We start from the raw sequence: 119,932 nt of genomic DNA, 5'->3' as shown, positions 1-119,932 counted from the left end.
AGTCATGTGCGGTCTTGAATTTGAACATGAAGAAGGCCAGAAAGTTTGTTTTTAATTAAATGAATTGTGTCAAAATAAGTTAAACCATGTTTACCAAGAAAAAAAAACAAGGCTGGTAATGAGAGCTCGGTAGAACCCCCCCCTCTCCCACCCCCCTCCAGCCGTGAGTAACTGCATTCATATGCAGTCTACGAGCCGTAACAATGTTGTACATGCAATCTGATCCCCACCCCCTTTCTCTGTTGTGGCTGTGTTCATCTCCAGGCCTCTGTGAGAGAGAGATGGGGGGATCAAAGACATGCAATATGTCTGGAAAGAACTAGACTCGTCACTTTGAATTCAGTCTTGCAACTTTCAGTGGCATAGCATTCAAGGTGAGCTTTATTTTTAACCAGAAGCTCAATGCATATATCAACACTCTACTGCGCAAGCACTGACACACTCGCTCTCATTCACAAGAATGTCTTCATTGTGGCTTTTTTTCTTTTTCTTCTATTTTTTTTTTTTTTAGAAAGGCAGGTCTTGACTAAAGTTTATTAACCTCCTCTTAGCCAATGGGGTGAATGCTGCGTTTTACCCACTGACCAATGATACGGATCTAGAGGTTGGAGGTAGATGTTGCTTAGCAACTGCAGGTAGAATCTCGGATCATGTCGGAGTCATTGTCTTATCTCGCCACCCGGAGCAACATCACATGCTATGTGTTGTGATTTAAGGAGAGATTTAAAAAAACTTGAGAAAATGCGTCAAGAATTTGAAGGTGTTGGTTCTATTTCTGTGCAGTTACAGTGTATATATACTTTGTTGATTGTTCTGTGTGGCATTGGCCCTTTAAGACAATCCATTTGTAAACTGTTGTCAATGATTTGTATAGGCCGACATAAAGCAATATACTACATATTGAAATTGTTGTTTTGAAAGCAATGGGTAACATTGGTTTCATAAACAGAGAACTGTAGTTTCAATTCATCTGAATGAATAGGCTTTTTTTTTTACCAATTATTTTGAAAATGTCTGTCATGGATCAAGTCATTATTATGGTACATGTGATTACATCCTTAACTCCCCTGCTACCTGCTTCTGTATAACAAGAGTCACAGATCACAATCACACTTATGTTAGCCAACACGCGTCCTGCTGAGTTGATAATTTATTTCATGATCAGACTTGATAAGACACATCTACAGGGTACAGTATTGACCCTTATTTTTCACACCCAATTATTCATAAACTGTACCGTAAAGAACATTGCATGTTACCTACACAATGTATGCTACATGGTGCATGTCAACATACACGGCACACATGACACCAATGTATAGTGGACACAGCATGGAGGAAAACATCCAACAGGAACAAACAAAACGTGTGTATACCAGGCACAGTGAAATCTCAAGAGTTGTGGATTGAAACATGACAGTGTACATTCTGAACAGTGTGACAGTGGACCACTGTGGGAGAGCAAAGTGAACGCTTCAGATGTTCTTCTCTCCAGGAAGGTTTCTGTTGTGGGCCATGGGCAGGAGACAGAGACAGACTGTAGATGCTAAAAGACAAATTGCAGCTCCTGGTTTCCATGACAGGTACTGAGGAGAGCATGTCTTGACTCCCACACACCAGCATAAACAAACGTACAGTACAACCCTCTCTCCTACAGTGTTGCTTACTACCCAGCAACTCAACACACCTCTGATCCCTTTGTTTTCAGTCAGTTGAAAATTATTTGCAAGACTTGTTTTTTAGAAATCTGTGTTCTGCTCATTTTTATTGTTTAACCATTTTACTGTAGTCCATAACTTAATCTTAACTTTTGTATGTAAATTCCCCCAAAATGGTGCAGATCTTTTAAGTCCATGCTTGTCCAGTGCAATGCCACAAACTACTTTGGTGGCATTATTATCAATGTCCACTTTTTTTCTATTTGCATCTATAACACTTCACACATTTCTATCACCCCTTCTCAGTCTCTTTCAGCTCAGTGTCCAGTAATACTTAAGGAAAATATTTAAATGGGGTTATGGAAATCCCTGCTATGCAGCCTGGATTTGAAATGTAAAACAGTGGACATGTAGATGGCTGTTTGGACCAACTCCCTGAACCTCCTAGCCATTCAAACTAAAGAATCAAACGATATAGAATAGTTTTTGTAAATTCAGAACAGCAGTGTTGTTCTGGTGTTTTCTGGCTCTAGCCGTAATTCGGGAGGTACAAAACCCAGAAGGAACATTTTTCAGGACAAGTCACTCCTACTTGGATAAGGTAGGCTTGGGCTGCAACACTTCTGTTACAATCACTTGTGTCTAAGGATTCTGAATGACTGTTGCTGACTGAATGACTGGTTCAGCATAAGTAAAGCATAAACTATCTTGATTTGTGGGTGGGATTTGGTGAATATCTGCAAAATGTGTATATTTCAAAAGTATAAAAAAAAAAAAAAGCTATATATTCATATTTTCCGTAGTATAACAGTGAGTTGTTCTTGAGTGATAGTGCTGCACTACCTTCTAAAATTCAAACTTAATTTGGTCATGTATCTGTTGTGTTAAGGTGATTGATCTGAGACACTGTTGTTCAGACAATTGAGGAAGGGCAATAACTTTGTGGCTGATTTACAGAGAAATATGAGTTGGCTTCCAAGCCATTGACCACAGAGCTGCACAAACATGCAAATAGGATGCTGTGAGCTGTGTTGAATGCAATGTTTATCACTTAATTTACTGGGCTTTTTTGTTGACAGACGTGACCTGTTTATATTTATTAATATTGAATGTGGCACATTTGTAGTTTTTAGCAGTTTTATCAAATGTTTTGACATTTTAGGGTATGTAATATACCCAACAACTCAGTCATCAAACAGTATACTAATGGTACCTTTCAGTTTAGGGAATTTGTGAATCAATGTGTTCCTTCCTAAATGTAATACACTAAACAGAGTTATTTAGCAACTTAGCAACTACTTAATAGTAAATAATTGAGAACATTCATCAACTCACCGTTGAGCACTGACAGCCCCTTAGGTGGTGGCAATAGTTTGGTGTGTGTGTGTGTGTGTGCATGAGTGCGAGATAGATTTACAAACATTCTCGTTTACCAGGTAGCGTCTGCTGTATTGAAATAAGGTGACAGAAAATCAGTCTAGCTGTGATGCCTCAGCAGTGTTGTCAGCCAAGCTACGTCTCTTACCCAGGAATCCAGCCAGAGCCCAGCCCAAATATATGGATGAATCTTGTGGATGACTCACCCGCGTGGGAGGGGCTGTGTTTTGCAGGTAGCCTTGCATATCAGCAGCAATACAGCTATACTTTGAACAAGGAATCCAGCCTCAGTCTGCAGAGAACTGTGGCAGTGTTGTAGTGTAGTAGTGGTGTGGTGTTGTTTTCTTTAGCACTAAGTGAACCCTGTATTTGTTTGCCTTTACATCCGGTCCATAGACTGTGTGCTGTTTACACATGTACAGTATGTTTGTTTCAAAAGTGGGGGAGATCTCAACACCAGTATGATTGGTATATGATTGTTTAGATGTATATTTTCTGACCATCTCCTGTTTAAAAAGGGGCATTTCGCAATACTTTTTTTTTTTTTTCAAAATGGTTGTGTGCCTCCTTTACAGTTTGGCTGGGTTCATAGTGTTTGTAACATTGTGGAATATTGCTGAACTATCCCTTTAAGTCTCATCGATGTTGAGAATCTGGGCCCAGGTGATAAAGGCTGCCTATTGTGTTGCCATGGCGGCCAAACTAAACCATGGCTACACTCTTATTATCGGTGTGAAAATGTCCTCAAGTTTGAACAACAAAGAGTAGATCTTCCTTTTGTCCTCCTCTGTCCTTGTATTGCAGTTGTGTTTCTCAAACATGGAACGGAAAGAAAATGGCAATAACCAATCGGTGTTACTCAGGTAACACAAGGATCTGTGATGTTAGAATGTCTTCATCTTCGTAATGGCTGACATTTAACTGCATGGGCAAGGTCTCTCTTCATAGAGAAGAAGAGCTGCTGAAATGTGTTTTCTATATATTACTCCTTTTCACTCCTTGTTTGGATATATATAGCTTTCAAATAATAAAAACAATATCCAGCTTCTATCTGCAAGTTAGGGATACACCCACACTCATTTGCAGGGAAAGGCAAATGACCCTAATGATGACTCATACTGTTTGCTAAGATACTTTTTTTAAGCACATAGAAATCTGTTAAGTCTTCCCCTACCCTCTGTGGAAGAGGAGGGGAGAGGTGGAGAGCTTTCTTTCAGAGCATTAAGTGTTACTAAAATGTGCACACAAAATTGTAAATTGTCATACAATGACTGTTGCATTTGTAAATATATTTATACTCAACAACACATTAAATCATTTAAAGGGACACAACATGTATTTACTCCAACAAACATCAGAACCTCTCTCAGTCCGGCGTGAGCCCCCTAGAAACTGCCTTTATGCACGGGTGCACAGGATGAATGCAACGAATCAGTCCTGCTGTAAAAGAACAGCAGATCTTAAAGTCTACATAAACCATGAGTCATTTCACAAACATGACATAACAGCTTTATAAATCATTCATAAGATCCTTCTTGTCATACTCTGGGTGACATATCTCATGCTGATGTGGAGGCAGATAGACAGATGTGGAAAACATAGGATAGACTTAGCACACTATGATGTGTTGTTGTGTTAAATCATATGGTAAAACGTGGTTGGTTTTCAGATCATATCTAATTAAACCTACTTAAATAAGGCAATATTTCAGTTTGTAAACTACTTTTGAAGTCATTCAATATCTTCATGAAAGGGTGTGAGTTTGTAGGTCTTAAATTATCCAGTCACCAGCCCTGCAGGTGGAAAAGAGAGAGAAACTTTGAAGCCCAGAGAAGGCACAGTATCCCTGAGGCAACTCTGTGTATTTAGCCAGTCTGACCACCATTGATCTGAGTGGAAGAGGCTTTTTTTGCTCCAACCAGGAAGAACCTGACACTCATCTTTGGGCCTTGGGCCTTCAGGGTGCAAGTGTTAACAGTCCCTGTCTTATCTGGCCGCATCAGGTTTACTTTGTTTAAGAAAAGAAAGGGAGGTTGTAATGGGAGTCTTTAGCAGGGGAGTAACATGGGAATGAAAGGATTTTGATGCAGTGATATTATATATCTGTCCTGGTCAGAGAGGACAAAAACTCAGAGAGAACCGCCAGAGCAGAGCATGTCATCTGAATAGTAAGTCTTCTTTGCAGTGTATTACATCCAAGGTCTTTGTGTCTCTGATTTTGGCTGGTGAAGAGCACAAAGGAGGCAGTTTGTTCGCCTCTGACAAGTGTGCTTTTATTTGCTGCGGCCCTTTGATGTATAGAGAAACTTTGGCTGGGATATTCCTCCCAGACAAATGCAGCAGAAATCCCACTCCTTCATATTATCCTTAACAATTCCTCACCATTCAGCGGCGAGCCTTTATTCACTTTAAGACCCTCATTTTAAACCGTTGCGCCTCCCGTCTGTCTATCAAGTGTAGAGAGGAATTGCTATCTCTTTATTGTAAGGGGGGTCAGTGGTTAGAAGTTGGGAGCATGTTAAGAATTGTTTGGCACTACGGCAGAAACTCAACATGAGAGAATACACACACAAACTCAGTTCTGTGTTGATGCGACATTACCTATCACACAGTGGCATTCATCTTTGCACCTGCTGGATTTTAAAGGATTTTCCAACTTTGAGGCAAATATTCTGCCTCAATAATATTCATTGTCAACAGCAAATTACTCACGCTGGAGAAACAAAGAAAACATGTGGAGCAGTTCTAAAAGATTTGTTTTTAAGTCTTAACATATCTATACACAGTGATTGTGTGTTTATTGTTTCATTTGTATTTAAACGTGTGTGTGCCTGTGGCACTGTATCATTGGGAATTCCATGACCAAACCATGTTTGGGAAATTGTTTTAGCATAGAATGGCATCATAAATTACCTCAGCCTTCTCCAGCTGCCTCTCCTTGATACCGACGGCTTCTGCATGTGAGTCCTGTCATGTCGAAGGATGTCTGAGCATGGGCAATAATACACAGGTTTTCTCACAATGACTATGGGAAGTATGGTGCACACAATGATCCACGTCTTCTAGCACCTGATAGAATGCGGGTTTTTTTGTGAAGTGGGGTGGGCTGTTTCACAAAGTAATGTGTGTGATATAAAATTTGAGCTAGTTCTGATTCATACACCTCCCGCAAGTATTTTAAGAGTTAACATGATCAGAGCTCTCCTAAATGCAAAGAGTCTGGTATTGCTCAGAAGCATTAAAGCCTTTGGCAAAGCAGGACACAATGGCATGCAAATCTGACAATTCAAATGAGTTCCACACACACATACAGGCCAATGCCCTTATGTCTACGATTAAGTACAACAACAACAGTGACATTTTCAGAACTTAAAGAACAATAAACTTTTCCTAGCCTCAGAGTATTAGGGTGGGTGATTTTAATGACTGATAGTAAGTGAAGTCAGTGAACACTTTCACTGACCAGTTTTACTCAGCCTTGCCAGAATGATTCGGTACTGTCACCACTTTGAGGAATTGAGTGGGCTATGACTCAGGTGTGACACTAGCCACGCAACCAGACAGAGGGGGAGACAGGACAAGATCTGGTAAACCTCTATTGATTGTGATGTCACAGAGGAACATGACAGGGAATGACTACAAAGGGAAGAAGTGACACACCTGAATAAAGATATTTTTTTGCCGCCAGATATCTGCTGCTAAAAAGCTGTAAAATATAGCCACAGTTATGTGCTACCAGGCCAATATTTTCTCTTACCTTTTGTCTTCTGTTATAAGTGGAGTGCCATACTCTTGGATGCTTCAGTCCTGTTAAATAGTAAACTAAAAGTAAGCCTGTGTGAGTTGCTGACAAATTAACGACTGAACATTAGGTTGTAGCAGAGATAGGCTGAACTGGATCTGAGGTTCCCAGATAACCTGCCATCAGCAGACTTGGCTATTTATAACACCATGTACTAGTAACGGATGACGTGGGGCAGTCATTATCAATATTTATGGAACAAAGATTGAGACTGGGTAATGATACACTAGACCCTCAGAGGACCTCCACCCCATAATAGTTGTTGTTACGGAAGAGAAGGAAAATGCTGATGGACACAAAAATGTAGGCTGGCACTTAAAATTTGGTAATGATTTTAGAGACCAGTCTAGGCTCAAATGTAATTAGCAGATGTATACAGGACGGCTGGAGGACTTCAAAACATGTTCAGCTACAGGTGCGCCATGCATGTAAACACAGCAGTGCTGAGGAGTTATGTCACCAACGTAACACAACAATGGCTGGATCACATTTTTTAAGCATTTATTTATTGATAATCAATTAAACTATTATTACACTAGAATATAAGAAACTGTGTTCAAGCACTTGTTGAGATACAGGATTTCACAAGCAGTGTTTTAAAATGTTAACAATATTTTCACCTGTTAAGGTCGAGTACCGAGCCATTCTAAAAATAATCTCAACATCTCTTTGGTACTGTGCTGTGTCTTAATGCTGAACTGATAAGACTTGGACTGACACAGGCAGAAGCAACAAGTGATAAAATGCTCTCTGAAATATATGTGAAATCTACACGCTTAGTTCACTTAAGTGTTAACTGTAGAAGAGCCAGACAAAAATATCCCAATTTATTGACTTTTGGAGGCACTTAAGATACTTAAATCTCAAAACTATAGCATCAGTACAGCATAAACGTATTGTTTAAAAAAATACTGTTTTAAACATTAAGTTCTACATAGCAGGCAATAATCCCAGTCTTACGTCTGTGTGTTGAAACAACAGATGAACTGTCTTTGCGCAGCGTAGAGAGAGGGGGGGCAAGCAAAGTTATCCACGTGGTCCAGGAACAGAGAGATTGATTTGGTGACCTCGGACTGAGGCATAAGATATTGTGTCTCAGAGTGCGGAGGAGGGCATGGGTAGTGGAAAGGGGTGAGCATGAGTCAGTGGCAGGGAGAGAGCCTGTGAAAGCTGTGGGGGAAGAGGAAGCGTTAACAACATAACAAGTGGAAGTAAGTCAAGTCGCCATGTTAGGAGGCAAAAGAAGGCTGAGACAGTAGGACGGTGGTGGGATGCGCAGAGGTGGCCTGAGAAAATCTTTCTAATATAGCTTCTGGGGGGGGAGAGAGAGAGAGTGAGAAAGAGAGAGACAGAGAGAGAGAGAGAAAGACATGGAGACAGAGAAAAACAGAGAGACAGACAGAGAGAGAGACAGAGAGACAGAGAGAGAGAGAGAGAGAGAGAGAGAGAGAGAGAGAGAGAGAGAGAGAGAGAGAGAGAGAGAGAGAGAGAGAAAAACAGTTGTGGTACTGCACTTGTGGGAGGCCAACAGCTAATCAGACCAGCACATGGTATGATCTGATAATAGAAGGTTCATCCTCACCGTGCCATCATTCTGCACAAAACCGACACATCTGTCTTCTCGTTACGTCAATCCACTTCTCTCCTCTGCATAGAGGACTTTGAGTGGGGAGCAGAACAGTGAGTGAAAAGAAAAAAGAATCAAAGGGACATTGTGGATTATCTTGTCACAATGGTTGTAGGTGTACTCCAATCAATTATGTTATTGTATACAGTAATATGGTTGACATATTAAAAGATATGTAGTCTTGAATTCAAATGGTTCACATGGGTTCCTCTGTAGAGGAGGTGAGGTGAATGTAGGATGAAATCACAATATGATGAAATATGGTGGAGAGCTCTGCTCTACTCTCAGAGGTCTGTGCCCACATAATAATGGCAAACAATTGGGTGGAAAGAGGGAGAATTTGAATTTACACATGGTCAAGTTATAGCTTTGGATAAAAGCGTCTGCTAAATGAATACATATTATATACATTATAGTCATACATTTTTGTCAACAATTGACACATATACATACACAGATTATGTTTTAGTTAACCACTGGTTCCATAGTGAAAGGAAAGTTCAACAAGCACAAATAAGCACTGTGGTGTTAAAAGTGTAGATCCAGAGGTTATATAAGAACTGCTACACAGGCACAGGCACACCTCCACACACTTTTAAGTTCATTTTGTTTCTAAATGAAAGTATAGTTTCAACATTTTAAACATAATGTTAAATAAATAACACATAAATGTGTGTTATTTTTTAAGGAAATTCCTGAATTGAACTTTATGACGCTCAAAAGCTGCTTCAAAAAACTCCTGAGAGGAAGGAATTGCCTATTGGGACATGATGATATGTTTCACCCAGATACAATAAATGCTCTCCATAACAAAGGCTAAATTAAAGGTATTAGTAAGTTATTGGACTCTTACAAAAGCGAAACCTTGTTATTGCTAAGAGGTGGCATTGGAACAGTTGCTTACTGCAGGTGGCTTATCACAAGTTCAGTCCTTTTCAGGGAGGTGCAATGCGTCTGTGTTTTGCTGTTCAGCGCTCTCCATGGGTTCTTTTATAGACTAATTGTATTAAACTGTTATTGTTTATCATTTGTCAGATTTGTTCTGGGATTATGTGCGTTTGCGCGTAACCCACCTACATGCCTGTGGTGCGTGTGCCTGTGCGTATGCGAGAGACCCCTATATAAGTCACCACACATAGCAATATTTTCCAATGAGAATGCGTTATTAATAACATACAGTTCCACTTCTTTTACAACTCCCGTGATAGTTGGAATCCTGGCTCAGAGACTGGCAAATTTCAGCTATTACTCATGTTACTTATCAGTACATTTGTGGCACACATGCAAGCATAGCGCTTCGTCACTGCATTACAATTAGATGGCTGAGTGTTCGCTGTGAAACTGATGGAATTTTACTGAAAACAGATTTCGCGTTTGAACTTGGAATTGGTCATTGATAATTGAATATAACTTATTTCCGATAAAAAGCACAAAAGTATCGTTTGTTTATGACCAGGCTATTAAGTTTATAGGGCATACACGAAGACGTGGATTCACATGTGATTCCTCTATACAATTGAAAACGAAGCACATAACAGTATTTGACAAATGTAAGTATGAGATTGGCTCTATTTCGTCCTCAAAGCTTCGGAGTTTTCTTTTAAGCAGCAACAAGTTCCCTATGAACTTCATCTCGCAAGCAGGGACGCAAAAAGACTGTGAAATATGTTGTCTTACCTGGCACCATCCCACTTCTGATGAAAAAATCATGTTACTTGTACCGACAATGCTTAATATGTACTTATTGTCTTAAATGATAAATATTACAAACATAATAGACTATATGGAATAAAATCATAATCATATTTTCTAGGCTATAATTAAAATTAGTGCTAAACGTTTTTGTTGTTGTTGTGGTTATACAGTATTTCATACATATTAGGAACAATTTATTATACAATAGAGATTTAATTCATTGACTTAGTGGTCAATCAGGGTCCCTGACATGAACTTGGACAGCCTTCGCATATTTCAATCACGTAAGACCCCTGATTGCGTTGTCCGGGCGAGGGTATTGCGTATATCTATACAAGCTTTCCTGAATATCGCGGCTGGTTGTTGTTTGTCCTGTCTGTAGAGCCACCAAGGTGTTGGAGAGTTTAAGCACGCGGATATTGCACAGGGTTATTAGATTCATAAGTCACCGAAGTGGTGGGCGATCTACTGAGCACAGCACAAGTTCTCATATGATGACTTCAAACAAGACACATTACCTACCAGCATCTGTTGGAGTGAGTGGATATTAAGACACTTCTATCTCCAGGACAGCGTAGGGGAAAATGGTAAGTAACATAGAAACACTTTCGTATTAGGGATGATTACAGAGAAATGGCAATGGTGGCGATTTATTTTTATTATTGGAATGGAAGTACATATAGCTGGAAGGATGGACTCGTGGCTACTTGAGAAACTCTGTAGAGACTCATGTCTGCTAAGGCTTTTGGCAAAGCTTAAGTAAAAAGACAGTAAGACATTTCTGAGCTGAGGAGGTGCAGGGACAGGGAGAGGTAAGCTATGGGGAAATGTTGTATTGTTTGAGTGCGCAATTTGTGAGTGTGGTGTCTTACATGGTCTTATGGTTGTGGATTACGAACGAGGGCAGTATGGTACCAGTATTTGTCTACCAAAATATGCTTTTAATTGCGGTGCCAATGATAAAGCAACATGTGCGGACCTCTCGTCCTGTCCTATACATGACTTTAAAAGCGCGGCAATCACGTACCAGGGGCAGCATTGTTAGGCGTAATTTTGACATGCATTGGAGCCTTTGTGGTGACACGAGGAAATGACCGGGGTTTGGTATAGGTGCTGCTTTCAAAAGGAAAGGTCTGGCCAACATGTGATCAAATATTAACAGGACGGGCTTGGCAAGGAAAAATTCACGTCACAAGGCGTGTGGAAGCAGTAGAGTAAAGAGTTTCAAGTGGCACCTAACAAAACTATAGATTTTTTTGCCCCTTTAGTTACCCTCGCTGTGTTATGCTTTCAGCACGTTGGACAGAGGCACCGGAGTCGTGCATGGACTAAAACACCAAGTGGACATCAACTCTCTCTTTTGCCGTCCCCTTGCCAAACCTGGGATTTTTTTCAACTTTTGGTAAGCGTGCTGAGCGAGCCCTCTGATCTATAACGGAAATCCGGAGAAAAGCGCTTGTCAATAAAGGGCTCGCGCATTGAGATTTGTCGCGCTACTTGAGCATGTGAAAGTTGAAATCTTAGAGCCGATGTAGGGCGTGCGTTCCTTGCAAGAGCCTCTCTTGGTATACACCGTTAACTTGGGAGATGCAAGTCTTGGTCTTGGATATCTAACCACACATAGTGGTTGTCAGCCCTTAAAAAGGTAAGAGTTCCATCCATTGTCTTCATCGGCCATCCCTGCCATTATCATTGTTTTCTTATTTCAAATGACACATTGTGCACAATGGTTAGCATGAAATTATCGGTTATAATTAATGCTAACAAAGGACAGCTTATTCTAAAATAAATATTTAATTCGACTAAAGACTTTAATGTTGTGAAACTTTGCATATAACTGGACGCTTATCATCTCCATCATGCCATTGAAGTTTCGTTTTTAAGAATTTACACCTGCACCGCTTGCAGCGTTCCAATTGCCTAACTAGTGCACGATGCACCCTTTTAACTTTGCCTGTAAGACATAAATAGCCCCCTTTAACGTGTAGGTACAACCTTACGTCCGTTATTACAATGTTTGTAAACATAGCCTTTAACTAGTCTTCTGCAAGGTAATTTGCAAGATCGATGCGTTATGCGTAATCGTGCTCCTAATCGACATGGAACTTTAGAATGCGCAAAAACAGGAATGGTTCTACCCGGCATAAGGGAGAATAATGGTGCATGTCTTGATAAGATCGTTTTCCACACAGTTCTATTCATCTTTCTCTATTTATCTGTCTATCTGTCTATCAGTCTATCTGTATATCTGTCTATCTGTCAATCTATCTATCTATCTATCTATCTATATAAATATCTATATATCTATCTGTAAACATATTATAGGCCTATTTATAGGCTATATAAACCTATATTTTGGTATTTGTCTCTATCTATCCATCTGTACCATTAATATCAAACTGTTGTATTCCTCTCCCGATCCCTAAGCGACAAAAATAGCCTACTCTTATCTTCCGTCATCGCGATCAAATCACTTGTGTTTTTACTACGACCGCTGCTCGGTTTCATTCATACTGCGCTTCCCCCTGCCTGCACCTATAGCTGTTATCCCTCTTTGTCCACGCGCAAGTCCGTGTAGCCCATTCGACCTGTCGGAAACAACTTAAGTTGAAAAGCTAAACCATAAATTACCTAACGGTTTTAACCCGTCTCAATTTCAGAAACATTCCAGAGAGATCTGCATCTAAATCGTTAAGTTATGAGATATAAAATTACAATAAAGATAGGCGTGGTCAAACTGCTTTGACAGATGTGATGGCTGGCTAAGAGGCGAGATAAGATGATAAGCAAAAGCCTACTTCGGAAGAAATGGATATTTAAGACAAAATCAGGAATACAACAATAAGATGATCAATAAACTCATTTGTCCGAAGCAACATTTTGCTGATATAACAGTCGAAGGACTTATGAAAAATAATTCGTCTCTCGCCGGTGAAGGAACTGTGGATGTAGTCTGTCATCGTCCCTTTTCTTTATAACCTATAGTTCCTGGTCAAACATTCTGATTTCCGGACGAAGCGATTGAATGGCAAACAACTGCAAGAAAAACCCTAACATATCAACGCCCACTGGCTTTAGCAGGGCTGTTTTAATCAAGATCTTTCAAGGGGGGTTACATTTCATGCATTATTAAGCCATTCCAACCCCTTTAAGGACTGAATGATTATGAATTTTGCGTCAATGGGCCTAATTTTACATCATTTTTAACCTATTTTATTGAACCATAAAAGGCCGTTTAAAACATAGCCTTTAAATGTTTAGCCATTTAATTTATGTAATTTAACTGCTGGTTTAACGAAAATGTTTGGTCTATTAGAGGCTGAATATGGACGCAGAAGACAAACCCTTTGATGGTGCTGACAACAAAGCTAGTTACAAGCAAAATACTGACAGTTAGCTATGGTTAATAATAACAATGATAATAGTTAGAGAAATTATAATATACATGTAATATTTGTTTTAACGAATCGATCGCAGAAATAACGTTTTCGTTTTATTTGTTGACGCAGAGGGTAGTAATGTGTCTTACGATTTCCTTGGCTTCGTGCGAAGGAACACGGAGCTACTTAAAATGTATTTTATACCAATATATGCATTCATCACTCTAATCAGCATCTTCTTTTCTTCTTTATATAAAAATACAGCATATTTCTTCCGTAGGAAACTCGATACGATACGTGGGTTTATGGTGTGGGCGTGGGCGTGAGGGGGGAGGGGGAGAGAGCGGAGGCGGGTCGGGGGGGTCTGTGGGGTGGCACGACACACTTTGTATGTATGAAGGTTTTTTATAGAACTTTCTGCAATGTACGTCATCGGAGCAGTCCATAAATGGGGTTGTGTTATCTTACTGAGAATCTCCCTCTCTCCTGCCCCCCTCTCCGCACTATTAGCGCTGCAGAGTTGGGGTGGGCGTCAAAAACAAATCTGAGGATGGTAGGTTTCATTCCAAATAACATGAAATGCTATTGTGGCATCATATTTGACAGGATATACGTGTTTCATTATTCAGGGTTGACTCACAAGGGCGATTAGGCTATAGATATGTATATTTTGCTTTCATAAAGAAAATATGTTTCGTTTTCTGTTTCAACCTTTCATGAACTTTGAAAGATAAGATCTTGTGGACATGTCGCCGCCTATTAGCTTTAGTAGCTCTCGGAAGTGAGATGGAAAGATCTAAACTCTATTTGGAACTCCGGGTGTCGACACCACGTTACCACGAAAAAAACGTTTTCCATATTGTTCATGCGCAATTGGATATGCGATATAAAATATGTGAGCAGGTTTTCAACCAATATTTGTAAATATAATATCATATTTTAATGATTATGGTAATCGGTGGCGTCATCATCCTCCTCATCTTCATCTTATCAGCTCCATCCAATTATTATAACGAGTTCTGGCGGGATGAAATATTTGAATTTAATAATTTAACTAGGCTATTCAAAAACATAGCCTATTTGGTGAATTCAAATTTTAGAAATAGCCAACAAAATGTAACGTAGCTGATCTAAAGGGTATGACAAATGTGTGGTTTCCCAAATCAATTCCTTGCAGTGATGCCAGGATCCGGTAATTGCGCCCTTAACGACACGCGTGTCTGACCGGCTGTTGGCGTGACGCCACTGCAGGACAAATTATTCTCTCAGGGATAACGGTGTGTTTGGAACAATGGGTTCTGTTGAATTGAGCCTGACAATATAGCGTTGATGCACTGAATGAATTGCGGAAGGCTTTTTTTAAGATTTGGAATTCTACATTCCACTGTTAATCAGACTAGGCTTCAATGGCATTCCGATTAGCCTACTTAACTGTGTCAGGATGGGTGATAAGAGAGTATGTCTGTATGTTTTGCGAATAGTGACGTTTTCCTGAACGGTTTTCTGCATTGGACCTGACGTGTGTGCCTGTATGTTGAGTTGTTTGGAGTGGTCGTGTTATTATTTCATGTCAATATGGGCCATAAACTGAATTGCGTGTTAAATTGTGAAAAAGTTATTGTTTGACTGATGGGTTATGTTGTATAGTGTTTTGAAGCTACTCGATCTTTGTTATTTACAGCCTATATCTTTCTTAAGTATACAATTGTGAAGCAAATCTTATTTTGTTTGTGAGAGACAGTCAGAAGGGAAGAGAGATGCAACGTATCAGTGTCACTCATGATAAATCTTTCAGAAAACAATGTATTTTAAACATGTATGTATTGTTTTTAAGAGTAATCTTGTCATCAGCAGTCTTAAAAAGTGTTGCAGTCATCATAAGCAGTTGGATATTTGTATTCTCTCTGGGAGGCAAGGAATACATTTCAGACATGGAATCTGCAGTTTTGTGACACAGGTGTATGTTTAGCTTTACTGTATAATTGTGATTTTGGTTTTCACCATAGACTGCTCCTGAGGGCCAAATTACAGGAGTCATTAGTGACTGGGAAGTATGTAAATATCCCATCAAATTATGGTGCTCTACACTCCTTTAAGAGCACAGTAAGATGTTTTAGCCTGTGTTTTAGTCAGTGTTCCTTTGTGTTTAAATGTTGCTTGTGGGGTCAGTGTGAGGTCTTGGGTGACCCTGTGAGGGAGGATGCTCTATACTGACTCTTCAGCACAGTTCCAGTTGGCTAGATAAGTTATGAAAAGATGTGAAAGTTTATGGCCGCGTGGTCAGTTCTCTCAGCGGGAGGTCTTCTATAGAGAGGGTTGGCAAGCAGTAGCTGAGGATGGAGTGGTTGGGTTGATGGAAGGATGACAAAGGACCAGAGGCTGGGATAAGAGCATGACTGAGAAATGGACTAATAGCAGAGAAAGATCAATTTACGCAGATGTGATATATATGGATGAGATAGCACCTGCTACATGCTTTTTTTTATGTCTGAGCAAATTTCAGAAGAGAGAAGAAAAGGGTCTCTCTTCATGTGATACAGTTTATATGTAAATGTGTTGGGTAGGTTTGTAGTCCCACTAAGTACTGAGACGTTATGTTCCTCATTAATGTATTGTAGATCCTGGTGAAGTCTATTTGGAATTACTGGTTATATTTAACCGTGCCAGTTAAATGCGGTTGTACATGGCATTGTTCTTTAAGTCTCAACCTGTATAGAAATTATTATACCTTTGATACCATGGAATCTGATTGATCTATAAGAAAAATCACATTATTTTTTGTCCATACAGAAATAAGCATGCTAAGTGTGTGTGAGATGTGTGTGTGTGTGTGTGAGCGCGTGCGTTTATGTGTTTTTTCTATAAGACACCTCATCTCTTACCTTTATTTAAAAGTTTCAGATCAACTAATGAAACTCAACTTAAAACAAATCAACACATTTTTTTCTCCCTACTTCACATCTTGCATTGTGCTGCATTCGCAGAAATGTAAGAGGCCAGGTTGTTGTTGTTGTTCTAATGAGATGCCAAGTGATTTATTTATGAATTACCTGTTTGGAACAGCCCCCACGCGCATGCAGTGTGCAAGCAAGCTTTTTTTTCTTCTTCTTTTTGGAGTCATGTCGCTCAGCAATTGCTGATGCAACTCTTTGCTATCCAGAGTTTGCCCTCGCCTGCTGTGAGCCTTCAGGGACAGCTATATTCATCTTGGCATGTCCCTGGGTGTGTTGAAGCTAGGAGTGAATCACAAAGCAGGTGTGAGCATCCACACCAGAGCCATGCCAGAGAAGAGCGCTCCACCTCATTAACTTGTACAGAGAAGAATCATGGTGGTCACATAGCAAACACATCACTATAAATCAGGTTGGATGGGGTCCAAGCAATTGTAATAATGAGCATATCTCTTCATTTTAGGGCTGGATGTCATCTGAGCTGACGACCTAGTGAGTAGCTCGCTTCTTGATTGTATTTCAATGAAAGTGAACATAATTTTAAACCAATTTAACTCACATTTGCTAGCATTATATTCTTGAAGATAGATTTGTAGGCACACTTGGGTATAGGTCTCAAAATATGTTCGGTACCCCTTAAATAATGCATACAGAAGTTGATCTATTTTGAATACCAAGTTTCTGTTTATGAACCAGTAAAGCAGGAAGCACCTATATGGTTTTCATAGAAGTGTCTGCCACACACTGCTAGATCTGACTCGTGATACTTTGTATTAACAGATAACGAGATAGAGTAAATGGTAATTGTGATGAACTGTAGCCTGAATGTCTTTGGCGTGTATGCGCCATGTAGGCTATAAATTGTGGTGACCCCTTCATGGCAAAAGCTTCTCTTATTCCACACCTTTGATCATCATTATTGGTCGACCAAAGAATAGCCTGTTACATAGTTAATGAGTTTAGTTAACAACTAGTATGGTTTTACTTCAGAGCTCTTGTAACCGATTTTGGAGGCAACCAGTCAGCCAGAGGCGAGTCACATGTTGCAACGTCATTGTGTAGTAAGTTACTGTAGTTGCAGGGGATACGGTAGTCATTTCAAACTCAAGAGGTCTCTCATCGCGTACCAGTGCCGAAGTCGCGTAGCGTATAGCATGCTAGCCCTTCAATTTCAGCCCGTCTCTAAAGGAACCGCGCAACCATGGGAGTCCATTACCTCAACCATGCAATTTCCACCATCAATAATTTAATCTATTTGCTCCAAAGCTGAAAAGATATCCTGAAGCAGTCGGAGAGTACAGTGAAAAATCGCAGAAGTAAATACACAGGGGTTTGTCTAAAACCTACCAGATGACACTGTCCTGTTGAATGGTCTCCTTTACGACTGGGCAGTAAAAGGTATGTTTTAGTCTGGTGACTACAGTTGTAATTTGCCAATGCACGGTTTCTCGAAATAAGTTTTTTTTTTTTTAAGTAATCAAGCTGAGTAGGCTATCTTGCAAACGCTCTGAATGCGACGCAGTGTGCTGGGATATGCTTTACTATTCTTGTTTAGTATGTCAAAATAAGGTTTATCGTTATAAGGTTAATTATAAAAGATTACGGTGTTTGAATTATGTTGATTACATTTCTAAGACAAACTTGAAAACAATTTGATGGCAAAACAATAATAAAAACATGCAAGCATTGTTAAAATGTAAGAGATGGTACACTTTGACTTTTTATAGTTGCGCTTGACATAGAGTAGCCTATATGAATTCGCAAAATTCGTATACAATTGATCTTGCCTTTAGAAGCAATAGCCTATCTATGATCAAACATAAGCTAATCAAATAGTAGCCTTCCCGAAAAGACAACATCAGGCTACACAGCCTATCCTTTTTAACTTCAATAGCCTTGGCTACTTCTAAAAGATGAATAGGCTATTGCTCACTTGTCTACACTTCGAGGCACAACACATTTTGCATTACATTTCACCATGACCACACAAAATAGGCAACGAATCCTTCCTCAAATTAGATATATAGAAAAACAGACAGGACAGCCTATGCAAATGCAAAAAAAGTTTGATGTACTCATTAAGAGTTTATAGGAAACTTGAGACCTATTATGGCTCAACTTCACCCTGCTGCGTTGGTCTGGCTCTTAGTCTTGCTCTCCTAAACCGGATAACCTCACAAGGCGAGCATGAATATGTGGATTAAAACGAATCCTTACATGAAGTGGTGTAGCAGTTATCAATGGCTATAGCCTACTTTATGCAACCCAACGCGCGTTTCTATGGAATAACCCAGGGCCACCCACCCGGTACTGCTGTTGAGCAAGTTGATATGGTCAAGGTTGGAGGCTGTCCGTAATTAATTGATTCAGCTGTTTGAATAGCCTAAATATGTATTTTAACGTCACAAAGCATATTTTGATTTCTGTAATTAGCGTGTGGTGGTACTTTTCCGGCATAATTAGTCTTTTTTGGTTAATCTTTATCTATCTATGATGTGCGTGTGTGCGAGCCTATGTAGACTACGCCTGTGAGAAGAGAATGTTGCTCAGAGAACATTGCATGGTCTCATACGCCATCTAGTGTTTATATTTAGCCACGGCGAGGCACTGGGAATTGGGAAAACGGTACAGAGCCTACTTTATGTCCTATCCGTTAGTGTCACTTTATTTCTGTAAAACTGAGACCCTGTGGATATATTTTACGTTTTGTACAGCAATAAACAACACACCTACATAGTGATGGTTATGTAGCCATGGCATATTGTCAGTCAGTTAACCTGGAGAAAAATAAAAATGTGAGAGGCTTTTTGTTTAGAATATGAGAAGTTAAGCCAATTGTACAGGTATATATGGGAATAATTGTTGCCTGTTTAATTAGGAATGACTGAATACAAGGCCTTTAGCATTTAAGTTGTTTATTTCAAACAAACCTTTGTACTAAATCTGTAAATACAGAGTGCAAACAATTGGGGTTTGGTGTTCATACTGTTATAGTAGGCCCAAACTTGTCATAAAGTTCTGGGGTCTAAAGCAAAAAAAAAATGATTTACTCTTTTATGGGGCATTTGTATATGCCATGTTACACAGGGTAATATAATAAACACACAATTTTAAAGTGGCATGTGTTTTCAGTTTGAAGCTGGTGTGTTTGCACTGACACTCTCTGCACTAGTCCTTTCATGTTTAGAAAGACTTTTCAGGATATGTCAAAGGGGGGATTTTTCCCTATAATCCCCACCTGGCACGAAGCTAGTTCTACAAGGTAGCTTTACAAGCAGATGTATACCCAACCATCTGCCAAACTCTGTCTCTCACCTGCTTCACAAAGGTGCTTATCTTAGTGTGTCAAAGTCAAGCCACCGTTACCACGATTTGATATGTTTATTTTCATTCACTTACATTAAAGTATTTAGGCAATTGAATTATAAAACCTTAGAGCATTTTGGAACCTTGAAACCTGACTGGGTTGTTTCCGCATAAAGTTCACTGTAACTTTGGTTATCCAATAGCACATGGTGTTGGCTGATGGTCCTCACCCATTACCAGTCTGATTGAAAATTAAGAATCCAATTTAGAGTTAATGATATTCTCATATTCAATAGAATATGTAATGACAACAACCCTGACAGTGATCAGTGGTTTCTATTAGATAGCTCTGAGACTGCCAGCCAGTCCAACAGCCATAAAGTGAGTCATTGGCTAAATTGCATTTTAACAGGATGTAGATTGAGAGCATAATCCATATTGATTCTGCTGATGGAAACAGGAAATAGCCAAGTAAGAAATAAAAATCGTTTGTTGTACCTGATGTGAGGAGACCCAGAGGACTGGCAAGCAATTGCACACTGATGAGTGGCACTGCCCCCCCCTCCCAACTCTCCCTTCTTCCTGGCACTCCCCTTCTTCGTCTACCCTATGGAGACCCGTGAGAGACGTCATCAGTGGTTGTTATGCCGAGAAGTGACGCCTGCACTCTCAATCCTCCCATCCCTGCCATCGTGCCCCTGCGGTCTGTCAGGGGAGATGCATGTCTGCTGATGCAGTCTGGCCAACACGCTTCTTTCCATACATAACAACGCTCACCAGACAGCAATCAGCTCAACTGTCATTTGCATCTTAGAAGTGTAAACTAGGACGGCCGATGGCACCTTGATTATCCTAAATGGCATTTCTTCAGCATTTAAGTAACATATCTCTGACAGAAACGAGTGATGATTTTTTCGTTACTATTTGCTTCTTGTCTTTTCACTTGGGGCTGTGGTTTCATCTCCAAGGTTGTCGATAAGGGGAGACGCTCCCAACCCCCTGCAAACACATAGTACCAAACCCCTCCCCCTAACACACACACACACTCTGGAGATGTGCATCAGAGCGCTCAGGGACCCCGCGGCTCATTAAGGAGAAGGATGTGATATTCTGAATCGAGACTGTGAGACTCCCAGAACGCCTATTTATAGACGCAATATCTCTATGGCAGTCGTCGTGGCGTTGGCTAATCACAGCCGTGGCCCCAGACACCAATTAAGAATGAAACAAATGCTTTTTAGGTGGGTTGTGCCCCTCCTTTCTGCTGAGAGCCGTCTGTCCAAGCTGCCCGGCAGGGGAGTGGATCTGCTCGGAGCATATTCCTGCATCAGGTCGGGACATGAGAAGGACGGCATGCAGAGTGCAGTCACAGCCTTGCCCGGGCTATTTTTAAATGCTCCCCACTGGAAGGCGAGATGAGATCTCGCTTTTTTCATTGTCGTTTATTATTGCTTTCATTTGTGTGACTCTGTCTGGGATGTCTACGGATGTGTGAATTGCTGTGATTCTGAGGGCTACTCCAAGGTAAGGGATGCTTGTGTGGAGCTAGGGGATGTACTGAATAAGGACATGGTATTTGTTTTGGTTCGGATAGCTGGGCCCTTTATAGCATTCTTCCTCCTGAAATGCCTGCTTATCAGATCTGTATTATGTGAGCTGATCATCTGAGCTTTAAGGCCATTATTCAAATGATATAGTGGATACTTGAATGTTTAAGGATGCAAGAACATTTCTTCTCCTTGCAGCGTCCTCCTGATTGAATTCCTGCTAGTTCCTACTTACTCTATGCATCCATCAATAAACATCATTCCGTCCATGCTAGTTCAGCATATCGTCTTTCAAAACAAATATTGGTTGCGTAGCACAAGTCTAGAGTAAACATGCATTTGTTTATTTTTAAAGTTACTGTGTCTCCCCAAGCAATCAATCAGATAATCTATATATTTTTCCCCATGGGAAATTTGGTGAGGAGCCAGGCATATGAAATACATTAGGATGAAGTGTTTTCAAATCACCATGAAGAACAATATACAAAGCATACACTCTTCAAATGAATTGAAAGAATATATATCCATATTTAATTTACTAGTACCAATAATCTTAATTAGTTGAGGATTTATAGAACATGAACCACTAGGTATGACATTGATACTTTCATGTTTGGTTTCAGACAATGTAATGATATTGTCTAGGCAGACTACATTTACATTTCTTGACAATCTAAAGTTCCCAATATCAAAATTCTGGCTTACTGTGCCCATTTGTAGGCCTAAATACCTGTAAACGACATTCACCCCAAGTTGACAAAATTCCAGAAGGATGAATTTACAGTTATAATTTCATTACAGGATTCAACATTTAAAAACTCTGCAAGAGGGAATGTTGGCAAGCTAAACACGTCGGCATTAATAGCATGGTGCCCAGCCTCCTCCCAGCCCCAGTCTAAAAAAACATGGAATGAGTTGGAAAACGCTGTTGTCAGCAGCCATTGACGGCCCTGCTGGGCCCTTTGTTTTAGCCTGCCAACTATAAAATCTAGGCCAAACCTTGTATATGAACAGAAATATCACAAGCATAGTGGAACAGACAACATAGTACTGAGGCTCAATCCTGTTGTGTTATTTCTTAACTGTGGTTTGCAATTGGGCTCTTTTTTGGCAACTATGGTGACGGAATAAAACTCCTCTATAGTTTTAAGGGCCATTGCGGAAGCACGGCACTAAGTTTACATAATGGAAATGAATAATGCTGTTTTGAATCGTACTATTGAAAACTGTCTGACCGCAGATAATACAAACCATATTTTCAGATGGACTAACATTGTATTTTCTCTCTCTCTTTCCCCTCTCCACTTTTTCTCTCTTGTCTTTTGTTTGTCCAGTTCCACCAGGTTAGAAGAGTGATGACCATCCTGTTCCTTACTATGGTTATTTCATACTTCAGTTGCATGAGAGCTGCGCCCCTGAGAGACAGCCCAGGCATGCGGGGCCATCGGACAGAAGGCTACCTGAGTCCCGCAGCCTCGTCCGCCAGAGGGCACGGGACTCCACAGGGCAGTGGGGGCCCGGCCCAGCGTGGAGGGGCCCTTCCCTCCCTCACAGACACGTTTGAGCAGGTGATAGAGGAGCTGCTGGAGGTGGAGGGGGAGGCGGCGGCCGCAGCGCAGATGGGGGCAGGGGCTGACCAGGGTCAGGGCAGAAGCGGCCCGGCGTCCTCCTCCGTGGTGACCACGGAGACAAAGGACGTTGACCTGTACGCATCGCGGGTGATGATCAGCAACCAAGTGCCTTTAGAGCCGCCACTGCTCTTTCTACTGGAGGAATACAAAAACTACCTGGACGCCGCAAACATGTCCATGAGGGTGCGGAGGCACTCCGACCCGTCCCGGCGTGGGGAGCTCAGCGTGTGTGACAGTATTAGCCAGTGGGTTACTGCGGTGGATAAAAAGACGGCAATAGACATGTCTGGGCAGACCGTGACCGTCCTGGAAAAGGTCCCCGTCCCCAATGGCCAACTGAAGCAATACTTTTATGAGACAAAATGCAACCCTATGGGGTACACAAAGGAGGGATGCCGTGGAATTGACAAGCGACATTATAACTCCCAATGCAGGACAACCCAGTCCTACGTGCGTGCTCTCACCATGGATAGCAAAAAGAAGATTGGCTGGAGGTTTATAAGGATAGACACTTCGTGTGTATGCACATTGACCATTAAAAGAGGAAGATAGTGTATATAATGTATAGATTTTATTGAGAGTTTAAAAAAGAGAGTAAAGAGAAAATATCTATTTGTATATATACATAACAGGGTAAATTATTCCGTCAAATGAAAATTTTATGGACTGCATGTAAAAAAAGATGAAGTTTATACAGTAAAAGTGATACTACAGTCTATTTATTGAACATATTCATGACCTTGTAAACAATTAAAAAAAATATCTGATCAGTCATTTGCGCCCAGTTTAAATTACTATATCACATTCCTCAAGACGTGTGGTTTGTTTACGTTGCCAAGAATCTGAGAATGAAGGAGAAGACAGGTGGGAAGGAAGAGAGGTCGAGGAGGACAGTTCCATTTAAAAAACTTGCATGCTGCTTCAATTGTGAATTGAGAAATTGTCCACTTAAGAAAAAAAAGAGATGATACAGACCAAAACATTCCGTTTACATCCTCAACAGTAAAAGGTTTTCCTCTTAAGTACATTCTGTCTACTGTTCTAAACTTCTGAAGGTAATGTTGGACTTACATACTATGTCAAGGTGCTGTTGTCAAAGCTTTGCTGTTTATTTTTTTATCCCCACCAGAGGACAAAATATATAAGAGTATATAAAGTTTATTCATTAACATATGTTTCTGGATTAATATAATTCATTTTGTATGTTGTGAAGTTGTTTGCAATATTAAATTGAAATATTTGAAGAAATAAAAATGATTATAGGCAACTGAAAAACAAAACCAATGTCAATAAAGTTTTAACCCTGCACTTCTAGGTATCATAAACATAAGACAGAAAGACACACACATGCTTGCTCACATACACACAGTTGGCTTCATTCATCCAGTATAGCTTGGTGACATTGAAAATTGAAAACTCAGCCAACAAGAGGCCGTCATTAAACTTAACTTTAATCTCCTCTCACCGTGTGCCACGGGTACTTCACACAAGGCCGCCGTAACGGGGGGAAGATAAGGACGATTCGAAGGTTCCTGGTCGAACAGGGGTCCCAACAGAACCCCATACTTTCCTGTATGATTTAGATTTCGGAGCCCAGAGAACAAATTAGCCAGGGGGCCCAGAAACCCTAGTGGCACCCCTGACTTCACATATCTATACTGCATGAATCTGTAAGTTCATATCATGGCTCTATAGGCTACAAAAAGATCATCCTTATCTGAATTATTCTCAATAAATACACATAGAATACGTGGAGAAACAGAAAATGCAGCAACTCCACACTCTATCCGGAATAACACTTATTGGCCTGTTATGAAGAAGTTCTAAGGCTGATTCCACTAGGCAGATCCTTCTATTCCCTTGTCACTTTTATCTGCACCTATCCACAATCAACCTGGCTACAAGCTGCCAGGCTCCCAAGTGCATCTAACGGTCAGGAAAAAACAGTCCCCGAGGCAGTGGTCTGAAGGGCACGAACCATCATCCATGACAGCCAATGTGTGTGGACCACTTCAGGTAAATTCATATTTTATAATTCAATAATTTAATCTCTTACAAATATGCCATCAAGAGTCACAATAATCTCTTTCTAAAGAGTCTCTACGACTCCACGACTGCAAGAACCCTCTACCCCATTATTAAATTCAGAACGCATTAACCTTCTCAAAAGCCCACCCTACGTGAGTACCAGATGACATTCTTTGTCTAAACACCATGATTACTCAAACAACTCCTGCATTCTTATCAAGGAAAACCAAATAAAAAGGTTTATAAAAAGTTGGTAGGTCATATTGGATACAATTTCATACGAACGTTTTCTTACCTATAAGTAACTGATAGGGGGAAACGATGCCTATTTTCTAATTGTGTGCTGTACTATGGCTACTGATTTCATCAGATGGGGTACTGAGAATTGTCCCTACCTGGCACCACCATCACACCAACAACACGCTGGCAAAGGATGAGTGTCTACAACGCGTGCGCGTTGCGCAACATTCAAAGGATCCTTAATGCTAGCTTGCTAGCTACCAGTGATTAGGTCCAGCCATCGACGTTCATCGTTTGCTATCTTGCGAGTCTGTTTTGATAAGTTTCCCTAGCAAACATCGATTCAGTCTAGTGAAGATTCAGAATGGCATCGTTGGGGGAACCTGTACGGCTGGAAAGAGGTGATTTATCAAGCCTCCAAGCTCACGTTTCTATGAATTGGTCATACAGACAAATGAAATGGCTAGCTAAGCTAGGTAGTTGGGTAGCATGTTGTTAGGCTAAATATTTAAATTCCAAGGCTAGCTAGATTAGCTAGTAGCATGATATAGCTACGTAATTCAGTTCACGACGAGAAGAAAACGGTGGTCTTGCTCTAGACATATGTCTGATGATAAGGAGTGTTATATCCATAGCTAATATATCTGCAGTATGCTTTCTGTTGTGGCTTGGTCAACGTAACGGTAGCTGGCTAGCTAATCCTCAAAAAGAGCCTTCTGGCTACTGTAGTTGGAGGTGTACAGTAGGCTAGTCAGTACCTCCTTGGTCTCAAGACCAGACTAAGTACCAGGTGAGCTTGTTACAGTTGACAGTGAGTGATTGGAATTCTACAGTACATATGTTGTGTTGTCGTTGAGAATAGTCCTATACAAAGTGATAACACTGATTCGCTGCCAAGTTTGAGTGCACCACACAATTTCATATAATTCAAAACAACCCAGACGATGCACCGTCTTCAGCCACTGTATTCTTGATGTTTTTATGCCGAATATAGTTTGTGTTATCATGTCCTCTGTCAGATGTGTTGAAACAAAAGGTAGCGTCTCTGCCTCTACCAAGTATTTCCCCATCATCATCATCGACTCTTTGTGGTTTGGTCACGTTTTTGTTCAGTTATATAATGAATATAATGTTTCTGATCACAGATATTTCCCGTGCTATTGAGCTTCTTGACAAGCTCCAGAGGACAGGGGAGGTGCCTCCCCAGAAGTTACAGGCCCTGCAGAGAGTTCTGCAAAGTGAGTTCTGCAACGCTGTCAGAGAGGTGAGGCAGAGTTCACTCAACCTGGCTAAAGCAAGAGACTGGTGGAGGGGTGCTTGATGGCATTGATGGAAGTGTGCAATGCCTAAATAATCAACGGGCAACCCATACTATTCTTTGTGCACTTAGATTGAATGAGTGAATTAAGTCAACGGGGATCTATTAGAACCTTCCTGTCTAAATGTACTAGTTTTCTTAAGTAGGGGTGAGTTCACTATGCATTTATAAACCATATGTATACTCAGGTGTATGAACATGTACAGTATAATCTATAGAAGTATAATGGCAAAAGGGAAGTAGAATAGTGCAATAACCAGATATTTAAGGTAACAAATTGACTAGTGGAACATGCAACAGTGCAGTGTAACGAAAAGCTATAAGCCCTGTGTGTGTCCTCATGTGTACAAACATGTACAGTAAATTCTGTTCTTGTATAAATGTAGAAGTTACAAGCCCTTGATGTGTCCCCAGGTGTATGAACATGTATATGAGACGGTGGACATTAACAGCAGTCCTGAGGTTCGGGCCAACGCCACAGCAAAGGTACAGCTACACTAATCAACCAATACTTGACTCACCAGTCAAGGGGGTCAGTATAGATCCACATTATCTGATGGTCCTGATCTCAGTGCTGTCAGCTGATGTGCTGGTTTCCTCTCTCTGTCTCAGTGGGACCACAGTAAATGACGGTAGACATCTCAATCCTAAACAATATAATTTAGAAAAACATTCCACAACTAAACTTTCTTGCTTTGCAGGCCACGGTTGCTGCATTTGCAGCTAGTGAGGGTCATTCACACCCTCGTGTGGTGGAGCTGCCCAAAACAGAGGAGGGTCTAGGCTTCAACATCATGGGAGGAAAGGAGCAGAACTCACCCATCTACATCTCACGCATCATTCCTGGGGGCATTGCAGACCGCCATGGGGGCCTAAAAGAGGAGACCAGCTCCTTTCTGTTAATGGAGTGGTATGTAGAGACAATATTCAAACGCTTGCATGTACACAGATGACAAAACAGTATGTTCATTTATTATGATGTTTGCACTGAATTTCCAACACCTCAACCTTTTTATATGTTCATGTTTTATATTCCTCTTCCCTCCTAACTTTGTCTCTAATTATACCTTCATCTGTGTCTCTCTTTATCCCGCTCTGTCTCCCTCCCTCCAGAGTGTGGAGGGGGAGCACCATGAGAAAGCTGTGGAGCTCCTCAAGGCAGCCCAGGGCACTGTTAAGCTGGTGGTGAGGTACACCCCCAAAGTCCTTGAGGAAATGGAATCCCGTTTTGAGAAAATGAGGTCTGCAAAACGCCGGCAACAGAACAGCTACCCCCAGTAGTGTCAACTCGCCATCGACACCTTATTCCCACACTCTCATTGGCCGTCTATCTCACTCCCTCATTTACCTTTTTTTCTAAAACGCAGAGTACAGATTAAAGTTTAGTTTGTAGCCACGTGTATTATATTTCTCTACCATCTCTCAACATGTTCAATACCCCTCCCAGACACCACACCGTCCTCCCAACTGGCACAATGTGAATACTACTAGACTCATCATGTTATGGACCCTAAATGTAGTTTGTCATTCACACTTTAAATGTGCTTTAAGTTTTGGACTGACATTTTGGATGCAGTTTGAAGATCTTTAAAAACAACTGTAGAATTTTTTTATTTTATTTTTTAACTAAGTGCCTCAGGGCAAAACAAATGTATCTAATAATGACTTTGTACTGTAATTTAAATGGCACTTGCTTTTCACAAAACAAAGGTAAAATGATTGAACACTAGCTGACAGATTTACCATGTATTCACACTCTATTATTACCTGATCAAAACACGGGATTCACAATAAACTGTAAATCTGCATTTTATAGGAGCAGCTATGTAGGGTAAATTGCATTCACACATTCAAGTGAGGGTCAAGATTGTGTCATGTCAGCTTTTGAACTAATTTGTGTACTAACCCACTCATTGAAATAAGTGTGAATGTGAAGTAAATCTGTCTTCTATGCACATATTTGTTGATTGTATCTTCTAACTAGCATTTGGGCATGCTTTTACACATTGGTGTTCCATGTGTTCATTCTCTTGTTATTTTTGTTGTAAAAGGAACAGTGTCAGTTTAACCATATTCCATTATTTTCCATGTACACTAATTTGGTAATGAACCACCCACACTTTTGACTGTGTAAACTGGTTAATATATTGCCTTTAAAGGGGTGTGTTGAATTAATCCACCAGACCAAAGGACAACAAGCTGTCCAATGTAAGAGACCAGAGTCTGTTGAAATAGTGGTGTTTTTTAGACTGAGGAAATATTCCTTTAGATAATGAAGAAGCCTCTTAATTTATTTTTAACTTCTGTTTTTTCCCCCTATGTTTTACAAGCTTAAAAAAGATTGCTGTTTCATAAAATATTCAACCTCCAACTTTTGCCACCCATAAATCATTTACTGCCTTCAAATGCGTAGGTGTTCAGAGGCTGGCAGAAATCTTGCATGAACACAGTATGCGCATATACAATTCAGATAACCTTTTCCCCTTATGCCAGTTGTATAGCGTTCCGAGACCTAAGGCAGTCCTGGCATTTAAATATTTCACAAGAGCAATAAGTAAAACCTTTTGAGACTGGGTATTTCTTCAAGTTCCCCATCTAGAGCTGGGATTTATAACCACAGGCAACTCTTTGGTTTGCCCTTATTTTGTTTATCTTTCACTGTTTGCATTCTGATGTACAATTGTTTACAACTGGGTTGCAGATCAGTTAATGTGTGTGATATAGACATTAATATAATGTATTAGTTGGCAATGATTAAAAAAACAACACATTGTATAGCTGCCAAATGAACTGGTACTCAATAGTTGTTGTTTTGCATGCAATGTTAATATTAAGTGGTTTTTAAAAGCCATATGTCTGGATGATACTCAGGATTAAAACATGATATGGTAGTGGATAAGACCCATAAGGTATATGTGCCATTCTGGGGGTAAAACTCATATAGAAGTTTATTGTTTTCGATTATGTTTATATTGTATTTGTCTGGTTGGCCATCATTAATGTATCATCAAATACAAATTGTGAAGGTGTATTTGAAAAGTTAGAATTGGGTTTCAAGAAAAACACATCCAGAATAGAAAAGCAGTCCTAAATTAAACGTAACTGATTACTTGAGTCAGCTAGGTCAGGATATTTTATATCAGTCTTCGTGAGTACACATAAAATACATTTTAAAAAATCTTAAAGGGCTGTCACGATACAGCCCGCAATTCTTTCATATTTTTTGGAAAAGGGTCAAAATAATATTTTTGTAAGTATTTTCTTTTGATATTTTTTTTCACTTTTTTTACACGTGATTTTGATGAACATTTTCCAGAAATTATTTGTACTCCTTCTTTGACTGCATTCTGTCATTGTTTCGAGTACCAAGACCAAATTCGCAACGTTTATGAAAACGATTTGATAACATTGAGTTTTTAACTGTTTAATTTGGATTGCGATTTGCATACACTTGTGTCCTTAGTTAATATCCAGTTGTGTTAATCAATGTGGATGTAAATAATAATATAGATCATAATTAGATTGTAAGCTGCACACAATAAATAATGCTGGGAAAAGCATTCAAGTGTTTTGGATTTATTATCTTATGTTTTATCACTAAGTAGGATACTCTGTGATTTTGTTCACCAATGACTGTGCCCTCTCCGCCATGCGCACGTTATTCCGTTTCCGTTCTCCCTTGCTATTTCCTTTTCGCCTGTGCAATTCTTACCGTCAACACGCGCTCACCCTACCAGCTCAAAGTAAGTTGCACATTCAAGTGTTTAAATGGATAAATATAAATTTTCCAAAAACTTACTGTAACGTCTGAACGTTAAACATAACTAGGAGTGTGTCTCGATCTTTACAATGTGAATGTGTTGAGAAATGTAGTGACAGATGAGCGGAGGGTTAGCTTACTACGCTAGCCTTACTGCCATGTGTGCTGTCGCGCTCACTGGTGCATCCAACGGTGCAAGGCCTAAAATCGAGGATGGATAAAAACATTTAAGTTTCGTTAAGCCAAAATGTAGATACCTACACTTTGGTTGGTAGTCAAGAGTGGCTTTCTTTGTTAGTTGGCTAACTACTGTAGATCACAGGTAGAAGATCAAAAATCAGCCAACACTGTTAACTACTACTAGCCGGCTAGGCTACCTCCAACTGATTCTTTTCTTGAAACGATATATTGCTGGAAATTGTCAGTAGGATTGAGTAAGTCTAACGAGAGAATCCAGCTGTTGTACATCAACATTTAACCAGGGAAAGTGGATTGGCTGTGTCTTGTAGCAAGCTTGGTTGTATTGGTTTGAACAGTAAGTTAACGAAGTTGACTTTTCATTATCGACTGGTGAACCATTGTTCTAGGACTGTTTCACATTTTCCTGTACCCTCCATGGACAGTCAATTGGTTTGACACGTCAATCAGTACGCATAAGGATTGTCCTGTTTACATGTACTTTTTTCATTGCAGGATGCGTTACGTTGCTGCTTACCTGCTTGCTGCCCTTGCAGGCAAAGAAAGCCCCGCGGCTGGTGACATCAAGAAGATACTGGAGAGTGTTGGCATTGAGGCTGATGACACACGCATGGAGAAGGTACGAAGAAAGTGCATGCAGTTGGGCATCTTCTGTCAAAACCTCATGGTCTGGGACTGTTTTAAAGGTTCTCCTTACTACACTGATGTGCTTTATCTGGGGACCTTTTTTTAAGTGTCGGAAATATGCATTTTAGTATTCAAAGAGCCTTCTAGCCACAACCTCCATACTTAGAAGTGAGATGTACCGTATGCCTTAAACCATAACCTCAAAGTGCATAACCTACTGTTAAATGTCTTCACTGAACAGGTCATCTCTGAGCTCAGTGGCAAGAATGTGGATGAGGTGATTGCCCAAGGTGAGCTTTTCTGTGTTAATGGTGTCAATGTTGTCTCTATGTTGCAATGGGAATGTTGACTGTTACTATTTTGTTCAGATTTGCACATTGTGGAGGTTTCTGTTCAACAAAAACAAACAAAAAAACGTGTATATTGTGAGGCTGTTAATCACTTGATAAACAACTTGTGTTCTCTGCCAGGCTATGGTAAGCTTGCCAGCATGCCAGCTGGTGGTGCTGTTGCAGTGGCCAGCTCTGCAGCTGTCGGGTCAGGAGGAGCTGCTGCCCCAGCTGCAGGTGAGCATTGGACTCTTGAACTTCAGTCCTGCTATCCTTACATATGAAGGGATATTTTCTGCAGTATTTGATGGATGATTCATTTTTATGTATTGGATAATATTCCAATCACTAGGACATGTACAAGTAGGTTTGTTTGGCATTACAGAGATCTCTGAGAGATTGTACTAGATTGTTGTCTTATCACGTGTTGTATCTTTACAGTTGAGGAGAAGGAAGAGAAGAAGGATGAGTCAGAAGAGTCTGATGATGACATGGGATTCGGCCTGTTTGACTAAACTCATTCCGGACGAAATAAACAAACTGTTCATAGAAAAAATACATACCACTTTCCGCTTCTTTATTAAATGGATTTTGCATCGTGCTAAACCAATTACTGTCTTAATATAATTCAGATGTTCCATATGAACACACCTTTCTATCATAAAGAAACTTTGAATATGCTGCAATAATACTGTGATTAAGGCCTTTCTCTCATCCAAACACATGTTCCCTTAAAGATGTATCTTAGAAGAAAATGTAGTTTAACTTGAAACACATGTTGGTGCTCAGCTTGCTGTTGCTTTATAAAGTGTAAATCAGTGCAATGGTCACTTTCATTCGTTTGTTATAGATGTAGCCAACACAACATATTTGTATATTGTAAAAATGTCCAATATATAACATTGGTGACAACTGGAACATCTGGGAAGCCAACAACATAGTGAAAAAATGGTGCTTGTTTTAAGGCTGAAGAAAGGTCTGTTACTAAGAAACTCATTTTGCATGGTCATCTTGCGTCATCGTGACAATTGCGAAAACAGCTTGATTTCTCTGGAGAACATAAGTGGAGCCTTTCCCGGAGTAGTCTAAATTATTTTCGAAACATTGAACATACATTTGCTGTCACTGCCGTCAAGATATAGTTGCCTCCAATACGCCTGAAAAAAATTGACCAATGGTTTAATCTCATAAAGCATTGCGCCATATCCAACAGGTTATATTAGAACATAAGGTCAACGGGTGCGATATCGTTTTTTTTTTATTGATACTTTGTTCCTTGTCGAATAAGCAAGCATGAATGGTTCACATTACGGGTGGTTTCAATAATGCTAATAAGAGTCGCAACGTCTGCATTGTCGTGGAATGGGACCAGTAACAGCCATACGAATGCGATATACGAATCAACACATTTATGTAATGACTTTATACTGTTAGGTCATACGCACTCAATACGCATATGGACCCGTGATGTAGGAAAAGATGGACTTCACCGACATTTTTACATGTGATTTAACTAGACTAAGTCCTTTATATAGTAGTCATAGTAATTTAAAAAATGAAACAATGGCTAACCAACAACTTTTAGGCCCATATGTTTAAACAAATCGATTTGAAAAAATATCTGGTTCGTTGTTGAATTGCCAGATGTTAACCTAGCCTTAGGTAAAAGGTTATGTAGGGTCTATAGAGTATACTCTATTGCGAGGATGTAAAACTCGCGTTACCCATTAAACAGACAGAGACAAGGCGGCAACGGTGAACCCAGACAGTTGTTATCTAGCTCTTAGCGTACCAATATTTATGGTATTATAATGTTCCGCTGTCTGCAATTAGACGTTACACCGTGTGTTCTGTCACACGTACAGCACGTTGATTATTGCTGATGATGAATGTTTTCCTGTTCAGTCGGGGTTTTTAACCTTCATTTAGGCCTATACTAAGCGAGAGACTTTTACAGCACGTTGAATTTAAAACGACATGGCCGACTTAAAGGGTACATTCAGTTTAATGGTCAATAAATGGGATTTAAGCCTTACCGCATACTCGTTGCATTTCGATGTGGTAGTTATGACTATTCAGCTATGGAGCAGGTTCTGAGACGGTATGTGGGATACTTAATTCACTAAATCAAGGATCTGAACAAGTAGTAAACCAGCTTAACTACTGACCTTAGATCAAGGCAGTTGTATCATGTCAGATTTCCCGTGGATCAATAGGAAGTGGCAGGAATCATTTGCTAAGTCAATCATATTTAAATTAAACCTAGAAGGGCATGTTGGCACGATGCTGGTTAATTCTTCGGCAAAAGACTGCGTCAGCCATAGACTTGCATGATATCAAATACCCTAAAAGGCACCAACATCAGAAGGGAGAGGCTGCGCATATGGACGTCCCGCTATATATCTCTAATTGTCAGTCTGGGTTGGAATATTAAAACATTGTACGTCTGATACTATATTACTGTGTAATTGTTGTAGCTTATCAAGTTAATTTAAAAAAACATAGTTGTAGGTCTATATTCAGGAAACGGTGTTTTTCGATCTTGAAACAAGGTTCTCCATTGGTTAAACTCGTGTAGGAAAGCGATGATTTGATTGGCTTGAAGCGCTGCGCACGCTCTACCCTCCCCATTTGACGTAATGTACTTGTACCTTTGCGCAACAACAGCAGCATTCACTAATTCTTTCAGAGAGACGGTGAAGGTTACCTGCTTCAACAGTGCTTGGACGGCAACCTTTCCACTGTCTTGAATTGCTACTCGATTACTTACATCTACTGAGCTATCTATTACCAAAACAATTTTACTTTTACTTTTTCTTTCAATTTCACGCGGTAGCCAAGACATTTACGTTAATCCGACACGCAACAAAGGTAAACATTAATTTAATTAACGATCCAGCTAGCAGACCCTCGAAGAATCAAATAATTTAAGTGGTAAGCGACTTCGAGAATCAACCAAGGTAAGATTGATCAAACTGGATGCATACTGTGTAGCACTAGCTAAGCTATCGTAGCTAACTAATGTCCTTGTGTTCTTGTCAGACTAGCCAAAAGCTAGCATTAGCTAGTAGATGGCGTAGTCGTAGATGGTATCTACGCAATGTGGCTTGTTTTGGCCAGGTGCGCAATACATCATGGCCTAGTTTGTAGTTGAAACTTCCGTCTGTAGTAGCTAAATGTGTGCATTGTTTTAGAAATGGCTTTTAAAAAGCGTGTCCTTGATTCGCTTTTATGGCATGGTGAAGTAAAAATGTATTATTATCATTACCCTCTTTGTGTATGTTTTACGCTGTAAACTATACCATCAGCTTATGTTGAGAAATCAATTTGCCAATTGATTAGTAACAGAAAATTACTAACGTAGTAGTACTATTGTCAAGCCTGTTCTCCATTTCTGACAGTCTTGCTTTCTCTCATCGACAGAACCATGAGTTCCCAGGTGAGACAGAACTTCCACCAGGACTGCGAGGCAGCCATCAACCGCCAGATAAACCTGGAGCTGTATGCCTCCTACGTCTACCTGTCAATGGTAAGGTGAGAGGCAGGAGGGAGCATCATTCTTGGAGAAGCACATGATAAGCACAAGTACCCATATGACTAATTTAAGTGCCAGTATTGGTAAGGACACAGGACTGCTGAGTCAGTGTGAGTTTCAATTACCGCAGGTGTGGCTTAAGCATGTTGACGGTATAAGTATATATTTCGGTTAGAATGGGCAGTCATTAACTTTAGGACTTTGAACTCAAATTCCTGGACAGATAGTGGCAGCCAGTTCAGGTCCTTATCTGCCTCCAGCTGTCAGTGACCACTGTAAACATGAATATTATTTTATACTGTTTTTAGTAAGGCTCGATCTTTTTCCTCCCCCCTCCTTCACATAACCAATCATCTACTTCCTCCTTTTATTTGTCTCAGGCGTATTACTTTGACCGCGATGACCAAGCCTTGCACAACTTTGCCAAGTTTTTCCGTAACCAGTCCCACGAGGAGCGTGAGCATGCTGAGAAACTGATGAAGCTGCAGAACCAGAGGGGAGGGAGGATCTTCCTGCAGGACATCAGGGTGGGTTTCATGTACAGATATATTCCTAGCTCAGTAAGCAAACACCTACAACGGTAGTGTTATGTGGGGAGATGTGATAGGGTGATCTGGAGAGAGCAGCATTACACAGTGGGGAGATATAGAGGGTGTGAGGGGATGGGCACTTATCTTCTACAGACACAACCACAGCAGCTGGCCTGGTATAACAGTCATGAGAAGCTGGAACTGAATTTACTGACAGGATTAAGTAAAAAAATAAAATTATATATATATATATATATATATATATATATATATATATATATATATATATATATATATTTTATTGTATCGCATCAGTTTTGTGAGTGTTTAACTGAACTGTGTGGTGTACATTGTAGAAGCCAGAGCGTGATGAGTGGGGCAGTGGTGTGGAGGCCCTGGATTGTGCCCTGCAACTGGAGAAGAGTGTCAACCAATCACTCCTGGACCTGCACAAGGTCTCTTCAGACCATAACGACCCTCACGTGAGTGCACACACACCCCAACATACAGTTGTTTTACAACTAATATAGGTTTACACAAGTTAAGCAGTATCCCATTGGACATTAATAACCATGAGCCTCCACCTTTCAGATGTGTGACTTCATCGAGACTCACTACCTGGATGAGCAGGTCAAGTCCATCAAGGAGCTGGGTGACTGGGTGACCAACCTGCGCCGTATGGGTGCGCCCCAGAATGGCATGGCTGAATACCTGTTTGACAAACACACCCTGGGCAAGGAGAGCAGCTAGAACCTCCATCTTTGATCTATCCCATGTTCATGCTAAATATCTTCTAGCTTTTAATATATCCAACATACTGGTTTGTTTTCTCTGTGTAGTTGAGGACTGTCGATGATCTGTAAAATCCATTGCATTAGCCAGCATTCTGCACTACTTGGATATCATCTGCATAACCTAAAAGCCATCACCCTGTCCTATAAGCCATTTCTGCCCATGCTTTCAGTCCCAGCTGTGTCTTGTCACCTCGTGTTTTCTGCCTTTCATGACAACAGCCCTACTCTAACCAAATAAATAGAACTTGGATTCTAACTGATCTGTATGCTGGTGTCTCTTTTTGTGTTTAAAAGCAAAGGTAGCTAGATTGTGCTGTAACACATGCTTTGTAGACATGTTTAGCCAAACTAGTGCTTCAATAACATGCTTTGTGCTCTGTACTCTTTGCTGGTTGTCAGGAGCATTGGTAGTGGTAGTAACGGGTGCAGTCACTTATATTTTAAGTCTTTTTACAAACCATATTTTTTAATAAGGTATAAGAAGTCATAAATGAGATACGGGGGGGAACAATTGATAGTCTGAAATTACAGCAGCTGTGCACATTTGACTTTCGTTTACAAAGAAAAGCACAAGATGGAACATGTGATGTGGCCAAGTTTCAGTTTCAAATGATGGAAAGTCCCGTTCTGGTTTTTCCATCACTTTCTAAATCCTTAAACACCCCGGCAGGATCATACAAGCATATTTTTGTGTGTTGGAATACGCAATACTTGTTTTTGCCCCCATTTTTCATGAGCAAAACTCAAAGATCAAAGATGTTTTCTATTCTACACAAAAGGCCTATTTCTCTCAAATATTGTTCACAAATCTGTCAATCTGTGTTGGTGAGCACTAATCTGTGTTAGTGAACACTGAGAAAATCCATCCACCTCACAGTATGTGGCATATCAAGATGCTGATTAGATCGAGACCCCGGCCTGATGAGGACGACCCGATGAGGATGACGAGCATGCAGATGAGCTTCCCTGAGAAGGTTTCTGACAGTTTGTGCAGAAATTCTCACCCTAACCCTAAACCGACTGTTTTTCGGATCCCCGATACAGTAAAACTGCAAATTTTAGAGCGGCCTCTAATACAACAATATTTGAGAGAAATAGGCCTTTTGTGTACGTAGAACATGTCTTAGATCTTTGAGTTCAGCTCATGAAAAATAGGGGCAAAAACAAGTGTTGTGTTTATAATTTTGGTCAGTGTTTATTCCTCCTCCCCATTCAGCCAACCCAGTATTTTTACCACAGACTGAAAAAGCTTGAATTCTGTTCACTTCCTTAATGGTTAAACACAGTTGAAGTGACACAATTGTGGAATATTCCTCAAGTTGCACAATTCTGGAATGTTCCTCGAGTTGCACAATTCTGGAATATTCCTAAAGTTATTTTGGCTCATCAAGCACAAGGGCTGGAGCTGGAGATTCCTTTTTTTCCAGTACATCCCACAGTGGAAAGGTTTATAAGGATGACTTGCACAGCCCTGTTTGACAGCATCACCCTGAGACTTCACAGAATAGACCAACAGACTGAGAAGCTCTAAGGTAGGTCACTATTAGTCCAGTGTGAAATACTATTAGCAAATACTATGCTATAATTTGTTAATAATGTAAATATAAAAATGTTTTTTTTCTTGCTAAGAAGCATCCGCTGGTCTCTAGAGACATCAGTACTCTACATGCTCTCTAAATTTTTCAGTAAGCTACAAAATGAAGCTGCCTCTGGTTGGACTGGTTCTGGTTTTTGTGGTAGGGGCCCATGCCCAATGGTACAAGTTCCCTGGACAAGCAATTGCTGGTGAGTGGAGACCTAAACTATAGGTTTTATGTTACATTTCATATCCTCTGATGGGTTATATAATCTGATGTAAAGACTGGTCTGATCTGGTGTGTCTCAATGACATTTATATTAATAACTCAAAAGATTGCTTTATGTGTTCTACAAATGTTCTCACAATTGTTTCACAGCTCATGTCAGTCTAAGAAGAAATATGTATCTAACATTATTGATTTGACTTCCTGTGGCAAGCAACTGAAATCAATTGTAAACAGGAGTGGTCTCGCAAAAGTGTAAACCCACTACTACCACTGTTTCCATCACTGCCAGGTGCCAAGGACATGCATCGTGCTTACAGTGACATGAAGGAGGCTAACTGGCTGGAGTCAGACAAGTACTTTCATGCCCGGGGAAACCAGCATGCAGCGCAGAGAGGACCTGGAGGCAGGTTTGCAGCTAGTGTCATCAGGTGAGTCAACTTCCACCAGCCTAATCAAATCTGCATGTTTGCAGTCAGGCCCTAAAACAATAACGGCTTTCTCAAAACTGCAGACACAAAACTGAAACCCTCACACACAAAATGCTAAACCTGACTCTCCCTTTGTGACTCTTTGCCATCAAATCTCTTACCTGTTCACAAAATGCAACTCATGTTCTCATTTGGTACACACAGCCATATTTTCAAATGACACACACAAACCATTCAGCACCATTCAGCACACAGTAGTGCAACATTGAAAACACAATTCTAGAAATGGAACACACCATATGAATGACAATGACTGGAGAATGAGCCATTTCAACTTTTGTAAAATGTCTCAGTGTAGGCCTAATTTTTTCATAGTCAAACATAAAACAGCACACACATTTGTATTTTCCGAACAGCCTGCTCAACCCATTGCAGCACACAGAGTGATGTTCCCATCATGCTCGGCGGGGACCTCAACAATGGCGAGCTGGCGAATGAAATTTGTGCACCGGCACCTCCTCTTCACCAGGTTGAATCGAACCTCCTCAATGAATATGAATTCATGTAGCATTAGCTTTGTCATGCTCCTGGATCCACTGGAACAGACAGCATGATAATGCAAGTTTTAGTATGGACACAGATAGGTCAACACAGTGGGGTGCAGTGAGACACTGTAGAAAAGGAACAATATTGGATTACAGGTACAATACATGCATGTGTCAGTGCTGAATGTATGGGACTTACAAGCACAAACTCTTGCCGTAATTCCTTGATGTGGTCTGTGTTCCGGACGAATAGAACCCTGTACATTTGTTTCATCCGCATGGCTTTCCTGCAGAGAAACATGGTCCAGTGTAGAGAGGCTGGGTCTGGATGTTTCTGAATGTGGCATGGTCAGCCAGGATCCTGGTTTGTATCTGTCAGAGTGTGATAGTGTTGTTTTAATGAACCATTTTCACAATGTCAGTCTCCTGTTTGGCTGTGAAAGTGCATGTTCTTCCTCCACGGTGTGGTTCTCTTTCAGTCCTGCAAAATACAAATACAGTGACAACACTATATTCTATTGATATGCAGTATTACAGTACACAAGGCAAATATAATTCATACCTGTTCTCCATTCTAAAGGTTTTAATGATGGCAGCAACTGCAAAGCGGCTGAGATTTGGTTGGACCCTCTGGCCAGCCTCCCTCATGCTCAAACTATGTTTGAGCACATGGTCAACCACGGTGGCCCAAATTTCATTAGAGATCACCGTTCTCCTTCCTCTTCCTCCTCCTTCTTCTTGTTGTCCTCCTGTTCCTCCTCCTTATCCTCCTCCTCCTTGTCATCCTCTCCCTCCTCTTCCTTGTCCTCCTCTTCCTCCTCTCACTCTTACCCCTCTCCTTCTCTGGTTGTCGATATGTTCTAAGTTCTCCATTGTTCACCAAACAACACAGAGGCTCAAGGCCTTTTTTATGCTGCAGTCCTGATCGCAAATTGCTCACCAGACCTGAGTGAGATTCGAATATTTGTGTGTTGTAGGTTGATGCTTTGAGACTTTACTTGAAAAGTGTGTGCAACAGCTGAACATTGTGTGTAGTGTCTTGACAACAAGGTGATGTGTAATTGACATCAGTGTGTTAACAAGGAAAGTCTGAGTCTAATGCAAATAAGGGAGTGTGAAGTAGTGGCAAACTGGGTCGAGCGATTGGTACATGAAGTGAAGGTTGTAAAAATTGTGCAAAATGTTTGCTTATTGTGTGTTAACAATGTGAAAAACTGTAAGAAAACACTTATCAAGTATTCTGCACGCCCACTGGTGTAGACATCGTTTAACCTAGTACTTTTCCTTTCTGTCTCAAGTAATGTCCGGGAGAGGTTACCAGGGCAAAGCAGTGGGAATAATCGTGAGGACTCCAAAGCCGACCAGGAAGCGAATCGCTGGGGCCGTAATGGAGGTGACCTATCTCGCTACCGACCCAAAGGACTCCCTGACAAGTACTGAAGCAGGTAGCCTATCAGTACTGCAGCAGCAAGGTGGTAAAACAACACCCATGGTTAGCTGGTGTCAGGTATCTGCCGAGCAGAATATTCAGTTTCAGCTCAGGTAGCTGAGGGTGAACACAGCGTTCAGAATTATTTTATCGTATCTTCTTTTTTTGTTTCTGCTTCCACCTGGCCCCCATGCGTTTTCTTCTTCACAATATGGAGGCTTGCTTTGAACATTCAATAAAATGTTTTAACTCAATGTGAATGTGTCTATTTCTGTGGTTTTAGGCTAGCGGACATGAAACAAAAATCAGATGTCATCAGGTGGTTCTTTCACCATGCAGTATCACCAGGTTGGGGATAACCTCATGGTTCAGTAACTGTCCAGACGAGGAACAACAGACAACACTGCCTCCAGAAGAGCAGACCTATAGTACAGAATGTACAGACACACCAGGTCGGTTAGGTGCTACTAGATAAGTTCCTTTGCTCTGGACCTTAACCTTGCTTAAAAGAAACCAGTGAAATGAAAAACAGCAGTACTGTGTTATGATTTCTTCATAAGCATTTCAACATAAACAAAATACTCAGTTATTTGGAATAAATCATGGCCCTTCTCATTTGATTCTTATGCTATAGAGATTGTAAACTAATAACATTATCTAGATCGCATTTACAACCAACAAAGCTACAAGTCTTTTTTTTTTTTTTTACGAGAAAATAATTTATTTTTGGAACACAACCATATTTTTCAAAATCATTACATCATACGCACGCTACTGGTTTCTTAAGAAAAATGCACCAGTTATCTGAATTCATAATGTCATATCAGTGCACCAAAATGACACGTACACATAACCGCATCTCCCACCTTTCCATAAACAGTTAACATCTCCTTCCATTAAAAGGACTGGTAAACAAAAAGTCAACTATGTTAAAGTGAATGTGTACAGGATGACATGGACTACAGCTGTCAGTGTGATGGACTCCATGTCTGGGTTTTGATTGGAATGTTGAGGGTAAACAGAGGAGACAACGTCCCCTGGTAGGACACACTTTCACCACGCTTCATTTCACTCCTTTTGACAAACCTTGGGACCTTTCAGGTTGTTTCGATTTCCTAAAAAGGTTTAACACAAGACCTTGCCAATCATTAACATACTGTGTGAGGGTGCAGCTGTTAAAATGAATACACTTTCATGTCAACTGTAAAAGGACTTAACATAGGATGGGAATGTTTCAGATGCCCTTAGGAAACAGAAGTGTATCAATAAGATATGATTCTCAAATATTTCGACATTCAGCATTATAATACTTGTATACATTTGCTTTGAACAAAGTAGTAAGTGAAAGAAACCCTGTTATTGCTTCTGTCCCTAATAAATTGCCCCTGGTCCCAATCAGATTTTATATATAGCTTTCTTTACAATATCATTGGTTTTCTAATCAGGCCATTTTGTTTTTTCCCCCAGCAGCTGGTGATATGACAGCATATGTTCATAACCACTCACACTCCTGACACTTACAAGAAAACAACAAGAATAAATTGCAATAGTCACAATAAGGATACAATACAAAAAAGCAGCTTACCAAACAAAAAAAATATTTGCATTCTGGAAGAGGCCTATTGGGACCCATCCAAACCTGTACTTCTGTGTCAAGTCAGGGGAGGGAGAGGTGTATCATCATCTGTAGGCGAGTGTGGATTTGAAACTGGTGTTTCCATGATCAGCAAAACATCTCTTGGATACTGTCTACTGGGTCTTCACTGAAACAGTACTCCATCATCTCACTGAAGGAGAAACTCTGTTGGAAAATAACTTGCGACCATCTAAGCCTGACAAGTTCTACGCAGTTACATATAGCCAGCAGATGGCGCCATTGTTAGCAATTCTGGAAACTTGACACCAGAGGCCACCTCTGAAGCTTGAGATGGTGCTTCTCCCCTGCAGTCCAGTAACAGTCAACGACAAACAACATTTGCAACAGGCTCACCCACTAGACAGGTGAATTAGTAAGACGATGATCACGTAGGCTAAATCAAGTCAATATAATCACAACTTATTTTAAGTAAGAGTAAAAATGTAATTAAATAAATCCTCACAATGTTAGCACACCTTACAAAATATGACACAACAGGTGTATGTAACAATTGGGTTAGGACTGGGAGTATCCAGATTTCTCTCTCATTTCTCCACAGTGAGGAACTCTGGACTTACCAAGGTAACTCTGAATGCCACGTCATCAATTACTATCATGTATTAATTCAAGAGGTAACGATGGAGGCTGTACACATTTCTTGAAAATATGTTTTTTTGCATACATTTCTTTCACAAAAGGTCAAGTGCACAATCTTCTCTTGGACTCAGATCATAACTCTAGCTTTCCTACTTGCCACACACCTCAAAGCTCAAGTTCACCCATGGTTTCTCTTTTACCGTGTACACCCCTTTCATAAAGAACCAATGCCTGAAGTTACAGGAATCCCAGAGGTAAACTATCTTCTTAAGCCATTTGATCTTGGGTTTGGTCACAGATTACTGGACAACAAAAAACATTTTGTCAACTTTTGGCAATGCCACATCTACCTGAAAGGTTCAGTTAGGCAGTTTCTTTACTCTAAAATAAAGATATTGTCATGTGTGAGAACCAAACCGATTGCTGGTCAAGAGTAGGGGGGTGACAGGGTAGAGGGGAGACAGGGTTGAGGGGTGACAGGGTAGAGGGGAGACAGGGTAGGGGGGGTAACAGGGTAGGGGGGGTAACAGGGTAGGGGGACAGGGTAGGGGGACAGGGTAGGGGGGGTAACAGGGTAGGGGGGGTAACAGGGTAGGGGGACAGGGTAGGGGGGGTAACAGGGTAGGGGGGGTAACAGGGTAGGGGGACAGGGTAGGGGGGGTAACAGGGTAGGGGGGGTAACAGGGTAGGGGGACAGGGTAGGGGTGACAGGGTAGGGGGGGTAACAGGGTAGGGGGGGTAACAGGGTAGGGGGACAGGGTAGGGGGGGTAACAGGGTAGGGGGGGTAACAGGGTAGGGGGACAGGGTAGGGGGGGTAACAGGGTAGGGGGGGTAACAGGGTAGGGGGACAGGGTAGGGGTGACAGGGTAGGGGGGGTAACAGGGTAGGGGGGGTAACAGGGTAGGGGGACAGGGTAGGGGGACAGGGTAGGGGGGGTAACAGGGTAGGGGGGGTAACAGGGTAGGGGGACAGGGTAGAGGGGTGACAGGGTAGGGGTGACAGGGTAGGGGTGACAGGGTAGAGGGGTGACAGGGTAGGGTGACAGGGTAGGGGTGACAGGGTAGGGGTGACAGGGTAGGATGACAGGGTAGGGGGGGTGACAGGGTAGGATGACAGGGTAGGGGGGGTGACAGGGTAGGGGGGGTAACAGGGTATGGGTGACAGGGTAGAGGGGTGACAGGTTAGACAGCAGACAAGGCTGAATCTGAATATGGGGGATCATCAGTCATCAGAACGTGAGGAGTTATGGACCTCTCTCCCTCCTGTTCATCCTCTATATTCATTCAGGAAAACAAAAGTCAACTTACACCCGGTGAACATAATACAATTGACAAACCTAACCTATGACAAACAAAAATAAGGTTTTAAAAATAAAAATAACTTTTGGCAAACAATGTATAAAGTGCATTGAATTAAAGTAGAAGAACCACGAGACAGTAAGAATGTGCATGGACTGATCTCTGGGATGAAGACACCCATTGCTTCTCTGTACTACCAGAGGTGGAAACTTGACTCACACGTATAACAAGGGGCTAATGATCTGGAAATTACTCTGGATGTTTCTGCATAAATAACTGTTCCCTTTCCAAATAAAGAGTGTATATAACTGCGCACCCCCCTCCACACACACACACATTTGGGAGACACATAATGAATAGAATCAGATCAACAGAACTCACATGAACACACACACACACACACACACAGGAGCCTCTTCTAGGCTCTTGGGCTTTGACCTGTGACTCCACATCTCCAAAGGTGCTCTCCAGCGCGGTCTCAGACTGTGTTGGATGCCAGTGGGCTTTACATTCTTTGTCATGTTGGATCTGCGAGTCTGAGTCTGGGTTCCTCCGTCGGGGATCTCCGTTGGTCGCGTACACATCGGCCAATCAACTGTGAGTCTTGTCAGATCCCAAACAACATAAATAAGCTCAAAGGCCGTTAGTAGTTCCCTTACAGGTCGGGGTGGGGTGGGGGGGGGGGGGGGTACAGGAGAGTCGTGTGACAGAAGAGGAGGTGAGAGTTGCCCAGTGCACCACAGGAGAGACCGTGCAGTTGTTGGTTCCAGTCTCTTTCCGGTGTGTGAGTGGGTGTGGTGCAGTGGGTGTCAGAAAAGACAGACAGACAGACAAACAGAGAAAGAGAGAGAAGAACAGAGAGAGGAAGAAAGAAAGAAAGAAAGCGAGAGAAAAGGGTGAGCAGTTAATCTTTCTTCTTTGGGCAGGGGCTCTCATTTAGGAGGCCGCTTTGGCACGGTGGTTTCTGTTTCTCCCACTGGCAGATGGCGTTGGCGTAACTCACGATGACCTTGTCCATCCAGGTGAGCGGCTGGGGGAAGAGGACCGCCCCCTCAAAGAAGCCCAGGTGGCCCCCGTGTAGTGTCAGGGAAAATATCACATTCTCCTTTTTCTCTGGAGGACAGACAGAGGGAGGGGAGGGCGAGAGAGAGAGAGGAGAGAGGGAGAGAGGGAGAGAGGGAGAGAGGGAGAGAGGGAGAGAGAGAGAGAGAGAGAGAGAGAGAGAGAGAAGGAGAGGGAATTTAAGAAATGGCAAATTTAAGGCAACCAGGAAATGGTCTGTGTGGAAAGAAAGGGTGTGTGTGTACCGTGGACTCAAAGAGCGAGCCTCTACTGCGGACAGCTCCGGTGGAGCCTGGCTCGTCAGGTACAGTCAATTACCTTATTTACACCCCTAGGACACTCAGTCACCGTTTTATCAGGTCATCACTCTAATCTTGACTAGATAAAGACAATGATGAGGTCGTATCCATGATTCATGTATCAAACCCAGACTCAAACCCTCCCAACCTCCTGTTCTCCTCCAGGAGGTGAGGAGCTAAAGAACCAGACATGCTAGCAGGGTCTGGTCTGGTTCTCCATGCTCTACCTGGGTTAGTGGAGAAGCCTGCCCAGCCTGCTACAGTAGGCTCCCACAGGGTGCTACTATAGTCTATCCATCCTTACTGACAGGGCTGTGAGGCAGAGAGGTCGGTCTGGCCCCGGCACCGCCCTGAACAGCTCACGGACCAAACAGATGATGTGGCCCAGGACTTTGACTCCTGATGAATGATGACGGCTGTGTGAGGAGGGGTTGTGTGTCCTGGCAGATGTCTGTTTCCGGTCAGGTGTGTGTATGCTAGGCAACGTGTGTGTGTGGGGGCAGAGGGGGGCAGAGAGGCAGGCAGAGCAGCTACGTTGCTGTGCAGAGAGCTGGTCAGTCAGGGCCTTGGAGTGAGGCACAGTGACCCACGTGACCTTGTAGCCTGTTCTGCCATCTCCCTATACCACCACAGGACAGATCCCTTCACACACACACACACACACACACACACACATGTTCCCGTCCTCTAAAGGAAAAGTCAGATTCTTTCCAACAAAGAGTCCAGAACATGGAGTTAGACCAATGACACACTTAGGTCATGGACACGGAAAAACGCGACACATGATCCAACAAGGGGGTGTGCAGGATCATGTGGAGAACACAGCGTGTGTGCGTGTGCATGCGTGTGTTTGTGTTCCTGAGGCAGTAGAATTCTGTTAGGTATTCCAAGAACTGCAGGCTCCACACCCTGCCCCCCCCACCCTCCTCCCAGCCCAGGGTGTGGTGCTTAGTCATTGTATCAACCTCTCAACATCTACAAGTCTACAAAGTCTGAGGACAAACAAAGTGACCTGTGTAAACACAGTAGACAGGTCTCGTTCACTTAAGAATACTTTAGAATGATATCATCTATTACAAATGTATTAGCAGTCTCTACCCAGAGCTGTAGTTTAGACCGAGGCCAAAGCTCTCTCTGACAGAGTGAGCTATGCTGAGTCTTGCTGATGCTCAGGGCTGCCAAGTTTCACCAAAAGTTCAGAGTGAGATTACATGGTCTGGAGTAGGGGCAAATAATTGATATCAACATTGGGGGGGGGGGGGGGGGCAGTTACATTGGGACGGGAATGTTGCACAGTAACTACGTTGCACGCAAGCATTCACATAACATGCATGCGGAAAGGAAGTCCCGGCACGTGAAGTCAGGAAATGTATAGATAGAAAAAGAAAGAAGCTCTTTCACTTTTAGGGGATTTTCAACCTAAGACATAAGAGGTGTGGTGTGTTTGTGCATGTGAACTGGTTGATATGCGTGGGTTTCACAGTCAAAGTTTGAAACTGGCCAGCTCTGCTGATGCTGTATGTTGTGGTAACTGGGAGGGTGTTAGTTACCTGCTAGTGTGCGAGGAATGGTAAGAAGTGACTCGTGCACCAGGGGGTCATCTGCAGAATTCACCAGCAACAGTGGCACATTTACCTAGAAAATAAAAGTCTGTATGTGAGACATTTTCCTTTAGAATAAAAAAAAAAAAGCCAAGGTTCCAAAAGTAACATAACATGTGCACAGCACAATCAGAGGAGGCTGCCGTTCACTTACATTGTGAATAAAATGCACACAGCTCTCCTTCTCGTAGTACTCTTTCAGGGAGCTGTGTCCATGGAACTTCCTGTAGAAACAGGAAAGACACCGTATCACACCTGGGCGGTGTCTGTTCATCAAGAGAGAGGGTGTTGTGAAAATGATTGCCCGCATCAGAACCTGCTAAACGAGAAGTACTTGAGAGAGGCCTCTCTCCCTCCTGCCACAGGCAGGAGTGTACAGACACTGAGGAAGACTCAGACAAACCCCCGGTTTGGGGGAAGAACCACGGTTATCTGGTTTAGTAATGGTTCTTCCTCTACCTCCAGCCCTGCGTGTCCCCGCTGTGTCTCCGTACCTCATGATGTTGTCGTCGATCTGCATGAGGGACGTGGCCGTGAACAATCTGCTCAGATCTCCGTCCTCCATTTTGGTGGAGCTTCCGAACAAGCTCCCCCTGTCACACACACACGAAAAAAAACACGAAACACATGAGATGTTGAGACACCATGCTGGAACGCATGTGATATCCCAGTGTGCAGTCCAGCACAGCACAGGTCACAGGTCACAGCTCTGTGCCTGAAGCCTCTGTCTGGACCAGCTCCAGGAACGTCCTTCCTCATCACCTGCCGATTCGCGTTACCTCAACACTGTGCCTCGACATGTGAATGTTAGACTACAGTCTCCTCCAGTGCTGGAGAGGAGAGGCCTACTCACAGGAAGCATTTGAGCTTGGAACTTGGCCCCTACCTGTGTGAGAGGATAATCTTCTTCATGTTGTCAGCCATGAGGAAGTTATAGAATCTCCTGCACTGGTCCCACTGCAGAAAGGTCTCCTGGGCCCTGAGGGATGCAGAGGACACACACACACACACATACGTCAGCTGTGTGCAGTCAGTCGGCATTCCAGACCACATGTTTAACAATGCACTGCCTGATCCAGGGGACAAAGGCCCAGGCTGTGGTTTGTGTGCAGGACTCTGACAGGCTCAGTGTGAGGGGAATCTGCCATTCTAGCAGCCTACGCTGCTTTACAAACTGAGGTTCACATCCCTTCCCTAAACATACATATGAAACAAACTTTCACCTCCTTACGCCCCCTTCTCACAAATGATCTCTACACTAGGAATGGGATGAGTGATACAGTGGACTTAGTCCTTTTAATACATGGCATGGATGATGTATTCATTTTTTATGGCTTTGACGAGCAAGGAAAACACTAATTGGAAAGGACTATAATCCTATTTCACCAAGAGGACAGTGTTTCTGTTCCTGTCTCTTAAGCGAGTGCTCTCTTCATCTCTCTCTCTCGCACACATATAAACACTAGACAGAACACACTATCACTGCCAAGAGACCATGGAAGCCTCTCAACAGGAAAGGTGTGGTTCAGCAAACTCTCGTTCTATCCGGAACCCTTACCTGGTCCTATCCAACGGCAGAACTAGTCTCGTTCTAAGCCTCGTTGAATACATTTAATAAGAGTTGTCCTCCCTCACCCGCAACATGAAATAAACAAGCCTTGTGCTTGTTCTCCTCCAGTGAGAATGGACTGCTGACCCGTGGCCCTCAGGAGACCTGCCCATTAGTCTGATCAGATCCGAGTGGTGGGATTAATGACTGGGGGCCACACACCAGGCCCCCACCCACCCACATTCACACACCCACCCACCTGAGAGCGCTGTATCCCTGGCACATGCTGACGCAGCACAGGACCCTCTCCTGGTTGGCCTGGCTCTCCCCTAGGAACTTGCACACGATGTTGCCCCCCAGGCTGAAGCCCACCACGATCAGCTGGGTCTGGGGGTACGCCTTCTTGATGTAGCCCACCATGGCGGCAAACTCCCACGTGCACCCTGATCACATGACACGGACCACAGAAATGACCCCTTGATGTCCAGCCCACTCCCAATGTGTGTGTGTGTGTGTCATGTCTGCGGTCCTTACCGTAGGTGAACATGCGAGGGGAGGTCAGCTCGATGTTGGGCAGGGCTCCCAGGTGGTTGAGCACGGCACACCTGTAGCCTTGCTTCTGAGAGTGGCCTACGAAGGTACGGATGTAGTGCTTCTCGCTATGGTTACCGATGCCGGGGCATATCACCATGGTGATGTCGTCTGTTGAAACGGACAACAAAGGTGGTCAATGGACATTGGTCACTGACACATTTGCAAACGGAGATATGTCAAGTCAGATATGAATGGGTTCTGTTGTCACTCTGTGTGGTAAGCAAATAGAACCCAAGATAAGCCTTGGTGGCACTGGGCATCTACAACACAAACCTCTGTCTGGGTTAAGTTACTGCAAATGATTGGTATATAGCTAGTATTCACGATTTTCACTCTTTTAAAATAACACAATGTTATTTGGGTTGGGAGTGGACCGGTGGGATGAGATCAGTCCAGAGTGTTTTAGAGAGGTGAGCTGTGGCCACACCGCAGATCAAGGATCCATCTTTGAAACAGCGTCCTCACAACAACTGTGACATAACCCCTGTCGAAAGTAACTCTGTTCTGTAACAGGCCCGAATCCAAAGCACAACAACAAACAGCGGCCCCTTGAGATTAAACTCCAGTCAGGTCGACGATGTCACGGTCAAGTCATTCCCTTCTCTCGTGCTTCTTATTTGAATCAACAAGCGTTTCTCACGCACCCGCTCTTGGTAAGTTGGTACGGGGTGACCTCTATTAACTCATTACAGTTCTAAATATGGTTACACTTCTGAGTACTGTTTTCAGGCAATACACACCACACACACACACACACACTCTCTCATTGACATGTACTGGTGTAAAAAGCAGGTCAAAGACGTGATCTGATCTCACCTCCTGTCGGATGGTCCCCCAGAGCCTCAAAGAGGTCAAAGGTCGAGGTGGCCCCGTCTTGCATGGGTAGGTACTTCCTCTGTCCACAGGGGTGGGGGCAATTGACACGGCCCATCTTCCCATACAGGGCTGTCTGGAGGTGGCCACTCTTACCCCACAGCAAGGGAGGAATGTACCTACAACACACACACAAACACACACTTTAATGCATGTACAAAGGTTTTATGGGACAAAAGGTGATGCTTACTTTTACCACACGTAACAGAGATGTTTTTACAATGTTGACTGTCGCATTTCAACCTTTGGTACACTATACACACCGGAAAAGATGTGTTCCATACAACACAGCCATATTGCCTATCAGTGATAATGTTTGCTTAAATGCTGCATCCCCTAGATACCCACCGTGTTTGTACGAGTGTAGAGGAGGTCAGTCTTACATAACATTGCATCCACGGAGATAACACAGATAAGAGAAGGCCTTTATTACATCTCCAGCTAGTCCTACAGACTGGAGAACACTGGCTTATCGTCATGCCAATAGCCATAAATTCTCATTCTCACATTAGAACATAGCCTCCCCAAACAGAGATCTACAAAACTAAACACACAGCCGCTTGGATATGCTTCTGTAAGGCACGCCTTCAACACTTATCTAGGCTTCAACTATGTTCCTTTGTTTGAGCTCACAGGAATGTGATTTCTCACAGACACAACTCGCCTCTGCTCTAGTTACAGAGGGGTTGATGGCTTGGAAGCCGCTAGTAGACCCAAACATGGACAGTGTCATACCCTCAGTAAAGGACAAACGGATATTGCGCACACACACACACACACGCACACGCAGTACAGTAAACACTGCAGTGAGCAAAGTCCGCCATTGCATGCAGTTACACAATCTTTTGCCCTCCTTCCTGTCATTGGTGTCATAGGTTAGTCACGCAACCTGATCCACAGAATCATTTCATTATCCCTCTCATCAAATGCACCTGCAATGGCCATGCATTTGAGTCAGACTCGAGCCTTCTAGAGCTTTCTCGCTGTGGATAATCCTGGGGAGGTAGGGAAGGGACAGGGATGATCTCATTGTGGTGATGAGGACTAAGAGGAGAAGAGGACGAAGGAGCTGCAAGGCCAACGCAAAGCTGCCGTTTATTACAGGAGGCAACAGCCAAGTATAACCCAGCCAGAGCCTCCTGCTGGAACAACATCCCCTGTTATGTGAATATCGTAAACAGAAATAAACCAAAAGGAACTCGACTATCAGTAAAGACCTCCCGGACAGGTCAGGTTGGTTTAGAATAGACTCCAACAGGGCTAAAAGAAAAGCCTGTTGTAGCGTTTCCCTTTGTGGTTTACAGGAAAGCCCCTGTGGGGCATCCTGCCGTGTTCCTGGATGCGCTGGAGACAACAGAGGCCGACATGGGTCAGGATGGTGGGGCCGCTTTGATAGAGACGCCCCCGAGGGCTCTGAACTCCACATCAAAGTGGCAGACTTTCACTGCTGGAGGAGGCCTGGCAACCTGTAGACGCTATCCATGCTCCTCTGATCTACCTTTGAAGCTGTCTTCAGACGTGAACTGCGGAGCATAACAGAACCCATAGGGAGGCCAGGATTCAGATGGCGTGCGTTTGTGTTTTTATATGAGTGTGTGTGTGTCGTATGTGATTCATGGGCTACATTCCAGCTGGTAAACAACCCTCCATTGTACAAATGTTCTGTTCTATTGCTAAAGGGGAAGTGATTTCAATCAGCTATTTAACCCTCTATACAACACCAGCCTGTTAGAATCGACATGCTGAGGAGTGTCAGACATGTCCCAGTGCTCCGCCCTCCATGGTGGCTCCTCCAGGCCATCTGATTGATCACTGCGGGGACCTCTGGGGTCATCTGGAAACTGTTATGCAATCCTCACAGGCATCACTGAACATAAACTACAGAAAATGTCTACCCGACCAAAAGATGCACAAGCCATTAGAAAAACCACGACCAAGGAGTACTGATGTGAAAGGTAGTCCTACCAGTGACATAATACATGAGAAGCCAAACTGATTGTATGCCTGAAATCATCAAATCAAATGAAGAGAACTAGGCTTAAGATGAACATTCAACACCTATTTCAATCAATGTATTATTCAACACAATCATAAAGTAGTATGCTCATAAAACAAAACACACCACAGGATACTTTATCTTAACCAGCAGCCAAGTAAAGGTTCTTATTTACTGGCAAACAAGCAAAAGCACATAGGCAACAATGCCCTGCAGAGCCAAACTCCCCATATTAACTTCATGAATCATTGGTCAACGCTATGTACTGTTAACCTAAGAAAACATCTTCCTTAAAAAAAACTGTGGTTGAGTAAGAATTGCTTCCATAGCTGGCCAAGCCTTGGGAGAGAGGCTCTCCAGGTGTCTGCCACACTGGGATAAGGGTTCCTCTGGCCAGGGCCAGAACACCAGAGAATCTAAACATTCAGAGAATGCTTCTCTGCATTTTCAAAGAGAGTCTATGTGACATTTGAGCAGGAATGGACCACAGTAAGTGCCGTGTTCATACCTTAATAGTGACAACTACTTGCACAACCCAAAAGGTGTGCCCTGCGTTCCGCATTCCAGAACTTACATCTTCTACACATTGATGAGAACATTTGAAACAGATGGAAGGAATCCTAGACTGGTAAACAGTTAAACACTGGAGACATGGCAAGTCCAGATGGCAACACAATAACACTGCCTTGGCAAGTCCAGAGTGGCAGGCAGACACTAGGCACTAGACAGACAGGTAGGCTGGGTGTGGACAGACAGACAGGCAGGCATGCTTGGTGTGGACAGACAGACAGACAGGCAGGCCAGCAGGCTGGGTGTGGACAAACAAACAGACAGACAGACAGACAGGCAGACTGGGAGCAAACAGACAGGCAGACTGGGTGTAGACAGACAAACAGACAGACAGACAGACAGACAGGCAGACTGGGAGCAGACAGACAGGCAGACTGGGTGTGGACAGACAGCCAGGCAATCTGTGTGCAGACCGCCGATGATCACTCACTCTTTGGTCAGCAGGGGGCAGGACTTGAGGAGGAAGCGGTTGAGGGCTGTGTCCTGGTAGGTGACGTCAGGGGGCGCGGTGGGACTCTTTAGATTCAGGCAGCGGACAATGATGTAGAGCACCGTGGCAACAGCTGCCAGCTTCACGCCATCAAACATGGCGGGCATCTCCGGGGCGAGGGTGTACACATCCGACTCGTGGGCGCTCATGATGGCACTGGAAGACACGCATGAGACTTCAATAAACACTGACTGATGGACACAAAATCTGTAAACTCATCACTTTGGTTGTTAGGGAAATATGAACACAAATAATGAACAAAGTAGGAAATACAGAGAACAAAGTGATCTAGTGTTTTTCTTCATAGGTAAACATTCAGCTGCTGCGAGAAACTAAACAAGGAACATGTTCTAGAAGAGGAAATGAAACGGGTTTCAGATGTTGTTGAGGATCCAAAGTAATGTCATTAAAAATGAGAATACTTACAGTTTTTCGATGATCAAAACAAACAAATATCTTCTTCGTCCCAAGGTATTAAATTTGTGTAGGGACAGGTCACAGTGATTAGGTCAAATCTGGAACAACATAAAACAAAATAAGTACCCAAAAGTCCTAACAGTCCAGTTATAACATTGGTCTAGTTAAGGCAACAGCAGACAAAGACATGGGTGTCTATGTCTTAAGATACATACAAATCAACAGCCCCACAGCATCATTATCAGCAATGCACTGACCTCAAACCTCTCAGTCAATGCTGCGTATCCAAATACCAGCCTACTGAATAGGGAGCACTGACCTAGAGCCACCTCCCTGGAACCGACAGTCCCCAATCACAGACGGAATTCCCCAGAGATGATTTGCTGTATTCTCCAATCAGAACACACTGATAATAATCAATCACTACACTGGCTACCCAGGTCAACTCCAAGTTCACTATAAAAACTGTTCTTTCTGTAGAGCTACCATTTGTTTTTTAAATGTAGGATTGTCCTTATTAAATTGGAATTTCCATTTAAATTGTGATCTTTAAATCAACTTCATATAAAAAAGAGAAGAAAATTGAAATCTGAAAAACATAGGCAATATCAATAGAATATTCAAAAGGAACACATGTCTAATCTTTATGCCTGTAAAAACTGCCAACCGACTGCTGTAAATAAAGTTGTGTCCAACGACAGCGCTGCACCCAATATTGCAGTTTGTAAATATATTAAGCTCCTATTGCTGCGAAAAAAAAATACAATCACACCTTTATCAGTGCTCAACTCCAGGGCCATACAGTGTGTACATCTGTGGCATGACAAAATATTAACAAACACCACATACTTTTCGAGATATTCAGGAGAGTCACAATGTATTTATGTTTGCTCCCACCCCTCTGTGATCTCTTCCAGCTCCCACCCCTCTGTGATCTCTTCCAGTATGTCGGGGAATACACAGGGCCCCCGGCCGCACCATCCTTATTTACAGTTACGCATCCTGCCAAGCTAGCTTAATGCTATCACCACCGGAAAAACGAGAGATGCGATGCATCTTCAAAACATGAGAAATAATCACACTGTACCATGTATAAAATATGTGCACGTCAAATGGTGAGGTTACTAATAAGTGACAGCAGCTACTACTACTACTACAACTATTAGTGCTAACCTTAATATGCGACAAGCTCGTGTATGCTAGTAGCAGCACCGTCTACGCTACGGACAAGTGACGAGAAAAGCTATGAAAGCAACATGAACCGTTACCGTTGTTTGCTAAACCGTGTCCAGACGTTTCCTCTTCCCTTGTGAATCTGTAACTGAGTTTTCCATGAGGATTTCACTATGTATATATATCTATCCAAACATAGTTTAACGTGTCAGAACGTTCTCTCTAGCACTCCAAGCTTTCCATGGACGTCAATAGCCATGAATCTACTCTGCTATACTGACATCTCGGAATCCACTTCCTAGCAGATGAGACAGCTATTCATGACACTGGTCACTGGACTACACCAGCAGCTACGTCATTTCTGTCACGGATTCTCCCAACCCCTACATCGTGATTGGTTAAAAAAAGAAATAGAAGTATTTTCAGAAAACATTCTTAGGCTAGACAAGTGATAGGCTACAATTAATTTTAGACTACTGATTTGGAAGCTGATTGAACCAAATAAAATACAACTGTGTAATAAACAATATGTGGAAATGACAAACTCTTGAAAACTCCACGTTTTATAAAATATAGAATAGGCCTACATTTGTTTAACCAATAGTTCAACATAATTAGTGTAGCAAATTTTTTTTTTCAATTGTCCTAAAGGACACAACTTTGACACAACTTAATCCCAATCAGAAACCTCGAAAATCTTCATCCGATAGCTTTGCTATAAATCTGGAGAAGTATTTATAAAGTTCGGTAGGCTAACATAAATCCACGAGGTGGCGACAGATGTCTCTCAAAAAAGGCGGATTGTCAGCGACCGAAAATGCAGTTATTAGGAGAATTGAGTGCCATAAGTGTTTTTTCAAATGCTTTTTTATCTTAAAAGTAGTCCTTATATTCTAATAGATTATTTATACATTTCATGTAGCCTATGGGTCTTTTGTAAATATAGCCATCAGCGAGGTGAAAAAGTATGGAAGCCGTTTACAGCCCTGGTTAATCCATAAAAAAAAAAAAGAGAAAAAAAAGGAGACAAACTGATTTAGAGCCCGCCTATCATCACTGTCAATCTCAGCCGGGAAACATAGCGGTTCTATACCTCCACTAACCTGGGAAGGTTAGAATTGGCTACTTGGGGAAATCAACATGAAACGTTTCGGTCCGACGTTAACTTTTCAATATATTACCGTCTGTATACTTATTGCCGCCAGCTCCGTTAAAGGTGAGTTTTTAAAATGTACTTTTGAACACATGAGACTGATAAATAAATCGACATGCCCATAGGCTACTCAACCGACCACATTACAATTTTAGTTTTCTGACCTACGCGTCCTATAGCCTAGGTGTATGCCAGTGTGGTGATATAGGCTACGTTTGATAGGCTACTAGTTGATTATCTATACTTTACACTAAACAGTTGAACTGGTAAACGTAACTCTTTGATACTCTAAACTCAACTATTATGGGGATGTTAATTACATTTTTGGTTCATTCAGTAATGTTTCTAAACATACCCAAGTGGTCTGATAAACTGATGCTCGACTTGTTGAAATATTAAGAAGACGCTCTCCTTAACTCAAAACTTGCAAGGCAAGATAATGGATGTCTGACCTTGGACCAGATGAATATGCCAATATCTAAATGAGTGATATATGAGAGCATTGACCACGTTTTGGGGCATTCAAATCATGTGAACCAAATCCATACACTTGTGTACATGCTCTAACTTCCTGTTGTTATTTTAAGGGAAGACTGAGTCTGTGAGACACTGTGCCTAGTAATTGGTGACCATTGTCTATCCCAAGGGTTATTTTATAGGGCATGTTTTAATGAAAAATTTCTTACCTGGGAGATGCAGCCAGTGCACATCTCTCTGGCCCACAGGGCATGTGGGACATGTGCTACACTAACACACTGGACACCTCCTGAAAATAGGCCATGCAATGTTATGAGGGTTTAGGTTGGTTGAGGGGCATACATGGGCGTATGTGAAGCCCTCTGTGACATTGCTAGGAAAAAGGGCTATACAAATACATTTTGATTTGATTTACGTGTTAACAATATAAAGTACATTCAGTGTCTATTGTAATGCCAGATTAACATATTAGCCTCTCTGCTGCATAAGGGTATGTGTGTACCCGTCCACCTGTTTTTGATCAGATGAATCAATTTTATCAGTCTCTGTGAACCTGTCCATGGTTGTTGTATAAAGTTCCTGTGAGAGAAGGAAACACATTCCTATTGGCACAGCACCTTGTTCTGTAACCTGGATTATCCACCAATCTTTTAATCCAGAGTCGGCACACAAACACGTTCTGTTAGTTCAATCAAGTGCTTGTTGGAATTACCTTCCCTGCAAATCTCAGAAACTTGAACACACTCACCTTTGGCTGTTGTAAAATCATGATGCCATCAGCAATTTCAACACAGGTCCCCGTCACCACTGAAATAATTTATGAACAAAGTGAAAGAAGCTGTTTGATCAAAAGAGACAACAAACAAGTTAGTTTTCTCTCCTTAAATGCTGTGTATAGCCTTTTTATCTTCTTCACCTTTTACAAGCTGATGTTCATGCTGTAACAGGTCTGCAAGCTAAATAACACTGGTGCTAAACACTAGACTACTAAAGTACACAAGTTTACATTAGACTCAGTATCCCAGGACATATTCGACCAAGGACATGAAAAGGAGTCATGTTAATGGCTACACTTTGTTATCATGACAAATGTAAAGATTGTTTTAATTCCATATTACACATTAAACTGTATACTCTTCACTATAAAACACTTTATACTGCTTACAGTACTCTTCATTACTTATATATAGAATATTTCCATATGATCAAGGACCTCACTGTTCTACTTTCACTGGATGATTGGAACTGCGAAACAGTGGTCAGTGAGTCAGCACTTTGGAACTCAATGGTGTCATAGCCAATGTTGGTCCCAACACCAGAGGTCATTTGTTTAGTTCCCACAGCTTTGGACAGCAAAAATATGAATTGCCATATAAGTATATGGAAAACAGTTAGCCCATATCCACCAGTCACCTATCCTGGAATGGTCTTGTGGTCATTTTTAATGGAGGAGCATGTACTGGTGTGACTGTAGTTGTAGTTATTTGATTCTGACTACCTAAGCCATTGTTTACTAGAGCTGTTTTGTACCATACACAACCTATTCCACTGTGGTTTGGCCCTGTTTTTGACAGGGTTGTTGCATGTATAATAATGTTGTGTTATACCCATTATATATAGTGCTGTCATGAGCTGTTGAGAGGTATACTTCTGTGACATGTAATCAATTCTCTCTGATGTCATCATCATATTACCCCTCCACCATCTCCTCAGGTGATTACTGTGAGGTGAACCACTGCCACAATGGAGGAACATGTGTGACTGGGGTAGGAGACGAGCCTTTCATCTGTATCTGTGCAGATGGCTTTGCTGGAGACACCTGCAACCTCACTGAGACTGGTAAGGCCAGGTTGAGTCTTGAATGTCCCCTCATTTAGAGTCAGCTGACCATGACTTGAGTTTGTTGTCTCGTTCTACTCTGGCTCCTTCACCAGGGCCCTGCAATCCAAGCCCCTGCAGGAACGATGGCTCCTGTGAGGTCACCTCTTCAACCAGACGCGGAGATGTGTTCAGCGAGTATGTGTGTAAATGTCAGCCTGGCTTTGAGGGTGCCCACTGCCAGATCAGTAAGTACCAACCTCAAGTGATCCACTTTACACCTGACGACGCACCAGTGCTATCACCTGCCCTCTAACCTGACCCCTTTCTTGAGTTCAGGTCAACTCTCCCAGGCACAAGACAGGCACATACTGTATATGCACGCACACACACAGTCGGAAGACAGCAACTCATTTTACTGTACCAGGAGTACAGTGACTTCCAGAACATGTACTGTACGTCATTCAGGGCTATTACTGTACTGTCACAGTAAATATGAAAACACCTCCAAAATGTCCACTCTGCTGCTGTCTGAAAGACTGTGAACACTGTGGCGAGTTCATGAGTCTCATGAAAGACGTTCTTTCAGTTGGCTGTTCTTTAAGTGCTAATGAGTCCTGGCCAGTCCAAGTCTCTTAGCATGCAGCAGCACTTTAGAGACAGCCTTCCAATTTTGTCGGATTAGGCTGAACCCCAATGACTGAAATGTTGTCAAAAAAGTATATAAACTGCAATTATTCACATACAATAATTGTATAAAATGTACTAGATGAAAACGGTAGCACTAAATACCTAAACCCATTCTAGTACCCCCATTCCTAATGTGGTAAGAAACAGAACTACAGACTGAGTAGGATGACTCTTCTAAACATTGTGTGGCCAGTTCTTATGAACAGCTGTACTGTAAACTGTTAGTGACACACCCAGGGTGTGGTGTATGGGCTGGTATGGATATGGGCTCCAAATGACAAAAGCGGGCGTTTGTGTGAGTGGGTGTGCTGGTTCATGATTGGGCTTTATTATGCGCAATGTGTCTTTGTTTTCAGTTGCTGATATTTCTGTCCAGCTGTGCGTGTCACACAAACTACTGTTATGGAGCCCTTAGGACAAAGACCAAGGCAGAAAAAAGTATGTTTATTTCAAGAGTGTTGGAACCTTCATCAGTCAAGTTTTCCCCACTATCTTGGAGTCTCTGAGGCACCTTTAGTGTCCAGAGACTGATCTAATCTGGTCACAGGGCTTTAGCTGAGCATAGGAAGCACAGTTAGTTTTCCACTCCACACACAGCCATCATCTAATGCCACACTGCTGACCACCAATTGTAGTGTGTGTGCCGTCTGGTGTTCCACACCCAGTACTGTGAGCTGTTATTGAGTCATACGTCACTGTGTTAGTAAAGGTGGGCGGATCTCTGGGTTTCTAGAACAATTTTTAGTGGCACCAGCCAGGCTGGGATGTCTTTAATGATTGATTGGTGGTTATCTACGTACGGGAGATCCTGTATGGATTTGGACAGTTTTCATATTTGTGTGTGTTTGTATATTTATGCATGTTTGTAAAATATTCCTATATAAATTAATACTAATTAGCGGATTCAAATATAGCATCTTAAGTGTGTGTGCCTGAGTCTACAAATCAAGGTTTTAAAGATGTGACAAATCCTCTTAGTGCTGACGGGAACAGCAGCTAAACAGCCTTACAGGATGTGGCGTCACTGATGTCTGGCTTCTAGATAAAAGCATGGATGAGTCTCTGAGAGCGGGTAGAGACTGTCTCAGCTTTGCAGTGGGTGTGTGTACCCAGGTCAGTTCTTCAGGTACACTCTTAATAAACTCCATCATGTTAGCAGACTATTCGTGAATTCTAGCACAATAATTGTCTACATCATCAATCTTTTGTGTCTTAATTTAGAAAATGTTTGTTTAAGTAGAATTTTAAAGCCCAATGAATGTTAAAGCACAAAGACAGCAATGTTGTTTCAGCTGAACACACTGCAAGAACACAACGCAAGGATGCCCTCAAGTGGAGAATAGAGAAACCTGCAGCCAATAGATAAACAATCCTGTATCCCTCTACTGGTGTTATGACACACCCACACACACCCGCCCCTCCCACTGACCTCCCTCCCACTGACCTCCACCTGCACCCCCACCCTCCCCCCATCCTCCCCCCACCTCCCCCTCCTCTGACCCCACAGTCACCTCTGTCATCAGGTCTGAGTGGACAGACGGCACCTGCAGACAGGCAGGGGGGAACACAGACGGGGTATTGTGTTGCTCCACCTGGCTCGTAAACCAGACCTGGGCTACTGCTGCAGCCCTGCCCCCCCAGGGGTTCATGTGTTTGAGGATGGATTACCAAGACAACCCACGATAACCGACATATAATGTTTTTTATTTTCTTCTCTTCAAGATGTAAATGACTGTGCCAACCAGCCCTGCAGGAACGGAGGGATGTGTCGAGATCTGGATGGAGACTATGCCTGCCAGTGTCCTTCACCCTATGTAGGAAAGCAATGCCAGCTGCGTAAGTCAATAAAACAATTAGATGTTTATGACAACAAAGGAAATACCACTTGTATCACATAATACCCAACAGAAACATTGATCTTGAATTGTAATGATATAGATGTTTATCCATCTGTGTGTTTGTGTGTCAGGTTGTATCTCCCTCCTGGGTATGGAGGGCGGGGGGATTGTTGAGTCCCAGATTTACGCCTCTTCTGTGCACTACGGCATTCTGGGTCTCCAGCGCTGGGGTGCTGAGCTGGCTCGCCTTAACAACCAGGGCCTGGTCAATGCCTGGACGTCAGCCTCCCATGACAGGAACCCATGGATTGAGGTGAGAGGACCCCCCAAACATGGTGTGGAGGTCATTATTACAATAAGTATTGTTAGTTGTAGCAGTACTCACAATATGATTGCTTCTAATAATATTATTTACAGTATTATTATAAATAGTATTACTGACAAGGAAGTTGTAATTGAAGTTGCAACAAAGTTGGGGGATATTGACTGGTCTGACCTCTGCTGACCTTTGACCTCAGATCAACATGCAGAAGAAGATGCGTCTGACAGGCATCATCTCCCAGGGCGCCAGTCGCATGGGCACCGCTGAGTTCATCAAGGCCTTCAAGGTGGCGTCTAGCTTTGATGGGACGACCTACACTACCTTCAGATCTGAGGGCCAAAGGAAGGACAAGGTGAGGGTGACCTTGAGTGCTAAACTGCACAATGGAGCAGGGGTTCTCAAACTGGATATGTGGGGTGAGAGAGAGAAAAAATATGTATACTGCATAAAATATTGCGATCAAAAGTGGGTTGGCTAAAATATTTTCAATTTTCAAGAGGGGGCCCGACATTAAAAGGTTAGAGAATCAACATCATGGAAATAAATGGGGTTGGGGGTGATTATCTGGTTGATCCTATGTCTTTTGTCCTGTGCCCCAGGTGTTTATGGGTAATGTGGACAATGACAGCACCAAGACCAACATGTTCGAACCACCAATTGTGGCCCAGTACATCCGAATCGTCCCTGTGGTGTGTCGCAAGGCTTGCACCCTGCGCATGGAGCTGGTCGGCTGTGAACTCAATGGTAAACAGACAGACAGAAACACTGTGGTGGAGTTAAATCCTTCTCTGTGGTTCTGTCTTCCCGTCTCCTTCCTGAGGTTTCCTTCTAGACCAGACACAAAGAGAACCGGAGATGAATCTGGCAGCCATACAAGGCTCCAAGCCCTCAACATAGACATAGTAATATGATCTGCTGTTTTGACACTGTGGTGTCTGTGACTAGCATGTGACCGGAAGGGTTTATGCCAGCCTGATACCTGGTCAGATCGCATGGAGGATGGATTGAGCAGCATTCAGAGGGTGACATATAGTGTGCAACAACCAATTTTTTTGGTCTGGTTGACCACTCAAACTGACCTTGACTGGTAGCACACACTCACATTCACGTCACACACGCCTCGTCCATCTGGTCTCCTCAGCTCCACCCTGTAAACATACGTCTGCTCGCCACTGTTTGTAGCTACAGCTGTAGCTGTCTTACTGCTAGTGTAAAGCAAAAACTGTTTCTTTTACTTCTTTTTTTAAAATGATTTACTGTCAATTTCTGTCTGTTTACTGGCCAATGCTTCACCTGCGCTCTATCATCCTGTAATAATTGGGTATCTCCATCCCATACTGTCATACAGGATTTTAATTGTTTCAAATTCCTATCAGCTTCAAAAATTGGCTTCTTTGCATGTCTTGAATGGGTGTTTTCTATTGGTTTCTGTCTGTGGATTTTCACATTTCTCCCCGGTCCTTTCCCTGTGCGTCTGCCCTCCCTCGTCCCTCCCTGTTGTTGTTAAAGTGTACTCAAACACCACAGGTTGCACTGAGCCTCTGGGGATGAAGTCCCGTCTCATCTCAGATGGACAGCTCTCGTCATCCAGCGCCTTCCGCACCTGGGGCATCGATGCCTTCACCTGGCACGCGCAGTTCGGCCGGCTGGACAAGCAAGGCAAGACCAACGCCTGGTCAGCTGCTACCAACAACCGCTCTGAGTGGTTACAGGTAGGTGTCAATCAAACCCGCAGCCACTCAGTGACTCCGCCTGCTGCTGCTGCTGTTGCTGCTGGTCAGCATCTTACCTGCATGTGGTTAAGCCACCCAGCCCACCCCTCCTCCTGTCTATCCTGTCACCAGGTGGACCTGGAGAAACCCAAGCGCCTCACAGGCATCATCACGCAGGGAGCTAAGGACTTTGGGGTGGTGCAGTACGTGTCCATGTTCAAAGTGGCCCACAGCAACGATGGGCAGACCTGGAGCTTGGTGAAGGATGAGAAAACAGACACAGACATGGTAAGCAGCAGCATAGCATATGCTTATCAGACTGTGTCCATGACAACTTGTGTGGAGCCAAATCCAAAGATTCTCAGACAGCAACAATATATTTATTCTATTCATTATTCTGTAACGTTGTACTTGCCACCACAGATGAGGAACATGAGGCGTTAGGGAGGCGTGTGGCTTTTTATTTATGCCATAATCACTTGTAACAAAGACATCTGGCAGCTTTGTTGACATAAGTTAGGACTTCAGTGTGTCTCCCAGTCCCCAGTCTGCGTCAGTGTCTCACACGTCACCCTGTGGCACACTAAGAGACCACTTCTCTCTCTGGACCGGTGTTTTGACAATCTCTCACTTCCTATTTTGAGGCTTGCCCTGATAGTGGTGTGGTCCCTATTTCCTTCTCTTTGTGTGTGAGAGGACAGGATTGCATCCCCCCCTCCAACCCCTACCCCCACCCCAGGGACTGGGAGTAGCCCAGCTGCTGTGTGAGAATAGGGTTTGGCTTTATTGATTTGTATCTTAGGAAAAAACTCTTTGATCTTTTTATTGAGTGCAGAGTTTTCTGACCCTTGACATGTTGAAATAGCCTGCAGCTTTTTCTTAAAAGCTACAATGGGTAAGGAGAGTCTTGGCTGTTAGTTTGTCATGAGTGAGGTAAGCTCTGCTTGATTTATACCTTCCGCTGGGTGATCTTTGCCTTCTAAGTAGATCTTTCGACTATCCCATGTCTACTGTATCGATCCTTCCTCTCTTCCTATTCATCACAGATGCAATGTATATTTTCTCTTGCAGCTTTTCCAAGGTAACATTGACAACAACACTCATAAGAAGAACTTGTTTGAGCCTCCCTTTTATGCCCGCTATGTGCGTGTAGTTCCCTGGGAGTGGCACGAGCGAATAACTCTTCGCATGGAGCTGCTGGGCTGCGATGACTAGAACTGCATTTCCTAGAAAACACCAGGGCTCGATCTACACCCACCACCACAAAGAGCTTTTGACTATCATGACTAGAACTAAATTTCCCATAAATCATGATCAGTGACATACATAATAAGTGTAATCTTGGGGGGTGGGGGGGTTGGTGGAGGCACTGAACAGATATATAATGCATAGAATGTAAGTGTGTAAATGGGTGCAACAGAGAACTGTTTTTGGTTTTACATTCTCGGTTTTTACTTGCAACTGTACTCCGGATGAAGCTTGAGTCTGTTAAATGGTTGGAAAAAATAAGCCTACATTTTGTATCAATGTGCTTTTTTTCTGTAGTGACCATGCCATGCATTGTAGCTTTAGTAACTGGACAGAGCCTTCACATTTATTATGCTTTGAGTTTAATTTCTGCAGATTTTAACATTAGTTTTTTTGGTGTGCATATTACCTATTAGCTGAAAATCTCAATTGATTACACAACCTCACATTCAATAGTGCAAGGTAGCAGAGCAGTGTGTTTGAAAGGGACCAGTGCCGTGTTCATACTTATTACAATAAGCTCTTTAATGTAACTTAAAATCATCCATAAATACGATTTTGTAGAGTAAACCCTGGAAGGCATAGTATTGTATAACATTTAGCACAGAACTGTGATATTTACATTTGAACAGATTTACTTGCGATAAATCTTCATCTAAATCTTTTGATTAATTTCATTCCAGTATGATAATTAGTGTGTTATACTCCATTGAGATCTTGTGTCACATTGTGACTGAACATGTGGTTTTGCATTATTTTTTAAGAAATATGTTGGTCTTCAACAGAGGTCATTAACTAAATTGATTAAAGACTTAAGTGGAACATATTGTGTCTCTGACCACTTAATTCTCATTCTAAAACTCCCCCCACACTATGAATATGTGTGAGTTCACATTTCACTAATTAGCTAATTTGTACTTTTGATTTGCATTCTTATTGTGTAATTGTCTCCAGTTCATGGTTTCAATCTTACTGAATTGCTTGCCATGTCTTCCATGTTGCTTCCAATTCTCTCTGTTGTGAGAAGAGGCTAGGAATTGTTCTTGGAGGATTCTACTGTCCTTCCCTGACTGGGGTATTGGACGCCCAGTGGAGAAGTAAGCTGCTTTCCATGCAAAACCAAGTGTTGATCCTGTTTTTTGTATTTTTTATGTGACCACATCAAAGAGTGGTAGAAGAAGAAGACACTCTCTGCCCCACTTTGGTGTCCTATTCACACGGTCACCAGGAAGCAGAGCCGTCTGGACCGCAGCACACACAGTTACAGTGCACCAGGGTCTCTTGCTGTCATCCAGTCTAGCCACAGAGGGCTTTCTAGTGTGGATGATATCGCTGGTTTCTGTTTCTTTCTCCCAATGTTTCATTCCCACAGTAGGACTGCCGGACCACAGCGTGGTGTTTATGGTAATAATTATACCCTGTAGGACCGTCATCCCCCTGCTATTCCACTGGCCCTGGTATGTCTAGCCCCTGGCCAGACCTTTAATCTGCACTCCAATGAATACAGAGGGACTGAACACCTCCAACACATCTGCAATCACTGTGTGTATCTGTGTTTGTTGTGTGTGTGTGTATGTTGTTTTTACAACTGCGCAGGAGCCTTTGCACCAGAGTAATACATGGCTCTGGCTTGACCAACATCTGCTTTCCGAGTGTTTTGAAAACTTTCTCCACATGTAACAGAACAGACCCCTCCTCTTCAAACAGATGGCCAACATGAGCTCATTTGTTTTAGCTGGTGCTCTGTTAGAAGATGCTGGTTCCCCAAATGACAGCTGTGGGACGAAACCCATAACAATATTCGTAAAACTTCACAATGATGAGGTGAATTTCAAACTGGAGGGAAATTGACTCAATGTGAGCAGTGTGGAGATGGCGATGGCCTCGTAAACATTTTATTGCTTCATTTACACTGCAAAATAAACAGGTGAGTTTTTTTAATACGTTAGGATTTGTCTAATGCTCGTTATCAGCTGCAATGCGAAGAGCTTGAAGGTTTTTTTTGCGTCACCCCCCAAATAGAAAGAGGGATTGCCAAACAATTATTTTTTGACGTACGCTACTCTGTGTACCCTGTGTTGGTAGTGTCCATAGTGTGGGTGGTATCTTCCTCCGGACATCGCTGTTGCTTTCGACCTCGCAGGTGGGAAAAGTAGGCTATAAAATCCTTACGACCAGGTGAAAGGTAAGTGTATTAATAATTAAACACAGTTAATGTTATTAAAATGCAGTTTGGTGTTTGTCATATTTACATAGGTGAACAATTGATTTAATCTACTTTTGCCAACAATGGGAATCCGACATCTACCTGGGGGTAGGCTGCAACTTTAAGATCTCCTCATGCAATATGCAAAAAGTGAAATATTAATAGCAGTTAGTGATATCCTTGAGTTGTCATACATAAACTGTGCAAAATGTTTAGACTATTTTCAGATCTGATCATCCTAAACGAAAACTCTGTTACAACTGACAATGATCACATAGCTTTTGTTGCATCTCACAGACCTAAACGATAGACTATTAAGGGAACTGCACGTTTTTTCTTTAATTAATAACAGCCCTCCTGGTCTGCATTAGACTGTTTCTAATTGGACTGTTTATGCAAAGCTTAGGTAATGTGTAAACAATATTCAGTCTTTGGTACCATACAATATATGAGAAACTGCTGTGAACTGCTGTAGAAAGTATGTAATTGTCCTTCAAAAAATGCAAAATTCTATAAATTATGAGCTAACTAAATGAAATAGGATCTGATAACTTATTAAGAACTGTAGGGGAACTTGTGTAGTCTACATTGTGCTACAAACAAATAGGCCTAGTGCTCTCTGTCGGCAACTGATAGTAACGCCAGCATTTGTCCAATTGCATTATCCTATTGACAGTCATAAATAATTAGGAAAGATCCAGATGTCAATAAAATACACAATTTGACAAAACGCAAGGTGTCTTTGTATCAGAATAATATATTGATAACCAATGTGTTCCATCCGATCAGACGTCATTGCGAGCTGAGAACCAAAGTTCTGCTGCGTGTTCTGCACTACTATTGGCGCCAGAGACTGCCACTCCTGTAGTCAGGATGGTGCTAGGTCACCACCTCCCCCTGCTGGCAATACAGCTGCTGCTCAGCTACTGCCACACTGCCACCGGATACACCAATCGATTCTTCTATCAAGACTTCCTCAACAGCAATGGCAACGGAGAGAGTATGAGATCTCATTGATGTTTTCTGAGTGTTCTTTTATGGATAACAGCAACATATTTTGCAGCAATAGCCGTTTCACACTATAATGAATGATACACAATGGACCAGTTGTGTTTATGTCACCTGAGATTTTCTGTACCCCCTACCTCCCCTCCAGTCCACTTTAACGGCGTGCAGCTCCGTGTGGATTCCTCACAGCTTTCTGTTTTTGGTGCGAGGGGCGCCAACGCCACCCTGCCATGCCGCTACTGGTATGAGCCTGAGCTGAGCTCTCCCAGGAGGGTGCGGGTTAAGTGGTCCTGGTTGCCTGCCGCCGGGGGCCTCGAGAGGGATGTGCTTGTCGCCATTGGACACCGTCACCGTGGCTTTGGAGATTTCAGGTATGGTCGATAATACTAACTGGAATGATGTTTGTATTTTTTTAAACGATTCAACTAGAGATCAGTTAACATTTTGGGGGTATTCATTTTGGTGTGCCAGGGGCCGAGTTCAACTCATGCAGGACTTCCCAGGAGATGCTACGCTGGTTGTGACTGAGCTACAGTTGAACGACACAGGTCGTTACCGTTGTGAGGTCATCGATGGGCTGGAAGACGAGAGTGTGATTGTCGACCTCGAGTTACAAGGTACAGTTCAATCTTTGAATTACTCTCTCGCATCGCAATATCTTCAACAAAGTTCTTTTTGATAGGGTCTTTCATAACTTCATCTTATACTTCCCCTCCAGGTGTGGTGTTCCCTTACCAGCCCCCTCACGGACGCTACCTCCTCAATTTCCAGGAAGCCCAGCAAACCTGTGCAGAGCAGGACTCTATCCTGGCCACCTTTGAGCAGCTTTTCCAGGCCTGGGAGGACGGCCTGAACTGGTGCAACGCCGGCTGGCTGGCAGACGGCACAGTGCAATACCCCGTCACTCAGTCCCGGGAACCCTGCGGAGGGGCGGGACTGGCCCCGGGCGTCCGTAGCTACGGCATCCGTCATCGCCTCCTGCACCGCTACAATGCCTTCTGCTTCTCCTCCTCACTCCGTGGTGAGAGAGTCGTGTCTTTACATCTTACCGATGTCCTGCGACTAGTTTCTTTTGCATTAAAAAAACCTATTATATCTCATTGAGATAGACGAAAGAAATTAAAATTAAAAAAACACTGCTCATCTTGTATAATTTCAGTATTATCTATTATTCTCCAGGGAAAGTGTATTACCTCCAGAACATGGACAAGCTCAACTTCACCGAGGCCCAGCAGGCATGTCAAGAGGATGGGTCTGAGATGGCCAAGGTGGGCCAAGTCTACGCTGCCTGGAGATACCAGAGTCTGGATCGTTGTGATGCCGGCTGGGTGGCTGACGGGAGCCTGCGCTACCCCATCTCCAGGCCCCGCACCAACTGTGGCCCCCCGGAACCAGGGGTGCGCAGCTTTGGGTTCCCACCCCTACAGGACAAACATGGGGTGTACTGTTACAGTGCTGTCATAGAAAAAACATAGGCCCTTCATGTCCAGCTATAGGTTACAATGTCTTTAAAAGGAAGAAGTTGACAAGCCTTGAAATTAGATGGGATGCAACCACTGATTGTCAACATAATGATGCAAGTCTAAGCCAGTTCATACAATCCCCTGGTGGTGGGGTTGCACATATGATCACATGACAATGAAACGACATGGCCTGGTAATGTTAATACAGGGTGAACCACTCAGTTATAACAAAACCATGGCCTGTCTTCTGCTGCAATAACTTGCATATTAAATGCATTTTAGTAATACCTCATACACTTCATTATTGTAATAATCTACTATGTAAACTTGACAGCATATTGAAGCTGATGTATTGGAATAATTAAGTGGCTTCTCCTCTCCTGTGAAATGAGAGTAATGTATTTCTACTGTATCGGCATATACCTCAGTTAGTTGTTCTTTGATTGTTGGTGGTGGTGGTTTATTTAAGCTGTTGACCACTTGGAATTAACTTATTTTTATAAAAATAAATATATGCTCTGTAAAAATATGATTGTATTTTCCCTCTCGCACACAAACAAAGGTGTCACTAAGGCTATTGGAGCACACAGATGAGTGAGTTTGATGGGGTCAGGAGTAGAGAGAGGTAGTAAGAGTGGTGTGGGGGGGGGGGGAGCAGAAAGAGATGGTAAGATTGATAGGTGATGAGCAGAGAGAGACGGTGGGGGTGAGAAGGAGATTGTGTTCAGGAGGTCTAGGTCTGAGAGGGAACCTGACGTGGTAAATGGGAGAATGGTGAGTAGAAGTGTGAGAGGGTGGGACGCAGAGGACATTAAGAAGGACTTCTTTCATTCCCAAGGTGGGACCGACAACACCAGCTACCCACCCTGTTGGGCAAACAGAAATGTACCGTAATGTTATTATTCCTATGACTCAAATCCTATTTACACCCATGTTGCTGCTTCAGAAACACTGACTCCACTGAGACTCAGGCAGAAGGTGAAAGGCACTTTTGTTGTCTTTTACCTGGAATGTTCGGGTGTCGACCCTTCTGGAATGAGACTGAGGTGATTTTTGTTGTGTCTCAGGTCTGTTGGTTAAATATGACCGCCTGGTGGATGTTGCAATATAGCTGTACTTGTATGTGTCGCAAATAGCAAATAAACCCAAAAACCTTTTTAGAAGAGAGCATAAGATGTGACAACTTCAAACATATCTCAATTATATAATTGGTTACAATATACACCTTATTACAGAGAAACTAGATGCTGGCGTAGTCTAAATATGGTCTTAACTCAGACCACATGTACACAGCACACTGCAGCCAGTAACAATTAGTATCTTTATTTGGAATTCCTTGATATGTTTTGGGAATACAGATATTTATGCACAAACTCTTCATTTTATGCACATCCGGATACATTCTACAGAGCTACTGATGGGAACACCATACCTTGAAATGAGGCTTGTTGCAAGAGTGCCTTAAACCAGAGATTAGATTTCAGTGCCATATCTGACCATTTCTGTATGACCGTTTGCATCTTGACTATAGATTTGATGAGTACCCCACATTCTGCTTTGGCAACAGAGTATTAGTGTATATCTCCTGTTGTACAAGAGTCCAACAAAAGGCCTGGCAGTACTATGATCCAAATTCTATTGTTGTTCTGTGGGGAGTGAAGTTTGAAGTAGATCTGTTTCTAGTCTCGTGGTGATTTCTTGAATGGAAGTTCTGTCATTCGGATATTCCTTTACAGCAGGTGACACAGTCTGTAGGAGGCACAGCCTCCAACATACACACGAGGCAAAACAAGTGCACGGGTTTAGCGATGAGGACTAGAAGCAATTCGCACTGCGATGGTTACAAAGGTATCCTATCCTTTCCTCTGAGATAATATGAGACAACAATGAAATAGATTATAGTTACTTAAGGAAAGCTTGTTGAGGCACACCTGTCCATGCTATGCACTGCACAGCCAGGTAAAAGATGCTGGCAACATTACAGAACACAAAAACGACACGCTGCAATGTTTTCGAGGTCAATGCTAATTCAACTTCAGCTTCTTCATAAAATGAATACAACACAGTTTCACACCTGACTGAAATTGAAATACACTGAGTCGAGTCCTGTTCTAATAATCCTACTTCAGCTTTGATATCCAGGCTCTCTGATCTATGCCTGAACTCTCTGGAGCAGGATCCTCCTGTGTGACATTGGCAGGCTCAGTACACGGCAGGATGAAGCCTACTCAGGGTGCCAGGCTTACTGTACTGCCTCTGCTAGGTGATTGAATAAATTAATGGACGTGTATTCACATTGCTTGCTCTGTTCTTCCAAACCGATTTTTATGTATGTGGTGAAGACACTATAGAAGGGTGCATGTTGGTTTTCACTTTCTTTCACTATGGCTTTGATTAAATAAATAAAAATGTTTTTTTCTTTAGGGCAGTTTTCTCCAAAACGAAATTTTGCCAGGTGTTTTCATACATCCAAAAGCAGCTTGTCAGAAGTAGACTAAAGAGCGGACTAAGTCACTAAATCCTAAATGAGTCAGACATTTGTATCTTCAAAGCCACTTTTCAAGATCTGAAAACATCCAACAAGCTTTGACTTTAGGATCCCTTGAACATCCACACACTTCTCAGAAGAGGACTTCAGGTACCTTCTTGTACTTCCTGTCAGTTGGAAGAGCTACTCTGTTGTAGGCTTCTCTGTCTCAGTTCTGCTGCACCAAACATGGCTGGAGAACATCCACCAGCCAATGCGACTATAGTCATAGCCATTGTGACTACCAAGACAGCTTCTGTCACACTCAGACTGTCTGAACATGGATCTAACTCAACCCAGCCAGACCAAGTGGTATATGGACCACTGGTGTGACTTTTCCTTGGAATGTTCTGGAATAGACGTGAGAGAGACAGATACTGCTGATGCAGTCACCACAGTTATATCCAGTCTGGTTGGGGACATGGTAATGACATTCACCAACATCAACAGCATAACAATCTAACCGAAACTTGTAATTACATTACTGATAAAAACCAAACAATAATAAAAATAATCAAATATAATTATAACATTTCATAATATTTTGGAACAAAACCACTTGATTTATCTCTTAAAACATTATCACACATCACTCAAAAAAACACAAACATGGACTTCCCTAGCTTGCTTTGGTCTTTGCAGGAGGACACATTGTACGTTAAATATGGCTTTTGTGTAGTGTACGTGTTCTTTTAAAATTGCTATCTAAAAACATGAACTCCTTGTCCCTCAGTCCATGCTTAATGAAGCTGGCTACTGGCTGATTCTGATCGACTCCTGGTGGTTCTCCTCTGTATTCTGTTGCTGAATGTTACTGTTGTTTGGGGCACATACAAACACAATTTGAATCGACAAAGTCATTATGTATGTATCTTTATGTCAATATATAATATATATATATATATATATATATATATTAATGCAATTCTTTACTGGATGAATGTGATTGTTTTGGAGAAGATCATGGAGTACTCACAGTTGATACATTCCACCTGGGGTTTCTCCCACTGTCCGTCTGCCAAGCAGCGCACCACAGGCAGGTGACGCTGCATGAAGCCTGGGTTACACTGGTAGCGGATGATGGAGTTGACTGGGTACAGCTCCTTCCTGTTGCCAAACATCCTGGCATTCTCCACCACGGGCGGAGACCCACATGACACTGAGGGGAGAAGGAGATATCAGATGACATGGACTAAATCGTGGCTCGTCAATCTCATGGTTCCAAGATTATACAATGTATAGACAGTTGCCAGTAGTAAATTAGTCAACTATATTTGCAAATAACTTACTTTTAAACAGTGTAAAAAGGTGTTTTCCAACAATCAAATCAATATAAATCCTACTTTAGACAACATAACTCCGTAATTAATAAATAGCATAATCCCTTGCTGAGGCTACTGTTTCTCCAGGCTATTTGCTTGAGCCTGACCACCTAGGTGTGTGTGTGCGTACCTGGGCCAGCCTTGCAGGTGAAGGGCAAGTGGTAGTTGCAGGGGACATCATTCCACTGGCCGTTCTCATGCCATATCATCACAACACAGTCCTCTCCAGAGTTGAAGTAGTTGTCAGGCTGGTTCGGCCTCCAGTTCTCATATTGCTGTGGAGAGATCAAGTGGTAGGAAGTCACAATAGAATGAAAAAGTAGTCTGTCATAGCACAGGTAACCTGTCTTCTACGTGTTTGTCTTACCAGAGGGGTTCCATCTGTCCAGCGGAAATCATTCTCCATTGTCTTGTCATTCAGGCCTATCCACTGGTAGTCTTGAGCATTAGCTGGATGCATGGGACAAAAAGAACGAGGATATGCTCTCTTACAACCTCTTCCCTCTCCCTGTCTCCCTCTCTCCCATACATGAATGCAAAGCAACACTCACAGTTGACAAAATGCTGTTCCTCAGGGGTGATGATGCTGACCAGGTGTGCATTGAGGTCTCTGCATCGCTGTTCTGCCTCTGGCCAGGTCTCCCTCTCAGAGAAGTGCAGGTAACAGTTCCCCTGAAACTTAGTCCATCCCTCCTCACACTGCTGCTCATCTGGAGCAGCAAGACAACAGGGGATCAGTGAGACTGAGCGGACCACACCTGGAAGGATCCCAGCATGAAAACCTGATGAAAACACTTTTATAATAGACTTAGAACACAATAGAACGCCTGATTATAACATGTTTAAATCCTTATGGAACACGCAACGATTGTTAAAATCACATGATGCTGTCCACCTTAAGGGAATAAAGAACAGCTGCATCCACTTTCTGACTGTGAATGGAATCATGGTGATTGAGCTTTTAAATAATGTTGACAAGAAGAAATTTCAGATTTAAATATTTCCAATATGGAGTCCCTCAAGACAATATCCTGTAGATTCATATTTTATATGAGCTCATCTTAGAATGGGACTTTCAGGGGGACAAATTACCAGTTAACTTTTGGAATTTCCACTGTTTTGCTCTACTGAAATGTTCAAAGGATTCATTCATTCCACCACCACACCCTAATGACTTAACAATTTCAGTAAACGGCTACTTAGACTACACTGCACAAGGAGGAGCAATGAAAAAACACCCTGTATACGTCACCACCAAACCTCACCTTCTCCAGTGGTGTATAGTATGTAGTGGTGATGCATGCTGTCGATGTTTCCCCTCCTCCCTGTGCCAACTCCCACCCATGTACAGTCTCACAGCTCATGATAGTAGGCACACAGGAAGTCCTCATGGGCATCACCGTATGCCTCTGTGTCACCTAGCCTACAGTGCTGACCTCGTCCCCTCACAGACTGAGCAAGGTCACCCTCTGACACTGATCTATGTCCTTTATGACTTTTCCCTCCAAATTCTGTAGGTGAGGATTCGGGGGAAGGTAATAATGATATTACTCTGATCCTGGCGACAATAGGACTGACTGAGTTCCTAGACACCCACACAACCAACCAAACACCTTGACGCTTTCCCATGATGCAGGCTGCCACAAAGGACACTTTGGGTTTTGCATCAATGTTGTTCCTGTTGTTTTTGAAAGTCTGCAGTTAGTGTTTATTAGCTGAAGCCAACCTCATACCGATCTCACAGTGGTCCCCTCCGTAGCTGGGCAGGCATAAGCATTTGTAAGAGTCCACAATTTCCACACAGGTTGCTCCATTGTCGCAAGGGTTGGAATGGCACACATCAACCTCTGTAAGAAAGGGGTGGGGGGTGAGACTGGTGTCTCGGGACAGGCTGGGGGGTAGCAGGACAGTTTGAGGGGTGGCAAGTCTGGGGGTCAGGGGGGTCTGGGGCCGGAGGGGGTGGGGGGTGGCAGACTGTGAAACTCATGGAATCTGAAAACTCAGAGGTGCTGCAACATTGTGATCCAGACTTTAACCTTGACTGTGCTTTTAAGATGACTGAAGATGAGTGTTTGAGTGGTAAAGCTTGGGATAAAGGATACCAAAATGTGTCAAACATATTCCTAAACCCTTCAGAGTATGGCTGGGTCACATTTACAGTAAGGCTAAGTCTGAATAAGCATAATGTTCGGGCAGCAGATCATGTTCAGATTCATGTAGAGGCAGAACAGAAGTACCCAGATGTACCCAGGAGTTAGCAGACATGCAGCAGAAGAAGGTTCTCTGGAACAATGTGGTGTAGTGGAGCAAAAACAACACAGGATGGACAGACAGTCACCGTAAATGAGCGTGATAGACACAAAGGTCCTGAACCTCCAAGGCAAGGCCTCCACAAACACACACATGCCAACCCACGATGATGCAGTCTGACGCACAAGTGAGGGCCCAAACCAGACGCAGGCAACATGAACCCAGGACAAAACAAGACACATTACGCAAAACATACACCATGAAGACAGAGGATGGGAACAAAAATCATTGTTAGTACAAATGTCACTTGCAAATATATAAACTGCACAAAGTCTAACTTTACACCTGACCGTAATGTGTATGGGAACCATGCAAAGGGTACTGTGAGCACTAAGAAAAGTTACTGTATTTTCAAAGATGTATTACATATTATGTATTACAGTAAATTACGGAGCATTCTGAGATCAGGAAAGAGTGAACAATGGCCAATGTTTCTCCATCAGGAGGACTTACCATACTGGCACCCCACTCCTCCCAGCCCGGGAGGACAGTGGCACAGACCCACCCCATCCTGTACTGAGCATGACCCAGCCCCACACGGGTTGGGGTCACATGGGTTTGGATCAACTAAGGATGGTCAGACCAGCACATTAATCAATAATTACTCAGTTAGAATGATTGACTTTGTACCCTGATTTTTATATTTCTATGAAGAAGTTTTACATCGAAACTGACGGAAAGGAGATCTCACCCAGGACTGACGCGGGTTCTTCCATCACAGCAGGAGTCGGCAAGGAGACAGCAGAGGCTGTGGTGGCAGCAGCAGCTAGACCTGCAGGAGCCAGGACAGGGCTGAAGGTCACATAGAACTGCCCATAGTTCTCCACCAGCTGAGCTCCAGCCAAGGCCTCTTCTGGTCCTACTGTGCCCCCAGTCAGTGCCTTGTCATCGGGAGTGGAGGACAGGGTCACCGGGGGGATGTCTCCAGAGTGAGCCCCAGAGTAGACTCCGCTGGCTGGCGTTGGGTAGGTCTCCTCGCTGCCTGAATGAAAGTTGCTGCTAGTGCTTCCCTCCCCACTGATCTCCACTGGGCCCTTCCCCAGCTCCATGGAGACTGATGTCCTGGTGGACACCTCAGTCAGGACATCACCGGTTGTGAAGACGATGATTTCTTCCTCTCCGCTGGTAGAGGAGCCAGATCCAGAGAGCCCCGACGTGGCCCCAGACGGGAGGCCTAAGGCTCCAGACCCAGACCCTCCACTACCTCCTCCAGAACCGTACTGTATGAACCCAGATGCCTCCTGCTCTCCTGAGGTTGACCCTGTGAGGTCGGTGAACCCTGACCCCAAGAAGGTCACCCCTGAGAAGAACCCTGAGCCACTCCCGGAGGCCGAGCCACTGAGGTCAGCGCTCGCCATCCTGCCGGACCCCGAGCTGTCCCCAGAGCCGCTGAACTCCAGGCCGCCCATCCCTAGCTCCTTCTCCTTGCCAGTTTGTGAGGTGGACACCTCCAACAGTTGACCATCGATCAGCATGATCACAGTGTCTCCACTGCCTGATTCTTCCCCGGACAAGCCACTGGTTCCTGAGGGATACACCCCAGATGGAAAACCACTGAATCCAGACAACTCCGCACTGGCACTGGAGCCGGATCCAGAAGACATTCCGGAAAACTCCCCTGAGCTGCCTGAGATAAGGCCAGAGCCACTGCCGGATCCCCACAGGTAACCACTGCCACTGATCATCCCTGAGCCCATCCCAGAGGGAAAAGTCAGGATCCCAGTGCTTCCTTCCCCCACCTCCTGAGGGCCAGCAGATCCAGAGCCCTCCCCAGACAGGACAGCACCGCCTCCTGAGAGAACCACGTCTATCACAGAACCGTCTCCGCTGAGCCCGGAACCAGACAGCTCTCCGCTGAGCCCGGAACCAGACAGTTCTCCGCTGAGCCCGGAACCAGACAGCTCCCCGCTGAGCCCGGAACCAGACAGCTCTCCGCTGAGCCCGGAACCAGACAGCTCTCTGCTGGCCAGGCCAGACGCTCCACTGATGTCAGCACTCCCACTTCCAGAGGAGTCACCAGAACCAGACATGTCTCCAGACACGGTCAGAACACAAGAAGAGACCCCTGATAAATCTCCAGAATGATCGCCTGAAGATCCACTGGCACCAGATGCCCCAGAACCAGAACCAAACTGCTCTACAGAGATGGGAGGAGCGATGGAGGGGAGGACTACAGAAAACATAATAGAGAGAAACACAAAAAGGAAGACAAACATTAGAATAACTGCATGTTAGGGTATTAATGCGATCTAGTCATGAGAAAGTAAGCTAATCTTACATACCTGGTCTCAGTAAATCAGTTGTTGAAGTACGGTTAATCAGAGCTTCTTCTATTTCTGTAATGTTCATTCCAGTTTCCTTGGCCAGAAGGAAGATGTCCACTGTAAGAGGTGAAGTTAAACCAGATTAAAGATGACATCTTTGAATCAGATGAATCAGAGGATATCAAGTTTAATGTCAGTTTGCTGTTTACCTCTGAAGCAGTAGGCATCATATCTGGCATCCAGGGCTGGGTAGGCAGTCTGGTTGGGATGGGCATACACTGTGTGTACCCCAGCCCTCCCTGCGCCACACTGGGCCCGGGGCTTACTGATGGAGTAGCGGACGCTATGGTCCAGGAGCCAGCCAGCACGGCACTTGTCGAAGCCCAGTCTCCAGGCAGCGTAGAGCTCTCCAGTGGAGGCCAGAGAGGCGTTCTGCTCCTGGCAGTGGGCCAGGGCCTCGTCATAGGTAAACCCATCACCAGACCCTGCATGGAACACCTCGCCTGTAGAGAGGCGGGAGGAAGAGAGAGAATGGTGAGAAAGTTGGGAAGGATAGAAAGGACAGGGTGAGAATCGTGAACAAGAGGAAAAGGCAGGTTTACGCCCACAAACGTCAGATCTTTACTTACCCTTGAGCTTATCGATATAGCAGTACGCATCGTATCTCTCATCTGCGGGCCTCAGGCCATAAGACCTCACGCCAGGCAGGTGTTCCAGGTTTCCAGCACACTTCTCCCTAGGATACACAATGGGATACCTCCAGGGAGAAGACAAGAAAGGATTGTAACAATAGTTTGAATAGCAATCATTTATTATGAGCTAACATTTATTTTTGGCAGGTCAGCTGAGTACATATCGTTTTTCTCAACAACAAAGATATGAAACGTCGCGATCAGTTTCACTCCAGCATTACCTGACAGTCTGATCCAGCAGCCAGCCAGCATCACACTGGTGGTACCCTGCCTGGTAGGCTGCCTGCAGCTGCTCTGGGGTTGCGATGGAGGCTCCGACACTCTGACACGCCCGCTGGGCCTCCACAAAGGTGAAGGAGTAGCGTCTCGAGGCAGCGCGGTAGAGGAACACCACACCTACACACAAAGATGAAAACTTCACTCTCATCGCAAAGTTTCATTGTTGGTTGGAGTTGAATAAAAATAAGGCTTGACTATCGCCCTTGACCTGTAGGGGGCAGCCTGTAGCATGGCCCATTCTCTCTGCAGATCTCTGCCCCTACGTCTGGCCTGGCAGTGGCTCTCTCCACCTCCTCAGAGATGACCTCTGTGACGCTGGGGGGCTCCGGCAGGGGCAGCTCAGTGGTGTAGGCGAAGTCGGGACTAGTGGGCCTCTGAGTGACCAGTTCTCCCAGTGCCTCGCTTTCCGTGGTGGTCTTCTTGAAGAACACCTCTGGGCTCTCGGTTACCGTGGTGACAGTCAGCATGCCACTTCCTGAGCCGTCCTCGTCTGGGGATTCTGGGAAAGACAGGAGGGCATGTAGAAGTAAATGTTGAGTTATATTTATGTATTAGCCGCACTATACAAGCAAGAGGGAGCTCTAAGATCCAGGTACTGTGTGTCTCTCCTGTCTATATAAAGGGCCAGTTTACATAACACTTTATACATTACATTGTCTGCTGTATGTCTACAACATTATTGTGCTATACAGTAGTGGGCCGTTACAATTATTAACCGACGTACTGTCTATGGCATGGCATTTATCCATGAAAGGGAAACTGTGTTTCAAGGAGTTATGGACCATACCTGTGAAGCAGAAGGCATCATATCGAGACTCTGGCTTGGGGTATCCTGTCTGGTTGGCATGCAGGTACACGGTCCTCACGCCCAGCAGTCCGCCTCCGCACTGCGGCCGGGCGATGTTGATAGGGTAGCGGACGCTTCTGTCCCCCAGCCAGCCTGCGTTACAGACATCCAAACCAGCCTGCCATGCCAGGTAGAGCTGGCCGGTTGTGGCCAACTGGGCATCCAGATTTGAACACTGCTCCTCAGCCTCAGCGTAGGTGAATTTAGCCACGGACCCAGAGTAGAACACCCTGCCTGGGTTCGAAGAGGGGGTTGGCTTATCCATACATTGTACCATCATTTAGGGATTCGAATGAATGACAGTCTAACTAACACATGCAGGTTGAAAGGGTGTACCTGTCATCTTCTCAGCGAAACAATACACGTCATAGGTCTCATTGACATCTCTAACTCCGTAGGTCCTCACCCCCGGTAACTCCTCTTTATCACCGTAGCAGTTCCGTCGAGGGTCTTGGATGGGGTACCTATCATTCATAAAAATAGCTATTACTATCTACAGTAAACCACACATTAATTTGTTATAAAATGTCCTTAGGGATCAATTCCGTTTATGGAATTGAACTGTTGTTATCATCTGCTATGAAACAGAATCAATAAATATGAAAAAATACTGTGAAAATGAGATGAGTAATGGTCAGCCATTGGTTTAGGAGCATGAAGGCTTTCCTTGTGAGAGTGTCAAATACTGCAGGTGAGATGAGAGCAAAGCAGACTCTGCTAGGTTTGGCAAAGTACGCAGGGATGGAAACAGGACAAAGGACAGGCTATGAGCCTGAAGGAACTGACACACTCTGGGGCGCAGAGAGGCTGGCGTCAGTATTCAGACAGCACAAACACTGACATTACACTCAAACCAAAATACTTCCATACATCATCCAACTACATCATGTTATATTCATAACCTTGTCAGGAGAGGAAACATTAAGCCCAAAAAAACTGAAAAAAAAACTGTGAAAAACAGTTGGAGAGGAAGTCAGGAGAGATTGACAGATGTTTTGATCTCTACTGGTACTGGTCTACAGTTACTGGTCTAACTTATCAGACTGACCTGACAGTCTGGTCAGAGAGCCAGCCTGCGTCACACTGGTGAAAGCCATCATCGTAGGCAGCCTGCAGCTGTTCAGGGGAGGCGATGACAGCACTGTTCTGAATACATGCAGCCTTCGCCTTCTCAAAGGTCAGAGTGTAGCGGGTAGTGATGGCACGATAGTGGAACACAATGCCTGGGAAAAAGGGGGAGACATTTCTCAAATGATTATATTTAATTTTCATATCTTCAGTCCTTTATTATTGTTTTTATAATCATTGTTATCATTTATATACATGTTATTTTAAGGAAATTCGTTTTTATGTGTAAAACTAGATAGGTGTTTATTTTCGGTATCACCCTACCTTGGACTTGAACTTGGACTGTGTCATGGCTGTCCTCGATTCCATGCTGGACCTCACAGCGGTAGTTGCCCGAATCATTGGTGTGCAGCTCTGTGATCTTAATGCTAGCGTCTGTAGGGGTCATTGGGTATCCCACCATGTGAACCCTGTCCAGGTATTTGTCCTCTACCTGTATCTGTCCTTCCATGGCGACCAGGATGACTGACACCTTGTCCTTGGTGACGTGACTCCATTTTATACGGTGGGAGAGGGGGGCTATGGTGGGGGCTCCCGGGTCATTGACCGTGTGGTCCTGGTGGAGTGTTGGGTGGCAGGGGGGGGGGGGGGGGGTGAAGAACACAATCAGGCATCTTAACAATGAAATGATATGTTAAATAAATATGGCCAATGTCTAACTGAAGACTGTAGTATTGGTGTGAGTCTGTACCTGGAAGTAGCAGGGAAGCACCAAGGTGCTGCCCAGTAGAGGGCGCTGTGGGCGTTCCAGAGGGATGCTGACACTCAGAACATCCTCAGGGTCTGTCAACAGAGGCAGCCCCCCACACACATGAAAATCACATGATAATAGTGTCATATTGTGTTGTGTAATATGACATGGGGACACACATAAACAGTAATACATGCAGCGTATGTACAACAGATTAAAATAGCATAATTATTTACTGTCAAACACAGTCACACTTACCTAGGAATGAGTGCTCTTCATATGAAAATGATGGTAGGTCGAATGTTGCTGAGCCAACGTGCAGACACACAGATAATAGTAATATCCACTTGTTCATATTTCACCTAAATTGTGTAATAAAAATAATTACTTCTCATATCACCACCAGAAACCACTTTTAAAGAACTTTCTGAAGAGGCCAAAATTGAGAAGCTTTCCACTTTAAAATCCTTAATGATGTCATCCAATACATTTGCCTTCAAGTAGTTTCCTACACTTTAAGTCCAGCTTTCCAATACCTCCCCATAATTCATAAACAACACCATGACTAACACAGTGGATGATTATTCATTCTGTTAATTTAAACAATGAACAAAACACTATTTTGAGTTATTAGATATAATTTGTATAGTTTTAGAGTTCATTAGTTATAGGCATGCATTATTTAAAAATCATAATTTATAGCAATGAAAATAGAACAGATAAAACGGTATAGTTTTGTTGATGGAACAAAACCAGTAAATGAGCAAACACTAGTCCTTACAAATCCTAAGTTATTCTCAGACTGGTGGTCACACCCACTTAACGGAACAGAGCACAACATGTTTTCCAGTCTAATCTTGACATATACTGTACAGAATGTACTAAATTGAACTAGGGATATTATGCTAACAGAAGAAGCAAACAGAGAATATGGCTAAAATATCTGATATTTTAACATGCCTAGTTTTAAGTCAGCAATCTTTAGATTGATGAGTAAGGTGTTCTCTGACAGGAGAGCAGAGAGCAGAATTTTCCTCAATCAGCTCCTATGCTGTCCTAGAATAACCTCTGAGGTGAGCCAAGGGCCTGGCTGTGTCTGGGGATGCCACTCTGGCAGTGGACATGCATTCAACAGCTCCCTGCAACTGAACAGCCACATGGTAATACACATGTGGAGAGGTTCTACAACGCTATGATGACACAGTAGACCTTTTGGCCCCAAAAGTGGATGGTAGGTGGGGTAGTGGGTAAGGACAACTTTTTATTTCATCTCTCATGGCGGGTCCCTTAAAAACAAAAAAACTGGTTTAACCTCTTTTCAGGCAGACATTGATTTCTTCAATGTCTTGTTTCATTAAGTGACAATTCATTAGCAGCCGCACTATGTTAGAGCAGTGCTAGCGGCTACTTGAGCACAGTGTATCCATTCAGTCAGTGTGGTGTGGTGGATTCCCATTGAGGTTCAGGCCCATAAGACCAGCTCTGTTCTCCAGAAGTTGGTATTACGGGAGCTCTGACGACATTAAGGCCAATGTAAACACCAGTGTATTCCAGAGGAGGCACTTTCCATCCAACTTTAGACCAAAGGCAGCTGAACACTATTCACATTCAGATACAGAAGTTAGTGCCCAAGACATGGGAGCAGCTAAGGTCTACTGTACCTGAGATCCTTCTGGGTAGGACTGATACACAGACAAGATTTCGTATTCAACAACACTTCTGTGAAAGTGGCATTTTAGTCATACTATAATAATCCTAATAATATTGAGTCTATTAATTATTTTGACTATGCTAATACCCTATTTTATTCAAGGTATTTAATCCTGAATTAAATCCAGTGTTATTCAGTTGCTCTGTATGGATGTATCTCAGGTTATGTAGCCCCTGTCATGAAAAAGCTAAAAGAGAATACTTAGGCAGGCTACACTGTAGAAGTGGCATCACTTGAACATAAATGGTATGCACTTATAATGCCAAGAGCAAGATGTTACAATTAGTTGACAGATGTTACTGGATTAGATTACTGAAAAGAGTTACGCAGCAGGACAAATAAGGACAAAGATGCAGGAGTCTCTGTCACTCAGGCAACAATAGAAATGTAGCTTCCCATATGCAGACAAATTAGTTGGTTCGGATACTTTAGATTTGATTGCCGTACGAAAAATACAACACATTAATTAGGAGCTGCTAGAGTGTAAAACGTGAAAATGTGTCTAAATGTGACTATTGGTTAAGAACCTACCTTCAAATGTAACACCCCGTTATACGTCCGCTCACAGAAGACCTACACCTGCCAAAAAAGGACAATAAAATCGCTTCGGATAAATGATATGGTTCGTGCTTCAAGAATCTTACGGGGGTATCTTTTGCGAATGTTAATCGACGAGTCAATAGTTTTATATCCCGGTCAACAGGTGACAGCTGTCAGGTAGAGCGTTGCTCCACTCGTGCGTGGTGAGCAAAAAAGAGTAAATTGTCGAAGGGGAAGCAAGTTTAACTGTCAGGGTCGCAGGGGAGAGGAGTGCTCAGATGTAAGGGGAGGGATGATGGAGCAGAAGTGTGTATGGCGTACCTTTTAGACTACGTACCGATCTTTTGGGTGTGAAATTAGTAACGGTTCACTTTCACTGTAGGTACATATTATAGCCCTGTTTGTGTTTTTTTTCTACAACTTTCTTGTAGTACAGCATGGTTGGAGCTTCAAGGCCATGAAGGAAGACCTGTGTGGAACCCTCAACAGATGGAGCTGACATGACAAATTATATCGACAGCTCAAGTGGCAACCAATCCTTAACATATGGACAACAATGTTTTCCTTTGGGCATAAGTGCTTTACTTAAAAACGTGTAAATAAGATAGTTACATTTTTTATTACTTCAGAAACACACATGCCATGGTAGTGTCAGGAAAATATATAGTCAATGTTGCCCCAACAATTCATAACCAAATTGTTTTGTAGCATTCTTACAAAATTACAGTGTGTGTGTCCCACTGTGTATTATAATTTAAAGGGAGGCACTTCTCTCTCTGGAACTTCTCTAGGAATATTTTTAACAAAGCACCAATTTCCTTTTTCACACTTCTCATTACATCATCTTCAGGCACCCAAGTGATGATGAAAGGGTGTGAAAATATTGTTATACCCCCCACCACAAACCCCCCTGCCTGTTTACATCACAGTAAGGAGAAAAAAACTCCAACCGAACCAGGAGGTTGGTAGACAGACCCCTTCTGTTAGAGAGCAGACCCTCTCTTACAACACCATTGAGTGCTTAGGGGACAGGAAATAGAACATGTGCAATTACAAAAAATTACACACGTAAAAAAGAGAGGCGTAACCAAAGAGGTCCACTGGTCTGGTAATAGACCTTCAGTTGGAGTTTAAGTAGGAGGTTTTTCTAACCCTTCAAGTTTAAGAATTCTCTTGGGTGTTTATGAGAGAAAAATTCGGTTACCAACACATGTCCTGCATGCAAAGTTTACTGCAGCATTAACTACCCACACAAATTAGACAGACCAGTACCCCATTCTGGGTGCATTAAATAATCATAGCCATGATTCAGTTCAGCAACAGAAGTCGAGGACCATCTGCAACTGTATCTGTTGCAGCACTGAAAAGAAGGCAAAAGGATGTTGGAATGGAGGGAATGTTGAATGTGATAGGTTTGGGGAGAGGTGTTTTCACTCAGGCCGTCTCACTGGATTTCAACTGAATGGTACAAAGTATCTGAGACCTCGACAGAGAGACTTCAAAGGAGTGGTTCTTAATGCACACAGTGTGTCCGTGTATCTTAATTACCGATCAAAAGGATAGATTTAGTCACCAACATGTATTTTCCACAGTATATCCATGGGCAAATCATACAGCATTTTATACCATTCTATGAGTCCGTTTTTTTGGGAGTTGGGCTTACATGGAACTGAAATGCAAAATGAGCAGTTATGTGGGGACATTCTAATGAATGATTTTACTGAAGGAAAGAACATGCTAAAGGACACCTCTTGAACACCCATCAGACAAGGCTAGTTACATCTTAGATATTGGTCATGCTCATGACCCATCGAGATAACTAAAAGTAAAAAAATGTTTTATTCATGTAAATGTTGGATGTGTTAGTTTTTTATTGCGTTACTCCAATGAGTCATAATTTTCTACAGTTTCTGTCACTATAAGAAAACAAGCCAAACAGTAGATAATGCTGATAGTGCTGACACAGACTGATTGATGTACATGACACCGTTTCAGATGAAGCCTCAGGGGAGAGCTAGACATTTACCTTCATTCAGGGACCCTCTTTTCAGCACAAAGCCCACATTATTCAGAGGTACAGGTAGGTAGCCATGCTGAGCAGTCTTAGTTTGACTGGGTTTAACTGTCAGACATAGAGAAACAGGCTGCTAAAAAAATATTTTGGCCAGTTTTCTCTTACCTCTCTTTGCAAATGTCTTTCTTTTTCTCTCTTTCTCCACCTCCCTGACTCATTGCTCACATATATAACTTTGCTGTGCTTTCTAAAAGACAATATTTGAATGGAAAAGTACCTTATATCTAATATATATCTTTATAATTACCTATGTGTAGAGCAAGTCTGCTTCTGTGATCCTTTTTTTCTATTCCACAACTTATGGACAGGTATCTCATTCCAGTTCAGAATTAGAAATCTGATTAGAAATCTGAGAAATCCAAATCTGAAATCAAGTTTAATCGCCAAGTAGTTTACACAACAAGGAATTGCATGTAACAAATGTACAGCAAAATACTGTGTAATGTAACGTATTTACAGTTGCTGTGCATGTAATTTTTTTTTATGTATGTATATGTATATTTTATGTATATAACATATTCAATTGTATTGATACACACCACTATGCTGTCACGAGTTGTTTTGGTGAGTTGTGGCTTGTCTTAGTTCAAGACCTCACACTGGGCTGTCCAGTAGGAACTCGAGGCAAATATAATCCTTTTTTGGTTCAGCGGTGTGGAAAAGGCAGAGAGAGGAACTCAAGCTCCATTGGAAACTTGTTAGAAGTGCTTTTGTTGAGAGCCTGGCATGAGTGTGTTTGTTTTATTAGAAGATTTAATATCTTTGGGCAGCAGTTACGGTGGGGTCACATTTTTTGGAGTTTTTTTAGGGGGTCACACATTCTGACAGCCGTCAGAAATGGTGACCTTTGTGGTACTGGCTCTGTGATGGCTCCAAATCAGAAAACATGGTTCCAGATTAGTGTGAAGGGATGATATAACTACCACAAACCATCATTTGAAGATTTAATACCTTTGGGCAGCAGTTACGGTGAGGTCACAATTTTTGCAGGGTTTTTTTGGGGTCACACATTCTGACAGCCGTCAGAAATGGGGACCACTGTTTGAAGATTTAATAATTTTGGGAAGCAGTTACTGTGGGGTCAAACATTTTTTTATAGGGTTTTTTTGGGTCACACTTTCTGACAGCCGTCAGAAATGGTGACCTCTGTGGTACTGGCTCTGTGATGGCTCCAAATCAGAAAATATGGTTCCAGATCAGTGTGAAGGGATGACAGAACTACCCCAAACCACTGTTTGAAGATTTAATAATTTTGGGAAGCAGTTACGGTGGGGTCAAATACAATTTTATAGGGTTTTTTTAGGGTCACACATTCTGACAGCCGTCAGAAATGGTGACCTCTGTGGTACTGGCTTTGTGATGGCTCCAAATCAGAAATATGGTTCCAGATTAGTGTGAGGGGATGATATAAATACCACAAACCATCGTTTGAAGATTTAACTCCTTTGGGGAGCAGTTACGGTGGGAACAAACATTCTTATTTATGAATTTTTAGGGTCACACATTCTGACAGCTGTCAGAAATGGTGACCTCTGTGGAACTAAATCTGTGATGGCTCCAGATCAGAAAATATGGCTCCAGATTAGTGTGAAGGGATGACATAACTAACCCAAACCATCGTTTGAAGATTTAATACCTTTGGGCAGCAGTTACGGTGGGGTCACATTTTTTGGAGGGTTTTTTTTGGGTCACACATTCTGACAGCCGTCAGAAATGGTGACCTCTGTGGTACTGGCTCTGTGATGGCTCCAAATCAGAAAAAATGGTTCCATATCAGTGTGAAGGGATGACAGAACTACCCCAAACCACTGTTTGAAGATTTAATAATTTTGGGAAGCAGTTACTGTGGGGTCAAACATTTTTTTATAGGGTTTTTTTGGGTCACACATTCTGACAGCCGTCAGAAATGGTGACCTCTGTGGAACTAAATCTGTGATGGCTCCAGATCAGAAAATATGGTTCCAGATTAGTGTGAAGGGATGACATAACTACCCCAAACCATCGTTTGAAGATTTAATAATTTTGGGAAGCAGTTACGGTGGGTTCAAATAAAATTTTATAGGGTTTTTTTAGGGTCACACATTCTGACAGCCGTCAGAAATGGTGACCTCTGTGGTACTGGCTCTGTGATGGCTCCAGATCAGAAAATATGGTTCCAGATTAGTGTGAAGGGATGACATAACTACCACAAACCATCGTTTGAAGATTTAATACCTTTTGGCAGCAGTTACGGTGGGGTCACATTTTTTGGAGGTTTTTTTGGGGGTCACACATTCTGACAGCCGTCAGAAATGGTGACCTCTGTAGAACTGGCTCTGTGATGGCTCCAAATCAGAAAAGATGGTTTCAGATCAGTGTGAAGGGATGACAGAACTACCCCAAACCACTGTTTGAAGATTTAATAATTTTGGGAAGCAGTTACGGTGGGGTCAAACATTTTTTTATTGGGTTTTTTTGGGTCACACATTCTGACAGCCGTCAGAAATGGTGACCTCTGTGGTACTGGCTCTGTGATGGCTCCAAATCAGAAAATATGGTTCCAGATTAGTGTGAAGGGATGATATAACTACCACAAACCATCATTTGAAGATTTAACTCCTTTGGAAAGCAGTAACGGTGGGGTCACACATTTTTATGAGTTTTTTTGGGGGTCACACATTCTGACAGCCGTCAGAAATGGTGACCTCTGTAGAACTGGCTCTGTGATGGCTCCAAATCAGAAAAGATGGTTCCAAATTAGTGTGAAGGGATGACATAACTACCCCAAACCACTGTTTGAAGATTTAATAATTTTGGGAAGCAGTTACGTTGGGGTCAAATTAAATTTTATAGGGTTTTTTTAGGGTCACACATTCTGACAGCCGTCAGAAATGGTGACCTCTGTGGTACTGGCTCTGTGATGGCTCCAAATCAGAAAATATGGTTCCAGATTAATGTGAAGGGATGATATAAATACCACAAACCATCATTTGAAGATTTAACTCCTTTGGAAAGCAGTAACGGTGGGGTCACACATTTTTATGAGTTTTTTTGGGGGTCACACATTCTGACAGCCGTCAGAAATGGTGACCTCTGTAGAACTGGCTCTGTAATGGCTACAAATCAGAAAAGATGGTTCCAAATTAGTGTGAAGGGATGACATAACTACCCCAAACCACTGTTTGAAGATGTAATAATTTTGGGAAGCAGTTACGGTGGGGTCAAATACAATTTTATAGGTTTTTTTTAGGGTCACACATTCTGACAGCCGTCAAAAATGGTGACCTCTGTGGTACTGGCTCTGTGATGGCTCAGAATCAGAAAATAAGGTTCCAGATTAGTGTGAAGGGATGACATAACTATCCCAAACCATCGTTTGATGATTGAATACCTTTGGGAAGCAGTTACGGTGGGGTCACACATTTTTTGGAGGGTTTTTTCTGGGTCACACATTCTGACGGCTGTCAGAAATGGTGACCTCTCTGGAACTGGCTCTGTGATGGCTCCAGATCAGAAAATATGGTTCCAGATTAGTGTGAAGGGATGACATAACTACCCCAAACCCTCGTTTGAAGATTTAACACCTTTAGGAAGCAGTTACGGTGGGGTCACAATTTTTTTTGATATATATTTTTTTGTTTTTTTTGGGGTCACACATTCTGACAGGCGTCAGAAATGGTGACCTCTGTGGTACTGGCTCTGTGATGGCTCCAAAACAGAAAATATGGTTCCAGATTAGTGTGAAGGGATGATATAACTACCCAAAACCATCGTTTGAAGATTTATCACCTTTGGGAAGCAGTTACGGTGAATATTTTTATTTTATTTATAAAAATTTACAAAAATTGCATTGAATGCCCAGACATTAAACCTGCTCCGACACTTTATCATCTTTACATTGGAAAGCATAACTGCATATGTCAGATGGTAGGAGGCAAGACTTGCATGAGAAAGAGGAAAAGTAAATAACTGCATAAAGTGTTCTTTCGAGAGAGTTGATTTTTGTCATTGGTTGTTGGTTTGTACTGGTAGTTGGATGGTTTCCAGGAATAATATTTAAACCGTACATAAAAATCTTTGTATTTGATTGGCCAATGAGTATACGATATTATTTAGTCCAGAATAGCCCAATATTAGAGCATTTATTATGTCATGACATGAAACAAATTTGTGTAACGAGGTATGTGTGTCTATGTATTTGTGCATTGTCAATGTCAGCCTATCAGTGTGTGATTCTGATTGTGAAAGTGAATGTGCAAGCTGTTTTCTGATAGAACACTGTTACCTTATGCGAGAGCACAGACCAGACTTTCTTCTCACTGAGTGGAGCTGAAAAACACAGCTGATAAAGGCCTATGTCCCTCACCAACCAGAACACCACTAGCCCGCCCACCAACACACTTTACAAGTCCCTAGAATCATTTAACCACTGCATCGCTCACATACCTGCCTCGGTGCTGCTGCACAGCCCACATGCACTCATCTTCTTAAAGAAGCCTTGTAAGTTTGTTTTTTATTATTTCCAACATCAAAACACATAAATTAAGATGAAAAGGTCCATGCTCACAGGCAGGACTCCTTTACACCTCCCCATAAAATAGATAACCTCTTGTGAAGACTAAAACGTTTAATTAATGACTTGTTTATGTGATTTCCTCACTTACTACAATTGACATCAGCCCACCGACTGCACAGGACTTTGGAGACCACAGAGGTCTCTGTGTTTGAGGTGTTACATGCTTCCATGGAGTTGATTGACCATGATGGATGGGCTTTGATCACACCATAAGAGCCTGTTTGAGACATCAGGGCCCCACACATCCCCTGTACAGGAACCCACTGGTCTTGATGACATGTGAAAGCTTTCCTCTGGGTTCTAGGGGTCAAAAGATCCGAGCACAGGCAGGTCTGCTACCTCTTGCTGTGCAGTCAAAGAAGATTAGCATGGATCCACATATAACAAGTCTTTGTCCTGTCTGGTATGTCTGACATGTGTTTTATTCCCACAAAACTGGGTCCGTTACAGTCTTCCACCAACTGGGTTGCATATTGGGAACTGTATCTAAACTGGCAAATGATTCATTGTCCCGTGTTGCCTCTGTGAAATGGACTTAAACCTATCAACTGGACAGCATTATATATCCTGGGAGTAAACTCATACTTGTTCAACATTTCTTCATCCACCACAGTGTTACTTAAAGGTGATTCCATTCACAGGGAGGCATAATCCTTGGTTCAATGTACAACTGACACAGACTTTAGATCAGATATATATTATTTCACATATACTTGAATGAATTCTACCGGAAATGCCTCATACCCACAGTAAACCAATCAGTATCTAGACACTGAAACAACCAACCACAGCCAGAGACGGGTACTGAATCTATAATGAGGTTCCTTGTCCCGGCCTGACCCACTACTTTAAGTCAAAGAGAGCATAGCACTCCTGGCTATAGCAAATTAGAACCACATGTGAGTGGCAAAGCTGAAAAGTAGGATACAGAAGGTCTTTGTGAATTGGGGTTGGTGGTAGAGTGCTGGGAGTGGGAAGGTGAGGTCTACCTTGACTTGGCACTTATACTAGTCAGTAAACCCACTGTCTCCTCTCTCCATCATGCAGCATCTAACACTAGTCATTCATTATAAACTCAGGTCGAATTGATCATGTTACGGTCTGCAAAGTTTCCTCTTTTTGGAAACATGTTTCGAATTTGCAAGCTCAAGACATTAGGGATTTAAGTCCAAAAAAGAGCGAGTTGATATTTTCATTGCTGATGTTTGAACAAGTGGGCGTGTACACTCTCTCTCTCTCTCTCTCTCTCCTTCTCTCCCTCTCTCTCTTTCTCTTTCTTTGAATCTTTGACTTGGTCAAAGAAGTGCCTTGTGAGGGCAAGTTGTTGACCTGTTAAAATGCCCTTTTCATAAGCAGAATAGAGGTCCAGTGTGACCCCATCAAGCCTGCAGTAGCAACACTGTGCAGGGCAGCAGACAGGCATGCTGCCAGGGGAATACACCCCGGGTCAGAGACATGGTCCACTCTCTGACATCAGCTGATAAGCCTTGGCCCAAGCATGGCACGCCAAAGTGGCTACAACATCTCAACACTGCTAAACAGGTCACACAGATCTGACACACTATACTGTATGAAATTAAAATGCATGGAGTGTGTGATATGCTTCCTAATACTTGTGTTCATGTTCAGCATCTTCTCACTATCTCAATATCAAATTAAGATTCTAATTAACGTAACTTAATACAGAAATTAAGTTTAATTGCAATATTGTGGCCTGGACTCATTCTAAGACGACTAAAGCCTGAAAAAAACTAAACTTGTCCACGTTTTAGGGGGATAGAGTTGGCCTAACTTTGACTTCAAGCGTTCATAAAAAGAATGATCTGCTTTTGTAATTTTGTCCTCTAGAGGTCATAGTAGGCTAACTCTGTTTCATGAAGACTGCTTCCTATAAAAAAAATAGTGTGTTTGAGGGGTATGGGGTGGGCGCCAAACTACGCCTTTCGTTCACAAGCCGTTCTTTTTCGCGAACAAGCCTTCCCACCACCACATCATCTCAACCGTATAAGTCTTCTTCACCACATCAGGAAAAACCTACAGCCCCACTGCATTCTCTGATGCTGGTCTACTGAAATTCTGCTACCGGATTGGTTAGAATACACGTTGATCTATTTGACAGGATACAGTTGTTTTAGGTTGAGTAAATGATGTGACGCACAATCAGCTGATAGCGCCGAATCGTGGGGTGGGAAAGTTTTGCTCTCATTCCGTAGCTTTGTTGTAAAATAATTTATTTCAGAAATGCGACAAAACCATCCACATTGTACTTGATTGCGTGGTCCTAAAACATTTGGCAATTTATTAGACTGGCTAATGAAAACACAATGCTAAAGTGTTCTGATCATGTTATAATACCATCCCTTGAGCCTGTCCACGATCTTGGCCCGTGGATTAATAGTTTTAAAGTTTTTCATTCGATCCCTGTCGAACAATCACTGTGCGAACCAGGGCCCGGCTACAGCTGCTGATGTAACACAGACGTTGCCTTAATAATTCGCAGCAGGGTGAACCGCGGGGCGGACTTTATTCTCCAAACGAGGATCGCTGTTTCTTCCGTTAGAGGAAAAATAGCCAAGGTTGGTTTCACTAGCTGTCAACACAGAGAAGGAATCGTAAGTAACCGGACTGTTGTAAATTCAATGACAGTTGTGGGTGACATCATTTTCATTAGTACCAAACATGAGCACATTTCGAATATGTTTATTATAAATAGTCAACCTCTTGACATTAACATTTCATCGTGCCTGTTATCCGAAGATAATACTGACACAGAGACTAGTGTTAACTGTACATTGTTGATTACGCGGCTAGCTAGTATAGCTACTGTAGCTAGCTACTTAGAACTAAACCATTGAGTGGATAACTCGCCAACTGTAGCTACAACGTTTCCTAGCTGAGCCACAACATCTGCACGTACTGTAAGTGCTTTCCTTTCTTTACCCACAGCTAAATAAAGCTTCTGCTGTTGAATGTATTCATTGTTAGATAGCCTAGCACTGCGAGCTTGCTATTCAAGTTAGCTAAGAGCTACTAGCCTGGCTAATAATAATAATCTTACTTTGACATACAGTAGGCTACCCTGATTTGCAGTTCTTGTGTGAAATGTTCAAATGAATGTATCTAACTATGTTTGATTGTGCGATGATCCATTTTATTGGCGTTTTGTTGTACCTTGCTTCAGATACCGTGCCAGGTATCGTATTGTGCCTTTGTGTGTTTCGACAGGAAACTACTAACGTTCTTTGATTGTTTTGATTTTAAGGTTAGCGCACAATGACATTTAAAATATTACTTTTCATATGACCTAGAAATATTTACGTTTCCAGCACCTGTTCAACCTAAGGAGTAGCTGTCATCAATACAGTGGCATTTGGTGATGTCTTGTTTGTAGTGTGCAGGTTAAGTATGTACAGGTGTTGCATCTTTCCTTGTAAATGCAGTGACACAATTGACATCCTTCAGTTCCAGCATGCTGTCACTCTGTCATTGGTTGCCATCTACAGTGTAGTAGCTGGCCTAGCAAAAGCTAAGAAATATACCAGTTAATTATATTTTTAATTAGTGCCATTTTCATAACTTTAACTTTTTTTTTTACAACTTGCTTTGCCAGGCACCAACTGGCACCGTCCCCATCGTGCCCCAGCTCTCCTTAGGGAGAGCAGGTGTAATAGAGAGGTTTAAGCTCCAGTTCCAAAGCCCCACATAATCCATTTAAGCATGGAACTTGTTTACTTAAACTGTGCCAAGATGAAGGAAATTCTTTATGTTGACCTAACTTCAGTTGAATATGTAAACCAATTACAGTAGATGATATGTGGACTGTGATTGATTGAGACAGGTTTATGTCCCAAGTGTGTAAACGCCTGTGTGTTTGTTATCATGCTTATTTCTAGATAGAATGGATTATGGTTATCGCACTAAGCTGGATAGACTTAACATACTTTGTTTAGCAAAGTTAACTTCATGACAATGCATTGTTGTCTTTTAAAAACATTCATGTCATATTTATTGTAGAGTGTTAGCCATCTAGCTAGATTAAATCAGTCAGTAGTTTTGTTTGTTGTTTGGCATGTGGTTGGATTTGTAGGCCAAATAGTGGGCCTATATATCTGGAATTGTATTGGAAAGTGGTGTGCTGTAACCAGCTTGGCTGAGGCCTGACTGTGTTTGTTCACCAGCCTGAGGGTACCCTCTTTTTTTCCCTCTCAACAAAGCTTCATGACATTGCTTGTCAGGGTAATGACTGGTTACAATGAACAGAATGCTTAGTGCAAGATGTAGGCCACTGCCTGTCTGCACGGGCCACTCTGGGAAGGTGTAAATCTCACCAGAGATGTGGGTGGCCTAATGTTTTGCAACCCCAGTACCATTTTGCTGAGGTTAGGGCAAACAGTGAAACATTAGAGTAGGTGTGGGGGGTCATTAAGACTTCCACACGTCACTTCATCTGGTGCTAAAGATGAGCCATGTGACCAGTTTGACAGTGCACTTTTCAGTTTTGAATTACACCCCTAATTAGACTTAATGGAACTGAATACAGCTAGCCCTGTCAAAACATTGATGTAATGAACACCAACGTACTGTAACCTCTGTGGGTTTGTGTCCCTGTCTAGGACACACAGTAGAGGAGGGAACTGAGGCTCCACAGTCGGATCTGAATCTTCTGGTGCTGGAATCCATACGAAGAACATGAGCTAGTAATATGAAACTGCTGAATGAAGAATGAGGCTGGAGAAACACTACTCCAGAGACCCAACTTACGCTGTTAGAACATTCTCAAACCTTCCCTCAACCTCTAACATCCGACCCCTGACCTCCTAACCAGTCCCTCACCCCCAGTCATACCACCTTTGAGCCTACCCCCACCAGCCCTATCACCTCCACTACCCAGGATCCTCTAGCCCAGCCCAGGCCCAGTGGAGCATCCCGTCCCCTGGCCCTGTGCCCCCACAGCGGTGGCCTGTCCCAGCGGTGTGTTGGTGTGCGATGGCACGGCGGGACGCTGAGGGCTGCCGCGGGGGACTGTGATGTCAGCGCCCAACAGCCCTGGCGAGAGCCAACGCGCCGCTCCCAGATTCTTCGTGGGCTGCGAGGACGATGAGAGCGAGGGCCTGGAGGACCCCGGCTGCAGCATGAGGACAGATATGGAGCTTTATGAGGACGACGAGGAGGCAGACACGGTACCACACACACACACACCACACTCACCTCCCCATACAACACTAAGGCATCACACTGTTCAAGCAATATGGGGTTCTTTTCTCTCTCCACTTAGCCACTCATTTCTGTCATCCCTCTGTTTTTCATTCCCTGTGACCCTCCCTCCCTTCCACCAGCCCCCAGAGCGACAGATTGTGGTGGGGATCTGCTGCATGATGAAGAAGTCCAAGTCGAAGCCTATGACCCAGATCCTGGAGAGGCTGTGCAAGTTTGAGTACCTCACTGTGGTCATCTTCCCTGAGGATGCCATCCTCAACGAGCCTGTGGAGAAATGGCCCCTGTGTGACTGCCTCATCTCCTTCCACTCCAAAGGTGAATTAAAAACACACCACCCACATAATAACACTCGAACACACACACACACACACACACACACACACACACACACACGGTCTACTAAAACAAGGCTGCTTATTTACTCGCTTCTTGTCTTTCTTCAGGCCTGTAAGGCTCAAGCTCTTTCCTCGTACCACACTGTGTCAGCAGTACTAGCGTTCTACTCAGCATGACTCATCCTTTCTGACACAACAGCTTGTTCTCACCAGCTTTTGCTGACTGGTACTGTATTTATGATGATCATGAGTTCTATTTCATCTATTTATTTACACACATATTATTTTTTTATTTTTTTTACAAGGCTTCCCTTTGGACAAGGCAGTGAGCTATGCCAAGCTCAGAAACCCTCTGCTAATCAATGACCTGAACATGCAGTACTTTATACAGGACAGGTACGGCCATCATTGTCATCATTGGTTATGGGTAATGCAGTTCCTGTACACGTGGTTATGTGTGTGTGGCTGTGCTGGTGTGGACATGTTTCTCACTGTTTCTCCTGCTCTTCAGGAGGGAGGTGTACCGTATCCTGCAGGAGGAAGGGATTGATCTGCCTCGCTATGCTGTGTTAAACCGTGACCCAGATAGACCTGACGGTTAGTGTACCAGCCCATTAGGCAATGTCAATATGGGTTTTTCAGTGTGGGTCATCCATTTGTTTGGTGATTTTTTCACTCTACTTTTGACTCACTCAGTTTCAGTCTTATTACTTGGTTTGGGGGCTTGAAGATAAAGTGGTGAAAATAAGTAAGCACACAGACAATTATGTTTTGTTTCCGTTTCATCTGAGGGGACAAGTGCAGAGAGACTCAAGCGCTCAACTTTTGTCTGCGCGACATCCTAAAGGCTGTTGGTCAACTGAAGCCCCGGTTTATTTTGGTCTGCGTATAAATATAGCAGCTGATGTGGAGCGGTTGGGAAAGTGTTGCTTCTGAGGATGCAGTGATATCACTCCCCACTGTGACTTGATGTGTCTGGAACTCACTTCCTCATTCCCCTGAGAACATGGGTTTAGTGTTTACTTGCCTCACTCTAGGCTGAAAGTTTAACCACACCTTTCAAAATCAAGATAATTTGCGGTGGAGAAGTGCTCAAGTACTTAAACAGTTAAATAGCATAAGTTATTATAAGTTATATAAGTTATAACATCTATGATGTAACATGTATGTATTACAAATGAAGTTGTAATAATTATGAAATTATTATTTAAAAATAAAAACTTTGGGTATTGTTTTACTGTATAGTTGCAGACCTATTCGTGACCTATAAGAAACTTTTAAATCAGTCCAGCAGGGTGGGACTAGAGCTTCCCTGACGAGTAGAATTCAATCCAGCATGTGTCTTGATTGTGTGATTTGGCTGTTCTCCTTCTGTCAGAGTGTAATCTGGTTGAAGCAGAGGACCAAGTGGAGGTGAATGGAGAGGTGTTTCCCAAGCCATTTGTAGAGAAGCCGGTGTGTGCTGAAGACCACAACGTCTACATCTACTACCCCACCTCCGCTGGAGGCGGCAGCCAGCGGCTCTTCAGGAAGGTCTGTCTCTGCTGTCACACGCCCTGTCCCCTGCAGGGCTGGTCAGGAAGGTCTGTCTCTGCTGTCACACGCCCTGTCCCCTGCAGGGCCGGATCCGTCCCTGTTCCCCTACTGATGGGTTTTATCAAAGCAGTCCAGAAATAGACCACTCCAAATATGACGTCCCAACACCTCTGTCTCCTCTAATAAACCAGGAAGGCACACTCTGATATTAGGTTTAATCTCCTGCATGTGCTCACAGCAGTCAGCAAGAGAGAGATAGAAACATCATAAATCCTAATGTTCTTGAAAAGACAGGCAGAACTTTTTTGCCCAGCTCTGATTGACGGTATAGGTTCCACAGAGGGTAAGGATTACATCCGTCATTGTTTGGTTGAAAGACATTTTGTGTTATGAAGCGTCTAGTTTGAAACTCTGGTCTCTCACTACCTAGCGGAAGAGAGAATTCTCTCGCAGGTCGTACTGCATCGAGTCTTTGACAAGCCTGTGTGCTCTGTGGAGGGGAGCTGGAGATTCTGTCCGAAGTGACTGGTGATGTACCTCTGGTCTAGATCGGCAGCCGCAGCAGTGTGTACTCCCCCGAGAGCAACGTGAGGAAGACGGGATCCTACATCTACGAGGAGTTCATGCCCACGGACGGAACCGATGTCAAGGTACAGCAGAGGTCAGCTCATGGATGAGAGGTCAACTCATCCGTGAAGTGACGAGAGACATTGGACTTGCACTTACATGATGCTGCATGTGTTCATCAATCATTGTTTGGGTGTCTCTGTGTGTGTGTGTGTGTGTCACTATATTTATATTTATATACTTAGCAGATGCTCTTATCCAGAGCGACTTACAGTTAATACAGGGACATTCCCCTGAGGCAAGTAGGATGATGTGCCTTGCCCAAGGACACAACGTCATTTTGCTCAACTGGGAATCGAACCGGCAATCATCTGATTAATAGCCCGATTCCCTAACCGCTCAGCCATCTGACTCCCTGCGTGTGTCTCTGTGTGTGTGTGTGTGTGTGTCTGTGTCCAGGTGTACACGGTAGGGCCTGACTATGCCCATGCAGAGGCGCGCAAGTCCCCAGCCCTGGACGGGAAGGTGGAGAGAGACAGCGAGGGGAAGGAGATCCGCTACCCGGTCATGCTCACAGCCATGGAGAAGCTGGTGGCCCGCAAGGTCTGCCTGGCCTTCAAGGTAGGCCGGAGGCCAAGAGCAACCATGGGCTGCACATGTCAACACATTACTGGGAAATGTAGTGCTTTGGTTGTCTAACTGTGTCAAGGGTGCAATGATTGGGGTTCCTGATTTTGACAATGAACCAGTGTGTTCTGTTGGTTCCAGCAAACAGTGTGTGGATTTGACCTTCTCCGGGCCAACGGCCACTCCTACGTGTGTGACGTCAATGGCTTCAGCTTTGTAAAGAACTCCATGAAATACTACGATGACTGTGCCAAGATCCTGGGGTAGGCAGACTCTATTTCTGGCCTGTCGAATGTGTTGAATAGCCTGTGTCGAGTTTGGTCGGTCCTGCCCAGACCAGACACTTGGCATCGAGGGACCACGTCTTAACTGTTTGTGCGTGTGCGTGTGTGTGCGTGTAGGAACATAGTCATGCGGGAGCTGGCTCCCCAGTTCCACATCCCCTGGTCCATCCCTACCGAGGCTGAGGACATCCCCATTGTCCCCACCACCTCCGGCACCATGTGAGTCTCAGTCCTGATTCCTGAGGGCACGTAGACATGCAGGAGCTCACCCTGCCAACGCTGAAGCAGCTGGGGGGTGCACAGGTAGCATAGAAATGCACTGTTCCCTTCCCCCACAATACTAACCCTCTGTCATCCTTTCACCCCCCCCCCCCCACACACACACACACACACACACACACACACACCTCAGGATGGAGCTGCGCTGTGTCATCGCCATCATTCGTCACGGAGACAGAACCCCTAAACAGAAGATGAAGATGGAGGTTCGGAATCCCATGTGAGTGTCCTGGTTGACTGGGTTCTGTATGGTTGAAACCAGTTGCGACACATTTAAACCAGTACGTTTCACCACGGAGGGCAGTTGGAGCATGGAACACAAGAATCTCTTTGTCTCTCTCACCTTCCAATATAGGTTTTTTGAGCTGTTCGAAAAGTATGGAGGGTACAAGACAGGGAAGCTGAAATTGAAGAAGCCCAAACAACTCCAGGTAACCACTAAGAAGATCCTAAACATTCTACAATATTAGGTGGAATTATTCTGGCTACTGTCAGGTCTAATATCAAAGTGTAGTATTACTTTTGCTTCAAGGTTAATGGCTGTGTGTGTGAGTCATGTTGGTCTTGTCTTGTTATCGTGTCTCTGTCCTCCAGGAAGTGCTTGACATCTCCAGGCAACTGCTGGCAGAACTGGGGCAGCGCAATGACTGTGAGATTGAGGAGAAAAAGTCCAAACTGGAGCAGCTGAAGACCGTTCTGGAGATGTGAGTGATGTGGTTTGAAGTGATGTGGTTAGAAGTGGGTCACAGTGTATGGCACAGATTCCCACCTGGGGCCCTTTGCATGCTTTTTGGGCCATTCCAGCACAATGCACCAATAGAAGGAAAGAGAGAGTGAAACACACAGAACTACAGAACCGGACAGTGATGGATGTTTTACCTCCTAAAAGACTGGTGCCAGTGATGACAGATGGAATTGGAAGCTTCTGTACACAGATACACACACACACATACACACATCTCACACTCTCTCAACAGCACATACCTGTCTCAGAGACCGAATATGACATGTGTAACATGATAATGACAGGTCACGCACATAGCGACATGACAAATGGGGATTGATGTTCAAAAGAAGCGGGAGGTACTCAATATGCGTGTGTTCCACAAAGCACTTTTGTTTATCATTTACATCTGGTTCCAAACAGCTTAGAAAGACCCACACACATCGTTTATAAACTGGACTAACAGACATGACATCCTGTGCTCTCCCTCTCACTCCCTGTGTTGTGTCTTAGGTATGGCCACTTCTCTGGGATCAACAGGAAGGTGCAGCTCACCTACCTTCCCCACGGACAGCCCAAAACCTCCAGTGAGGAGGATGGTAGGGACCATTTACAACAAAGGACTCCGTTCGGTGGCGTCCTTGACTCTATTGATGACCACTAACACAGTATTTTTAGTGTTGTGTGTTTAAGAACATGGCTAATCATGCATTCCCCCACATGGAGGTCTATAAGGTAGTGGTCCTTGTGCTGATGACGGTGTTGTCTGCTTCTCAGACACGTGGAAGGAGGGTCCGTCCCTGCTGCTGGTGCTGAAGTGGGGGGGGGAGCTGACCCCTGCAGGCAGGGTCCAGGCTGAGGAGCTGGGTCGGGCCTTTCGCTGTATGTACCCTGGAGGACAAGGTGAGAAGCACACACACTACTGTACGCCACACACCACATACACACACCACACACTGTACACCACATACACAACACATACACACCACATACACCACACACCACATACACAGCACATACACACCACACACACTGCACACCACATACACACCACATACACACACCACATACTGTACACCACACACACCACTCAACCCACAAGCACATTTCAGATGCTTCACTCATCTGTTCACTCCCGTCCGGTTCGGTCTGGTTCCAGGAGACTATGCTGGGTTCCCTGGCTGCGGGTTGCTAAGGTTACACAGCACCTACAGACATGACCTCAAGATCTACGCTTCAGACGAGGGCAGGGTGCAGATGACAGCTGCAGCGTTCGCCAAGGTAACCAGCGGTCCAAACTGTTCAGAATATCTGGAAATGATCTTGATATCATACTGGGCTGACTGTTATATAACTATGGATCGTTATTGAGTGTTAATGTGTGTGTGTGTGTGTGTGTTCGTGACAGGGCCTCCTGGCGTTGGAGGGGGAGCTGACTCCTATCCTGGTGCAGATGGTGAAGAGCGCCAACATGAACGGCCTGCTGGACAACGACAGCGACTCGCTCAGCGGCTGCCAGCACCGCGTCAAGGCCCGCCTCCACGGGATCATGCAGAAGGACCAGCCCTTTACCGAGGACGACTTTGATAGGGTGACTGACTCCCTGAAGTGTGTCAACCACGTTAGCATCCAATAAAATCCATCTTCTCCATTCCATTTGTGTTCTATGTGTATGAGCCTGTTTCTACTAGAGGGCTGAGTGTCTGTCTGAGCTGAGGGCGGGTGAGGGATGAGGATGATGTGTACAGTCATGTGATTACTTTAGGATGAGTGTGGTATCTCCATCCGTTTATAATACAATATTTAGGTCTTAGAGATAAGAGTCTTGGTTCTTTAGAACAGATTCTTTATTAATACCCTCAGGTTGAGCTCTCCACTTCTTGAACTAAAGACCTTGTTCTCAACACAAACAGCAACATTGTTTCCCCCCAACTTAGCTAAGAATGTTCTGCTGAATCTGTTTGTGTGCTTGTTTCCACAGCTGGCGCCCACCTGCAGTGCTTCCGTGGTGAACTCCATGAAGATAGTGGAGAACCCTGTGACCACGTGTGACCAGGTCTACACCCTCATCCAGAGTCTCACCTCTCAGATCCGCAAGAGGCTGGAGGACCCCAAGTCTGCAGGTGGGGCGGTCCTCACCAGGATACGAAAACACCATTTATTTAACATCATCTTTGAGCTTTATCCCCCTCCTTACATCTGTCATTAAAGTGCAAAGTAAATCTCCACACCCTGTTTCTGAAGAGCCTTGATGTAGGTCGTGTCTCGACTCTAATCTGCGCACCTGGAATTCGAATGATTCGTTGGTTGGACAGAACAACCTACTACAGGAGGTTAACTCTCCAAGACCTGGGCCGCGGAGCACTGATGCGTTATTGTGCCGCTGTGTCCCTGCGTGTCCAGATCTGCAGCTGTACCACAGCGAGACCCTGGAGCTCATGCTGCAGCGCTGGTCCAAGCTGGAGAGGGACTTCCGCATGAAGAGCGGCCGCTACGACATCAGCAAGATCCCCGACATCTACGACTGCGTCAAGTACGACGTCCAGCACAACGCCACGCTGGGCCTGGAGGACACGCTGGACCTGTTCAGGCTGTCCAGAGCCCTCGCTGACATCATCATCCCTCAGGTGAGGGACCAGGGCGAGGGGGTCATCGTGCTCTGAGAGCGCAGGGACACAATATACCAAACAGAATCATTAACGCAACAGTGTTTTATTTAGTCACAGTTTGACATAAGGTAAAGTCATTATATCGAATGAAGTTCATTGGGCTGTAATCTATGGATTTCACATGAATTTTGTGAACATGGAGAATATCTTTTTATTTTAACTCATGAAACACTTAACACGTTGCATGTTTATATTTTTGTTCCGCGTATATACAAGGCCTCTGCCTCTGTGTCTCTCTGTGGGACAGTGTGTCTAACCAGCCGTGTTGTCCTCAGGAGTACGGCGTCAACAAGGTAGAGAAGCTGGACATAGCCTACGCCTACTGCCTGCCACTGGTCAAGAAGATCCAGCTGGACCTGCAGAGGACCCACGAGGACGAGTCGGTCAACAAGCTCCACCCTCTGTGAGTGGTTCAGCTTGGAGCTGCTGTAGGAACACCTGGATCACCGCAGTTTGGTAGAAACAGAGTTGGGATCACAGTTTGCTATTGTCATTTGGCAGCATAGAATCTTTAAGAACAATGTTCGGGGAATGAGAGAACGTATTCACGGTGAGCTTGCTTTGCGGCCCAATGTAAATGTGAGTGTTGTTTTCTGGGGTCCCAGGTACTCCCGGGGAGTGATGTCACCAGGCCGCCATGTCAGGACCCGTCTGTACTTCACCAGTGAGAGCCATGTCCACTCCCTGCTCAGCATCTTCCGCTACGGAGGCCTGCTGGACGTAAGAACTTCACCTCAGACTGACTGAAGCACTCAGCCACACGGGGCCCAGGTGTTCATCTGTCTGTGTGTGTGTGTCACAGGAGGAGAAGGATCAGCAGTGGAAACGTGCTATGGATTACCTCAGTGCGGTCTCTGAGCTCAACTACATGACTCAGATCGTCATCATGTTGTATGAGGACAACAACAAGGTAACAGCGTGTGTGTGTGTGTGTGTGTGTGTGTGTGTGTGTGTGTGTGTGTGTGTGTGTGTGTGTGTGTGTGTGTGTGTGTGTGTGTGTGTGTGTGTGTGTGTGTGTGTGTGTGTGTGTGTGTGTGTGTGTGTGTGTGTGTGTGTGTGTGTGTGTGTGTGTGTGTGTGTGTGTGTGTGTGTGTGCGTGCGTGCGTGCGTGCGTGAGAGAGAGAGAGAGAGAGAGAGTGTACACGTGTTTGGTCCAGTAACCCTGCTGCTGTTTCTCAGGACCCCTCATCTGAGGAGCGCTTCCACGTGGAGCTCCACTTCAGCCCAGGGGTCAAAGGTTGCGAGGAGGAGGAGAACGCACCAATGGGCTTCGGGTTCCGGCCTGCCTCGGCAGAGGTCAGAGTGGACCTGTCCTGTTGTGGTCACAGAGGGAACCTGGTGGTGGGGTTGCGTGTTTGTCTGTGTGCTCACCGTATCTGTGCCGTCCCTGTCCTGGACAGAACGGAGAGAAACAGCCGGACCCTGGCAGCCTGGAGGACCTCTCCCAGGATGAGCCGGACCGGGCCGTCCCTCTGTCAGAGCTGGTCAGCATGCACAGGAAGTCCCCGCTCATACGCAACCGCAAGACGGGCTCCATGGAGGTCAGACCATGACAACCCCCCCCCCCCCCCCACACACACACACACACACACACACACACACACACACACACACACACACACAGCCACTGCCTCTTCATGGAAACCAACCATCTAAACTCTTTCTTAATGCCCTAACACTCTTTTTTTCGGGTGTATGTAAATAGACAAACTTGACTGTATTTGTAAGGTGTAAATCGATCTGGAGTGGTGCTCCTGTAGTGTAGATGTGTGCCCTGGGTGACAGGCCCACGGAAAGGGCTGGTCTAGCAGAGCTAGGGATCAGTGTGTGGTGTCATATGCTCTGAATTGACTCCTTAACACTGTCTTGGCCTCGGTTTACCATTCCTGACTGCGTGCTAGTGTTATTTCAAGGTTTGTCCTTGGGCATGTGTCTTCTTGTGTATGGAAACGTCTGTGTGTGTGTCCAGGTCCTGTCTGAGACCTCCTCCTCCAGGGCCAGTAGCTACCGGCTGTTCCCCTCCTGCCCTCGCCAGTCCCCTGAGATGAAGCAGAGTGGACTAGGTAGGTGTCTCCCCCCCCCCCCCCGGGGGCCGTGGCTGCTGGCGTGGCCATGTCCCTCCCATGGTGGCAGTTTTTGGTTCTGATTTTGACCAAGACAAAGCAGGAGGTCCAGTTGACTAAACGACATGCTCAGGTTAGGAACCAATTAGTGGTTCCTAGGTTTTGTAAGTTTGGTCAGAATTGTGTTTTTCTCCTTTCAAGAAAACGTTTCGTCCACGATGTGATTAACCTTAACTACTTTGTAACACGAGCCGCTTGAAGTACATCATAACATCATAACTTCATAATGCCAGTCAAGCAAGGGATGATCCAGTCTGTACTCTGTAGATCACGTCCTCATGACCTGCGCCTCTGTTCAAGAACGCCATGATACCTTCCAGAACTCTGATCTGTCTCTACTTACATGCCTAGTAATCCTGATAGTGTGCCTCTAATACCCCAGTGTCTGAGAGAGAGAGGGGGTGGAGGGAGGGAGGCTAGTGGAGCAGGACGGGGGACGGGGGGGGAGAGTCATGTGTCTCTCATCAGGCCAGCGAGCCCCTCTCTCTGTCCTGCTGGTTACTGAGACTCAGCGTTGTTTGAATAACTGCATGTTGTGTTGTGTTGTGGAGACTAACACCCCCCTTCCCCTCTCCCAGGCTCTCAGTGTGCAGGACTCTTCAGTACCACCGTCCTAGGGGGGTCCTCTAGCGCCCCCAACCTGCAAGACTACGCACGTACACATCGCAAAAAATTCTCCTCCGGCAGTCTGTCCTATAAAGACGGTATGTGTTTCAGTTCCTTCTGCAGCTAGGAGGCACAGTGGGCTGGTGCCCATGGGCAGGGAAGGGACAGCTCTGGTGCTGGGCAGCCCCAGAGTGTGGAGGTGACAGGGCCAGCAGCCACACACACTGCTGATTCTCTGTCCCACGGTTCTGATTGGAGATGGGGCTGAGGTTCACGCATCACCCTGCCCACGCCTGGGACACCCCAGGACCAGAGCTGCTCCACCTCCACTGGCTTCACTCCCCTCCCCATCACCTCATAGATGCCCGGCAGGCTTTATATCAGCTGTGCACGATTTGACAAAACATGGAATGTTGAAATGTTTATTTTACAGGACACAGGCAAAATGTCTTCATATATTTCCTAATGGGAGTGAATATACGTCAAAATACATTCCAAAACACAGTCACTTGATATATCTAAAGCTTTGGTCTGTCATTTGTTTGTGAGCAAGTGTCATAGTCAAGATTTGGCACATTTGACCATTTTCATACACTATGCACAGCCATTACACGGTTGAGTGTATTTGTGGATCCGTTTAAAGTTAGTAATTTGTTGTTGGTGATGGCTGTACTGAAATATTGAGTGTCTAAATGTGTGTAAGTAGACTATCCTACATCACATCTTTCAGGCGGAGCTACATTAGTCTTCTTTGTTCGGTGTTGCACGGTCTGTGGTAGACGCAGCATGACGAAACCATCTGTTCCTGTATTGTCCACTAGGTGTCCTTGTGGAGTCATTCACAAGTGTTCTTGTCTTGGCTGCCATTTTCTTGGTTGCCCTGCGCCTCACTTTGTGTGGTTGTTGTTGTGTGGTCATCCTTTCTGTTCCATCTAGGTCCATCTGTCTTGTTCTGCCTCTAGTCAGGAGTTACTCCACAGGGGGGAGAGCAGCTTCCTAACTGCTGTCATCTTTGTCCCCTTTGGGTGAATTTGGATTGACATGATTGGTTGAATTCACTCACTCTTTGTAGTGGGTGTGTGCGTGTGTGTGTTGTAAATGAGACATCAGGAGGAATGACAGCGTTTGAACTTGTAAGATACTTGTGTATTTAAAATATGTGATAATGGGTCCTCAAAACAGGGATGGGATTATGGCAGGTAGATGAGGATTTTTATATTGTGATTGGCTCTCTTCATCATGGCACTCGTTTATCTAAATAAACCATAAATGTAATCTCTCTTTTACTCTTAAGAAATGTGGGTGTGTAGCATGTACTGGGGGAGATTTAGGGATTTCTAAGACAGGGCAAACGTTTTTTTTTGTTTGTTTTTTTGTTTCCTTCTTTGTCTTCATTTCCTAAACGTAGAGGCCATTTCATCTCCTCCTGTCATGTGTGACATCATCCCGTTTTGTAATCTTGAAAGTACCAGCTGGGTGTGAGGCTCCGCTCTGACTGCTCCACTCCAGACCCTGCCAGGGGCCACACTCCAGCCTGCTCATACACTATCCAGTCTTGTCTGTCCCCTGTATGTCCCCGTTATCTGCCTTTAAAATCACCCAAAAATCTCATCTTAAACTGATGAACTTTTGTACTTTTCTAGCCCCTTTATGCTTCACCTCTGAACTACAGTACCAAAAAAAAAAAAAAAAGAGCAAATATTGAACAAACTCTTCTCTGAAAAACTAAGAAACAGGATCTTTTCAGAAGCGCTGTGACTCGAATGTAACACTAGTGACTTTTTTTATTTCCTCAGAGTTGTTGTCAATGCCGGCAGTAAAGCGATTTTCTGTGTCGTTTGCAAAGCATCCCACTAATGGTACGTCTGCTTCTTTCAAGTATATTTCCACTTCTTCACCTCCCCTTGTCTTGCATGTCAATAGAAAACTCTCTTTTTTGTGATTTGAGTAATTTTTTTCACGTGGTCACTACCATGGGCCTTCAAACACCTGGGGTTCAGTTAATTTTTGTCAACCCGTACGTCTGGACAACTCACTTTCTAACACTACCTCACATCCTGTTTGTAACATCTTGCCTAAAAATTGTCCCACTCACCGATTCAGCGTGTTTTCATGGACAATGTGTATATAGACAGTCTATGTGACCATCTCCAGATGTGTGTATTGTGTATATACATATTATCATCAGTGTTAAAGATGTGGATTGGAACCATCTCTTGAACGCACCACCAAAAAGCACCAACCCTTTTCCTGTTTTATTAATTTCATTCAATGTTTTACTTCAGTCTGATTGTTTGCTATGGTTGCTATAGAGAGGCTCCCATCCTCATAGGCTGAGAGTGGCACTTCTTAAGTTGTTCATCCTCTAGACTGAGAGACAGAACCATTGGCTGTCAGAGCGAAACAGGGAAAGGGTTAACCTGTGATTTTGTACCATCACCTATGTCTTGAGTTGGATTCATTTATGAATGAATATTATGAGCTATTATGTTCATGTGTTCTTTTGTGAAAGACACTCAGCTTTTTTTCCCCCCTTCACTTCTCCCGGATATGTTGGTCTGAGGCTCAAGCAAAAACAAATGATTTGGGGATATGACATGTGTTTCTTGGTCTCCTAGGGTCATTATAGAAAAATACATTATTTGGAAGTGGTTGTGAATGACTGGCTGATTGAACTGGCATTCACGCAATCTCTTGTGCCATGAGAAAAACTGGAGATGATGGCAGAAGCAGAACCATGCTATAACCTGTGGTGTGTTTGGAACAGTGGGCATACTGTCAATCTCCCAGCCCCCCTCCTCCCTGTGTGGTCCCCTAGCAACAAACCACCGCTCCTTGGACATCTGGGAAATCTTCATGGGTCACAGACAACATGTCTTCGTCCAGCCTTTAGTGGTGGTCTGTTCTTTCAGGATCTTAATGGTCCTGTCCTGTCTTGGTCTTGCCGTCAGGACAGGCCGTATTCTTCTGTCTTAGCTTGATATGCACCGTCTGTTGCCGGGCAGGGACGCCCGTGTGACTCTGCAGGCGATCGATTACCAGTGATGTCTTCGATGGAGTTTGTGTATCGTGTAACGTTGTCTAGGTGCACAGGGTGTTGGCCCTGAATGCTTTTGTGTTGTGTACAGTGTTTGTTGAGTCATTCCCGCATGTGCCTAGGGGACGTCGAGTCGTGACTAGTCCCAGTGGTCCTCTGTAAACATGTATCTGTGATTCAGTCACTCCTAAACGTTCACAGGCTCTGTTTCCACACCATTTTAGGGACACAAGATGATACTTCGGCAGTTATTTCCTCTCTGTTTTGGCCAGTGAGAGGTATGGAACCCATTTCTGTGTTTACGTCCAACCGCACCGTCACAAACTTTGGGATCGATTGTAGTGATCGATTGTGCTGCGGCAGCAAGCTATCCAGTGCACGCACGATATTACGATAAACTTCATTTAGGCTTCCACCGCTTCTTGACCGTGTGCTTTCGTGGACAGAGTGCGATGTTCAGTCAGTGTCTGCGGCGCTTGTGTTTCACAGAGAGAGTGGCGCCCCACGTCGGTCCGGCCTGCGCATGCTGAGACGCCTCCCACCGTTTCAATGTGTTCAGATGGGTCTGTGTCATAGCACACACGCTCAGCTGCGCTCTCTCTCGTCTTCAGAGGATCTGTTTGTCGTGAGGATCGCTTCAAGAAGTAATGCTTTAGTCTTATTCGATTCGAGAGAATCATTTCCTTGGGAGTTCAAACTTCAATTTTTTCATAGATAATTGACGTCAAGGAGAGATTTGAGTTGAGCGTTGTGGTGGACAGAGTCCTGCTCTGTCGATGCCGTTTTTTGACTCACCTTTGGGACAGTTGGGGTTGTTGTGTGAGGTGCACATAGCCTCAGTGCGCCGTCTGTGCTAGCTGATCCTGAGCATGGAGTGACAATGTGATGAGTGACACCCAGAAATGGCAGAAAGCTGTCACCTACCCCCGCCCACTGTCCACACAGCAGGTTCCATTGCCGGCCTCCCCCTTGCTGTCCTCTCTCTCCCTCTTCCCCTTCATCCCTCTCTCCTCGCTGTCCTCTGTTTCTTCAGCTCCGACTCTCTCTCCTCCCTGTCCTTGCTCTCCTCCCACATCCCTCCATTGGTCCACCCCTAGCATAACCTTTTCACTTCACCCCCTTTCTCCTCTTCAACATGTCTAGCTCACCCTCTCCTCCTCCTCCACCGTCTCCTCCACCGCTCCCTCCTTCCCTGCTCTCCCTGTTCTTCTTCAGAGCCCCTGGAGGAGCACCATGTGGCCCAGCTGTTGAGGCGCTTCTCCACCGAGCCCAGCCTGGGCCAGATCCTCTCTCTGGACGGGGCGCTGGCTCACCACCTCAACCAGTGCTCCTACCACCTCCGCCTCTTCCGAAACTGGCTCATCTCCGGCCAGGACTCTATAGAGTACCTTTACGGTCAGCCTCGTCCCTGCACCTCCCTCCCTCCTTTCCCCTGCCTGCCTGCCTGTGACCTCCCTGCCTGCCTGGCTGGAGGCTCTACTGCTGCCGCCCCTCCAGTCGCCCCTGCTGCTGGGCTCTGTGGTTTGAGCCTGCTTGCCCGGCACAACTGGAGAGAGGCTTGCTATCTGAGTGGTGTGTTTCTGTTCTTGGCTTCCAGAGCGGCTCCACAGCTCCAGTAGCAGAGGTGTTCCCCTCCTGCCAGGACATCAGCTCTCCTTTAACTCGTTTGCTAACCCCCCGTTTTGAGTGGCAGGTCGCCTGATCATTAACCGCCTGTTCAGGAGGTGTGGGCAGCTACTGGGACGCAGGCCACTCCGTGGGCAGCCCTGTCTGGGCTCGGTGCCTGTGATGGGTGGGTCTGTGTTCCATCGACGAGCACAGCCTCTCCCAGCAGCACTCGTGTGGGATGCGGCGTGAGCAGGAAGCTCAGCTCAGAGAGAACAGGCTGTCTGGTGTGAGCATGGCCTGGTCATCTGGATACCTGTGTATGTTTGTGCATGCTCTCTCTCTCTCTCTCTCTCTCTCTCTCTCTCTCTCTCTCTCTCTCTCTCTCTCTCTCTCTCTCTCTCTCTCTCTACATCTCTCTCTCTACATCTCTCTCTCTACATCTCTCTACATCTCTCTCTCTACATCTCTCTCTCTCTCTCTACATCTCTCTCTCTCTCTCTCTACATCTCTCTCTCTCTACATCTCTTTCTCACGTTACATCTCTCTCTCTCTACATCTCTCTCTCCCTCCCTCTATGTCCTCTATCTCCATCCATCTGTCTTATCTCTTCATCCCTCCGTCTATCTTCTTCTCTCTGCATCCATAGGTGGCCACGCCTAACCCATCAGAGGAACAGCATAGCTGAGGGGCTTGGCTGCAGACTTTCCCTGTGTCATACAGCACAAGACAATGTCAATTCATTTTCAAATGGGAAAGGTCACTTCTGCATTCTGTAGGCTATGAGCAACACAGGCAGCCCAGAAGCACGTTTTGCTGCTGCTGTAAATCTAGACTCTGAAGGGTCTAGGAATGGCTGCCAAGGCTCTGGGAATCAGCTCGAGCTGCGGGAGAAATCAATTCACACCATGTTCTAACAGCTAGCAGACAGGAAGAAAAGCTGGGAGTTGGGTGACTTATCACCCTGACAGGAGCGTGCACAACTGGGCTCCACTGGGCTTCCAAACCAGCCACCTTTACACACGTTGATCCCAGCCAGATGAAACGTTGCTGTGGGCGACACCCCCATCGCGTTCCTCTGACTCTCAGCTTGACCCATCTGAATCTCTGTACTTGTAACCTCTCGCACAGCTGTGTACTAACCGGCGTGTAGTTTTACTGGGACTGTGTGATTGAAGCCTAACCCCTCTGTAATGGATAGACCAGACATGCTGTGATGCGAGGTCATAATCGAGTGCTTTCTACCTGTTCGTGTCTCTGTACTGTACATGGATTGGACTGGTTTGCTGCTGAGTGGACTGTTTGGCTGCTGTCTGACGCCGGTTGGTTTGCAGTGTGGTGGTGCTTTGACTCATGAAATAAGCGCTGTTTGGTGAGCAACTAAGGCAGGCTAGTCATGTATATTCGGGTCTGTCTGTCTCTGTAGTGTGGCAGATAGTGATGTCGTTGAGATGGTCTTTTGTGTTTGTATACGTCATCCAGGCATGTTTTGTGTGTACTTCCTGAATGGAAAGGAAACCTGTTTTGTGTATAGGTCACAGACTCTGCTCCTGGACAGACTTGGAGGTCTTCTTCTGGTGTTTTGCTCAGTTTTAGCACACTTCATTATAATCCAGGTCCTAATTGGTTGGCTTGTGTGTGTTGGTTGGCTTGTAGACAGAGCTGGGCTGGAACCAAAAGCTTTCACTCCAGACTGTTGATCTGTTCAGGGCTAGTCTGGGTAACCCCAGCAGTAGGGTGAATGAGATGGGGAATGGGAGATGCTGTAGTGGTTGTGCCTGCCCCAGACAGCCCCTTCCCAGGGCCCAGTCTGACTGAGGGCTGGTGGGGCTGTGGGCCTGGCTGTCGTCCCTCTCCTGCAGGCTTCGAGGGCTGCTCCATGGTGCCCTCTATCTACCCTCTGGAGACGCTGCACAACTCGCTCTCACTCAAACAGGTCAACGAGTTTCTCACAGACGTGTGTGAAAACGGAGGAGACGCCCACTCCAGGACCACGAGAGGTAACAGGAATTTGGTGTTCTCTCTCTCTCTCTCTCTCTCTCTCTCTCTCTCTCTCTCCACTCACACCTATATAAACACACTGTTGCGTGACATTCTGGGCCTCTGCTGTCTCCTCTACCTGCAGCTCTGTCAGCCATGTTTGACACCCAGAACCAGCCATCAGTGGACTCCTACATGCCCCAGAAAGTGCTGTCCTCATCGGTGTCTATGAGGCAGCGCTCAGACAGACCGCCTTGGTGTAAGTACCACTCTGCCCTACACATCTACCCCATACTACCTACCCTACTCTGCAGTACCTATTGACCTTGTTTTAACTACTGTATACAGTACAGTCTGTGTTGCTTACTGGGCCAAAACAACCCCACTCTATCTTTTCACAAACCACATGCTTTGTCTCTCCTAGTGGAGCCCAAATGAGCTCGAGGCATAGGAGCATTCTGGTTTTAATGGTGCGTTTTGTTCACAATGAAATCGCAAGAGAGTGCGTCTCTGCTGAGATTTCTTTCCAGGGCATGGGACTCTGGGAGTCTTTTAGTTGTATTCCTTCCCCTTAGTGCTTGTCAAAGCATTCCTGCAGTCTCGGTGTTGCTGATGACAAGGTCAAGACACAGTACAGTACCCTACTTTGTGTCTCTGCAGACAGCAGCGGCCCCTCCAGTACTGTGTCCAGCGCCGGCCCATCCTCCCCCACCACCGCAGACACCTCCCCTCGCTTCAGCTTCAGCGACAAGGTCCCCCTCACCCCCCAGAGCAGCGAGGAGACCCACCCCTGCCAACACAGCAGCTCCCAGCCGCCCCCCACCACGTCCCCCCAGGCCCCGGACCCCCTCAGCCCAACAGAGGAGCCGCCAACCCCGAGCACCCCCAGCGACCCCCCGGGGGAGGCTGACGCTCCCTCTGCCACACCTAACCACCTGCCAGGAGAGTCCCCTGTTGGAGCCTCCAGCGGAGAAGCTCCAGAGCCCAGCCCCAGCCCTCTCTGCTCCCCGCTGGCCCAGCTCTCCCTGGGCAGGATGGAGGGCTACTGCAGACTCCCAGGATCCCTCCCGGTTCTCCTGGAGCTCCGAGAGAGCAGCAGCGAGGCGGGCTCCAGTGCCCAGACGCCACAGTCTCCGGACGGCCCGGAGGAGTTCCTCAACACGCGGGAGACGCCGGAGCTCTGGAAGGGAAACCCGGGGAGCCTGCCCCACCCCGGAGCTCCCCTGGAAGTAGGGGCCCCTCGCGTGTCTGAACCCTAGCAAGAAGTGTCGCTCTCTGGGGAGGATGACGGCCAGGGCAGCCGGCCAGAAGTAGCAGCCCTTCTTTACCTAAGAAGTGAACAGTGATCTTGTTACTTTCTGTTGTTCAGTAGCAAGACGTGGAGGGTCGACTAAGGCCAGGCCCACCTCGGGCTTGTATCTTACTGTAAATTGGCCAATAATCAAAGATTGTGGTTTTCCATTTCTTAAAAACCTGCCAACAGCTTTCTCTCTGTGTGCCAGTGTGTGTTTGTCATACAACTGGAGCTACAATCTTTGCTTAAAGGCCACTAGGCATGTCTGTTTCCAGTTCTACATATGCCCCTTAGAAAGCCACTTGTTATAAAGTGTAGCTTTGATGTTGCTTTTATAAACTACAAACATTCTATGTTTTTCTGTTCTTCCTACTCTATTCTGTACTTCCCCTTACTTTCTTAGTAAGTCAGACCAGCTATATGTGAGGAGAGGTCTCTGCTAGTCTCTCTAGGTCAGAATAAGAAACAGTCCTGTCCGAGTCTTACTGGGACTGTTGTATGCGGAAACAGCACAATCACTTCTTCATGAGGATAGCAAATGGCCAGTGAAACAAGCAGGGAGTGAAGCTGTCAGATAGGGATATTTTTTCTCTCTCTTTCTTTTGGAGATTTACTAATTGCCTTTTTTTGTTGATTATAGTTTAGGAGCAGAGAGACAAAATAAGTACTGTGCTATGCTTTTTTGATAGGCAAAGATATGAACCTGCAATGCTGATTTTGACCAGGTAGACAGTCAGGTTTGTCAGATGACAGCTCTAACCCACCTTACTGCAAGGCAATTGATCTTCTAAATCAGATTTTACTACAATGTGTGTACTGCTTATTGCCAAAGTCCTTAATTCTCATCTACCACTTAAACAGTTAATCATATACAGAGAGATATATATTTATCTTACAATTTTGTTTGGGAGATGTAATGTAATATTTTCAATGAAGAGGCATCTTATTGGTTACGTTTGAACTTGTACCACATAGCTAATGTATATTTTTGTATAAAATCACCTCACAGTGTAGTAACATTACTCACTGAACAAAAAGGTGACAGCAATGTTGGATGGTTCCTTTGTGGTGTCTTGCTTAATACTGTAAAACGCCTCTGATTTAGTAGCAGATGTGTGTGTTTGTCTGTGTGTGTGTGTGTGTGTGTGTCTGTGTGTAGCTGTACTGTCAGGTCATTAAGCTGAAGCAAAACTCTTTATTTAATGGTTCAGGTTCTGTTCGGTTGTATTGTGACGTGCTGTTGAGGTGATTCTGTCAGTGAAATACACATGTTTCAGTGTGCATCCAAGATATCTCCTAATAGCATTATAACACTGTAATTTGCTCTCCTTTCAGTCCATAACCATGTACTGTACAACTCAGATAAACAATGTGTTAACATAACCATCTGATTCTGTTATACATTTGGTCAACAGAGGGCGCTAACTATGCTTAAGTGTATATTATTTTGGTTTAAGAAGCTGAGCCTCTTGGTTTTGACTCCACAGAAGGTGATTAGTTCACTTTAAATACATACTGTAAAAACTGTGATGGAGACTGTGTAGTGGAATGTTCTGCACTTGTAACCCCATAACAAAGGCTTTGTCAACTGAAACACTCTTACTGTATGTTGGAGAGCTGTCTGTAATTGTGCAAACAATCAGCCAGACCTAAAATTAGATTAATCAAATTCACCACCCGCTTTTCATTATTTGCTATTGCCTATGTGTTATAATCTGCTCTAAGGCTCTGTCATTTCTACAAATGCAGCTTTATTTCTCTAACTAAAGGATGTTATGAATACAGATGTTCTGGTAAATGACTCTTTTGTTTCACTGTGTTTTATTTGTCTGTACTATACTCTTTACACCACATGATTAGTTTGAGAAGGGTTGAGTAGCTGTACCCCGAGATGGGAAACTATATAAGCATCTGTCAGCTCTCTTCACCTCATTGCAAGGTTTTTAATTTGGCATGGATGCTAATCCCTATTATCCCTGCACTCTAGTAGGTCAGCGATGACAGGCAAACACGACCATGGAGTGCGGAGTCACACTGCTCAGTAATCTCATTATTATGGTCAATATAAGACCCCCTCCTCTGCCAGCACATCCCAGTGTCCACTGTCACTGGGAAGGTCATGTAGGGGACATGATAATATGGCCTTGTACAGTAAGCTCTCATTACTAAGCACTCTCATGGCCACACAGAGATCACACCCTTGTCGGATGGCGTTCATAAAACGCTGTTGTCACACTTTGTACTTCTGCTCTCTGTCCTGTATGGTCTATGGAAACTATAGGGTGCTTTCAGTGGAGGTGAATATGCCCTATTTCTGTTGTCATCCCTGTAAAACGATGAGAAAATGTTTCCTGTTCTACAGCGATGTTGGTGTGGAGCTCTGTCTGGATCCTCTGGCCCCTCTGCCTGTTAGTGGCTGTGAGGATGTGCTGTGACTGGGATTGTGTTAATGGAAATCGAAATGATCAGCCAGCCCTCCTGCCACGCCTTGTCTGTCTCCTACCAGAGACAGGGCGGAAGGCTGGCTGGCTGGCTAGTGGCTACTTGCTAACACTCTTTGCCAAGGTTAGCCATGACTCATAGGAACCAATCTATCGTTCCCAGACAGCATTTATTGCCACAGAGTTAACCCCTCATGTTATTGCCCTTGTGAGGAGATGGGGAATGGCTGATAATGCTGTGGCTGAGGATGGAAAGGAAGGTACTGTAATCATGGCTCATTAGAAGGTGTATACAATGCTGAGACATATTGGAAATCAATCTAAAGTATTTAACCCTTGAAATATTTTAAGCCTGCTGACATGTAAAGTGGCAGGATTGCTCTGTCGTTTGGAGGGGGTGAGGTCAGGGAGAAACAACAAAACCTGGTTTGAAGAAAGCATTAACAGAAGCGGTTTCCAATTAAACTGAGACTTGTACACTGTTTTGTGAAAGAATACTGAATAGGGTAGCCGAATCTCAGCTGCACCATGTGGTAGGGCTCATTAGAGACCCATTGTCGTCTGATTGGCAAGTCTGAGTGAAATAACGTTCTCACACTGAATCCTGTCCATGCAAATCTCCTTCTGGCATGTTTAACAGTAGACCCTCATCATTCACTGATGACCAGTACAGTTCTAATCCACAGGTACAGTACACACTATCCTGTGCAATGTCCAGTATCTGTGAGGTGGGCAGCTATAGTATATATGTCCATCTGAAGTAACTATCAGACTGGACAGAGCAGAACTGTCCGTTAGCAACCCTGCTTTACCCCAGTGCTGCCTGGTACTGTGGTCTGGACACACACAGGAACACTGCCTCCCATTCATCCTGTTTCAAAGAAGGGTAGAAGAAAAGAAGAAGAAAGGGAGAGAAAGGGGAAGCAGGCCTGTGGTAACATCTGTTCTTCCTACTATACCCCTCTCATGTGATGCTGGGGATGATGTCATAGTCTGGTCCATTCAGTGTGTGCCAGGATGGTATTCAACAGCCCGCTGCTCATTTACCCGTCGCTCAAAGCAGGGATTGTTCTCCCGGCCCCCTGCAAGACAATGGCTGGCTTATTGTGCCAGAGCATTCCATTAAAAACCAAAGCATTTAATTAAAAAACAGCGTATTTGATTGAACCGAGAAAAGTGTTGTTTTAGCAGTTCAAAACCAGACAGTGGCACTAGCAACGATCGTTCATCACTGCTCTGTCTGTTTACTCAGCCTCACTCTCTCCATCACTGAAACGGATTTTAGCTACAGTTTTCTTCCTCACAGCCAACATTTCCTCTCATCCCTCATCCTGGTGAGAGGTGGCAGCAAACTACGCCCCAGTCAGGAGGGGCTGCTCTAAGCGCTACAAACCCCTCATTGTCCCTCTCTGTCCAGACCTCCTTTCTCATGCAGAGGCACATTATTCAGGCTTCAGTCTCCACTACTGCATTACATCATCCCCAAATTCAGAGGGGTTTTGGGGAGGAGGAGGAGGTCCCCCTGGGAGAGGTTCTCATGAGGCTCAAGCCCCCCTCTGTTCCTCTGTTCCCGGTCTAGCATTTGCCTGGGCATCACTCGCGGTTGTTGATGTATACTAATAGCTAAGATGACAGTTAAATGTTCTTCTAGATCTTCATGATATTTGATTGGCTTTGAAACAGAAATAAAACGTCATATTCCTCAATAAATGTTTTTTTATTGGTGATCACCACACTTTTCCCTTTTACAATAAATTGGCTGAAGTTAAATTTTTTCCTACATGTTTTAAAGAGATATACAGAAGAGTATTGCACTTAAAACAAATGAGTCATGAAGCTTGCTAAACAAGGAAAACGATCACAATGCTTTCATTACAGCACATCCAAGTTACATGTGCCTTCTCCATTCCCATCCACAGTTAAATATACATCTTTTAAAATAGCATGTTTATTATGTTTTTTACTATTACATACAGGATTAGAACTAAGAAGGTCACATGCATGTCAAGCAGGGCTCACTGGAATGGTGTACAGTATGATGACTTCGGGAATCAGTTTGTTTTATGAAATTGAAACCTTTTTTAACACAGCACACCAGTGTAACTGGGCTTTGTTCTGTTTGAATCTTTCTTTAAAAAAAATCAAATGTTTGAATAAAATAAATCTTCAGGATATAAAATGTATTGACGGAGTGATCTGAATCACGACGTCTGGCAGTCTGGTTTCTGAATTTCTGCGTGCAGAATGGAGATTTAGCCTAATGGTGAAGTCAGTAACAGTTAACAGTTTAGTATAGTGTACTAATATAAGGACTAGACACCTCTCCAGTACAGCAGCAAGTTTGAACTCCAAAGGAAACATCTGCCCACATGTTTAGAAGCAGGCCGTTCTGCTTATGAATCCCATTCTGTCAAAGCCAACTTTAGGCTCTTTGACAGTTCCTTTAATCCTTGTCAATATCCCTTTAATCGCTCCATTGGTTGGAAAATCCATGCGGCATGTTGAAAACACAAATACACCTTTCTTCCCTCTTACGTGCAGAGTTCCCATTCCAAATGACATTATTAGATAAGCATAACATCATCCTCTGCAGCCACAGCTATAATCTCTGTACTGAAAACTCCTGTGTCAGCCTCTGAGATTGAGAAAATGATCAAATCCTACACTTAATTATGGTACATGGCTCTTAGCAACAAGCAAAGCTTTACCACTGTATCACACTTAAGGTGAGAACAAAGAAACTAAGAAAGAGCTTGGAGCAGAAATATGTTGGATAAGTAACCAAGGCAACCAAGAGATCAATGTTCTCTGATGAGAACGTAAAGGTAATGTGCTACTTCACATTCTTTATGGAAACACACAAGCAGAATCACCGCAACACTCCTAGTGGAACGGAGAAGTTCATTTTATCCAATCAACAACAAAGAGATACACTTTAGCATTAAAAGGCATATTTTACTTGAAGCTTTAGCTTTTTTTCTATGCTATTATTTACATGCATGTGCCATAATATGCAGGAACACAGAGCAGAATATTCTAATTTGATGCCACAAATGTCTTAAATTCTCAGACAAGGCCTGTTGGTCTTGGATTAAGTTCATGCTATGCTGAGATAGCATGACTCATCTCTTACTAAGTCAATTACATGATGCAGAAAAATAAAGAAACATCACCAAACTTAACCAAAATAACCAAACTTCACACACATTACTGTGTAAATCACTGTTGGAAACCATATCGAATAGAACACTAAAATAAAATGTCAGGTGTTCTTCTCTAAAACATAACCGACATAAATGTAAAAGCAATATAACATTTGTTAGAGAATTTAAAAAAAACATCTCAAGACATTAAGTCGAGGTGATTGTGTTGGAACTAAAACATCATGGTTCCAGAATTTCCCTTCATAACAATGCCAAGAGACAACTCAGAACACCTCTCTCTTTTCAGGATTAAACTAAATACAAGCACACGAAAAACAATAATATACAATAATACATCATGCCTGCGTGCATCATCATCATTTGAATAAACCATTTCCTATTTATTAAGTTACTCAACTACAGAAATCAGTTATCATAGGATTAAGTATTTTTAGTAAGTAGGCCAAGAAGTTGTTTAGGATAGTGTGCTATTTGTGCTTCTTGTTAAATATCATATTTAGGGAATTTAAGATCCTGTGATTGAAATACTGAACTGACTGTTAAAAGTGCCATCGTAGTATGCTTGGTCTGTGCAAATAGTATTTTTGGACCTTTGCTTTTAATGTACTCATAATCGTCATACTAACATGCACAACCGTGGAAACCTGCCCACCTATACTACACCAGAGTCACTACCCCACAGAGTCACTACCCATAGAGTCACTACCCCACAGAGTCACGACCCCATAGAGTCACGACCCCATAGAGTCACTACCCCACAGAGTCACGACCCCATAGAGTCACTACCCCACAGAGTCGCGACCCCATAGAGTCACTACCCCACAGAGTCACGACCCCATAGAGTCACGACCCCATAGAGTCACTACCCCACAGAGTCGCGACCCCATAGAGTCACTACCCCACAGAGTCACGACCCCATAGAGTCACGACCCCATAGAGTCACTACCCCACAGAGTCACGACCCCATAGAGTCACTACCCCACAGAGTCGCGACCCCATAGAGTCACTACCCCACAGAGTCACTACCCCATAGAGTCACTACCCCACAGAGTCACTACCCCATAGAGTCACGACCCCATAGAGTCACGACCCCATAGAGTCACTACCCCATAGAGTCACGACCACATAGAGTCACGACCACATAGAGTCACGACCCCATAGAGTCACTACCCCACAGAGTCACTACCCCATAGAGTCACTACCCCACAGAGTCACTACATGGTGGGACTCTGCCATTACAGATTCACACCTACATTTCACACACATAGACATTTCCTCCTCAGGACAGAAAGGCACATGTGGGTGACAGTCTAACCTCCAAACAGGCTGAACCACTATGGTCATCAAAGCATTAAGATGCACAGCACACACCTTTCTCTCTGTCTGATCTTTCACCCAATCAGCAAGTCGGACATCCTCTCGTGGTTTACAGGTCACGACTTCACGACCGCACGTTCCTGTCACTCTGGTTGTCACTGGAACACACCCTCCCATCTTTCTGAGCGCGTTCAGGATCATACACACAACGTTAAAGGGTCATGTCACGGACAACAGAACATTATCAGAAGAAAATCAGATAATTACAGTAAAACTACATCTGCGTCCCCTGTTGGAGAGTATTATTAGTAGGAAAATAGAGAACTAGTACCGTCTCTTCTGGTGTACAGCTCTTAGCCCTACAGTGAAAGACCATACCATGGGATTACTTACAATGTTTGTAATTATAGAAGGGCTCTATCTTTCCCTTATGCCCAATAAAAGTTCACTGGCATAATGCAGAGTTCAGCTCTCAGAATCAACAAATTGGCAGTTGACTTCTTTGCTTCAGTAAAACACAAGGAATTGTACAAACGCCACTGGGTGGACATAACCA

General features: G+C 43.8%; 10 protein-coding genes and 2 long non-coding RNA genes across 26 annotated transcripts; 8 read left to right on the top strand and 4 right to left on the bottom strand.

The window, feature by feature from the left end:
- Window positions 1-22,698: 22,698 nt before the first annotated feature.
- bdnf (brain-derived neurotrophic factor) lies at window positions 22,699-24,086 on the top strand. Of its 2 annotated transcripts, XM_084682313.1 has the most exons (2): window positions 22,699-22,932; window positions 22,984-24,086. In XM_084682313.1, exons 1-2 carry the CDS (start codon window positions 22,699-22,701, stop codon window positions 23,524-23,526), a joined length of 777 nt encoding a protein of 258 aa, XP_084538439.1. In that variant the 3' UTR covers window positions 23,527-24,086. The 2 variants fall into 2 exon arrangements, with proteins under 2 accessions (XP_084538439.1, XP_084538438.1); XM_084682312.1 differs by having other exon boundaries at window positions 22,699-24,086.
- Window positions 24,087-25,467: 1,381 nt separating this feature from the next.
- Window positions 25,468-29,350, top strand: lin7c (lin-7 homolog C (C. elegans)). The gene is given in 6 exon segments (XM_084681568.1): window positions 25,468-25,643; window positions 26,388-26,506; window positions 26,975-27,046; window positions 27,262-27,430; window positions 27,433-27,470; window positions 27,674-29,350. Coding segments are annotated over 6 exon segments (603 nt in total). The 5' UTR covers window positions 25,468-25,606; the 3' UTR covers window positions 27,842-29,350.
- Window positions 29,351-30,172: 822 nt separating this feature from the next.
- Window positions 30,173-32,032, top strand: rplp2b (ribosomal protein, large P2b). Its single transcript, XM_084681572.1, has 5 exons — window positions 30,173-30,303; window positions 31,014-31,137; window positions 31,387-31,435; window positions 31,616-31,711; window positions 31,916-32,032. Exons 2-5 carry the CDS (start codon window positions 31,015-31,017, stop codon window positions 31,987-31,989), a joined length of 342 nt encoding a protein of 113 aa, XP_084537698.1. The 5' UTR covers window positions 30,173-30,303; window position 31,014; the 3' UTR covers window positions 31,990-32,032.
- On the bottom strand, window positions 31,925-33,937 carry LOC146247132 (uncharacterized). The gene is made up of 2 exons (XR_014732198.1): window positions 33,511-33,937; window positions 31,925-32,631 (listed from the first exon to the last, which is right to left on the bottom strand). It is a non-coding gene; the product is annotated as an uncharacterized LOC146247132 (long non-coding RNA).
- A 208-nt stretch (window positions 33,938-34,145) lies between these two features.
- Window positions 34,146-36,593, top strand: fth1a (ferritin, heavy polypeptide 1a). 2 transcript variants are annotated; one of them, XM_084681571.1, is made up of 5 exons: window positions 34,146-34,345; window positions 34,898-35,003; window positions 35,390-35,536; window positions 35,896-36,021; window positions 36,131-36,593. In XM_084681571.1, the coding sequence occupies exons 2-5, from the start codon at window positions 34,902-34,904 to the stop codon at window positions 36,287-36,289; spliced, it is 534 nt and encodes a 177-aa protein (XP_084537697.1). In that variant the 5' UTR covers window positions 34,146-34,345; window positions 34,898-34,901; the 3' UTR covers window positions 36,290-36,593. The 2 variants fall into 2 exon arrangements, with proteins under 2 accessions (XP_084537697.1, XP_084537696.1); XM_084681570.1 differs by having other exon boundaries at window positions 34,147-34,434.
- Window positions 36,594-37,715: 1,122 nt separating this feature from the next.
- On the top strand, window positions 37,716-41,069 carry saa (serum amyloid A). Of its 2 annotated transcripts, XM_084681945.1 has the most exons (5): window positions 37,716-37,865; window positions 38,020-38,118; window positions 38,428-38,566; window positions 40,410-40,556; window positions 40,824-41,069. In XM_084681945.1, the coding sequence occupies exons 2-4, from the start codon at window positions 38,031-38,033 to the stop codon at window positions 40,549-40,551; spliced, it is 369 nt and encodes a 122-aa protein (XP_084538071.1). In that variant the 5' UTR covers window positions 37,716-37,865; window positions 38,020-38,030; the 3' UTR covers window positions 40,552-40,556; window positions 40,824-41,069. The 2 variants fall into 2 exon arrangements, with proteins under 2 accessions (XP_084538071.1, XP_084538070.1); XM_084681944.1 differs by lacking the exon at window positions 40,824-41,069 and having other exon boundaries at window positions 40,410-40,794.
- A 3,013-nt stretch (window positions 41,070-44,082) lies between these two features.
- Window positions 44,083-54,986, bottom strand: LOC146247129 (monoacylglycerol lipase ABHD2). Of its 2 annotated transcripts, none has more exons than XM_084681942.1 (11): window positions 54,792-54,986; window positions 53,533-53,621; window positions 53,047-53,262; window positions 49,994-50,169; window positions 49,118-49,285; window positions 48,843-49,026; window positions 47,921-48,013; window positions 47,529-47,627; window positions 47,189-47,258; window positions 46,984-47,068; window positions 44,083-45,185 (listed from the first exon to the last, which is right to left on the bottom strand). In XM_084681942.1, exons 3-11 carry the CDS (start codon window positions 53,253-53,255, stop codon window positions 44,977-44,979), a joined length of 1,293 nt encoding a protein of 430 aa, XP_084538068.1. In that variant the 5' UTR covers window positions 53,256-53,262; window positions 53,533-53,621; window positions 54,792-54,986; the 3' UTR covers window positions 44,083-44,976. The 2 variants fall into 2 exon arrangements, with proteins under 2 accessions (XP_084538068.1, XP_084538069.1); XM_084681943.1 differs by lacking the exon at window positions 54,792-54,986 and adding an exon at window positions 53,739-54,083.
- A 583-nt stretch (window positions 54,987-55,569) lies between these two features.
- Window positions 55,570-64,776, top strand: LOC146247128 (lactadherin-like). Of its 2 annotated transcripts, none has more exons than XM_084682195.1 (10): window positions 55,570-55,912; window positions 58,040-58,165; window positions 58,261-58,392; window positions 60,557-60,670; window positions 60,804-60,985; window positions 61,191-61,346; window positions 61,594-61,738; window positions 62,522-62,706; window positions 62,839-62,994; window positions 63,778-64,776. In XM_084682195.1, exons 1-10 carry the CDS (start codon window positions 55,837-55,839, stop codon window positions 63,919-63,921), a joined length of 1,416 nt encoding a protein of 471 aa, XP_084538321.1. In that variant the 5' UTR covers window positions 55,570-55,836; the 3' UTR covers window positions 63,922-64,776. The 2 variants fall into 2 exon arrangements, with proteins under 2 accessions (XP_084538321.1, XP_084538320.1); XM_084682194.1 differs by having other exon boundaries at window positions 55,571-55,912; window positions 62,504-62,706.
- Window positions 64,777-67,019: 2,243 nt separating this feature from the next.
- On the top strand, window positions 67,020-69,067 carry LOC146247127 (hyaluronan and proteoglycan link protein 3-like). Its single transcript, XM_084682277.1, has 5 exons — window positions 67,020-67,160; window positions 67,317-67,539; window positions 67,640-67,785; window positions 67,887-68,189; window positions 68,348-69,067. The coding sequence occupies exons 1-5, from the start codon at window positions 67,034-67,036 to the stop codon at window positions 68,641-68,643; spliced, it is 1,095 nt and encodes a 364-aa protein (XP_084538403.1). The 5' UTR covers window positions 67,020-67,033; the 3' UTR covers window positions 68,644-69,067.
- An 894-nt stretch (window positions 69,068-69,961) lies between these two features.
- Window positions 69,962-81,046, bottom strand: LOC146247126 (aggrecan core protein-like). The gene is made up of 19 exons (XM_084682075.1): window positions 80,950-81,046; window positions 80,692-80,783; window positions 80,265-80,556; window positions 79,921-80,095; window positions 79,209-79,336; window positions 78,813-79,106; window positions 78,234-78,524; window positions 77,968-78,142; window positions 77,684-77,811; window positions 77,264-77,557; window positions 77,073-77,171; window positions 75,482-76,960; window positions 75,244-75,357; window positions 74,214-74,327; window positions 73,032-73,190; window positions 72,848-72,930; window positions 72,611-72,755; window positions 72,135-72,317; window positions 69,962-71,972 (listed from the first exon to the last, which is right to left on the bottom strand). Exons 1-19 carry the CDS (start codon window positions 81,044-81,046, stop codon window positions 71,899-71,901), a joined length of 4,416 nt encoding a protein of 1,471 aa, XP_084538201.1. The 3' UTR covers window positions 69,962-71,898.
- Window positions 81,047-91,785: 10,739 nt separating this feature from the next.
- LOC146247125 (uncharacterized) lies at window positions 91,786-92,801 on the bottom strand. The gene is made up of 2 exons (XR_014732215.1): window positions 92,743-92,801; window positions 91,786-92,161 (listed from the first exon to the last, which is right to left on the bottom strand). It is a non-coding gene; the product is annotated as an uncharacterized LOC146247125 (long non-coding RNA).
- ppip5k1a (diphosphoinositol pentakisphosphate kinase 1a) lies at window positions 92,005-114,255 on the top strand. Of its 10 annotated transcripts, none has more exons than XM_084681742.1 (31): window positions 92,005-92,147; window positions 94,185-94,751; window positions 94,908-95,103; window positions 95,429-95,519; window positions 95,635-95,720; window positions 96,502-96,656; window positions 97,208-97,309; window positions 97,686-97,847; window positions 97,995-98,116; window positions 98,255-98,356; window positions 98,550-98,636; window positions 98,772-98,847; window positions 99,011-99,120; window positions 99,654-99,739; window positions 99,918-100,043; window positions 100,300-100,421; window positions 100,549-100,761; window positions 101,122-101,263; window positions 101,544-101,767; window positions 102,085-102,212; window positions 102,415-102,529; window positions 102,612-102,719; window positions 102,989-103,105; window positions 103,210-103,350; window positions 103,779-103,872; window positions 104,511-104,636; window positions 107,800-107,853; window positions 108,791-108,970; window positions 111,043-111,180; window positions 111,306-111,419; window positions 111,821-114,255. In XM_084681742.1, exons 2-31 carry the CDS (start codon window positions 94,599-94,601, stop codon window positions 112,417-112,419), a joined length of 4,269 nt encoding a protein of 1,422 aa, XP_084537868.1. In that variant the 5' UTR covers window positions 92,005-92,147; window positions 94,185-94,598; the 3' UTR covers window positions 112,420-114,255. The 10 variants fall into 10 exon arrangements, with proteins under 10 accessions (XP_084537868.1, XP_084537867.1, XP_084537869.1 ...); XM_084681741.1 differs by having other exon boundaries at window positions 92,050-92,183; XM_084681743.1 differs by lacking the exon at window positions 92,005-92,147 and adding an exon at window positions 92,190-92,489 and having other exon boundaries at window positions 100,549-100,731.
- Window positions 114,256-119,932: the final 5,677 nt, after the last annotated feature.

This window comes from Hypomesus nipponensis, chromosome 19 (genome assembly GCF_054491055.1).
Source record: "Hypomesus nipponensis isolate SF chromosome 19, ASM5449105v1, whole genome shotgun sequence".
Lineage (NCBI taxonomy): Eukaryota > Metazoa > Chordata > Actinopteri > Osmeriformes > Osmeridae > Hypomesus > Hypomesus nipponensis.
Note: the sequence above shows the minus strand (reverse complement) of the source record. Positions and strands in the feature narration are given on the sequence as shown.

Excerpts from the sequence above, each read along its gene's own strand:
- bdnf (XM_084682312.1), top strand. The coding sequence starts at position 22,699 with ATGACCATCCTGTTCCTTACTATGGTTATTTCATACTTCAGTTGCATG.
- rplp2b (XM_084681572.1), top strand. The coding sequence starts at position 31,015 with ATGCGTTACGTTGCTGCTTACCTGCTTGCTGCCCTTGCAGGCAAAGAA. Across the intron at positions 31,436-31,615 it reads GGATGAGGTGATTGCCCAAG|GCTATGGTAAGCTTGCCAGC; the intron begins GTGAGCTTTTCT and ends GTTCTCTGCCAG. Across the intron at positions 31,712-31,915 it reads AGCTGCTGCCCCAGCTGCAG|TTGAGGAGAAGGAAGAGAAG; the intron begins GTGAGCATTGGA and ends GTATCTTTACAG.
- fth1a (XM_084681571.1), top strand. The coding sequence starts at position 34,902 with ATGAGTTCCCAGGTGAGACAGAACTTCCACCAGGACTGCGAGGCAGCC. Across the intron at positions 35,004-35,389 it reads CCTACGTCTACCTGTCAATG|GCGTATTACTTTGACCGCGA; the intron begins GTAAGGTGAGAG and ends TATTTGTCTCAG. Across the intron at positions 36,022-36,130 it reads CAGACCATAACGACCCTCAC|ATGTGTGACTTCATCGAGAC; the intron begins GTGAGTGCACAC and ends TCCACCTTTCAG.
- saa (XM_084681945.1), top strand. The coding sequence starts at position 38,031 with ATGAAGCTGCCTCTGGTTGGACTGGTTCTGGTTTTTGTGGTAGGGGCC. Across the intron at positions 38,119-38,427 it reads CCCTGGACAAGCAATTGCTG|GTGCCAAGGACATGCATCGT; the intron begins GTGAGTGGAGAC and ends CATCACTGCCAG. Across the intron at positions 38,567-40,409 it reads TTTGCAGCTAGTGTCATCAG|TAATGTCCGGGAGAGGTTAC; the intron begins GTGAGTCAACTT and ends TTCTGTCTCAAG.
- LOC146247129 (XM_084681942.1), bottom strand. The coding sequence starts at position 53,255 with ATGAGCGCCCACGAGTCGGATGTGTACACCCTCGCCCCGGAGATGCCC. Across the intron at positions 49,286-49,993 it reads GGGGGACCATCCGACAGGAG|ACGACATCACCATGGTGATA; the intron begins GTGAGATCAGAT and ends CCGTTTCAACAG. Across the intron at positions 48,014-48,842 it reads CAGGGATACAGCGCTCTCAG|GGCCCAGGAGACCTTTCTGC; the intron begins GTGGGTGGGTGT and ends TGCATCCCTCAG.
- LOC146247128 (XM_084682194.1), top strand. The coding sequence starts at position 55,837 with ATGAAACGTTTCGGTCCGACGTTAACTTTTCAATATATTACCGTCTGT. Across the intron at positions 58,166-58,260 it reads CTGCAACCTCACTGAGACTG|GGCCCTGCAATCCAAGCCCC; the intron begins GTAAGGCCAGGT and ends CTCCTTCACCAG. Across the intron at positions 58,393-60,556 it reads GGGTGCCCACTGCCAGATCA|ATGTAAATGACTGTGCCAAC; the intron begins GTAAGTACCAAC and ends CTTCTCTTCAAG.
- LOC146247127 (XM_084682277.1), top strand. The coding sequence starts at position 67,034 with ATGGTGCTAGGTCACCACCTCCCCCTGCTGGCAATACAGCTGCTGCTC. Across the intron at positions 67,540-67,639 it reads CGTGGCTTTGGAGATTTCAG|GGGCCGAGTTCAACTCATGC; the intron begins GTATGGTCGATA and ends TTGGTGTGCCAG. Across the intron at positions 68,190-68,347 it reads CTTCTCCTCCTCACTCCGTG|GGAAAGTGTATTACCTCCAG; the intron begins GTGAGAGAGTCG and ends ATTATTCTCCAG.
- LOC146247126 (XM_084682075.1), bottom strand. The coding sequence starts at position 81,046 with ATGAACAAGTGGATATTACTATTATCTGTGTGTCTGCACGTTGGCTCA. Across the intron at positions 80,557-80,691 it reads TGCTTCCCTGCTACTTCCAG|GACCACACGGTCAATGACCC; the intron begins GTACAGACTCAC and ends ACACTCCACCAG. Across the intron at positions 77,558-77,683 it reads CTATATCGATAAGCTCAAGG|GCGAGGTGTTCCATGCAGGG; the intron begins GTAAGTAAAGAT and ends GCCTCTCTACAG.
- ppip5k1a (XM_084681742.1), top strand. The coding sequence starts at position 94,599 with ATGTCAGCGCCCAACAGCCCTGGCGAGAGCCAACGCGCCGCTCCCAGA. Across the intron at positions 94,752-94,907 it reads ACGACGAGGAGGCAGACACG|CCCCCAGAGCGACAGATTGT; the intron begins GTACCACACACA and ends CCCTTCCACCAG. Across the intron at positions 101,768-102,084 it reads CTGACATCATCATCCCTCAG|GAGTACGGCGTCAACAAGGT; the intron begins GTGAGGGACCAG and ends TGTTGTCCTCAG.